The sequence below is a fragment of the Vulpes lagopus genome, chromosome 3 (genome assembly GCF_018345385.1).
Source record: "Vulpes lagopus strain Blue_001 chromosome 3, ASM1834538v1, whole genome shotgun sequence".
In the NCBI taxonomy this organism is placed as follows: domain Eukaryota; kingdom Metazoa; phylum Chordata; class Mammalia; order Carnivora; family Canidae; genus Vulpes; species Vulpes lagopus.
The window spans coordinates 111,727,699-111,871,877 of NC_054826.1; the positions used below are offsets into that span (position 1 = coordinate 111,727,699).

A 144,179-nucleotide genomic window follows, 5' to 3' on the forward strand; every position below is an offset into this window, starting at 1 on the left:
GGTACAGGACCCATGGGCAGAAAAAGCTGTTGCACTGGGGTTTTAAGGGGTGACTGACTATATACTTGGGAGTGTGTGTGTGGGGGACCCAGGTAAAAGGAAGGTTTTCAAAAGAACTTTTTTTTTTTTAAAGATTTTATTTATTCATGAGACACACACACACACACACAGAGAGAGAGAGAGAGAGAGAGAGAGAGAGAGGCACAGACACAGGCAGAGGGAGAAGCAGGCTCCACGCAGGGAGCCTGACATGGGGACTCAATCCCTGGACTCCAGAATCATGCCCTGGGCTGAAGGCAGGCACTTAACTGCTGAGCCACCCAGGGATCCCCTCAAAAGAACTTTTGTATGCTAAAGAGGACATACAAGATATTAGAGGACTTGCCATTGTCAAGTTAAGGTTATATTTCCTTCTAGTAAAGCATTAACATTAAGACAGTTGGAAGTTTCCTTCTGGAAGTTAGGTTATTGATAAGAATGCTTTTTTTCTTGTAAATCACTAAGATGTTTTGTAAACTGAGCGAGATTCATGTCTTGCTGGACTGTGATCTCTATTAGTTAACCATTTGTTTTTCCTTCTCTTAGCTTTAGGGCAGCCAGGACTGCCTGAGGAATGTCACACCTATCCCACCTGGGAGTGGGAGGAGGGGAGGGAATTGGGGGGTGTCAGCTTGGGCTTTGCCCTCAGCTTGCCTTCTGTGCCCTCATCAAAGTGATAGTCTTATTCAAAATATGGGTGCTGAGCAGTCACCCAGTGATTAAGTCAAGACCATCCACTTTGGAGTTGTTGGACTTTCCAAGTTTAAATCCAGGCTTTGCTGCTTGCTGGTTGTGAGGTCTGGAGCAAGTCACTTAACTTCCCCTGAGCCTCGGGTTTTTCCTGACAAATGGGCATTATGATAATAACACCCACGCCCTTGCGGAGATGCTAAAAGTGGCAGGGGAAGCGGAGCGCTCAGTGGTGCCAGGCACGCAGCAGGGCGCAGGCACTTAGGGATGATCAGTCGGAGAGGTGGGAGTTAGTCGGGTTCGGGGGGCATCAGGCTCCCCTCCAGCTCACCCAGCCGGGCGCACAGGCGCTAAGCTCCTGCAGCCTCTCCGGTAGGCGAATACGAGGAGGGGCAGCAGAGGTTCCGGGGTATCCAGCCCGACTGGGGGCTTGATGGGAGGCTTGTGGGCACGCGGCTTCCGCTGCTCCCCCCTCCTCCGGTGAAAGCAGCGCTGCGGCTCACAAAGTGGCCCTTTAAATGGTTTTTATAGCGGCATAAAAGTGCCGGCAGGCTGCCGGCTGGGTCCCTCCGGTGACCTCCGAGCTGGTGGTAAATTGCCTCTCCTGGCAGAGGCGGCTGTGGGCAGCGCTGGGATCAATAGCCCAGCCTGGCTTGCAGGGGCCGCTGGCTGGTGCAGCTCTGGGCTGATTGCGGGCCCTGCAGCGGGGTGTGGGGTCAAGGAGGTGGACAGGCAGGGCTGCAGCCAGGCCACCGCGAGGCCCCATCCTGCCTGGGAGGCTGGGGTCCCTGGGTGCTAGGAATCCTGGGGTCAGAGGGAGTGTGTTGGGGGGCGGGGCGGACAGAGAAGGCACTGGATCCTGGGTGTTAAGGGAGGCTGTATAGCCTGAGCGGGAGGCACCTGGCACTGTCCCCTTCCAGCGGGAGGGCCATGCAGGCGCTGGTGTCAAATTAGGAGGCTGTCATAATAAGATAGTGATTGCAGAGCCAGCCCTGGCAACAAGTTTGGGTGTGTGATTCCGCCTTTGTCTCTGTGACCTTGAGGAAGTGACTTCACTTCCAACCTCCCCTTCTTATCTGCAAAATGGAATTAGGAGGTAGCCCTCCGCAAGTTGATGTGCTCTCACAGGTTTTGCGCATACAGTTCATGTCCAGGCTGCTGTGATCTGGATGCTTGTGCCCCCACCCCATTCATATATTGAAGTCAGCTACCCAAGACGGTGGTATTAGGAGGTGGGGCCTTGGGGGGTGGGGGGAGACCTCTCCTTGGGATTAGGGTCCTCATGAAAGAGGCCCTAGAGTGCTTCCCCTCTCCTTCCAGCATGTGAAGACACAGTAAGAAAGGGGCTTGTCTGTGAAACAGGAGGAGAGCTCTCACCAGACACCATATCTGACCGTGTCTTGATCTTAAACTTTCCAGCCTCCAGAGAGAAATAAACTTCTGTTGTTTATAAGCTCCCTCAGTTTATGGTATTTTTGTTATAGCAGCTGAAGGGACAAAGACAGTCTTATGGCCCTGCAGATATGACTAATCGATGGCTGCAGTCTTCACCTAAGTGTGGATAGCCTCAGCCTTTGCTCTAAGAGCTGCCTAATCAGAATTGGGCTCAGGATGAAAGCTAGGGCCCATCACTGACCTTGGGCCTTGGCAGACCAGGGGCCTCAAGCCACATCACAGTTACACCCTCTTACTCTCACCTAAGAATGAATAGCCCTGCACTTATTACCCATAAGCATGTTCCAGTTTTCACTACACTAGGAAGTTTTTGTCAGCTAGTGTGTTTACACATAAATGTAATATCTCTCAGACATAATTTAGAGGTAGATAAAGTACCTGAGGACATTTCATCTGCAGAATCTAATGAACTTCATCAGATACTTACTTAAATGGAAACTTTGGTGTATCATTTGCCTGATAGGACCTATCATGAAGTTGTAATAGCTCATCAGATTTTGGAAATTGGATGAGAAAATGTATGTAAAGTACTTGGCACAGTACCTCGAATGTGGCGTGTGCTCATTAAAGTTAGCTAGCACTAATATTAAGATATCAGGGACCGTAAGCCATGGGGTGTGAGCATATATCAGTGTTTAGTTAGGATTAGGTTCTGCTGCATAGGTAGAAACTACTCTGTTTGATGAGGCCATGCCCATACCTGACCCACTTCCCTTCCAATACCATCCTCCTAGCCACACGGGGTTTTCTTGAGAGCACAGCTAAGAAACTACTTTCATGTGAATCCCCTTGTTTTGAGGCCTGCTTGTGGGGAACCCATTCTAGGATAACTACTAACACTCACTGATATTGGGACCAGTCATGTTCTAAGCCAGTTCAACTGATCAGAACTCAGTAGCAATCTTATCCCTGCTGGTCATGCTCACATCAATAGCAGCTAACATTTGTAACAGTTACTACAACAATTGCTTGACATATTTGAACTGATTCAATCTTCAGAGTAACTCTATGAAGTGGATAGATACTCTTATTATTCATATTTGCAGGTGAAGAATCTGAGAACCAGAGAGGCCAAGTGACTTGTCCACAGCTAGTAAGTGGTAGAGCCTGAGTTTAGATCTAGGCAATTTGGCTCTTAGAGTTTGGGTCTTAACAGTACACTCTAGTCAATCATTACAAGGGACTCAGGAGAACTCAGGCAAGGGATGTAAGATAGGGGACTGGAATGTTCAGGATGGCTTCTTTGTACACAAATAGGTACCTGGGCTGAGATGGCTGAAAAAGCTAGATGTTAGCTGACACCCTTGCTCCCCTGGCCATCTCTTTTTGTCTCTCTGCCTCTCTCTTTTCACTCGAACTCTACTTCTGGCTAGCTTGGGTTTCTTCATAGCATGGAAGTTTCCAGGTAATCTGACTTCTTACATGGGGTTTGGCTTCCACCCAAGTGTGTAGCCAGAAGCTATTCACCCCCTTAAAGGCTAGACCAGGGGCACCTGGGTGGCTCAGTGCTTGAGTGTCTGCCTTTGGCTCAGGTTGTGATCCCAGGGTCCTACATTGAGTCCCACATTAGGCTCCTCATGGGGAACCTACTTCTCCCTCTGCCTATGTCTCTGCCTCTCTTTGTGTCTCTCATGAATAAATAAATAAAATCTTAAAAAAAAAAAAAAAAGAAGGCTAGACCTGTCACAGCATCATTTCTGCCAAATTCCACTGATCAAGTCAGTCATGGGCCAACCCAGCTTGAAGGGGAAAGGGAAAAGACACCATCTTTCAGCTGAAGGGGTGGCCAAGGATTTACTTTATCACAGGCTATGATGTAAGAAAGATATAAAGTTTTATTGTTAAGTTACTAGGATGTTGGGATTGTTTGTTACAGCAGTTGGCCTCTACCAACAAATACACCCTGTCATAACTCAAGTGTAGGGGCTCATTTACATCTTTTGTCCTATAGAAAGGAGTCCCTTTTACAAGGAGCATCTAGTAAATGAAGCAAAATTGAGAGAATTGAAGACACTGTACATGGAATAATTTCTAGTTCTTTGAAGACCTCCTTTTTTCTGATCTTCCAACAACTTCACATGGAAGGAAAATAAGTTCAAGTGAGAGATATAGGGACTCATATTTGGTTCAAAGAAAGCTTTTATTAAGGAAATCAAGCTGGTAGTCAAAATACCTATAACCAGACTGTCTTAGAAGTAATGAGCTTCCCATCACTGAGAGGTGTTTGAGCCGAGGCTGGTATCACTGGATATTGGAGGAAGATCCCAGTTATCATTGCTCTCATCCCCAAGATGAGTTATATTCAAACCTTGTGAGATCCCAGTTTGGTGGGAAACTTTCCTATCCTAGAAGACCTGGTTAGGAATCTAAGTTCTACAGCATAGTAAGCAGGTAACTAAGGAAAATGAGCCTTCATCTTTCTAGGAAGTTCCAAGGCCAGGTCATAAGAAACTGGTCCTTGGCATTTGATAGGAATAATGTATTTTGTGAAAGTCTTTTGTGGTCCACTGTGAATTTCTCTAGAATAGGAACTATACCTTAAACATACTTTGTTCCATCCTTCCTATCCCTCATCCCCAACATCCAGTGCTTCAGCATGACCTCCCATCCCTAGCTCCAAAATACACCCTGCATGGGTCAACTTCTTGTCATTTCTCCTGCTTCCACCTTGGTCTAGGCCACCATCATTTCCTGCCTATAGTACTATACCAGTCACCAAACTGGCTTGGCCAGGTATGTGTTCATCTCTCCTCCTACAATCCATTCTGTACATTTGAGGCTGAGAGATCATTTTGACATGAATCATGTACACTCCTGACTAAAACTCTCCAATGGTTTCTCATGGTGATTACAATAGAGTCACAATTCCTGCTACGACCAGAGACTTTATAGGTTGGGATTTCTTATTTCATTGACTTTGTCTTGAAAACAACTTAAGCTCAGCCATACTGGCTTTCTTCCAGTTATTCACACATCCAACACAATCCTACTTGCTTCTCCCCCTTCACAGAATGCTATTCTCTCTCATCATCTTATTGTCATCCTTATCCTGCTCAAGGTCACCTCATTAAGGGACCTTTTCTGATCAGCCTGTGTAAGATAGAGACCCCTGGGGCGCCTGAATGGCTCAGTTTGTTGGGCATCTGACTTCTGATTTCGGCTTAAGTCATGATCTTGGTGTCTTGGGATCAAGCCCTATTGGGCTCTGTACTCGGCACGGAGTCTGCCTGGGATTCTCTCTGTCCCTCCCCCTGCTCACGCTCTCTCTCTCTCTCTCTCTCAAATAAATAAATAAAATCTTAAAAAAAAAGATAGAGACCTGCATCATTTCCCACCACCCTACACTGCCTTAATTTTCTTTCTGTCATCAATTTATCTTCTTAGTTATTTGTTTATCTTATGTCTTCTTCCATAAAATGTTATTTCTACTAGATGCCTGGGCGATCTTGCCTTCGTGTTAGAGCCTAGAACAGTGGCTGGCACAGAGTGAGCACTCAAGAAGTATTAGTGAAATGCATGAGAAAATGAACAAATATTTGGCACTCCTTCAGCCTTTAGCTCAGAGCAGGCAACCACTGACTTTGTTGAGGGACTGAATGGACTCCGAGATTGGCTGTGGCTTCAAGTTGTTGCTTATGTTATGAGCCTATATTTCAGTACATGCAGCGTGGGATTTTATTCTTCAGAGGGGTCTTCAAAATCCAAGAGAGAATGATGTAGGAAACTACAGGGTAGGGTCAGCCCTGGGGGCTCCCTGGGGGGAGCTGCCCAACTCTATCCTGAGCTTCCAGAGATTTCTCCACCTGCCTTCTCCCTGGATCACCTTGCACACTCTCGCATGAACATCTGATCCAGCAAGAAGATGGTGGGAAAGTCAGTATCTTCAAGGCTTGGTTAAAACACCATCCACACTCTGAGTGTGTTGGCATGGCCCTGAAAGGACAGACTGTCTGAGTGGATATAACATGTAGTCAAGAATTTCTTAAGTGCTGGTGTCCGGATAATATTGCGAGACACGAATTTGTATTTCCTCTTTTCCTTTCTCCCATGCAGGCAGGTGGCAGGCCTGGTGTTTGATTGTTTCGGGGGAGGAATGTGTCAGGGCTGAAGGCAGAAGTATCCCTCGAGATTTCTGTTGTTGTTGCTGAAAGACTAAACATGTTGAGGATAGGTTTGTGGGAGGAGGTAGACTGGCTTGGGAGATTCAGAAAGGAGAAAGACTAAAAAACAGAGAGATATCCCCTGGGCTGGGGGAGGGGAGGAAGGCCAGTAAGGCCCCAGAACAGTGAGAAGGCAGAAAAACCCCAGAGAGAAATGGTTCTGTGATGTGTCCGTGGACATAGAATAGACCATAGGGGACCTGCCATGTATCCTGTGTCCCACTCCTGAGGTGGAAACAGCACAGAGCGGAAGGCATCACACAGGGGTAACTGATGATTGATGATCTCGGGCCCCAGGCCTTGGTACTGCATAAAACCCCAGATCCTTGACAGTGTGGCCTGGGCTGAGCCGAGGGGGCCCCTGAGAAACCAGGATAGAGGTTCCCGAGAGCACCTGGAGCCTTGGAATGGGGAATTAGGCTGGTTATTGAAAAGAGAGAGATGTGACCGTTGGTATACCCCTGACTTTTGAGACAGGGATTTATATCCACTCTGTATTTATTATTGATGGGCTGATTGCTGAGTGAGAGAGGAAATGACGGATGGGCACCGTGACCGCATTTCTAGTTGCCTGAGGGGGTGGCTGAGTCTGTACTTGGTTTCCAGCATGTCCTTGAGGAGTTCTAGAGCAGCTGCTTCCCCTGGGCTTCTGTATTCACAGTTAAGGAAGTAATCCATGCCTAATGATGCCATAAGCACCATCACACCTTCTTTGTGTAAATAATGTCTGATAAAATGAGGTGTGAGCCTGCTGTTGCAAAGAACACTTAGCTGTTAAATGCTTTCCTTTCCACTCCATTGGCTTTCCCTATTTATAGCTATTCCAGCAGAGCATTTGTGTCATATTTGTTTTCCTGCCAGCTGCTGGTTTCCTCATCTTCATTCTGAAGGGAAACCCACAGGTACCTCCCCAGGACCACCCAGTGCCCATAGCACTGGCTTCTGCTTGGGTCAGGTGTTAACAGACAAAATGCAAGGTGAGGCTCCTTTTCTCTCTTTCTCTCTGGACTTGGGCCAGAAGCTTCTTTTCCAGCTGAGGCAGTAAGAGTTTTTTGATCTGGGTGTAGCTGCTGGTGTAGAACCCTGCAGAGTTGAGGGGCTTATCCTGGGAGCACAATACTGAAGAGCCTGAACATGAGGAAGCTTTTTGTCTTGAAAAGAGGATGTATGGTGGGGAAGTACAGCTGATGTAAGGACTCCAGTGACTTCTAAGGAGGATGGTGAAAGACGAATACTGAAAGTAACATTAATACTAATAGTAATACTGGTCGTTAATCTTTATTGAGCTGTTTGCTATGTACTGAGCACTGTACTAAGAACTTAAATACATTCCCATTTAACCTCATCCCAGCCTCACGAGGTAGGTCTTGAGTAGGCAGTATTGATCAGAGGGGAATCCGCTTACAGGAGGAGATAAGATATTGCGGCTGGTGAGTAGAAGTAAAATGAATTATGTGGTACATTTGGGAGAAACCATAGAGGTCAACTACATGTTGTCTGGAGAAAGACAAAGTGAGGAACTAAAAGCACAAGAAGCTGTGGAGTGCTTTTTGTTCTCTAACCCCAAAAGTGGATTTTAACCAAGTGGAATTTAGGTTTCAGGGAAGACTGAATCCACACTGGCCCTACTTCCGGTTGCCCTGGTAATAGGACTCTCACTTTAGGATAATAACATTATAATGAGAAAATGCAAATGAAATAAGCAGTAATAAGAGAAAGAGCTGTGTGTGGCCCAGTGAGTGCCACCTTGGGGAAGATAGACCATAGATGAATGCAGGAGGGAAAACATTTGTGCCATATATAAAAGTTACCTGGAGAGAACTGGGCATGGCACAGATCTTTGGTTTATCCCATGGACTTTGGTGAAAAATGGAAGGGATAGTAAATCATGCAGTTACTTATTTACATTGGCTTCCTTTTCTGCCAGTGGCTTTCCCTACTTATAACTGCCCAGAGATGTGTCTTCCTGGGAAATGGTGAAAGATTGTCTTCATGGCAATTGATCGCCATCGAGTCCATGGCTCTGTACTTGGCTTTGGACACTGGGGTCATGGCTGACCTGGGATCTCAGGGGACAGCACAGAGTTAGCCTTTGCGTCTGCAGGCAGGTAGGCTCAGGGCCACCACCAAACAGTGGTTTTGACAATCTGCTGTTTAGATTTTTCTTCCTGTCCTTACTACCAGAGGGTTGGGCATGTACCAATGGAGTAATGGGAATTCACCAAGGGGTCAGAAGTTTTGGCTACTGATGTTACTGTATAGATGAGGAAACTGAGGCTCAGAAAGCCTGAGTAATTCAACATGTGCCAGAGCTGGGGTTAGAACCTACCTGTTTCTGACTCTAGTCCAAGCACATCATTCCCTTTGGCCTCTTAGGCCCCTTCTTAAACTTTAAGAGACCAAAGTGGGGCAAAGAGGATATAATGGTTTGATTATTTAAAAAAAAAAAAATGGTCACAGTCCTTTCCTTCTCTGAATCTTTTTGCCCTGCAAGGTGACCTTGTCCTCCTATCAGGAGGCACTTCACTCTGGAGACTGGGCTGGACTTGTTACTCACTATGGAAGTGATGGTGTGTCAGCTCTGAGCCCAGGCCTCAGGGGGCTCTTGTAGGCTTCCACTCATCTATTGGAACCCAGTCATTGCCATGTGAAGTAGCCCAGGCTGGCATACTGGAGGACAGGAAACCCCATGGGGCAGGGCTGAGGATCCCAGCTGACTGCACATGCAGATCAGCCAGCGATGGCCTCAGAGCAACAGAACAGCTCAGCCAACCCGGGGACTCAGGGGCAACAATAAATGCTGCTGTTTGATATCCCTGAAGTTTTATGATTGTTTGTTACACAGCCCTACTGGGGTGATAGATAACAAACACAGAAGGCTGTGGAGACTCCACCCTGGAAAGATGCCCAATAGAATATCAGACAACAGGATGGCGAAGTAGATTTGGTGAGTCACAAGGCCTCTAGGAATCTGAAACCCTATGAGGATTCTGCACTCAGAGATGGATAGAAAAAAATAGATATTATGCAATACCATCCTCGGGGATGCTGCCCTTGGAGAAAGAAAGGAAACCAACATTCTGCACCAAGTAGTCTGGATTCACTGTTCCATTTTGTCCTCACAGCTACCCCCAAGGATGCCATTTCACAGCCAGGGAGGGGAGGGGGTATGCTTAAGGTCACAGGGCAAGGAAGTGACAGAATGGGGATTCTCATGCAATCTGAAGGACCCCAAAGACCGCCCTCTTCTCCATCATTGTGTTTGCCACCTAGTCACAGAGCACATATTTATTATGTGGGCCGTGTGCTCAGCCCGGGATTTCCTGGTTGAAGGGAAGATAGTCTCTGCCTTGAGAGAATTAGAAGTGCATGGGAAGTAAGGGGCTGTAGGTGCCATGAGTCCAGTCTATTCAGAGTGTGGTTCCTTCCCAATAGAGAAACACTGGGTTAGAGGGTTGTGGATTCAGGTAATGACTAATGAATGCATGATGGTTTCCAGTAACTTAATGCCTTTGCCTCCCCACCTTATTCCTCATCCTGACATGGGCTTGGGATTTGGACCCTGGTTGTGGATTTAAGGCAAGACTGAATGCAGGACTACTATTTTACTAGGTTCTGGATTTGACAGGGTTCTAGAAAGGGTTATGGAGAAGGCTCTAGGGTTCTACTTAGATTGGACTTTGGCTTATGTCCAAACTGCCCTGGGAATTGTAGCATCCTTGCTTACCTTTGATTTTGGCTAGGCTTGGAACTAAGTTTTGTGCTCCATTAAGTTCTGTACTTGGCTTTGGACACTGGGGTCTTGGTTGAGTTGGAGTCTTAAATAGATAAGGCAGGGGAGTCTGGGACTGCCACTGGGTAGTTCTTTCTTTCTCTTGCTCAAACAGCCCCTAACATCTCATCTCCCAGGAGTCTTCCTCATCCTCATTGGAAGAAGGCCATACTTTGTCCCTCACCTAGGAGTTGCCACATAAAAGCATGCTGTGCATGATTCTTCAACCTATTAGCTACTTCCCCAAACAACTATACCACTTCCCTGATACTTGCTATTGGTGAGTCCCATGTTAATCTGTGTCCCAGAATCCAGAGCAGGAGAACTCTAAGGATAGATTCTGACCATAAAATTCCAAGGCAGTCTTTCTAAGAGCCTGCAATCAATGGATCACCTTCTGAATGGGCTGGGCTGCCAGGCTGAGAGTCGAGCCAACCTGAGGACCTGGGATACTTTCTGGGCTGGGTTTTTTTTGGGGGTGGGGTGGGGTGGGGCAAGGGCATCCCAACAGAAATGAGTGCCTTATTTCTGCTGGGTCCAGACCAGTGGGTGGCTGTGTACCTCTGCTCAGTAAAAAGCCACAGGACCAGAAACAAGTTTACAGAAGTAAATTTTAAGATTCTAGGCAGGAGAAGACAAGCACTGACAAAGATGGGGCCACAGCTGGAAGCCACATTGAGAGAAGAGAGGGGAGCCAGGAGATGAGAAATTTAATAATCACATTAAAAAATTAAACACCAGGCCCCAGTAGTTGTCGCTTTCCATCCGCTGAGATTCACAACACTTGACATCCAATTATAATTGTGGGTTCCTATAAAACAGCCCATTAACTGCAACTATAAATTATTATTGCTTATGTGGAGTAGGCTGCTGGCTTAGTAGCTGATACTGAAGATTATGGAAATTATTAACAAGCAACCATGTCTGTTTGAGTCCTCTTGCTCTGAGCTAGATGTATGAACCTGGAGGAGCAAAGACAGCTGCCTGGGAGTTTGGAACTGCGTATTCCGCCACAACATACTGCTGCCTTTGTATCTGATGGAAGGAGGGCTTCTTTCTCTGTGCTCCTCAAATTTCCATCTGGTCACCTTCCACAGCAAGGAGCCTACATGGCTGTGCCTGAGGATCTGAAATACAAATACGTGCATGCATGTACACCCCCACCACCCCCACTCACATGCACATGTGCATGTGCGCACACACACACACACACACACACACACTCACTGGGTAACTCCTGCCAACCACTGTATCTCTGAAGGAGGAAGCAAGGAAACACTTGCAAAAATTCTTTAAGGGTATATCCCATTCTTTTCTCAAGCCCTGAGTGAGGAATTCTGTTTTCCTCATTTCTCTTATCCAGGCCAATGGGCAAGGATTCTTTCTATCCCCAGCAAAGCTGGAGTGATCAGCCCTGTTGGGAATTTTCTGTCCTTCTGGCTGGTCCTTTTACACTTTCCAGGAATTCCCCAGAGCTTCTGAATTTATTGGTAGTAGCTTTCTCTCTTTCTCAGAGTTACCAAGATTTTTGCTTTGTAATATTTCAGTGGTATTTGAGGAGAGAATAGAGGTAAACACGTAGGCTAAATTCATTCTCTAGAAACCAGAAGTTGTCCATTGGATTTTAAAATTGGGTAGGTTGGGACGCCTGGGTGGGTCAGTGATTGAGTGTCTGCCTTTGGCCCAGGGCATGATCCTGGAGTCCTGGGATCGAGTCCCACATCAGGCTGCCTGCACGGGACCTGTTTCTCCCTCTGCCTGTGTCTCTGCCTCCCTCTCTGTGTGTCTCTCATGAAGAAATAAACTTCTAAAAATCTTTAAAAAAATAAAATTGGGTAGTTTTTTTTAACAGCATGAAGAATAATATTAGTGACTGCTTTGCCAAACATTGGATGTGTATCATTACATTAATCTTGAGAATTCTGTGAGATAGGGACTATCATTACCAGCCCTATTTACAGATGAAGAAACTGAGACACAAAGAGGTCAAGCTCACACAGCTGATAAATGGCAGAGCCAAAATTCGAACTGGGGTTGTCTAAATCCAAAGCCTGTCCTTTGAACCTAACCCAAGCTTTCTTTTGGCTAAAAACAGTATTTCTTAATTACTGTCTTTTTATAAAATGTAGTATCTTGTCAAATCTCAAGAAAATATGAAATAGGAATAATCATAAAAAGCTTTCTCATTTTTCCTGGCTTAGGTCTAACACAATCTTTACTTAAATTCCTGAATCTTCTATTGGTGGTGCCCGCCCCTCAGCCTCACAGCCCCTTGCCCCCTGTCATTTTTTCTCCTTGGGCATCTTTACAGAAGGAGAGCTTCCTGTCCAATTCTGGGTTTTAAAAAATAGGTCTGTCAGAGAGCCTGTGGGTCCTTATTCAATCTTTTTGTATCAGACAAAAGGGAGATGGGGAAGCTTGTATTTTTGTAGTTATCTTTTGCTAGATTGGGGTTTTGGTTGCCTGCAACGAGTAGGAAGTGAGTTTCCGGGGGAGTCAGCACTGTAGGAGAGAAGTTTCCTGCCGGGCAAAGCAGTTTCCTTTCTGAGTTTATTTTGGCAGCAGAAGTTAGTAGGGCAGCGTCCTTCCCTCTAAGTGCTCTCATTAGGAGCTCGCTGCAGAAATGCTTCCATGTGGCTTGGCATGCTGTCTGGGGGACTCGCCAGGACCAGCAGCTCCATGGGCCCATGTCCTACGCCCGTGTCCTGCTCCGTCCCTGTCACTCTGCACTGGGAATTCTTTGTGGAAAACAAGCATTAGGCTTGCTCCCTGGCAAGCCTCCCTGTTTGCCAATGTTGATGAAAGTCTCCCTACCCCATACCACCTACCCTTTTTATTTATTTTTCTGTGGCCATTTCAACTGGGATTTGTGAAGGAGAGGAATTAAGAACACACGCTTACATAATTATAATAAAAATGCAAATTTAGAATTTCCTTTTTAACAAGAAAAGGGACTGAATGGATAAATACCCAAAGGTATATCTGGCTAGTGGAATTATGGGTGATTTTTATCCTTTTCTTTGCAGTCTTCTTATCTCAGTTGGGTATCTATTGCTTTTACTTAATACTTTTTTTTTTGTCTTTTAATTTCAAAATTTCAAACATACAGGGAATAATATAACAGACATCCAGGTACCTACCACAGGCGTTTAACAAATGTTAGCATTTGCCCTCTTGGTTGCAAATCCTTTTTTTTTTTTTTTTTTTAGAGCCTCTATTCTTTTTATAATCAAAGGCTTCCATACTCAAAGTTAGTTCAGGGACCCTGTAAAGTCCTCCTGGAAATAATGAGTTTCTTGACAGTGAAACAGGAAGCTAACACTGTTAACGGGAGGCCAGGTAGGTAACCTGGCTGCCCAGGGCCCCAAACCAGACTTGGGGGCACTCATCTTATTGTCACAGCCCTCAAGAGGGAAGATGGGTGGGTATGCACAGCCTGGTGCCTGGGAGCCAATTCCAGAGTCTAGTGTCATCCACTCCCTGCCTTCCAGACCTCTGAGAGCCTTGCTACTCAAAGTGGGGTCCACAGATTGGTAGTATCCCTTGGCAGCTTTTTAATCTTTTCTGAGAGGGGAGGAGAAAATCCTTTAGTACTGTCTCTTTAAAGCAGCTTTATTAAAGTGTAATTGTATACAAAAAGCCCCACAAGCCCCGTGCATGTTTAATGTATATAGTTTGATGAGTTTGGACGTATGCATATACCCCCGATACAAGCACCACAAGCAAGATCCCAGACAGCCAACACCTTCCAGAGTTTTCTTGTGTCCCTTTGTGATTTTAAAAAATATACTACTTAACATGAGACCTCCACTTTTAACAATATTTTAAATCCACAATATGATATTGTTAACCATAGGCACTATGCTGTATAGCGCAGATCTCCAGAACTTATTCATTTTGCATTACTGCAGTTTTATACTCACTGAATAACAACTCCCTGTTTCTCCATCACCACCCCCTCACCTCCACCCCCATCCCCACCCCCAGGCAGCTTTTCAGAAACACAGAAATGCACCATGCTTCTCACACATTAACATGCGTATGAATCACCTGGGGATCTTGATAAAATGTACATTCTGATCCTGCAGATCTGGAGTAGGGGGCCTGAGAGTCTGCATTTCTGACATGCTCCCAAAAGGCTGATGATGCAGGTCTGCAGCCACACTCTGGGTAGCAAGGTCTCAGAGGACTTTGCATTGCCCCAAGCTGAAGGAGGACACCCTTAGTTATATGTGGCTGGAATCTGTTCTCATTGTCCCAGCCAATCTTGTACTGGCTTTTAAATCTTTTGAACATCACCCTGCTCCTGGAGAGAACATTTGACCACTAGAATACTTTATTTAGACTTTGCTCTCAGTTTTGAGTGCCCCAATGATTACACATTATTATCACTAACTCTTTGAATAGAGTCCATCAGGGTAAACCCAAAGTATAATCTATTCTGGCTAGAAAAAAGGGATACATTTCTATCACTTCCCAATCATTGTCCATTTTTGGTGTATCCCAAAGTGAGAGGAATTTTTTTTGTTGGTGCATGAGAGGATTTTAGGTAGTATATTGATCATTTCTTTAGAATGTTAGTATTTGTTGGGATTGGGGGAAGTAATAAGTTTTGGGGATCCAACCCTATTCCTTTCCATCTGAATTCTGAATCAACTAGGAAAAAAGACAAAAGCACAAGGTGGGTGGGAGATTACAGTGGCATCCTTATGAGAAAGGCTAGACTGAAGCCTCACAAATACCCTCTCATGTTGCCCCCTCACTGACACCTGGGGCAGCACACCTGAGGGAAAGAGTGAGGAACAGACCCAATAACGTTGGCAGATTATTGCCTTACTCCAGTCCAGCTGTACAGGGAAGGAGGAGACAAAAACTAGGATTTTTTTTTTTTTTATATTAGCCCTACCAGTCAGGACATTTGGACCGATGACTATGCCTACCAACCAGGTAAATTCTTGCCACCTTTGTCTGGTCAGAGAAGAAATGTTCGACAAGATTCTAGGGCTGTTTCATGAAAAATCTTTTCTTTGAAACTAGAGGAATGGGGACAAAGACATCCTCTCAGAATGATAGTATGCTTTTGTATTTTAATTAATTCGGGCTAGTGGGACTGATGTGATCCATGAATGATACAAATGTGAGGTTTCTTTTTAGAATAAACATAAGTAAATAAAAAGGAGACGAGTAAAAGAAAAAGATTAAGGCACAGGTACTATGTGGGTATGACAAAAATTGTAAAGATGGTGCTCAGATGTCTAAAGTTTGGGAAATGCTGGAAAATAATATTCCTTGAAATCTCAATGTCATATTTCGTCTTTGCAAACTGCAGATCAGGGTCACTTGTTCTAATGTGCTCTGTGAGGGACAAGCAGCTTTAGTTCACTTGTTTGACCATTGATCATGGTTTGATTCTGTTTCACTCAATAGAGAACGTTTAGAACGAATAAACTAAGTCCCTTGATATATTATTGGCTTTGATTTCATGTATATAAATCATTTATGGTTCAAGTCATATGATCTTAATAGTATTGATCCAAAGCTTTTAATTCCCTCTCTCTGTTTCTCTCTCTCATTTTTCTAAATTCACTGAGAGAATCAGAGTGGTGGGTAGGATAGCAAATTCTGTTTCTTTTTTAAATGGCATAAAATGACTGTCCTTCAATAATTTGACACAGTTTCTAAGTGAACTAGAAACATTTCCTGGCAAACAGGGAGACCAGTATCCTTTTATCCATTGGATGTCAAGGTTATATTCACAGGTGCCAGGAGACAACATGAGATAGTCAAACTGGTTGTCTAAATGGTGCCAGGTAGAGTTAGCTAAATGTGAATTATGCCAAAAAGAAAACCTTCATTTGGAAAAAAAATCTTGGCATCCAAGTGGGAAACATTAAATTACCTACTCAAAAAGTTCATTCACTTAGTTACCTGGGGGTCATTTTGCTGCCGAATTTTCCAGAAAGGTTAATTGCTAACACTTGTGCTCAAAATTGAAAGTAGTCTCCCAAATATACTTATGGAAGGGATGACAGCTTCCCTCTGCTAAAAAATTCCCTCAGAAAAGATAGAGTCATCTTATATTTGAGTCCTTAGAAAGTCTCCTTAGTAAAGGATTTTCTTTAAATTATTTAATTTTGAACTATGAAATATTGTTTGTACATTCTGAGGCGGATTCAGTGCTAATTTGGGATGTTTATGTAGGTCGCTGGATGGACTTGTTACTAGAGAAGCCATAAAAATTCAATAGAGATTTAGTCATTCTTTGTGATATGAAATTAAGGGCAAGTGTCAGATGTAATCAAGCCATTGGAAGGTTGTACAAAGTGAGATATTAGATGATTATGTTGATGGAATCATGATACCATCACCCCTTCCCAACCAATGATGGAAAAGTTAACGGTCCTAATATCCTGATAATGGGTGTATGGGGTAGGGAGAAAATCCCCCTGGTGCCAAACAGTGGGACTCGACAGACAAGTGTGGCAGACAACTGTTTGATTAACTCAAGGCCCTGATTGCAAAGATTAATGAGGAGAATTTGAATAATGTAATTTCATGAGATATGAGACTGGGGAAAGCAGTCTTTTAAGTCCGTGTATTTTTCCAGGTGATTCCATTTTATTTTTTATTTTTTTATTTTTTATTTTTTGGTGATGCCATTTTAAATACATCTGAATAACTAAAGTAAATGAGACATTATAGGTAGTTAGCTAGCTATTGCCTCTAAATTTCTAAAAACTTTATATTAGTTTGAACCAAATGAAACTGCCATTTTTGCAGGTCAAAATTGCAGTTTCACATGGTTCAACTTCATAAACTCAAGTTGACAAAACATTTTACAAAACTATCATTGGAAAATGGTGGGTCACTTAATATACAAGCATCTATGCCAGTGAGACCTTGGGACTTTCTAACTACAGAGTTCAAGGTTAGGGCCATGATGATATTTCAGAGACTCAATAGGGCATTTGTTGAATTTTGTAATTAATGGATGACCATTTAGGGACACAAACTCTTGGCTCTGTCAGCTGTTCCACCAGTAATCCTCCTTTTAGAATAATCAAGCTTTTAGTTGTCTTCATTATAAATTACACTTTTTGTTCACTATTTGCCCAGTTTCTTTAGTAGAAGTTCTTTCACATGACATTGTAGATTACTTGTCTTTTGGGTGCACACTAGGGACATCAGTGGTGAATCCTTTGCCTACAGCTAATGCCAAAACCAAATGGTTAACGTTCTAGGAGAGATATGGTAATAATTATTCCCTCAGAATTCTCCAGACTTTATCCCTGTATCAATTCGGACCAGTCATTATTTGCAAATCTGCATGATACCACCTTTGTCTCCCATAGAATCCCCTTAGTAGACCCATAAATCGTTTTCTTACTACTTCTCTTTACCATTATTTTATGTAAGGAAGACAGGTGGTTATCCCTGGAATTCCTGTAAAAGTAATTATCAAGGATACATTATGTTGACCAGCAGCTCCTATGTCAAGATCTCTCCCAGGAAACTGACTTTTTCTGCTTTGAGGTCACATCATTAGATCACATGAAGCACATTACCCATCAATTTTGTCTTTGGCTTGACTCATATGAAACTCAGAGCGATGTTTGAACTCAACACAGAACCTTTATCATATACTTAGACATGATGTCATATATACAAGTACATTGTGTATCACACACATTTCTAGATAGGATGCTCTTTTCTTCTTGGTGGTCTACTGTTTGATCTGGATTTTTTTTTAAGATTTTATTTATTTATTCCTGAGAGACACAGATAGAGAGGCAGAGACATAGGCAGAGGATGAAGCTGGCTCCCTGTGGGGACCCCTGATACAGAAGTTGATCTCAGGACCCCAGGATCACGCCCTGAGCTGAAGGCAGAGGCTCAACCACTGAGCCACCCAGGTGCCCCTTGATCTGGAATTTTATGTTGATTCCTGCTGCTACTCTGCTCTCTGGATGTCGGTTTTGTTCCCAAGGGTAGGCTTGGATCAAACCCACACCCCTCTCTTGCCCTTTTTTGCCCCAAACCAAAACCAGGATTTATGCCCAGTTTCTTCCTATTATCTCCATTTCTCAGGTATTAATATACTCCAACCATGCTAGCTAAAAGGTGACACATAGCTGTTCCTCATTCCCAGACCTGACCATTTTTGTTGATGTCAGGTGTTTTCCAAAAGACAACTTACATTTCAGTGCTGCAGTGCAAGTCTCTTCCTCATAAACGCAAGGAATCTGGAGCTAGAAGTTACAGATTTGAGTCCTGTCTGTGTGACCTTAGACAAATTGCTTTAAAAAATTCTCTGAGGGGCAGCCTGGGTGACTCAGCGGTTTAACACCACCTTCAGTCCAGTGTGATCCTGGAGTCTCGGGATCAAGTCCCACGTCGGGCTCCCTGCATGGAGCCTGTTTCTCCCTCTGCCTGTGTCTCTGCCTCTCTGTGTCTCTCTGTGTCTCTCATGACTAAATAATAAAAATAAAATCTTAAAAAAAAAAATCTCTGGGCCTTAATTTTGTCCTTTTGCAAAATGGCAATAAAAATCTTAGTTCTTTCTTTTTAAAAATATTTTATTTAAATTCAGTTTGCTAACATATAGCTTAACACCCCCCCCCCTTTTTTTTTAAATCTTGGTTGTTTCAAAGAGAAAATGCCATTAAGTATGTGAAACCAGTTTTAGATCATGTCATCATTATTCAAAGGCAGGAGAAAGGCTAAAGTCCTGCTTAATACCTTTGTTTCCTGGATACTTGGCCTCTGCTTTTTTATTTTTGTGTCTCTGTGTTACCCTGGATCCTCTTTGCTCTATCCCTACCCAAGGGCTCTGAATAGCTGCAGCCTCTGGAGAGATGCTTGTAAATCCACCGGGAGGGCCCAGCACTGAACTCCATCAGGACCAGGTTTATCTGGATCATGTGGGCTGCAGGGCCCATGCTACGCAGTGATACAGATGCCCAAGTGTGGAAGGAGGGCCAGGTCAGGGGTTGAGGAGCAGGTGCAGCCAAGCTATAAATGCATCCTTTTCTCCAGGCCTTAGGGAGGAACAGAGACCTTCCTAGGAACCTGAGGGCAGGACCCAAGGCCTACCAGCCTCTGGCAAGCCAGCCCCACTTTTGCATTGAGCATCCGTCAATCAGACCGATTCCTGCAAACAGGCTCCCAGCTGGGATGTGCTGGGTGGGCTGTGCCCACGAAGCAGGTGTCAGTCAGCCAGGATCCAGTGAGTCATGTAGAGTCAATCGCGTGCCAGTCGGATGTGGGTCAGCCAGAGAAGTCAGGCACACAGGCTTCTTTCCGGTCCTTTAAGGTCCACGGAAGTAAAATAAATGTCCACCACACACATGCCCGTTGTGTGCATTTCCCCCAAACACCCTGCCGAGCGAGGAAGGGGCACAAACCGTGTGCCCCCAGCAACAAGCAAGAGGAAGGATGATGTGGGAATAAAGAAGCCCTTCTGTCCTCCCCTGCTTTTCTCTTGCAGTTTCCATTCATGTTCTGATCATTTCCTCAGCAGTCTGAGTGTGTATCTGGGGGATGGAGATGCCTAGTGGTGGGGGGCACGTGCAGCCACTGCCTCTTACTCAGAGATGGGGTTCTGAAGTCCACAGGCCACATGACAAAGGCAAAGTCACCTTGAGAAATGCCCTCAATCCAGCACTGCCACTTTGCCCTCCCATCACTGCTGTGGATTTTTGTTCATTTACCCAGCGGGGCATCTGAGGAAGTAGTTGGCTTTCATGTAGGGGCCAGGGAGGATGAAAACCATAAGCAATCATTGACATTAGAATCACAATCACTGAAACAAAATGCTTGCGCTGTGACAGGGATGCAGGACTGGAGGGGTAAGAGGGTCCCTGGCACCTTCTCGTGGTCACCGAAGTACATGTTCATGGAGCAAAGAATTGCTCACGCTATTTGAACCACCCCTCTCCTCTCGCTGACAGAATAAAATTGAATTTAGGTGAATTGAGGGTTGGTATGACGTGACTCCTTTGCTCAGATGAAATGCAATCTGACTCGTTGTGGAGGTGTTGGAAATCTGCTCAGCCCAGTGCCGGGAGCTCAGGGTCCATCCAGGCACACAAGTGCATAACAAGTCCAGGGTCTGTGTGACTCATTCTCTCAGGTGTTTTCTGGCTAGGGAGGCAGGGAGATGAGAGATGATCCACTGGTGTGCCAGAGCTGGCTGGAATTGACTCCTGGGCTCAGAGAGTGCAGCCTCTGGAGAGAGAAGACTTCACATCCATAGCTTGATATTGCCTGAGGTTGGCTGCCTTTGCACCAGGGAAACTGGTAAATGATGCAAATCAGACGTCTCCTCCCTCCACTCCCTCAGCCAGTTTACTAGCTGAGGATGAGGGCAGGGAGAATGAGATGAGGGATGAGTGCTGGAGGCATGCACCCTGAGAAGTCAAATGGAGGCGATGGGAAAACGAATACAGGATCTCATATTGGGAGATACTAGAAGATGCTTGTTTTGGAGATGGTTGGAAAATATTGGGAAGCTAAGAGACAGCTTTTCTAACAGTTGGGAGTTTTACTGTAACTGATTATGAATTGCACCCACTCTCTTCCTTAGTCTCCAAATCTTGGGTTGTCAAGGAGAGGATGTGTTCCGCTGAGAGACTGTATTTTCTGGCTTCCCTTTCAGCTAGAGGTGGTCAATGAGATAGAATTTACTGGTAGAATTTTTGGGCAATCTCAAATAAGGTTGACTTGGCTAGGAGGAGTATTTTTCCGGCTTCTTTCTTTTCCTCTTCCTTCTAACTGGAACATTGAGGTGGGAGCTGGTGCACCAGCATCGATCTTGGGCCATGATGACGAAAATGATGGACTAAGGATCATGTGGCAGAGCAGAGGAGCCTAAGTCCTTGATAACAAAGTGGAGCTGCTGTCCTAGCCCTAGCCTGACCAGCTCCAGATTTCTTTAAATGACCTCTTTGAGAGAATAAATCCCTAATTTGTTGAAGCAGCTGTTATTGGTCAAAAGCAGTTAGGGATATAATTTTTTTAAAGATTTTTTTATTCAAGAGAGACAGAGAGAGAGAGAGAGAGAGGCAGAGACATAGGCAGAGAGAGAAGCAGGGAGCCTGATCCAGGACTCAATCTGGGACTCCAGGATCATGCCCTGGACCGAAGGCAGGCACTCAACCGCTGAGCCACCCAGGTGTCCCAATTTCTAAATGACACATTCTTACTTCCATTTCACATTAGAAAGTGAAATAAAGTTTGTTCTAAGTTTGTTTTGGGAGCTGAGGTAAATAAGCTTTTTAATTTTTTTTAAAGTGATAAAAGCAATATATCTTCTTATTTATCAGGAAGCCAAGTTTATCAAGAGCCCAGTTCATTGTCAAAGTGGGAGGAGCCCCATTGGGGCACCTATTTATCCATCTGATTTTATTCTTCAGATTTCCAGTGCTGGGCTCTGGGAAGTAGGGGGAGAAGACAAAGAGATTACAGATGTTCCCCATGGAAAGACTGTAAATTGACTAGTGGCCCATCATATCTGGAAAAAGAGTGGATCTGGATTTCTACTCTTCATATCCGGTAGGCAGGTGTGAAGTTCACTGAATTGGTTGAAAAAGCTGACAGTAGCCTTGGAACTAGGGTGTGACAGAGATGGGTTCAATCCAGTGACCAGAATGTAGCCCAGGGCTCTTATTCCTTGGTCACAGTTGACCCCACCTAGAAAAACTTGCCCCGGGGGCATTTCACACCGATGTAGAACACTCTTCTCCAAAAGATGAATTCCTCGTCATCCTTTAAGGCTTGGCTCTATTACCACCTCCACCAGGAAAGTCCCTGCTCTTTTCCCCTAGTCATGCAGTTTCAGATGATTACATTATGCAGTAATTATTTGTTTACGTAACTCTCATCCTCATTTGTCTGGGAACTCCACAGGGGGTCAGACAGGAAGGCTAAGACAACTATGCATCCTCTGCGCCTGGCTAAGTCTGCGTAAGGTGTTCACTAAATTAGGCGGAATGAATGAAATCCCATCAATTCATTTTTGTATACTTCATCTGGTAGGGTTGCCATCAAATTTGAGGAATGGTCCACATTATTCTGTTCTTGTTCCTGGGAGATATAACATGATTATACCCATGGTATCTAATGAAAAAGTTGAACTTTATCCAAGAGGCCATGAGACTTGTTATAAGGGGAGAAGGAGCAGGAGGGATCTCCATGCTCTCCTTCATAGAGTCTGCTGATTACACCTTCAGTTCCTGCATTGGCTTCGATTATTGTACTTGCCTTACTCTCTTAGGCATCTCTTGTGTGTATTGCTCCAGGATGGCATCCAGACAGTAGCAATCAAGGCTGTGGCACCTTCATAGTCTAGGGGGTGGGAAACAGAAGCATAAGGAGCATAAAATAGCTTGCCTGAAGTCCCAGAGTCAGAGAGTAGTGAACTACAGATAAAACTAGGGTTCCTTTTTTTTTTTTTTAAGTTTTTAATTTAATCTCTATAGCCAACATGGGACTTGAACCCATGACTGGAGATCAAGAATCACATGCTCTTCTGACTGAGTAAGCCAGGTGCCCCAGGCAGCCTGTCCTCTTAACCACCATACTGACATCTTGCATTTACTACACTTTGAAATAGTACTTGTTTCATAGGGTTAAGATATGGAAAACACAACAGCTGCCACACCAAAAACATTCAGTAAATGTTGGCTGTCCTTACTCCTGACCCTTCTTTTGCAAACACTCGGTAAATACTTGAATAGTTTTGAGTGTTAATAAGTGTGAATGAGCACATAGGAAAGAGACAGACACACACATGAGAATGCATCCACAGAGACACATGCATGCACATACCAGAGAGAGCAAATGTGATGTGTGGCCTACCACTCAGCACCAGGACACTAGGAGGGACAGAGGAGCTCCTCGAAGACAGGGCAGACAGGCAACAGAATCAAAAGTATGTTGGATGTCTCGGTGCTAATTCCAGGAGCATTCAGGGCCCAGGGATCCCAATGAATGGGAGGAATAGTGGTTAGGGCTGCCATGCATGGTTGTGCCATCTGTGCCCTACACAAAAATGACAGTTGGGGTTGGGGAGAGTAGGGGCTAAGAGCTGTGTGCGTCCCAAAGGGGCACGCTTTTCACATTTATCTGCCAAGGAGAATAACTTTTCTAAACCCCACAACAACGCTGTATAAGCTAATAATGACAATAAATATCCCAAAGACCAAAGAGATCCCAGGAAGAAGATAGCCCTTAGGGACAGAATTGATTCTCGGGGTTGAGCAATAGTCAAAAAAGCTGATGTTTAGGGAACAGAGCCCCAGTAGTTCATTGACTCTAATTATGAAGTACCTATGGTATGTTGGGCGCTCTGCTGAAGGAGATGGATACGGACTGCACTTTCATGGAGCTTAAAGACCCAAGAGGGAGGCAGATGTCAGACAAGGAAACTAATATGTAATGTCAGCCAGTGGTTAGGGCTATAATGGAAGGAAAACAGAATGAAAGATTGACAGTGACAGAGGAGAGGGAGAGCAATTCTGGGTAGGTGTTTGAGTGGAGAACGGGATGATGGGAAGGGGCCTGCCATGATATCTTGAAGATCAGCCCTAGTATTGGGGTCCAGGGTAAGATCTAAACAATAGACAGCAAATGGTTGGAATGGAAGAAAGGCTACCTAAGGAGAAGTGACTTCTACCCAAAGGGATGTGAGAAAGTAGTCCTGCTATCCTTGCACAACCCCAGGGGGCACCATTTGTACCACGAAGAAGAATGTTACGGCCTCAGACGGAGGTGACTTGTTCTGCCTATGTCCCCTTCCCTCCCAGGAGACCGAATTTTCAAATGGATAACAGCCAGGCCAAATATGACAACGGAACTCTGACCCACAATTTCTGGATCAGGACTTGGTGAGTGGCTGCCAGTGCTCCTATTTTTACGTCCTTGCTTCCAACTCAGGACCAACCAGAGAAAAATCACTTATTTCTGCAAACCAACTACGTAGGAGGCCCTACTTCTAGTTCACCTGTCTCTGGCTTCCCCTGGCCACAGCTTCCCATATCAGGGTGCCCCTGAAGCCTCCCCAAAGCAAGACCCTTTGCTATGGCAAGCTCTGTGTCAGCAGGCTCTGTTCTCTTTCGGGAGGGTCTTCATGGATTTCTAGGCTCCTTTTCTGCTGAGTAGGGATGCAGATATGGGGTGAATCGTGAGCACTAGAACGCAAGGAGCCTGGCGGACTATGGATTTGCCATTCACTCTGGACTGTTAGAAACACACACACACACACACACACACAGGCACAGGCACCCCTCCCCCCAGAGGAGCCTTTTTGGTCTCAGATTGAACAAGCTTCATCTATTTAAACTGTACTAATTTGGAACTTGTGCAAGTTTGCCCTGGAGCATCCTGGATACATTTGCACTGGATTAAAAACCAGAGTTTGCTGAGCAGATTCATGTACACCAGATTTTACTCATTTAAACTGGGATTTTTGAGTTACTTTAGCCTCTTTCATTTGCATACAATGATTGATATGCTAATTAGAATAGACTCTGACCTGTGCATTAGTACTTAGAGCACAGTTAAGACTAACTGTCCCAGGGAGGCCTGGGAATGCTTGTAATGGGGAGGAATAAAGCTGTACTAGGACACACAAAATTCTGAATTCTTGTCAACTTTGACTGGATTCCCCCAGTCGGGAGAAACAAGCAAATCTTACTCTTTCTTGGGTGTTTTGTGTCCCCAATGTAAGTCTGTCTCTCTTTGGATACAGCTTTGGCCACCATGTGGCCCAGGATCACAGGACACCACTTTTGGATGGGGGATGTATCAGGATGATTCATTAATGTCCACACACATTCAACCCACCCTTCTTCTGGTCCCTGGATATTCAGGGCCCCAACTTCTCCATGGTGACAGCTCCCACTGGCCTCCATGTCACTTCTCTAAGGGGAAGCACAGAGGGAGTGGACTTCCAGAACTGGCTTCTCAGTACCATGGTCTCAGTCACCTGATCTCCTGTAGGATGCTTGGGACAGGAAGATAGGCCACGACACAGAACTAATGTCTTAGGCTTTTGCATCCTCCAGTCTTCTAAGTCAGACTCTCATTTTAAGGAACTTTGCACCACACCTGACAGAGCAGACAAAGACTAAGTGGCCCCTGGAGTTTCGGTGATCCTTTTCAACTTAGCTGTGAGTACTATAGAGCTTTCTGGGAATCTTGACCTAGAAGTGCAGTTCTTTGGAACATTCCTGTCCATGCTCCCAGGCATCCAACATCCATCCACCCACTCACACATTGACCTGTCAAACATTTGCTGTGCCTATTGTATGTTAGCAAGATACAATCTCGATCTTCAAGGAGCCATGGTCTACGGTGAAATGGACATACAAATAATGCTAATCTAGCATGAGAAAAACTGTAATTGAGCTGTGTGCAAACTACTGGGTGAATGAAGAAGAGTGAGCAGATAACTCAGCTTGACTGGGGATGGCTTCACAAGTATCAAGCAGGTGACGCTTGAGTGAAGTCATATGGAAGCTTCCATTAGCTGGAGACATGGGGTGGGGATAGAGGGTAGGGAGGGGAAGCATTCCAGGCAAAGGCAGTAGGAACTTAAAACAGTTAAGAAAAGGCACATAGTTCTGTGAGGCTGGAACAGAGGATGAGGGAAGGGAAGATCCCAGAAACTGTAGTAGAGGTTGTCTTGTGGGAGGATTTGGTCTTTATTCTGAGGTCAGAGTACATGCACCCAAAGCAGCGTCGTGAACTCACATGCCAACAGGGGCCAGGCAGATGATGTCAATCAGTGAGGTGGGCCAGGTGGGGACTGGAGGACCCAGGAACACAGGCTTCATCCAAAGGTGGCAAATGATTATTGCCATGCTAGAATGCAGGCTCAGGGTAGCCAAGTTCCCATTAATAAATGGAAATCCATATTTTTATATGAACACTCCCAAGTTTTAAATGTTGGGAGTTACATCATGCTGGCCAAGCATGGGACGTCCTATCAGTCCCTAGGCTTTTAGTTTGCCACTTCAGATATAGCTTAAGCAGAGAGCTGTCACAGTCAGACTTCTGTTTCAGTGTCCTCACAGATCTCTAAATGATGTTTCTGCAGCAGCCTCTGCCAGCAAGAACCTCTTTTCCCCATCTTCACCTCCTTGCTTCTTGCCTATGTGGTTTTTGCATCCTTCACTGCCCTCCCAGGACCACGCCCACCCCTCACTGCCCTCCCAGACCATCTTCAGCACTAACCCCCATCTTGCATAGGAGGAGCTGGATGAATGAGCCATGCTCCAGGCCCAGCTTATAGAGAAGAGCCCAGCATTAAGGACACGAGAGAGCCATATTTATTTCACATGGACAAGCATGATTCCTTTGCATGCTGAACATGAAAGCTCGCGTGAGGAAAGTACCCGTAACAGCAGAATTGATGTGCTTTTGTCCATAGGGAGCAGGGAGGGTCACAAAGTGGTTTTCAGACAGTTACCCTTCAAGCAGAGTTGAGACCCCAGGCTTTGAAATCTCTGGTTTATTTCATCATCAAAGGGTCTGTCTCCCAGGCGCGGCCAGGGGTGCTTCTGGCTCTGCAATGTCTCGATGAGTTGCTAAGGTCAGGAGGAAGAGGATGGTCTCCTATCCTACCGCCCAGGGTGGCTAGGGAGGGTGAAGCTCAGAGGGGAGGTACATGCCACTAGGAATTAGCAAGTCCACTCCTGGGTGAACAGTGACAGAGACAGACTGCTGTGTTCAACAGCAACAGAACCATCACCACTTATAATATCTAGCATAATCAGAAGATCCACTCTTCTTAAAGCAATTTCCCAAGGCCTCTTATGGGCTGAAAGGAAATAATTCAGAATTGACTGGACATGCCAGAAGCAGGTCAACTTAGCCTAGACAGACTGGGGAGAGCTAGTGGCAGGGACCCTCCTGGTCTCATGGCCTTAGCTGGGCTTCCTAGTGCCAGGATGATGGAACCCAAGATGGGAAAGGGGGCTGGAGCCTAGGTTTGGTTTGCTGGGGCAAGAGGATCACAGGTTCTAGGGGCAAACCTCATGGAAGAGACAAGCAGAAGAGCCCTTGCATCTCGGTAGCTCACTCCCACCTGAAGTCCTGTCCAACAGTTTCATAAAATTTAATATTATAAGGTCTATAAAATTCCCGGAGCTGGTCTATCACTTCAGGATCTATCTGTACATGAGTTCTGCCTTTCGATTTGCCCAGGCACCGAGGCAGGAGGCTCGATTCTGTTTTTCTCAAGCAAGGGAATCCTTTGGTCTTGTTGAAATAGAAGTGCTTGTCTGTGATGAACCTCTTGATGCCCAGAAAGTCCTGGACCCGGCCCATCTCGCCTGCTGGGTCGGTGATGAGCCGCTCACCGCTGACAAAGTGGATCTGAGCCAGAGGGAAGTACTGCAGCCAGCTCTCCAGGTGCAGCGCGTACATGCCGATGCGGATGGCGTTCCACGACACGTCCACCTGGCCCAGCGTGCGGTTGCGGAAGGAGAGGCCCTCGAAGGTGGGGATGTCTGGCTTCTTGGAGAGCGTCTGTGTGTAATCCGAGATGGCTCGGGTCACAGGGTTCCGCACGACCACAATCAGCTTGGTGTCTCGGGACATGTTGAAGATGCGTCGAGGGGCCTCCTGAGTGACAAAATAGCTGGGTGTCTTCTCCAGGGTGATCTGGCTCTCGAGCGTCCGTGGCATCAGGCTCCTGTAGGATAGAAGCAGCACATCATCAGACAGGGTCTGGGGGTGGGGGGTGGGCCAGGGAGACCATTTCCCTATACCCAGCTCCCTAGCGGAGCCCCCTCTCTCCTTGGTGACATCTGGGCTCCACCTGCATTCACCGGGTGAGGAACCTACTTTGGGAACTAGGCTTCCGACAAGATTGACTTTTTATAGTATCGTATTGTCGACATAATCACTACCCTGCATTAGATCTCCAGTGAGGAACCCACTTCAACTCGTGGTAGTTGTTTAAAAAAAATCTTTAACGAGTTTGCTTTAAGAGAGCAACAACCTAAATGTTCATCAGTAAGGGTTAAATAAACGGTGGAATAGCCAATGAATAGAAACTGGTATATCTGTGTGTACACAAAGGGAATGATTTCGAAGATACAGCGTTAAATGAGAAAAGACAAGATACAGCATATTCACCTGAGGAAGGATAGGCAAGAGACCAATGAAAATGGTTGCTTTTGGGGAGGTGTTGTGAGGTGGGGCACAGTTGAGGTCGGGGATAAATGAGAATTTCTTTTATTGTATAACTTTTTATGCTGCTTAAAATTTTTAATGTGTTTACTACATATTCAAAAAAATACAAAAGGAAGCCACGGAACATTCTTCTGGCAAAAGAGATTTCTCCCAACATATTAAGAAAGTCTTTTTTGGGGGAGGGGGAAGGCTTGTTTTGTAGGAATAGCAAGTGATTTTATTTATTTATTCATTCATTCATTCATCCATTTATTTATTTATTTGCAAGTGTCTTAGAAAGGAGTTCTGATGTCGTTTTCTGCTGGAACACATCTGAGATACATCCTCAGTATAAGCCTGAAATAGCGCAGAACTCCAGGCTGGAAACCAGGTAACGCAACCTCTTGCTCCCTTACTTTTTAATTTCCCGATTCTGCTTGAGACTTTCAGGGATGATGGTGGGGAAGCTCTGAAGTCTCCTTCCCCGATGTGTCTCCTTCAGGCTTTGATGGAGGGGAAGAGTCCTTGGCTCCCAGTTGCTACTTCTCTCTGAAGGTTGTTATGCACTTTAGACCACCCAAGGTATTTAAAAAAAAATGCAGATGTCTGGGGCCCATCCTAGACCAACTGATTAGAAATATATGGGGTGGGTACTTTTTAAAAAAATCTCCTCAGGTGGTTCCAATGTGGAGGCAGCATTGAGAACCCCTACTAGGTTATTGTTTCCCCACTGTGACTCCCCTATCCCCAAAGCATTCTCTTCACCTTCCTCTAGAGCATACATTCCCATTTTTTCCACATTCCCATCATCCACCGCATCCAACAGCCCCGCTTCATGGCTCTTTACCCAAAATCTCCACTTTCTCTTTCCTTTCTCTTTCCTTTAGTGTGATGATCATGTGCTCTCCTCCTCATGGCCATACTTTGGGTCTTGTCCTTGGAATTACCCTAATTCTGAAACAGCTCGCTCTGAAATTCCACTCTAGGACTGTGGAGTGGGTCGAATGGTGACCTTTCTGAAAAATATGTTCACTCAGCACCTCTGACTATGACCTTACTTGGGAAAAGGGTCTTTGCAGATGTAAGTTAGTTGAGGACCTCTAGATGAAATCCGGGTGGGCCCTAATCCAACGAGCAGCAGCCTTACAGGGGACAAACAGGGGAGAAGAGACAGAGAAGACAATGTGAAGATGAAGGCAGAGCGTGGGGTTAGATGTACAAACCGAGAAATGCCAAGGACTGCTGGCAACCACCAGAAGAAGCTAGTGGCTCTAAGCCACCCAGTTTGTGGTCACTTGTTTATGGCAGCCCCAGGAAACGAATACAGACTATAACCTTCTTTCTTTCCACCTCGATTTAACACAGTCTCAAGTCCCTTATATGCTTGATCTTCAAATTCATCTATGAATCTGTTGATTTCACGTTCCTCCATGCCTGCTCTGGACCCATGAATAACCACTGCAGTGGCGCCATGGTCACGGTCATGAGCATCCTCCTCCTCATCCATTTCCTTGCAGTATGTGTTCTCTCCTTCTCTAGCAATGCGTCCTTCCAACCTTCCACCCTCTCCCATTCTCTCCTGGACTGACAAACAGCAGCGGAGAGAACCACAGACACCGACAGCTAGATCCTTGATATTAGTTTCAGTGGAACTCTCAAACACTGCTCAGTAATTATTTGTTTTAGTCTCTCTAGGCCCCCCACATGGTTCTTCCTAATAAGTGCTCCACATTCTCACCAGGTGCCCCCATCTCTACTCCCACCACCCCCCCCAGGTATCAGTTCTTCTACTCTCCTCTCTTCCACCTTTAGTCTGTTACCTGCACCCATCCTGGGTCCCTCCCACTGGTCTCGGAGGACACAGTGGGCTCACCTGTCCCCCTGTGCTCTCAGATCCCTTCCCCTGGTGCCTCTCCTGCAAACCTGCACATTATTCCTTGGAACCTGCAAATTCACGGTGTACCTGACAGGCTGACACAACTGGTATCTTGCTTCTTCCAGGCTCAAGGTCTATCACAGACCCTTGCAAGTTGAAAGTTTAGTTTGTTTTTTTAAGATTTTGTATTTGAGAAAGAGTGAGTGAGCACATGCAGGGGGAGAAGGGCAGAGGGAGAGGGAGAAGTAGTCTCCCTGCTGAGCAGGGAGCCCAGCTTGGGGGCTGGATGGGATCATGACCCAAGCTGAAGGTAGATGCTTAACTGACTGAGCCACTCATGTGACCCTGAAAGTTTAATATTTATTAATACTGAGTAGGCCAATTCTTTTTTAAAATAGGATATCATTATTAGCAATCACAAGTACACATGAATAGAATTCTTTGGCTGGGTTTTCTTAGAAATGTGCCTATATTATGACTCTGGCACACACTGTAATTAGGTGTTACCCTTAAGGACAGGAGCAGATGACTTTGTATAGATGTGACAGTGCCTTGAAAGTTAAGGATTTTCAAACTCTATGGGGGTGACTGATATAAAGGTTTTCCCTAAAACAAAAAGTTGACTTGACAAGCTACTAAGCAGATTTTCTGCACTACCCTTTAACACATTAAAGAATACCCAAGAGAGAAAGTTGTGGGTAAGGTATTCCCAAGCTTATCTGAGTAAGGGTTGATACTTTTGCCAGAAGCACCAAGGAACATCTCTCTGTTACCAGTTTGGAAAATTTTGACCAGTTCCAATGATTTCCAGGGTAGCACATCATTCCCCCCGCTGTGCATGAAAGGGAAGTCCCATCCTTCCAATTCCTAACTGGCATATTAGCTGCAAAACCAAGTTACACGTACTAAGACACTCACACCAGACTGGAAACCTCGCACAAACGTCAGCATGCCAGGAGTCAAATGGCTCCTGCGCACTGCACATTTTCTCCATCCCTTACGTATGTGTTCCCCATCAGATCATCAGGTTAGAGTTCTGGAGGCCTGTGTGATGATCACGTGCAAGGAGACTCCATATACACCTTGTTGCTCTGCACACAGGCAGGTGTTGGGGGCACTGGATTTTCCCTTGAGGCTCATTTTCCCTCTTCATGTCATCGTTGAAATTTTGCTTACCTGCTTCCAGCTGCTAATGGCTGAACTCTTCACTCTCGGCTTTGGCCTCCTTTCTTTACCATGTAGCTCTGAAAAAATTCCTGGAAGAATGGTCTGACACCCCCGGTCCGGACTCACTCACCTCCCATCTGTTATGGTAAACCTGCTCGGCAGCAATTTTCCCTACATTTGGCCACAGCCCCCAGATTTCTCTTTGAGGAACTACTGCTCCGCTTTGGATAAAATCTTGGCAGGCCAAGGGGTGGCTGAGTGGCTGACGTGAAGACAGTGCCAACTGTGTCGTAAAGACTGGAAACTGCTGGACTGGGGCCCCCAGCCAGGCTGCCTCCTGAAGAGCCTCCTTACTACGCTCTCCCTTTGGCTGTCTTCATTCTCAGCCTTTCTTTTTTTTTTAAGATGTATTTATTTGAGAGAGAGAGAGCATGCGCGCATGCAAGTGCATGCATGTGCAAGTGGGGGGAGGGGCAGAGGGAGAAAGAGAAAATTTTTTTTAATTAAAAATTTATTTTTTATTGGTGTTCAATTTACCAACATATAGAATAACACCCAGTGCTCATCCCATCAAGTGCCCCCCCTCAGTGCCCGTCACCCCCACCCCCCACCCTCCTCCCCTTCTACCACCCCTATTTCATTTCCCAGAGTTAGGAGTCTCTCATGTTCTGTCTCCATCCCTGATATTTCCCACTCATTTGGAGAAAGAGAATCTTTTTTTTTTTTTAATATTTTACTTATTTATTCATGAGAGACACACACAGAGAGAGAGAGAGGCAGAGACACAGACAGAGGGAGAAGCAGGCTCCATGCAGGGAGCCCGCCGTGGGACTCGATCCCTGGTCTCCAGGGTCACGCCCTGGGTTGAAGGCAGCGCTAAACCGCTGAGCCACTTGGGCTGCCCGGAGAAAGAGAATCTTAAGCAGAGTCCCCGCTGAGCGTGGAGCCCACCACAGGGCTAGATCCCACAACCCTGAGATCACGACCTGAGCCAAATTCAAGAGTTGGGTGTTAAACCGACTGAGCCCTGGTGTCTTCATTCTTGTCCTTCCTGACGCCTGGTTCTTCCACCTTCCTCTGTGTTCTCTGAGTCCCCACATATCCTTCCAATGAAGTATTACCAGTTTAAGTTGGTGAGCACTGGTTTCTGTTGTTTGCATCCCGAGAATTCAAATCTTATCTTTTGCAACCTGGCTTCCTCTATGTGGAAGCCCTGCTCCCCCCACTGGATTACAAACTCCATGAGGGCAGGGCAGGGAACCATTCTGGGTCTTCCCAAGTCTCCCACTTCCCCTATTCCACATGATCTCCCCGGGTGACCTCACTCCTCCCCCAGCCTTTAACTGCCCCCAAGGAGCTGCTGACTGACCAGTCTAACTGCAGATCCAACGAGCCCATGCTCTAGACTGGAATGCCCAGCTGTCTGTGGGCTGGACACTGTACCTCAACAACCGACCCCCCCATTTTCCTTCCCCAAACTCCCTTCTCTCTTTTGCCTGTTCTTGCAGATGATATCACCATGAATCCACTCACAAAGCAGAAACCCTCATTCCTGACTCCTCCTCATACCTAACATCTTTTATTCCAGTAAGTTCTCAAGCAGCCCACTCCTCTCCCAGCCTGCTTGCACAGCCTCGAACTCTTACCATCTATTTCTCCCTTATCTCCATGCTTCCACTCTCTCTTCCCTTTGTCTGTTCTGCATCCTGTGTCTGCCAGGGAAATCTTTCTAAAGCAAATTCAATCTTGTCAACCATCAACTATTCTTTTGAATAGAGCCCATATTCCCTGACTCGGTACTCAAGGCCACTGCCTTACCTTTCCAGAATTAATCTCTTGCCACTTCCTGGCAACTCGATGCTCATGTCATGCTGAATATAAAATCCACTCCTCAAACACATCCTGCTCTGTCATGTGTTTTGCAACTTGCTGAGTTTTTCGTTTTTGTTAAGACTCTGGGTCATCTTTCTTGTCTCTCTCACCCTGGAGAACGTTGACTCATTTTTCCAAGTCCAAGCCAAAAGTCACACTGTCTGTGAACCCTTTTTTGTAACTGCACGGCATCTGGTGCATTCAATTACCAGCACCCTCATCCCATCATGCAGAACTTACGAGATATGCATTCACTTATATCAACATATTGTCAGCCACTTGAGCAGGTTTCTTGTGCATTTTTGCCTTCCTAGCACAATACTCAGTATACCACAGGTGCTCAATAAATGGTCAAAGATCCTGTGTCAAAGGCAAGTGCCTACTGAGAGGTTATCTTAAGTCCTCAGAAGTTACCAGCGTTTGTTCAAGAAGCCCAGCCTTTTCTCGGCATTCTGGCCTGGGGCAGAAGGAGGTTTCAGCAGACAGTCCTGGGGAGTTGGGAACATGGTGCCATTTTTAAGATTTTTATCACGGCTACAGGTACTTGGGCTCAGGCGATGGGATGCCCAAGCTCTGCTTCAACCAAACCTCCACATAAAAGAAAGCAAAATGAGACATAAGAAGGAACATATTTTGTGCCCTGTTTTGCTGCCTACATGCTGTCCTTCACCCAAGGCTCCTGAGGTGTTGAGGGAGGACTGGGCTGTGGTCACTTTGCAGTGTGAATGGGGGTAGGGAGGGGAGTTGGGGTGAGCAAAGTCATGCTGCCCAATGGGGCCATCTGCAGGGCTTTGGGGGATAGTTCAATGGCCGGGCCCTACACCAGACACTATTTAAATTAGTCTGAAAGTGGGGCCAGGAGACCTACAATTTTAAAGCTCCTCAGTTGATCCCAGTGGGTCCCCAGGGCCAGGAACCTGTTGCAGACTGCATGTTCCTTCAGCCACTTAACTTTTAACACAATTGTTCATGAGTATCAGCTGGGGTGCCCACCAGAGAAATGGAATCCCAGGTCTCTCCCCTGTACATTCAGATCGAGTGGGTCTGGAGGGCAGGCACCTATATTTTTAACAAGCTCCCCCATGATTCTTGCCATCAGAAAAGCTTGGGAGGAGCTGCCTTAATAAAATGTACTCTCATAAGTAATGTGATCATGCTCATTACTGTCTAATACTGATTGATTTGTCTGTTCATGTCTCTGACCATCCCCGGCCCCAACCACAGACTCCAAGTTCCAAGAGAACAGGGTTAGTGTCTGTCTTGTTCACTGTTCTCAGACTGGCACTTAGTAGTATTGAAGGGAAAAACAAAGTCAGGGATTTACTCTGGGAAGAGTGAGGAAGAAGCTATTTGTGTGCCTCTTCCGCGCCACAGAAGTCTCTACTCTTCTCTTCTTCCTGAGGGAAAAATCACAGACTTCCTGAGGACCCTCCCCAAAAAAGAAAAAAAGAAAATCTAAGTACGCTCTTGCCAGCTTGAGGCTCTCTGGAAAAGATATTTTTTTACCTACCTGGTGGGGCAGTGGCCATTCCCTGGGCCCCCACTGTCCCCACAAAGGACATCTTAGGTGCACCAGCATATGGGAGCCTGGCTGAGCAGAGCCTCCCTGGGGACTTAGAGAGGCCAGCACACCTCTGATTATTACCCCCAATAAATAAGGTTCTCTGGAAGATTTCATTTTCTACTAAATCTATACATTCCATGTATGTGTTCTGAAAGGCCTGGCTGCCGGGGGACTTTGGTGATTTATTAGCTCCTAACTGGGCAACTAGGCTCCTTGAAAATCGTTGGCAGTCTCCGGAGGGATAATTAAGAGCAAAATAGAGGGGAAAAAGGCTTTATTGCAAGAAACTGGTTCTTAAAACGAAACCTGCTAACCCCCTGCATGCTGAGCCAAGTGCAGGCGCAGCACCTGTGGCCGTTTATCCTCACCTGGTGGAGAGGAGAAAGGAGGACCACTTCCTTCCAGGTCCACAGCCCTGAATCCTTACACTTACGTGACCCTGCAGCTAAACATGAAGTCCCAGCTTGAACTCCATCAACAATTTCTCATTGCTCACAGGATAGAGCCACCCCGGGCTCTGGCCAGACTGGATGATTCAGGGTTTTCTCCACAAGACTGTATTTCAGGCTAAGGGATCTTTCACATGTGTGCCCTTTAGGTGAAGCCCTCTGTAGCCTGTCAAGGCAAAACTTCAGCTCTTAGCACATCATCACCTCTACCAGGGAGCCTTCCCTGCTCCCCTTCTTTCTTCCTTCCTGGAGGACTTAGGCATTTGTTACCCTTGTGATTCCATGGTGCCCCATAGTGTAAGGTCATGGAAGGCAGGGATCATGACTGTTACATCTCTACATCAACAATGCTTATCCTATGTCTGGTAGGCACGCATGTATTCATTCATTAAACAAGCATTCATGAAGCACCTACTGTGTGCCAGGGATACAAAGATAAGCAGAGTGTAGCCTCTGTCCTCAAGGAGTTAACAGCCTTGTGGAAACAGGAGTGTGTGTGTGTGGGGGGTGTCCTCATTTCCCAGTGTGAGGGTCAGGACCTGAGCCTGGCTTCCTACAAGGGCTGGGGGTTTCTTCCATCTGATGAGAGGGGCAATGCCTAAACCCAGTTTCCCCCATAGGTCATCAAGGTGCTGGACAGCTGGCTTTCCCAAATAACACTTGTAAATAGCTGGCAGCCCAGCCCAGCCTGCCTGGTGTCCCAGTGGTGTGGTTGTCCCCCAACTGGCAGGGCTGCACTCACCCCTGCCCCATAAGAGAAGAAGCTGATGGAGATGTAGGGGCAGAGTCCCTCCCCTGGAGCATAAGCCCAGTGTGTCCAGGCTCTGGCATGTCCCTGGGGGCAATGTCAGAAAACAGTAACCCCACACCTGCCTCTTCTACTGAGACCCATGGTGTGCAAGTTTACCCAGTACAGCCTGACTATTCTTTCTTCCAAACCTTGTGCATTATGGAATTTGTCCTGGGTCCTGCTGTGCGACAGAGACCAGAAAGGGACCCTCCTTGGGTGAGATATCCATACAGAGATGTTTGGGGGCAGTGGACTACTCGAGTGGTTGGCGGGGAGTATGGGATTTGGAATCAAAGAGACCCCTGCTAACCACAGAAATGGGCACATAGTTTATTTCACTGAGCATAATGTGTCCCAGGTTCATCCGTGCTATCACTGGTGGCAGGGTTTCCTTTTTTTTTTTTTTTTTTTTTAATGGCTGAGAGAAATAAGCCAGACACAGAAAGACAAATACTATACGATTTCACTTAAACGTGGAATCCCTATGTTGAACTTACAGAACTGGAGAGTAGGGTAGTGGTTGCTAGGGGCGGGTGGGAGGGGGCAATAGGGAGATGTTAGTGAAAGGGTACAAGCTTCCAGTTCTAAGATGAATAAGTCCCAGGGATCTAATTATAGCATGGTGACTCTAGTTAACAATACTCCATTGTATACTTGAAATTTGCTAAGAGAGTAGATCTTAAGTCTCATCGCTCATGCACATGGTAACTATATAAGGTGATGGGTATGTTAATTAACTTGACTGTGGTAATCATTTCACGATGTATGCGTGTATGAAATCATCACGTTCTCTATCTTTTTTTGAAAAGAAAGCAACAAATGTGCAGCATGCATCGGCCATAGCCGTGGTCTGCTGAGAGCTGAATGTTTATATCCTCCCTCAAATTCATACTTTGAAGCCCGACCTGCACCACCGCCCGCCCCCGCACTCCATGTGACCGACCATCTTTGGAGAGGGGGCTGTGGGAGGTGATGAGGTCTTGAGAGTGAAGTCCTCACAAATGGGCTTAGTGCTATTATAAGGATAAAAGCAAGAGAGTTGATCTCCCCCACCACAGCAAGATCCAGCAAGAAGCTGTCTGCAAACCAGGAAGAGAGCTCTCACCAGGAACCAACCTGACCGGCAATCTGATTTTGGACTTCCAGCCTCTGGAGCCGAGAGAAGTAAATACCTGTTGTTGAAGCCCCGCCACCCCGCCATGGTAGTGTTGTGATAGTAGCCGGGTCTGACAGAGATGTGGGTCACCGATGCCCTGGACATAAGCTAGTGCCTATGGCACAATGGCCAGTGGGTGGTGGTGGTGGTGGTGGTGGTGGTGTTGCGAGGTTCTCAGTTCTATGGGAGAACTGCCTCCCTCAGTCTCCACGTGAACTCCAGGAGGCCACCACCCTCACTATTCCTGCTTGCAGGCAGAGGAAATTGGGGCACTGAAAACACACGTCATCGCCAAAGCAACAGCAAGATGCAGAATCTGGACTCAAGTGTGACTCTAACACTAGAAGAAAACGTGAGAATGTAAAATTAATCTTGGCATGAGGACAGCCTTTCTAAGCATGAGACAAAAATCATGAAGGAAGAAACTGAAAAGTTAGGCTATGTGAAAAATGGAAGTCTCCGGGATGGAAAAAAAAGCCCACCATAAATAGAATATAGGGAAAATGACCCCTTGGAAACATATCTGCAGCATATGAGACTGAGAAACGAAAGGATGACTTCACATATGTTGCTTCGAAGTTCTTGAAAATTAGTAAGAAAAAGAGAACAAGCCAGTAGAATAAAGGCACACAGGCCCCGAGAAGAGTTAATAGTAAAGGAGCTTGGATTAAAAGAAATACATGAAAAGATACTCCATCTCTCGCAAAGTTACAGAAATGCAAATTAAAACCATGATGAGCTAGTATCCACCTTAAACACTGAAAAAAATACATTTAAAAAATGATAACAGTTATTGCTGGCAATGGTGTGTTGAACTAGTAAGCACTCTCCCATATCGGGAGGAGTGTCAATGGGTGCAGCAGGAGGGCAATTAGAGAGGATCTCCCCAAATGTAAAATGCACCCTTTATTTATTTATATTTAAAGATTTTATTTATTTATTCACGATACACACACATACATACACACACACACACACAGAGGCAGAGACACAGGCAGAGGGAGAAGCAGGCTCCACGCAGGGAGCCCGATGTGGGACTCGATCCCGGGACCCCAGGATCACGCCCTGGGCCGAAGGCAGGTGCTCAACCACTGAGCCACCCAGGGATCCCTTAAAATGTACCCTTTAATCCAGCAATTCCACTTCTGGAAATTTATTTGTCCAGGTGGGTCACATGACCTGTGTGCAGGGGTGTTGGTTGCAGCCTCTGGGGCAGAGATGGGGAGGCCTGACCAGACTCCTGCTCTCACCTCCAGAGTAGAGCTATTGGTAGAGGGCAGCCGCCCAGCCAACGACCACACTTCCAGCACCCACCGCATCCACGCGGGGTGCCGTGCCTGGTTCTTGCCACATCAGTGAGTAGAAGCGCAGTGTTAACCTGCAGCCAAGGTGCTTACGTAGCACTGTCACGTCCGTCCACCGGCTGAATGCAGAGGACTCTGGAGGCCCCAGGAGAGGGATGGACAGTAGTGTAGAGTGGGACTTTATTCCCACCTTTCCCTTTCTGCACTCAGTGGCTTTTTCTTTGCCCTTAACTATGTATTACTCGTAGTTATAAAAAAACAGCTAATAAAAAAAAAAAGGATGTTAAGAAGTCTCCATTGATAACAGTTTGGGAAGAAGATGGCCTGTATGGAAGCAGTTTCTTGGAGTGAGGGGGAGGAAGCGTGTCTGGAGGAGCTGAGGTGTGGGTGGGAAGCAAGGCAATGTTCAGCTCCCCTCTCAAGAAGCTTGGCTCTTGAGAAAGGGGGGAGGGTGACCGTGGGTGTTGGATGAATGGTTTTCGCTGCTGCGTGTACAGCTCGGCAAGTTTCCAGGCAACTGGACCTCCATTTCTCAGGCCCCACCTGTGGCCTGCGTGGCCTGACCATGGGGACACTACAGGGCAACTTCTGGGGCCAGCTGCGGATTCCCACCATCTTTCTCAGGCTGGGCTTGGCTCCTTCCCCACACTTTAGCCTACCCTCCCCCTCTCCCCTGGGAGTAGGCCCCTTAAATCAGTGCTTTTCACACATTTCTGCGCATCTGAACCTCCTGGGGGTGGGGTGCCTTGCTGGAACGCAGATTCTGATTGGTTCAGTCTAGGGAGGGGGCCTGAGACTCTGCAGTGTGACCAGCTCTGCAGGGAGGCTGACCTGCGGGTGCAGGACCGCGGTGTGAGCAGCAAGGTCTCACAGGAGTCCTGGTGATACTGGCACAAAGGAAACACTCAGTGAATGCTCACTGAATTCAGGGGGATTAGCTAATTCTGCTTATTTAGTTAGTTTTTATGGAGATGTTTGTTAACTGACACACAACATTAGTTTCAAGTGTGCAACGTGACTGGCTGTCCCCATATATTACAGGACGATCACCACGGTAAGTCTAGTTAGTATCCATCACTACACAGTGACACATTTTTTTTTCTCCTGATGAGAATTTCTAAGATCTAGTCTCTTAGCAACTTTCAAATATACCATATTATTAACTGTAGTCACCATGCTGTGAATAGTTCAAGTCTTTTTGATTTTTAAAAAGCGAATCCTCCGTCCCTTCACCCTCTCCTGCCACAGTCCTAGAGCTCTCCTTTTCTCCCCGAAGTTCTTGAAATAAAGCTTGGTGGCTCCTCACATTCATCCTCCACTTGTCCCATGTGCCACACCCCCTCACCCTGTGAGGTGTCGCTCTGTGACTACACCCCCAAATGGCAGTCCCAGTTCCATCCTGGTCTTGTCACACTTCCCCGTGGCATCAGAGGCGCCCACTCCCTACTTCGTGAGAAATGTGTTTTTTCTTGGCTTTGGGAACATCTTTTGGTCTTCTTCTCCATGCATATTTATTTTCCCTCAACTTGCCATCTATCTCCTCGTGTCTCACTTAATGACCCCACTACCCGCCAGCTGCCCCAGCAACCTGGCATCTAATCCAACTGGTAACCCAGCACCAGGTCTCGTCTGACACTGGCCCCAGCCAGCCCAGGAGCGTGCAGCTTCCCCCTCCGGGGTCAGGGCTGCAGGGAGCAGCTCCACGCTTCTCTCCAGCTTGGCCCTGGCTTCTAGTACCATCCTGAGCCTGCTCGCTCTTGTGTGACCCTCCCCAGTGACGCCAGCATCCAGGAAGCAAGACAGTACCTGGCGGCCACCAAGTGGTAGTAAGGCTACCAGTGATGGTCCCAAGTGGTGGCTTAGGGGATCTTCACCCCCCTCCCAGTCTCCCGAAGACAATTTTTGTGAAAAGAGATGGAGGAAGGAAGGGTGGGCTGGGGGAGGCAAGAACACCCCTGAAGGGCATCTGACACTGGCAGACTGGCTCCGTTACAAATGCCCAACTGCCAGCGGACAAAGAGGGCCTCAGCAAAGCTAGCAATTCCAGCACATTCGTCTGGCCAAGCCACACTCCCGTTCCACACGACTATTTCAAACCTTTCCCACTCTCTGCCAATGATCAAAGCCTGCCCTTTCCCACCCCTCTCTGCTGCCGAGCTCACATCCTACTCCACAGAGAACTAAAGAAGCCCTTAGGATGGAATGTTCTCACTATCCCGCTGCCAAATACAGAAGGTCTGCCCCATGACCAGCCACAGGCTGAGGCTGGAGACGGTCGGCCCGTGGCCTTCTGATGGCCCTGTGTCCCCATCTCCACCTCCCAGTGTCTCCTGCCTGCAGGAGTCTCCACCCTCCACCTGTGCCCTCCTGTGCTGGGATCCACTCCAAGGACCTGTCACTCCCTCCCAGTTCTGAATGCTCCCCAGGCATCTGTGGACTCCCCAGCCAATGATCGGATGAGTCAGAGAGTTTATGTTATTTTTTAACACCAAGCTTTACAATCTCACACTCCAGAGTCCCTGGGGCTACTAAGTTTTGCAGGGAGGAGTTGCAAGGCTGCCCCACTTGCTGCAGTGTAACAGTGTCCCCTAGTGGGAGGTGATCCAACTGCAGCTGTTGGAGTGAACACCCACTGCCTGCCCCTCGCAATTCTCCCCTTGCAGGCACGGAGAAATTAGGCACAGACAGGAGTCTTTACCACCTTGTCTCCAGCACATGCAAGTGTATCAGAATACATTAAGCTCCAAGGTTGCAAAGAGTTAGCTGGGGCTGGCTTTCCGATCGTGCAGGGAGTAAGGAAAGCAGGGGACAGTGCTGCTGGGAAGTCAGCTGCTGGAGTATCATCCAGGCCTCTGATGCGCCCAACCCCACATGTAGGATTACTGAGTCAACAACACTTCTGCAGGGTCCAAGGCCTGCCCAAACTGTGCAAACCTGGATTCTTGTCCAGGCTATGGTGTAGACAGTCCAGCTCTGTACTTCAGATCTGGAAAGCATTCAGGATGCCCCTGTACATTAAGCTAGCAGATGCTCTTGAATCCCCTAATCCTACCTTTTCCAGTCTCCAGGCCTTTGCTCTTCTTCCTGCCTGGGCCACTTTCCCTGCTCTTCCCATGGCTTAGTCCTTCTCTCCTCTGGTCTCTGTCACCCACCACTCTCGGATATCTAAACCCCATGGTTTATTTCCTGCAAAGCTCTAAGCAGGATCTGCAATTATCTTGCTTATCTGGTTGTAGATCTAATGCCTTTCTCCCCAGTTGGTTTGCAAACCCCATCAGGGAAGGACAGTGTCATCCCTGCTGACTGCGCTATCTTTGGTCCTTCTCACTGTGCCGTCCTGTTACAAGCCAAAAGACAATGACTCACGCTGGCTTGAATGTAGAACATGGGAAGGAATTAATGGTTGGATTGAGAAGACCTGAGCTCCTTGAGGAAATCCAGCAGGCCAAGCTCTTCTATAGAAAGGGCTTCCCAAAGTGCAGTCACGTCTCATCTGTTGTGTGCAAGCGATTCATGGACGAGCTTACGTGTGTTTATTTTAATGTATTTTAGAAAACTGGAACTAGGACATCTCCTTTATTTCACAGATTTCATTGCTGAGGTGGAGGCTTAAATATGTAGTGAAGGCAGAAAATGTGAACTGATCTAAAGACGAATGTTAAGTAAGTAATAGTACAAATAGCACATGAATATGGAAAAAAGATCCTTTAATGACTGGTCTGGGAAACTGGCTCAAAGCAATGTTGGTAGGGGCCAAAGGGAATCCAAGGCAGAGTAATGTGGACCTACACTCATTCAACAAACAATTATTAAGCACCCATTGTTTGCTAGCCATTGTGCTAAGTACTGAGGTATGGCTCTAAATAAAACAGATATACTATGGGAGCACCTGGGTGGCTCAGTGGTTGAGTGTCTGCCTTTGGCTCAGGTTGTGACCCTGGTGTCTTGGGATCAAGTCCTGCATCAGGCTCCCCACAGGGAGCCCACTTCTCTCTCTACCTATGTCTCTGCCTCTTTCTCTGTCTCTCATGAAAAAATAAATACAATATTTTTTAAAAAAACAGATGCAGTATGAAGCCTCTGGTCTGGTGGAATTGATGATGGACAAATAAGTAAGTATAGAATTACAATGTGGGGTGAAGGAAAAGAAGAGCAAGCTTAACAAGGGAATTGTGTGGCCAGAGAAACCCAGGGTGGGGGGTGGGGGACATCTGAGCAGAAGGTCAAGAGATGAGTATAGGTTTGGGCAAAAAGACCAAGAAAGACAGGAGAAGACAAGAGGATAAGAAACAATGGGCATGGATGAGGTAAGCTGGTACTGCAGAGAAGCTAAAAATGCATTAGCAAATGACACTGGTAGCAGGGAAGAGCAGAGCTAGTGGCACAGAAAATTAAAATCAGAACACGGCTGAGCCTGATCTTGAGCTTCTCAAGGAATAGTCCACAAGACTGAACTGATGAGGGAGGAGGTGACATGGAAGACAGAACTGTCAGAGGCAATTCACAGTCTGCAATGTTATTGAAGAGGAAATCTAAAACAAACTGGGCAGAGCAATAGGCCAGATTTCACCAAGGAGGTATTTCTGGAGATAAAGGATGGCTATGTGGGCAGATCAAAGGCCAACTGAGTCCTAACAAAAGAAAACCCACATCCAGGTATGCATCTATCTATCCATCCAGCCATCGCCCACCCTTCCATCATCCATCCATTCATCCATCTACCCATCCGCCCATCCATCATCCATCATCCATCCATCCATCCACCCACCCAGCCATCATCTATCTATACACACACAGATCAGAACAAACATTTTACTACAAAAAAGTTGCAAAAGTTATTTAAGTATTATAAGTATGCAAAATGGATAAAGCAAACAAAAATGAATTTTCTACAAAATCAAGCCAGACGAGTACTTTGCAACAGCATCAAATGCTAGAAAAGCACAGATTATCATTCACAGAGTTTTGAAAAAAAAATTTGTGATTCTCAGTACTTAGCCAATTTGCTTGTGAAGGCAAAAGAAAAGCATTACAAGATGTGCAACAGCTTTAAAAGCATTCCACCTTGCTCTCCAGAAAGTTCCTTGAAAATAAAAGCAATGATCTACGTGATGGTGAGAAAGAATTCGAGAATGGGGAAGTTGTACATAAAAGGGCAACGATTGGGAACAAGGGGGAGGTCCAGACAGCGAACAAATTCAGCTTCTAATATCACAATTTTCCTTTAAAAATATAAAAAAATCATTCATACCTCCATCAAGTTAAAAATTAGTTATATGATAAATCAAACCCAACATCCCAGATTAAATTAACAAAGAAGCTGGTGACAGAGGAAGAAGGGGAGAGGGGCAGAGTGAAAGTGTATGAGGCTCTCTCCCAAAGGACACTGCCTACCCGTTTGCTCTATCAGAGCAGAGTAAAATGAAAATTACAAACAGAACAAGTATCTTCCCAAACACTGGAAAATAAAAAGAGCAAAGAAAATGCAGCTCATATAACAAAGGAGATGGGAAAGGAAAGCCAGGAAAAAAAATAGCCAAAATTGTAGAGTAAGATGACAGAAATGTACAAGTAGGAATGATTGCAGTAATATTAAAAATGACTGAAAATAGGCTAAACACTATAATTTTTTAAAAAGATAACTATAAAGATTTCTCATTCTAAGATGAAACCTAGTCATTTATTTTTGTGTTTATAGGAACACCCCAGGACCCAAAGACAGAAACATTTTATATGAAAATGGAGAGGTTCAGATACATCAGGAAGATGCCAGTCTAAAGAAAGCCAGACTTTCTTTGGTATTAATACCAGAAAAAGTAGGATCCAAGGCAGAGACATTAAATGAGACAAAGTGGATCATTTAATATCAATAAAGGGCCCAAGTCACAGCAGAATTTCTATATAACATGGTGGATCAAACACAGTGTTTATCTCCACTCTCTCTTGGGTCACCTCTAAATTCATTATGAATGGATAAAAAAAATATAAAGTCAACATATTAAGAGACAGGGTGAGGAGTTGGTGGCAGACAGCAAATAGGGACATGGTTTTGGAAGAAGGAAGACTGACATGTGAGGGGTCCTGGAAGAGAGAGCCAAAACATCAGTGGCTGCAGGATGGGGAGGTCGCTAATGGGAAGAAAGGAATTCTCGCTACAGAATTTTCTGGAATTGGAGCAGAGAGCCGGGTGGGGTGAGAGGCACAGGCAAATGTATAGTCCGTGTCAGAGATCTCTAGAAGCAGCAGCTACATTGCAGAGCTTGCCCCCAACCCTAGAGCCAGGCCATGGCCCTGCTCCTATTAGGGAAAGGGGGGTGTTATGCTTTGGAGCTGCTGAGCCAGGCGGCCCCCAGACTCTGGCCCAGTGGAGCCAGATGGGGCCCATCTACCCCAGGCTGACAAGGGGAAGCTCCCTGCCCAGTCAAGGTTTCAGTAGTATCTACCAAAGCATAATTTATTAAAAGAAAAGCTGTCACGTCCCATTGAGATCCATTATCATCACATCTAATACGAAATCATAATTCAGTGCAGAAATAGGTCAAAAGAAAAAAAACGATCATCTCAACAGATTCCAGAAAGGCACTTAGTAAATTCAACATCCATTGCTAATCAAGAAAAAAATAATCTTAAGAAAGCAGGAAGGCTGCCTCTAACACGAAAAAAGAACAACCATCTCAAACCCATAGGCACTAGCAGATTGAAGGATGAAATAATACCAACAGCTAGCATTTATTGAGCACCACGGGGCAGGTATGGCTCAAAGTGCTTTCACATGTATTATCTCATTTAAACTTCATCCCAGTATCACCAGGTAGGTATTTGTATTAGTCTTATTATTCACATAAAGAACTTTAGCATAGAGAAGTAACCTGCCCAAAGGCCCAAGGTACTGACTGGTGAAGCCAGGATATACCCCAAGCATTTCGACTCTAGTGACTCCATGCTGGTAACCTACAGGCTACAAGTCTCATTAAAGTTAGGCAAGGCAAAGATGCCTCCTAACACAATTAATATTTAATACTGTTCTATAATTTATAGACAGTTCAATTAAAACTTTAATAAATGGAGGGATGGGAAGTCATAACATTAGAAAGACATCCATTCTTCTCAAATTAATCTATAAATCAAATGTAATAGCAATCTAAATCCCAAGAGGATTTTAAAAATTGAATTTGACATTACAATTACAGAGTTTCTTCTGGATGAATAGATTAAAGATAAGAGCTAATGCATCGTGCTGGAAGGAAGAAGAATCATGGGCAGGAAACTACAATGTCACAAAATACATATTATGAAGCTGTAGTAATTAAAACAGTGTGGTTCTAGCTTGGGAATAGGCAAGTGGATGAACAGAATCAGAAATCAGAAATAAGCACACCTACATAAAAAGCACATAGTAAAAGTGGCATTTTAAGTCAGCTGGGAAATTATGGCTCATTGGGACTTTGTTGGGGGCAATTAGAAAATTGTGGAAAAAATGGAATCAAGTAGTTTCCTCATTATTATACCTACACCAATGTGAATTCAAAACACATGAAGTAATTCAAAGTGAAAAAGAAAACAGTGGAGTAAAGTTTTAAAGTATCACTGAATATGTATATATTCTTGAGAATTGGGAAAGCTTTAGACTCATAATACCAAAGGAAGAAAGCAAAGAAAAAGACTTTAATATAACTGCATAAAATTTTAAAGTTTTGGGAGACCCCCCAAAAAATCACCATAAGGGGAAATAAAATGCAAAAGAACAAACTGTGTTTTCTATATAATAGATAAATATTTTATATCTGTAATAAATAGAGTTTTATAAATCAGTAAATACCCCACCAACAAACTGAGGAGAAGACACAATTCCTGAAAGAAAATATAAAATTGGAAAAATATTAAAATTCATCAGGTATCAAAGAAACACAAATTAAATCCAAAGAAGACAGCATTCTGACCTATCACAAAATTGAGAATTATTTAGTGTTATCCATGGTGCACAGAAACCTGGTAGGTTTTGCAAATAAGTTTAATTTTTGTAGAAGGCACTCTTTAGAATTTGTTGTGTTGGAATGTTAAGATATCTTCAGGCAGATATATATTTTAAAGACATGCAACATAGAATTATCCATTTAATGTGGTAAAATATAATATTAGAAACAACCTAAATATACACAATACTGCACTGATTAATTGATGGTACATGCATTTAATGAAATCCTTTGCTATGATTATATATAATGTTTCAGAAAATAAGACATGGGGAAAATGATGGTTCTAAACTGGTTAAAAAAAAGGTCAGAAAACACTACATACACACGATAGCTGGTCTCCGTGTGTGTGCAAGTATGTATACCCGGATATCCAAAGGAAGGACATAGCTACCCCCACGATATTCTGATATCTTTTACTTCTCCTAACTACATGTAAAAATATAGGACCTGCTATTCATGATGACTTTTCCTGAAAGATGTGTAGAACAGCCTGTTCTTTGACAGTCATACAAGATCCTTCCCCACTTTGCTCCTGAAGCATTTACAAATTTTAAATAGGAAATGCAGTATGGACAGAGAGTCCATCTCAGCCAAATAACTTATAACAGCAACCTAAAAAGGAAAGAAGGTGCACATGCATAGAATATACTGGGTGATACAGAAGAATAGGAGGGTAGGCCTCTAGGAAGGAAAACTGGAGGGCTAAGGGCTGGGAGGAAACTCGTTTTTCATGACATACCCTTTTTGCATCCTTTGACCTTTTTTTTTTTTTTTTTTTGGTCAAATGCATTTTTTTTCTTTTCTTTCTCTCTCTTTCCGTCTTTCTTTCTCCTTCCTCCCTCCCTCCCTCCCTTCTTTCTCTTTCTTTTTCTTTCTCTCTTTCTCTCTCTTTCTCTCTTTCTTTCCCTCTTCTTTCTCTCTTTCTCTCTATCTGAGACTGTGTGCAAGCAGAAGGGGCAGAGTAGGAGAGAGAATCCTAGGCCGGCTCCACTCCCAGCACGGACTCATGGCTTGATCCCATGACCCCGGGATCATGGCCTGAGCCAAAATCAAGAGTAGGATGCTTAACCAACTGAGCTACCCAGGTGCTCCTCGAATTCATTTTTTTTTTTTTTTCAAATGAAGAGTACAGAAGAGGAAACATATAGGCTTTGGAGCCAGGCACGTCTAAGTTCGAATCTCTGTCTTGCCACTCACTCATGCGTGGCCTTGGGCAAGTCACTAACCTCTCTCTGAGTCTCAGTTTCCCCACTAAAGGGGAAAAAAAGAAAAGTCTTGCAGGACTGTGTGAAGGACTGATGACATATGGAAATTTCCCAGTGTGCTCGCTGGCACGTAGTAGGCACTTGTTAGTTGTAGTTATTATGATTAATCTTGTACCTGCTGGAGACTGTAGGGAGAGCCGGAGCAGAATCTAATTATCCATGCTGGAACAAAGCCAGGATACCTGAGTCTTGCAAAACATGCTGTTGAATGTTCAATCAAGATATGTAAGTACACACAGCCACAGAACATACCCAGTGCTTTCCCCCAGGGCTGGGGAAGTAAAATGCATTTTACCATGGCACATCTGCTCGTTTTTTAAAATTCCACAACTAATTAACCAGAATCCTCATCAGCAATCTCCTTGTGGATTAACTAAACATGTCAGCAAACCCTGGCCCTTTTCTGTTAAACACAGGCGATTTCTTCTACCCACTAGTGCCTCCAGCAAGATGCTGAATGCTTGGGGAGTTGAACAGAAAACAAAATCCAACTTTCACTTAACCCACTGAAAGGCATTCCTCATGCTGCAGGTCAGTATGCTGGGTCTTTAAAATGAGGAAGGCATGCTAACTTAGCAGTAACCCCACAGACTCTGGGGTCTGATGTGACTTATTGACCACCCCTTACCGGAGAAGTTGCTGGTAAGTTACTTGATCCTCTCTAAGCCTCAATTTTTTCTCATCTGTGAAATGGGGCCAATTATGGTGCTTACCTCATAGGATTATTCTATTAGTTAAGGGTAAAGATGGCTTAGAATTAAATGTATACAATTAAATTGGTGGTGCTTGGCAAGGCCTCAAAAAAAAAAAAAAGGTAACAGGTAAATGTGCTCTTGCATTAGAAGACCCAAAGGGAGGATGATGTCCTCATGAGTGCAATGGAAACAAAAATGTATGATGTACACATAATCTTTGTGTAGAAAGATGTATGGATGTATGTAGCTCCACTCTCTTTAAGGAACCAGAAAAAATAGTTGCAAAGAACAACACATTGTCCTCGGTGTTAAGCTTATAAATTATTTGCTTATTAAGTATCTACAAGACAAAAAGTGAGGAAAACTGTTTAAAGGTGTGATTCCATTATAATCAAAGCCATATCCCGAAACTAATGTAATACTGTGTGTCCACTATATTTCAACAAAAAACAAAAACACATTTTCAGTGGTTTCAAGGGAAAAAAATACAGCAATGCTCCTTTAAGAAGAAAATCCCTTTAGAAAACCCTAAAGTCTGGTGATTATTGTGATTATCTAATGGGAAGTCTCATATATCAACATTATTCAAGGGATGCGCTATCATATAAATGTGATTATTATTTCACGCTACATACTTTTTAGAAAAGTAATTTTCTGATTAGTAAGGAGGTCAAAGGAGAGATGTCAGAAGTTTTTTTTCCCCTTTCTGATTGTACAATATGGTCTTGAGGAAGATATGGTTGTTTTTTCTTTTTAATAGTGGAAGAAAGTAGCCACTATTTAACTGCTATGCCTTCAAATCAAACTTAGAAATAGTCACTGCTACAAAGGCAGTTCTTTAGTCTGTTTTATTTTTAAAGAAATATTTTTTTCTTAAAGATTTTATTTATTTATTCATAAGAGACAGAGAAAGAGAGCGGCAGTGACATAGGCTAAGGGAGAAGCAGGCTTCCTGCAAAGGGCCTAATGTGGGACTCGATCCCCAGCTCCAGGACCATGCCCTGAACTAAAGGCAGACGCTCAACTGCTGAGCCACTCAGGCGTCCCAAGAAATATTTTTGTCAAAAATCCATTATTCCCCAACAGAGAGCCTTTTGCCTAAGATCAAGAAAAAGACAAGTATGTTCACTCTTACCAGTTCTATTCAACATAGTACTGGAAGTCCTAGCCACAGCAATCAGACAATAGAAAGAAATAAAAGGCATCCAATTTGGTAAGGGAGAAGTAAAATTTTTACTATTTGCAGATGACATGATACTATATATAGAAAACCCAAAAGACTCCACCAAAAAACTGCTAGAATTGATAAATGAATTCAGGAAAGTCACAGGATACAAAATCAGTCTATAAAAATCTGTTGCATTTCTATACACCAATACTGAAGCAGGAGGAGGAGAAATGAACAATCCCATTTACAACTGTGCTAAAAATAATAATTACTTATGAATAAACACAGCCCAAGAGGTGGAAGACCTGTACTCTGAAAGCTATAAAACACTGATGAAAGAAATTAAAGAGGACACAAAGAAATAGAAAGCATTCCCCATGCTCGTGGATTGGAAGAACAAATATTGTTAAAATGCCTATACTACCCATAGCAATCTACATAGTTAATGCAATCCCTATCAAAATACCAAAAGCATTTTTCACAGAGCTAGAGCAAACAATCTTAAAATTTGTATGGAACCACAAAAGACCCTCAAATAGCCAAAGTAATCTTGAAAAAGCAAAGCAGGAGGCATCACAATTCCAGGTTTCAAATTATATGTTATGAATGTACAGTAACCAAAACAGTGTGGTACTGGCACAAAAACAGACACATAGATCAACTGAACAGAACAGAAAACCCAGAAATAGACCCACAATTATACAGTCAATTAATATTCAACAAGGCAGGAAAGAATATCCAACTGGAAAAAGATAGTTTCTTCAACAAATGGATGTTGGGAAAACTGGACAGCCACATGTAAAACAATGAAACTGACCACTCTCTTACACTATACACAAAAATAAATTCAAAATGGACTGAAAGCATAACTATCTTAGAAGCGAGCACAGGCAGTAGTTTCTCTGACACTGGCTGCAGCAACATTTTTCTAGATATGTCTCCTGAAGCAAAGGGAAATAAAAGCAAAAATAAACTATTGGGACTACATCGAAATAAAAAGTTTCTGTACAGCAAAGGTAACAATCGACCAAACTAAAAACCTACTGAATGGGAGAAGATATTTGCAAATGACATATCCAATAAAGGGTTAGTATCCAAAATACATAAAGAAATGATTCAAGGGTACCAGTGTGGCTCAGTTGGCTAAGCACCTGACTCTTGACTTCAGCTCAGGTCATGATCTCAGGGTTGTGGGTTGTGAGATGGAGCCCAATGTGGGGCTCCATACTGGGTGTGGAGCCTGTTTAAAATTCTTCCTCTCAATGCTCTGCATCACTTGCCATCAGGGAAATACAAATCAAAACCACAATGAGATACCACCTCACACCAGTGAGAATGGGGAAAATTAACAAGGCAGGAAACCACAAATGTTGGAGAGGCTGTGGAGAAAGGGGAACCCTCCTGCACTGTTGATGGGAATGTGAACTGGTGCAGCCACTCTGGAAAACTGTGTGGAGGTTCCTCAAAGAGCTAAAAATAGACCTGCCCTATGACCCAGCAATTGCCCTGCTGGGGATTTACCCCAAAGATACAGATGCAGTGAAATGCCAGGACACCTGCACCCCGATGTTTATAGCAGCAATGTCCACAATAGCCAAATTGTGGAAGGAGCCTCGGTGTCCATCGAAAGATGAATGGATAAAGAAGATGTGGTCTATGTATACAATGGAATATTACTCAGCCATTAGAAATGACAAATACCCACCATTTGCTTCGACGTGGATGGACCTGGAGGGTATCATGCTGAGTGAAATGAGTCAATTGGAGAAGGACAAACATTATATGGTCTCATTCATTTGGGGAATATAAAAATAGTGAAAGGGAATAAAGAGGAAAGGAGAAAAAATGAGTGGGAAATATCAGAAAGGGAGACAGAACATGAAAGACTCTCATGCACTGTTGGTGGAAATGCGAACTGGTGTAGTCACTCTGGACAACAGTATGCAGGTGCCTCAAAAAGTTAAAAATAGAACTACCCTCTTATCCAGCAATTGTGCTACTGGTTATCTACCCCCCCAAAATACAAAAACACTAATTCAAAAGGACACATGCACCCATATGTTTATAGCAGCATTGGTCAATAGCCATATTATGGAAGCAGCCCAAGTGTCAATCAACAGATGGATAAAGAAGATGTGTTACATATATGCATATGTATACACACACACACACACACACACACACACACACACACGGGAATACTGGTCAGCCATAAAAAGAATAAAACCTTGGCATCTGCAACAACACGGATAGAGCTACAGAGTATTATGCTAAGTGAAATCAGTCAGAGAAAGACAAATACCATATGATCTCACTCATACGTGGAATTTAAGAAACAAAACAAATGAGCAAAGGAAAGAGAGAGTGAGACAAATCAAGAAACAAACTCTTAACTACAGAGAACAAACTGATGGTGACCAGAGGGGAGGTGGGAAGGGAGTGATGAGTGAAACTGGTGATGGGGATTAAAGAGGGCACTTGCTGTGATGAGCACTGGATGATGTATGAAGTGTTGAATCACTACACTGTACCCTTGAAAATAACATAACATAACATTCCAGTTAACTACACTGGAATTAAAACAAAAACTTAATATTTATAAAGTCCATATTTCCTAGGAAAAGGGTAGAGGCAATTCCCCAATCCCAGGTCTTACCCTCACTTTCTGAGTTGTGGTAAACAAAACAAACAAAACATAAACGGGTTGAATGTAAAGCATGACCCCAAGGAAAAGTGTTTCAGTGCAGTAAATGCTCAGGCCTGAGTGGCAGTCCAGTGTCTCCCACTTTGAAGTTGAGGCACATGGAGCAAGTCACGACAGCTCTGAGACTCAGTTTCCACACATACGAAATGGAGAAAGTCGTGTTGAAATGCATAATTTTATGCGTCAGTTTGACTGGGGTGTGGGAGGCCCAACTAGCTGGTTAAACATTATTTCTGGGGGTGTTTGTGAGCGTGCTTTTGGAGGAGATTAGCATTTGAATAGAGTAAATCCTGAGTAAAGAGATCTGCTTCATCCCATCTGGAATAAAAAGGCAAAGGAAGGGTCAATTCACTTTCTGTTCTTGAGCTGGGAGGTCCAGTTTTTCCTGCCTTCTGACCTTGGGGCTCCAGGTTCTCAGGCCTTCAGACTCGACTGAATTTATCACCAGCTTCCCTGGTTCTCCATTTTGCAGACAGCAGATTGTGGGACTTCTCAGCCTCCATCACCGCGTGAGCCAATTCCTATAATAAATCTCTTCTTATATATAATCTATATATATCCTATTGGTTCTGTTTCTCTGGAGAACCCTGACAAATACAATTTCTTGCAGGGCTTCTGTGAGGATTAAATAAAATGTATATAAAATGTTAGTGCAGTGCCCTGCATGCAAACAATGTAATAATGTTCTGCTCAGCCTCCCTTTCTATTTGTTATCATTGCCACTATGTTTGATTTTGGCTGTAAATCTATCACCCAAATTTTTAAGTCAGCTTGTTCTCTGAGCTTCCTCCTTTGTCTGTTTTTAGAAATGTGTGTGTGTGTGTGTATGTATCTCCAGATTTTTGTATTTGTGTTGTTATTTGTATTTTGTGACTGTTTTGTATTTGTATATTGTCTTTGTATTGTTTTTCAGGTAGACGTATCTATGTGTGTCTAGAGTGTAAAGGAAAATGGGTTGATCTTGATTTTCATGATGCAACAGTTATTCAAGTTTTTTTAAAAATATATTTTATTTATTTATCTGAGAGAGAAAGAAAGAGATCATGAGCAGAGGGGTGGGGAAGAGGGAGAGGCAGACTCCCCACTGAGCAAGAAGCCCAATGCAGGGCTCAATCCCAGACCCTGGGATCATGACTTGAGCTTTCAAGCAATTTCAACTCCCTCCTTCAATAGTCATTGAGAAGCTCATTTGCGGGCGCCAGGCGCTGTCCTTGGTGCTGAGAGCAAATTTTTTGCCTGAATTAAGGGGCTCGTGATCTAGTGGGGGAGACAAATAGCTACAGGATGAGACATGCTGAAGGTGAACACACACTCAATGTGCAATGAGAGCAAGTGAGGAGGTGACACTTTACTCCAGAGAGTGCAAGAGTGAGAAGACTTCTCCTAGAGAAGATGTTGAACTTGAAGAGTAAGTAAGAATGTGCCCAGTGTGCTTGGGTGGCTCAGTCGCTAAGCATCTGCCTTCAGTACAGGTCAGGATCTCTCTGGGATCAAGTCCTGCATCAGGCTCCCTGCTCAGGGGGAGTCTGCTTCTCCCTCTTCCTCTGCCCCTCCTCTCTGCTCATGCACATGCTCTCTCAAATAAATAAAATCTTCAAAAAAAAATGTGCCCAATGGGCAAGGGAAGGGAAAGCATCAAATGCAAGCAGAGTATGTGAGCAGCATATAGCATTCTAGGGCAAGAATGAAAGGTGAGTATGATGCAGTGGGTGGAAGTAAGGTGGAAAATTCAGGTAGGGGCCAAACACAGGAGTGCCTTTCACAGCATCCTTTGGAGTCTGATCTTTCTGTGGTATTGATGGGTAGCCACTGTAGGAATGACAGCACAACTGTACCACAATCAGATTCATACTTTAAAAATGGGGCCCCAAAATGCCTATAGGGGCCAAACAGATGACATATATTAAGAAACCCTTTGGGTTGGTTCTTGGGGAACTAGAGAGTTTATGTCCCACCTTAATAGGGCAGCTACTCCTTGTTTGCAGGAATTGCTGCCATGTAGACTTGAGTATGGAAATGTGAGTTTCATATGAATAATAGCTCAATATTCAGATGCTGGTATCCAATGACTTTGAAAAAACCACCATATAGACCAAGAAAATCATATGTAGAGTGTGATGATGGCTCAAGACATCCAAAATGCAACCCCTGATGGCAGTGTGGAAGGGGCAGACAAGGAGGGAAAGAGACATGTTTGTAAGCTCTCTTAATGCAGTAGGAATGATGAAGGTTTGAAGTTACCATATGGTTGGAGAGGGAGCATTAGGCATGTGTGTGGAAAGTCTAGTCTACAGTGACTCTCCAGCTTCTGACTCAAATGGCTAAGGGAGGAAAACTGGCACTTTCCAAGTTAGGGAATGTGAGAGGATAAATAGGGTAAGGAGCAGGAGGAGGAGATGATCAGTTCAGGTTTTTAATGACTGGGTTTGAGATACTGAGGAGATCAATTTACAGTAGGTGCTGGGAAAGTCAAGCCAACAGAGCAGAAGAGATCTGGAAGGTTGGATCTGAAAGGTGCAGCCTGGAGGAGGCGTCTGAAGGGGTAGGTGTCGAGGGGCGCCTCCAGAAACAGACTGTGAGTGATGAGAGAACTACGGTAAGCAAAGAAGCTAAATAGGCTGGCACGAGAAGTCCTCTGGCAGAGGACTTTGAAGAACAGGATGAGGAAAGATGAGAACCAGAAACATGCGACTGCTGGTTGCCTCCTAAAGCCTATTACCTCCTTTCCCCATGGTATTTAGAGCCTCTCATTTCAGCTGCAAACGTGCCCACCAAGGTAAAGACTACACTTCACAGCCTCCCTGTGGCTGAGTGTGGCCAGTGTATCTAAACCAATCAGTGTGAGCAGATGTGATGTGTGTAGCATCTACATGTGCCCACACCACACCCCTGTACCTGTGCCTCGCTTCCCAGGGAGCCACCTTGGACTAGGGGGGGGGTAAGAACAACACTGCAGGGACAGTGGAGCAACGAGGCTGAAGGGGTGTGAGTCCCTGGCTGATGTGGAACAGATGATCATGCCAGCCCCACGCTGTCTCCCCATACTGGTAAGTAAGAGAGGCATAAACTTCTACCTTGATCCAGCCAGTATTAATTTGGCTATGCCTATATTTTAACTAACTCTCTGGGGGAGTGGAAGCCAAGGGAAAATAGAGTTTCCAGAAGGAGCAAGATGGTCAGTGGTGTCTAATGCTGTAGATGAGCCAAAGAAGTCCTTGAAAAGAGGCCTTGTGTTTATGAGATCATGGGTGGTCTCAGCAAGAAAGGAGTGTAAGCACATGGGGCAGCTGGTCAGCTCTGAATAAGAAAGGAGATGAGCCATGGCTTTAGGTGGCGTCTAGGTCCGATTTCTGCACCCCACCCCCAGAAAGTGTCACGGAGAAAAGGACTTGAGTGCAAGAAAAGCAATATTGAATGTAATAAGGGGATATCTACTGGAAGGTGGAGTGAGGAGACACGGGAGACCAGGAGAAGGAGGTGAGGACAGAAAGTGCTATCAAGCCAGCCAGGCTGCGCAACTGCAGCACGATCCTGCTAGGAACTCTGGGAGACGGTACAGGATACAGCCCAGAGCTGTCCCAATGGAAGAACAAGAGAGCCGGAGTATCTATCCACCGAGTCTCCGTCTGTTATCGATTGAGTGCTGTCTCCGGGGCTGAGAACTCGCCAGCACTTTGATTGCCCTTCCGAGGCCACGCACCCTCCTGCTGAAGCACAGCCTGCAGCACGTGAGGGTGATGACCAAGCTGTCTGCTCCCGGCGCACACGGAAACAGGTGGGTGGGTGTGAGGGAGCAGGGTCACCTGCTGGAGGGCTGCTAAGGCACGGCACCAGACTTCCAGCAGACTTTAGATTCTGAAATGACCGCGGGGGGATGGCTGTGGGAGGCCACAAGGCGTGCATGCACATGTGGGTGTGCACATACACACACACACACTCAGAAATGCTAGGGACTCTGATGAAATCTGTGACTCAGAATTCAAAAGTGGAATCAATGATCTCACACGAACAGCTTTAAAATGCTAGGTTATAAACCAGCACAAAATACTGGGGGCAAAGGTCTCCTTGGTTTCTTGAATTTGGATTTTTGTTGTTTTTTAAATCTAGGAAAGCAGAAGCCACTTTCAGGGCCAACTATTTCACGCTGTGCGAGAGCTTTCCCGCCTGAGGGTGCCAGCCAGGGGGGATGCTGGGGGGACATCCAATCACCATGCTGTGATGCACCAGATGTGTCTGGGCTCAGCAGGGCTAGTGCCGCTGTCTCTTCTGCAGGAAGCTGGTGCTGACCCCGTGCTACATACAAGGGACCCGCATCCATCCAGGTCAGAGCCGAACGTGGATCTCCAAGGGTGGGTCATCCAGGCCCTGTGCCCAATGGAGTGATGTGAACACCCCCTTACCTTATAGCGCCCCCTCCCCAAGTTACATCTGCCGAGAAAGGTGTTCGGCCTATTAGTATTGGAGAGAGAAAAGGAAAGCTATATTTCACTTTATTTATTGCTCTAAAGCATCTGTTACTTTGCTGTGATTTGCAGGGAAACTTGGCATCTCATATTCATAAACAGGCCGCTTTGGGTTTAATTGTGCAGCTAACTTGTAACTATCAAGTAGGCTGTGTGGTGGCCTGGAAAGGTTTTTGAAGGAGAAGCCTCAAGGGCTCCCTTGCTTAGAAGATAGTGTATGTGCTAAGTGCACCCCTGGAAAGGATGTGCAGTCAGCTGTCAGTCTTGGGGTGCAAGGGAGCCTGGGCCCCTCCATGAGTCACAAGAAGGTGGCTGATCCCTCATGACCTGACCCTCACAGAGAGCTCAGCTAAGGTCAGGGACAGGCTGCCGAAGTCTCTGACTCCCTGCCTTTCGGCATCCAATGTTCAGCGACCGTGTGCCTGGCCTTCTGTGTCGCACCCAAGACCTGGTCTGTTCCTGACACACCACAGTGAGGTGGATGCTGTTCCTCCAGGGAAAGGTGCCTACCTTATCCCCAGGAGAGGAGCATCTCTGGTAAAAATCCAGGACAAAATGGGATCCGCAGGGACGTACAGTGAGGCCACTCTAGTAGGATGTAAGGGCAAGGGCCCCAAGTTCAAACGCTCTGTTCTTCCTGGGGTTTTCTTTGCTTCTGTGATTTCTGCCTCTGGGGCCTGTGGGTTCGTTGGCCTTGTGTGTGCGGGGGGCGGGGGCTTCTTCCAAATTGGAGGCTTCAGGAAACGAGGTGAGAAGACTTTCTTCTTCCAACCCACTGCTCACAAAACCTTAAGTGACAGGCGCAGCAACAGGGGGTTGGGTGGTGGCGGTATATTGTGGAAGAGCCAGAAGCACAGCGGCTTGGAGCTGAAGAGGTCTCTGGCAACAAGGAATGACAGTCAGGGTGGGATCAATGCTGCTTGGCCTTTCCCAGGGGACAGCACTGACAGCAGATCTTTTTTCCTCTGTTCTACAGATGGAAGAACTGAGGCTGGAGGAATTACCCGAGGGCATCCAACTTGGAGGTGGCGGAGGTTTGAGCCACCCCTATCTGATCCAGAGCCTACCCTGGAGGGCAACTTCGTGGGGCCTGTCTTAGGGTCCAGGGAGAAGATCTGGGTGTGAGTCTCCTTCTGTGGTGGAGTCCTGTGCCCAGAGCCACAGAGACTCCTGCCAAAACTGGCATCCTCTTGGAAAAGCACAGTGAATGAAGCCTCCGCTTTTCCTTCCATCTTGGCAGGAGCTCCAGTTTGGAGTCAGATGGACCTGCATTGGAAGCTCAGCTCACCCACTTACTAGTGTGGCCTCAGGCACATGACTGAACTTCTCTGTTCCTTGGTTTCTCATCTATAAAATCAATGATAATAGTAATACTTCATAGGGTTGCTGCAGGATTAAGTGAGATAATACAGTGAGATAAATCAGATCATGTGAAGTCCCTAGAATGATCCCTGACACATAATAAGCACTCTGTAAGTGTCAGACATCCCAAGTAACATTTAGATGGTGACATTTGGGTCCGGTACGGCTCAACTTCTTTCTTGACCCTGTTTCCCCTTCTTTCTCTGTGACTTGCCTAGAATTGGAGTCCTTGTCCCACCTGCACCAGAACCCACCTCTTCTGGTTTCTAGAGGCCAGTCTGCAACCCTCTGGCTTTTCTCTACTAGACCCAGAAAAGAATGAGGCAGGTCTGGGTCCTCTCGGTGACTGGCTAGGTGGTGCCCTGATTTCTCCTGTAGGCTGGCCCCAAATTCAGAATTAAGGAGTGATGTGTAGTTGTAGAATGCCTAATTTTGACCTTGGGTTCAAGATGCATTCTGCAATCTAGCTTGAGTAGCACACAAATAGAACTTACACTTTCAAAAAAAAATTACATTTTATTCCACTAAATTTAGTTTCGAACCAGGAAATGAGGGAGGGGGGTGTGATTAACTGCTAACCTCAAATCTCAACAGAAGGGAAAGTTCAATTAGCATCTATGATTTTATCTTTAAACCAAAAACAACAACAAAAACCCAGTTGTTACTCCAGCCACTCCAGTGACTTTCTAAAACAGCTCACTTCCTTTTTCCTTTTTCCATTTTTTTTTTTTTTTTTTGCTAATGCACCTATGATTCCTTCAATTTCCCATCCCATCCATCTTCCACAACATGGCGAGCCTTCCAGCAAACAGGTCTTCCATGTAATATACTTCTATCACAGAACTCTTGTTTGAGCAAAATTGCTCCTATTTCTTCAACTCTTGCCCATTGGACCAGTTGTTTCAGTGTGTGTGTGTGTGTGTGTGTGTGCGTGTGTATGTGTGTCCGTCCTCTGGCCTCTCCAATTTATCTGCCTCACCCTTAAGGGTATGAAATCCTGTGAGCTGCTAGGCTAATGCTCAGGGCAGCAATTTCCTGATACTGTGAAGCTGAGAAATGGTCTCTGGCTTTTTTTTTTTTTTTAAGGTTTCATTTACTTATTTTAGAGACAGGGAGAGCATGCAAGCAGGGAGAGGAGCAGAGGGAGAGGAACTAGTGCAGAGCCCAACAAGGGACTTGATTCCATGACTCTGAGATCACAACATAAACCGAAACCAAGAGTTAAATGCTTAACCAACTGAGCCCCCCAGGAGCCCCTTGGAGCTTCTTTACTATCATTTCCTTTCATCCCATGACTCTCAGAGAAGGAAGCACAAATGGTCAATGTGTCCGGGAGGTGGCATCTGTTTACAGTTTATAATATTCTGCAAGCACCATATAGTGATTCAGATTCACCCCAAATGGAGCATATGGTTAGCAGGGATGTTGCTATGGTCTGGGAATCTGAACACAGCTAAGTTCACCTGCCTCCCTGATCCCCAAGACTCTCTTTGGAAATCCCACATATGTTGTGTTTTTCTTGAAAGTGAAGTCAGAAATAGAGATGTTCATGTGGAATTTCTCAATTATAAAATTTTGGCAAGTGTTCTTAAACAACATCAGTAGCCACAGAAAAACACGATGAGGATCAAGTCAGATGGGTCCCCTGATGCTGGAGCGTCCTGGCCGCCAGCTTACCACCTGTGTGCCCAGGCGACTGGCACTTTCTTTTTCTTCCTTTTCCTTTTCTATTTTTTTTTTTTTTTTAGTTTTTTAGAGAACGAGCAAGCACAAACGTGAGTAGGGGTGAATGGCAAAGGGAGAGGGAGAGAGATACTCTCAAGCAGACTCCCTGCTGAGTGGGGACCCTGAGATCATGACCTAAGGCAAAATCAATGGTTGGACACTCAAGTGAGCCACCCAGGCGCCCCAACACTTTCCTCTTGTCTTACCCGCTGTCTGCTAAGGACCCCTGAAATGCCAGTAACTTGAGAAGATACTGGGAGCAGAGAAGTACACAAAGGACCCGCAGTTCTTGCCACTGTGATCTGCAAAGAACTCGATTAGGCTAAGAACCTAGGGCATAAGTCTCTGAGATGCTATAAAGTGTCTTCTCCAGCTTCCCAAGGTCACTGGAAACCTGTCTGTCCCCATTTTGCTGAGAAGTTAGGATTGTGCCGTAGAAGTCACCTAACCCTATGTAAACCTTCGTTCCCACTCCAGTCAAAAAAAGCTCTACTTCCTCTCAACTCAATTCCTTTGCTTCTCACACTCTCATATGGCTGGACATGCATTGTGGGATGTTCTTTAGAGCACGGAGGGGGCTGGTGACCAAGGGGGAGATGGGGAGACAGGAAAGGGGGTAAAGGGAGCACAAGAGGCAGGACCTGAGAGCAGCCTTCAGAGCTTACAACATTCATGAAGGTTCCACACCTCCTCCCGACAGCACAGTCTGCACTTCCTACCGAGAGGCAGAGTGTCCTCCCAGGTCTCCCCGTGGACCAGGGAAGGAAGGGAGCCTGTGCTGCTCCCAACACCTGTTCATGTCGCACAACAGTCGGGGGCATCCACGTTTACCCCACCCGGCAGCCCCACAAGGCACGTGCGATTATTCTCAGCCTGCAGACGAGCGACTGGGTTGAGTGAGCGCCCAAGATCACAGAATTCACAAGTGGCAGAGCTGGGATGTGAACGGAGGTCTGTCCTCGGCTGCAAGGGAGACAGACTCCACTCAAACCAGCGCAACCAACAGGGGAATTTATCGTCCCACGTTCTTTGGTGGCGAGTGATTCATCTGGTCTCAGACCCATCCGGATCTCGGGGCCCAAATATGCCATCCCCAGATGTGGGTCTGTCCCCATCACTTGGCTTCGCCTTGCAAACCGCCCCCACCTTGTGACTGGCAAAGATGGGCATCGGCCTGGAGATCCCAGAGGAATAGGGGGTGACTGCCTGCCTGTGGGGTCTGCAGACCACATGCAGGGAGGTTCTGGCGGGCCCGGCTGGCGTCCTGCGCCGTCAAGTCCCATCTGGCCAGCCTGCGTTGCGTGCCCCTCAGCAGAGCGCCGCGGCCAGCCGCACTGGCCAGCCGGGCCACGTGCCACAGAGCAAGTCCTCCTGAGGACAGTCAAAGGCTGGCACCAGCCAGAGAGGGTAGCAGATGCTGAGCAAGCAAAACCCGTGAGCCCTGTCTAGACTTTCCGCACCAAAGCCTTCCCCACACCTTCATTAGGAAGAAGACGGGGGCGCCTGGGGGGCTCAGTGGTGGAGCGCCTGCTTCGGCTCGGGGTGTGATCCCGGGGTCCTGGGATCAAGTCCCGCGTTGGCTCCCAGCAGGAGCCTGCCTCTGCCTCTGCCTGGGTCTCTGCCTCTCTCTCTGTGTCTCATGAATAAATAAATAAAATCTTTAAAAAAAAAAAAGACGACGGGCCAAGGGAAGAGACTTAGCAGATGTGCGCCTCCCGGCCCGCGCAGAGATTGCAGAACGACTCGAGATGGTCCTGGGTTCGGGTCTCGGCTGCCCGGGGCTTGCGGGGCTGCACATGGTCCTGGCTCCCCCTCGCCCCCTGGCTCAACCGGGCCCCGGCTGCCGGGCATGGTTTCCCTCCCGGGCTGCCGGCCCCAAGCCCCATCGGTGGGGCCTGGCTCCGGGGGAGCCCCACGCTTTGGTGGCCGGAGAGGACAGTGACCGCTCACCCCCTGGGGCGCCCAGGAGAGACGTGACGAAGAATGCGGTGGCGGCGTTGCTCCCCCCAGATTAACTTCCCAACCGCCTCATGAAGCCGGGGCCAGCTCACCAGGCCCGCACCTTGACGGTAGACCCTGGGGGGCATCGACGGGCAGAGGGTGCCCCCCCACCTGCCTGCGTCCCCCCAAGGGCCCCGGCGCTGACACGCAGGACACCCGGCGAGACCGTATTCAGCGAGGGGAGTGCAATCGCCTCCCGCCCGGGGGCTCAGTGGTGGCTGCGAGGCCGGGGGGGGGGGGGGCGGCGGGCCCCAAGGCTCCTCAGGGGGTCCACGAGGCACTGAAAGGGGGTGCTGGGCCCCGAGGCTCCTGGAGGGGTCCACAAGGCCCTGAAGGCCCGCAGTCTGCTGGAATCCACAGATCGTCACGCTGGCTTTTGCTCAGAAAGCAGGGGCCGAGTTCGGGGCTGTCTAGACACGAACCCTGGGTCGGTAATGACACAGTACTAATGTTGCGGGTGTAGACAGAGCCCAGACAATCTGTGGAGAGATGGTCTTGACACTGGCTGGTGAAGGCAGGTGTTCCGCATGTGAAGATGGAGTACAAAGTGGCTGACTGAATTTTTCACTCCCCTGCCCCCCAAGGTGGTTGGAGGGATATACGGATGGGGCTTTGGGCAAATGCCAGGAGACTGCACCCTCCCCCTTACTTCTGTGAATTTGTCTCCACTTGTTTGCCCTCTCTCTCTCTCCCTTCATTCCAGCCTCATGGACTATCTTGCAGTGGAACACACCAGGCACACGTCTACCCCCAGGGCCTTTGCACTTGATGATCTCTGTGCGTGGAAAGCTCTTTCCTCGGATCTCCAAGCCGACCACCTTATCTAGAAATGTAACACTCCTCCCGCTGTGCTCCTTATCCTCATTTCTTGTTTTACTTTTCTATGCATCACTTGCCACTTTCTAGTGACTCCACAGTTTCCTTGTGTCTATTGTTTGAGTCACATTGCCCTGCTGCTTACTATCCTTCATCTCTTCCCCGTGGCTTAAGGGCCTCTCCACAGTGGGATAATTTCCGGGGCAGGGAGGTGGGGAGGGCATCAATTAACACAGAGTCACAGACCAGAAAGGCGATTCCCTTTCCAACCTTTCCTGCTTAGCCAAGGACGAAGTCACAGTTTGGTGTTAGTGTGTCTCTAATACCTGTCATTTTGCATTTTTAATGAAGAGAGAGCATGTCTCAGGCCCCGAGCCTGCGGCAGGCAGCACCATCTAACCAGACGTGAACAACATCATTTTGGTTTTGTTATACTTATTTTTTCGACAAAAGATACCGGTTTCCCTTCAGCACAGCAATAAAGAGCTTACTTGGTAAATAATTTAAGTAGAAAGCCCAAATGCCTGACACAGAGAAAAATGAACAAGGGGTTCCATGCACGACAGAAGTTGAAGAGATGGTCGTGCCTACGAGCAATTCTAAGTATCCTCATGCGGCGCCCCCTGCCCTTGGAGAGCTGGTATTTGCTTCTGTTCCGCAGGTTCTCTCCTTCACAAACCTTAGACTCTGGAAATTGAGGAGGATTTAATGTCCCCCCCCCCCACTCTGTGTAGTTCCCACACCCCTGCCCATAAGGGGCGTTCCCAGCATTGCTCTCCGAGCGAACCCCTGCTCCTGCCTCAGAGCTCAGAGTCAGCCTCACCTCCTCCGAGAAGCCCCTTGCTACCCCTCTGTGCACGACACAGGCGTCCTTCCGCTCTCCGCCTCCCATGCACCTTGCTTACCCCCGCACTGTTGCACCGATTACACCACTTACACCGCGCTGACTCGTGTAGACAGCAGTTCCTCGAGGGCAGAGGCGTCCTATTCCTCTTCCTGCCCAGTGTGCCCAGCACAGGGCCTGGCACGTACCAGATGCTGTGTGAATATCGAGGAAGACACTGTCTCCCAGATACTCTGCAGGTCAAGCCAACAGCCTGGTGCTCCAGGGTTAGGGACAGATCAGAAGTGCAATCCAAGCTGACACCGGCCCACACTGTCTTCAGGGTAAGTCATGACCGTGGGACACCCTCGGGGCTTCGGATCCCCTCCCCGTGCAAGTGAGACTCCCAGGCCATCACAAAGGGACAAGCATCCTCCCCATATGTGTCGCCTGGCCAACTGGAAGTGTTAGAGGGGATCTCCTCTTCCCTGCCATTGTAGCCGGGTGGAAAGGCCTCAGCGTGACTAACCCGTCACTCTCCGTGGTGACTTAACTGGCCGGCAAATTTGGGAGAAGGAGCCAAGGACATGGTGGTCAGCAACCCACCCTGAGCCCGGCCAGAACCGGCTACCCCACCTAGGGTGCAGCTGGCCCTGCTCTGGGGCCGCCGGCCGGGGATACCTGCAGTCATGCCACGATGCCGGTGAGCAGCCAGGTAAGTCTAGCAGGACGGCAGCGGCTCTCCTGACCACCCTCTCCGGCCACCTCCACCAGCGACGGGGCCCACATTTCCATGTCCTGTACTCTGATGCTTGACTCCACTGGTTCATAAATTGGTCTTACATACACCCCTCTCCCCATCCCAACAGGTATAAAGTCTTGGAAATCCACAGAGGCCAGAGGTCACAGGTGCAGGCAAAGTATCCTACCTGGGCCTGAGTTGCCTCCCAGGGGAACTGGCGATCAGCACCCAATTGGAGGTGCTGTCGGAAGACCTAGTACCCCATGCCAAAGCTCCAGAGTCCCAACCCCTCCGAGGGGTGTGAGTTGTGGGAGAACCACACCATGGCACGAACCCACCCTTCCTGGGATCACTCATTCCCCCTTCCTGCTTTCATCTTTCCCAGCTGGCCCGCCAACCTCTTGTGGCGACCTCGGTCACCCAAGCCTGGCGTCCCAGTGCAGGGATCAAGGGTGCCTGAGTCAGATAAGACAAGCTAGGGCTTGATCCTCCTCCCCTCCGCTTACTGCTGGCTGACCGGCACAAGTGACTTCCTCTCCTGGTGCCTCAGTTCCCCTTTCTTTAAAGCGGCACCGCCAATAATACCAACTCCCAGGGCATGTGCTCGGCACGGTGCCTAGTGCACAACAAACGCCACCCCTGGTGGCTGCTTTTGTGACTCGCCCATCCGGGCCTGTTTCTGCAGCCCTGGTCTCCAACGCCCTGTGCTGTTTGTGATTTGGGACTGACACTCCTACCCCGGCTGTACCGCATCACCCAGCCCTGAGGGCGGGAGGCACACACAGGATACAGCCTACACCGCCTCCCTGTAGGGCCGAAGCATAGGCAGGTCCCAGGCTGTCCAGATACTGGCAGAGTTCTCAGGGGGAGAAACCCTGGGGTGTCTCTTCTGGGGATCTTGGGGACTCAGGACAAGGCCCCCTTGGGGGCTGGCTGAGGGGGAGTAGAAGGCAGAGATCGGAGGGGAAGCACGAGATCCGGCACTGGGCTAGCCTCTTGGGCCGCCAGGGACAATGGGTCCTGGTGCTTGTCCTGACTGGCCTGGGTTCTGGCCCCAACAGCTGCCACTGCCAGTTCTCAACAAGGACGTTCGCAGTAAATAACGCCTTTTCCCAGACAGCATATGGCGTTGGCAGAGTTAGGCATGCGGGGGGCCCAGACTCGCAGCCGCATGGGCTCACTGCCTAAGCTGCTCTAAGTCAGGCCACGCTGGCAGCACGGCCTGGGCCACTGGAACAGGTGTCTCTGTGCACCGGGCTTGAGCAGAGCATGGGCCCTGCTGGGAGGCTGGCGGAGATGGGGCTCTGGGGAAGAGTGCTCACCTTCAGGATTTCTACTTAACAGAAGCTGAGGGAGTCATTTTCCAGCTTCACTTATGGTCAAGGTGGGGTCAACTGTCTACACAACTGGCTATGATGAACTCCTCTTCCTGCATCAACGTCCTCTGGGAGAACCCTCTCAAGGCCCCTGAACTTGGCCACCTGACCTCCTCTTGCCACAGGACAGTAGCAAATACGACACCTGCAGACACTTCAAAAGCTCTAGTGCATCAGGGCTTGTCCTCTTGAGGCTCCCAGAACCCCATGGCCACCAGGGAGTGCACCCAGGCCAACCAGTGAGAGAGTGGGAGACCACATGGAGATGGGCCCCCATCATCTCAGGGGTCCTGGGCCAAGCCCCATATACCAGCCAGCCCCAGTCACCCTACCAGCTGGCCGTGGATGCCTGAGTGAGCCCAGCCAAACGCAGGTGAGCTTGGCCCAGGCCAGAAGAAAGCCCAGGTGAGCTCCGGCCCAAATGCCAACCTGCAGAGCCACCCAACTTAATCAACTGCCATTGTTTTAAGCCACTAATTCTGGAATTGCACAATAAAGCGTGTGGATATGACGTCAGAGATTGCCAGAGGAGAGCCACACACAGACACATATCTGTTCGGAACATCTCTGAATGGTCATTTATAAAATCCAAACAACAAAGGGAGTGATTAGGTATTCAAAACTCTCTGTACCAGGGATGAAAGGCCCTGTCCCACTGCTGTCTCTCTTCCAGTCTAAGTTCTCTGTCACCCAAAAGTTTTAGTTGGCTATAAGGAGAAGTCAAGGGCAAAGGATCCCAGAAGCTTAAAAATGAAGTAAGTCTTAACAAACATCTAAGTGTCTGCTCTGGGCCAGGCTCTGAATGTAGTGTTTTAACCATTCCTTTCTCAGTTTTGTTCCCCTCTACCTCCACCCCAACCCCGACCTCAACCCCCCATTAATAACCCATGGCATGGAGCCTGCTTCTGTGGGTTCGAAAGCTAGGCCCGGAGCTCTAGCACTGCTGTCCCTTGGGGTCGAGGAGCCAGGGTTTGAAATCTGCTCTGCTAACTCACAGTTCAGTGTGTTCACGACTGAAGGATTTCTGTTCCGGCGAGTTCCTGTCCACCACTACTCACATGCCAAGTCCTTTTCTGAGCGCTTTACATGAATAAAATAACCCTTAACTCTAACCCCACTGCGTGGAACTACTGTGGTCACCACCTGACAGATGAGGGAACGGAGGCACAGAGAGGGTAAGAAATCTGTGTGTGTGTGTGGTCACCAACGGTGAGGCGTGCTCGAGCCAGGGCTTGCCACAGGGGCCTTCTGCCTCGAGAGCCCATTGTAGCCAGACTGTTCAATGTTAGGGACTGGAAGTCATTGTAGAAATAGCTCCTTTTCACCTGCCTCTTGGAAGCTAACACTAAGGTCCCAGGCAGGGTAGTAGGTTGCCTGCAAAGTCCATGTTTCGGATTCTTTGAGATGAATTTGGGAGAATCCTGTGTTCTGGGATCCGGAGCTACCCCTTCTTGTACCCTCAAGGGAGCAGCCCAACACCTGGTGGTGGGCACCGGGCCAGTTCGGACGCCCACAAGGGCCGCATAGGTAACAGGTGAGCGGGCTGGGCCAGTTGGGGTGGCGGCTGCATGCCTCGCCTGAAGAGGAAATCCTTTCTCCCTATTTTTGTCAGAAAGCAAAAATACGGGTTCACCGTTGCCCTATTTCCCCATTTTCCAAGACAAGCCAGAACATTAATATTTCCATGTGCTATTTTTAAGTTGGCACCCAGTAGAAAAAAAAATCTTTTTTCCCTCAAAATACCCTGTGAGCCAAACAAAATTTCTCTGGGCCAAATATTGCCCAAGAGCGGCATTTGCTACATTTGGTATAGGAGATAAAACTCAGGGTAAATGACAATAAAAATCAGAATGAGTTTAAGGGGGAACTTATCTTCTGGAAAATAAGTCTGGAATAATCATCTTTAGGGTCGATATGAGAAGTGAAGGGTGGATTATTAAATAGTCTTTCACTCGGGTTTATCTCCAGGGCCTGCCACTTGACATCCTAATACTCAGCTGACAAATCACACGGCTGTCCCCCTTCTGTGTAGAGAGCAGATTTACAAGCCAAGTTCTGAAATTTTCATCTTGGAGTGTCTGCTGTGCTGCCGGTCTCTGGGTATCTCCGGTACACAGATCTCGTTTCCGTCAACAATAAACAGACCGTCTGGAGAAGCACAAGGCACCATCTGTAATCATTCCAATGGCACCCAAAGAAATGTCTGCAGCCCTGCTCCATTCCCCACAGGGCCATTCCGGGCCCATCTGCACCTCCCAGGTGAGCCTCCCCTGGCCCTGGAATGGGGTTCTGGTCCCCTGCCAACATCAGAGTCAGACACCCGGGTTTCTAGCCCACGAGGTGCCACCAACAGTGGCTGCTCTCAGCACAGGAGCCTGGCTAGCTTTCCCGGGACTTTGCCTCCAAAGGATCCTGGACCAGGTTCCTTGCTTCATCAAATATTTATTGAGCATCTACATATGCGAGGCACTGTTCCAGAATCCAGAAGCACCCTGAACAAGAGACACAAATCCTTTGCCTTTATGGGGATTGTGTTGTTGTGGGAAGATGAGCAGCACACAGGGCGAATTCACAAAATTTATGGCGGTGGGAGGTGCTAAGGAGAAAAAATAAAGCAGGAACAGGGAAGGTGATGGGTCAGGGAGGTTAAAATTTACCAAGGGGGTTCAAGGAAGGCTTTCCTCAGAGAGGGTGTTTGGGGGGAGACCTGAAGGAAGTGAGGGAGGGGGCACGACGCTCTTGGAGGAGCAAGCGTCCCAGGCGGGGCCGGAGCCCCCGATGATGACGGGGTGCAGGCCAGGCACAGGGTGCTCAGAACGGGAACAGAAATGGGCAGGAGAGATCAGAGAGACCAAGTGGAAGAGGTCATCGAAGGACTTGGATGTTTACTCTGAAGGGAACCAGAAGCAGAGGAGTCACCTGATGGGACTTGTGTCATAACAGATCTCACAAGGCTGTGGCGCTGGGGACAGAGGGGAGGAAGGGGCAGAGGCAAGAACCGGGAGGCTGCTGACAGTCATTCACCAAAGGGACGACAGTGGCGTGTCGAGAGTGGGCGACTAGCAATCTGATGGTGGGGACAACCAAATCCCCAAAGCCTCAGCTCTCCCACCTACTGCAGCTTACTGAGGATTCCTGGTGGGATCTGGGGGGCAGGGGATGGATTCTGTTTTGTGGCTGGTATATACCGGGAGGGGGTCAGCCTAGGCGGCACACCCCAGGGGCTGGAAACTGGGGTGTGCAGATGGTGCAGTGCAAATTCCATGGGAGCCACTTACCCCCTAGGGCCCTAGGCTCCCCTCTCCCTGAGCCTGAGCATCCTCACCTGCAAACACAGGGGTGTTAATAACCGTACCCTCCTTTAATTGTAAGAATTTAAGACTATGTTCGCAAAAGACTTCATAGTGAGTATTCAATATATGGTAGCTATTTTTTATCCAATTTTCTGAAGGCACCGGTGACCCAAATAAGGTGGAGACTCCAAGGCTTCACACCTTCAACCTAAGCTGCACCATGGGTGATGACAAATGGTTCCTTCTGCTCCCCGGGCCCAAATGAAAAGCAGGTTGGGGGGAGCCTGGGTGGCTCAGTTGGTTAAGCGTCCGACTCTGGGTTTCGGCTCAGGTCGCGATCTCAGGGTCCTGAGATCGAGCCCCATGTTGGCCTCTGTGCTCAGCGGGGAGTCCGCTTGAGATTCTCTCCCTCCCCGACCCCCTCCCCCCGCTCATGCTTGCTCTCTAAGAGAAATCAATCTTTAAAAAAATAATAAATAAAAGCAGGTTGAAGATCTGGGGATGGGGTGCAGGCCTACTCTATAGTTGTCAATCAGGAAAGCGAGTGTTGGGTGGGCGAAGCAGATTGCAATAACCTACCCAAGCTTATGGAGCTAGAAAGTGACAGAGCTGGGCTTGAACTCGTGGCTGTGTGGTGCTAAAGCCACGTCTTTACCACGCTGCCCCCCCAATGGGATGGAAGACTCCTGCTCAAAGATTCGTGCAGCGGGGCTGGTGAGGAGCCCTTCGAGCCAGCCCTGCCTCGAAGGGCTCGTTTTACAGAGACCTCCTTCTCTGGCTCCACCGGGCTTCCTTCTGTTCTTTGAATCGCACAAATCCTATAGCTGCACGTCACCCTGTTAAACACCTGTCAGGAAAATGCTAATTTCATTGCAGGTCCCATGGCTGTTCAGACGATCACAAACAGGTCCATCAAAAATCCTCAAGGGACAGCACTTAGGAGAGATTCCCCCTGTAGGCTCGACTGCTGGAGCCTCTTAAAACTGCTGCTTCATTAATGGGCCATCTCCATACTTGTTAATGTCTAATTACTGACACTAACGGGCCCATGTATTTTAAAAATGAAATAATGGGTTTTATTCAATTAGGAATTGCTGAGTAAATCTGGCAAGGGACATCAAGCACCGGTGGTTAAACAGACACCCCCAGCTCAGGAGACCCCAGGATGCTGTGGCAGCAAAATTCACTCCAGAATGAAACAAATCAATGCCCGGACTTGTAAGCCGGAGCACGGCCGTGGATGAATTCATCTGTAGATGAACAGCAGTCCTGGGCAGGGCCCGGGCTCAGCAATGGATCTGAGACTTAACTGCTAGTGACTTTAAAATATTTCCTGACTTGGCATTCTCTGGCTGATTTACATGGAAATAATGCATCAGATAAGCAGAAAGGGGGAAAAATGAAGATCCTGTGTAATCCCACCAAGCAGAGATAAACACTATTAACAGTGTGGTGTACATTCCTCTAGACTTCTCATGTTTCTCTTTGGGTGATTTTGTGCATGCAGAGTATTTTCAAAAAGCAAACAGAATCACACTAAATGAATGTGGCGTTCCCATGACTTTTTAAAACTTGGTAACACACATTGGATAATATCCCTTTATTAAAGTTTGCATTCAGGGACCTCATCCCCGGAAACAGTTGCGTAGTATTCTCTAACAATCTCCTAGCCTGGATATTTAATATTCAAACAAAACTTACAAAACAACTTTGAGGTGAAATACGTATCTACTCTTTCTTCCCTTGACGCTATCTTCGAAAAGCAGAACTTCTGGGTGTCACTGAGTCTAAGGCTTTTCAACAAATGGCCAAATTCCCTTCTAGAACAGTTACACTAAGTGACACTAAACCAGCCCTTCAAGAAATATTAAAAGGGACACTTTGAGTGGAAAGGAGAGACCAAAAGTGACAGTATGAAGGTAGGAAATAAAAAAGCAGTAAAAATGAATATCTCTGTTAAAAGAAATCAAGGATTTCACAAAATAATATTCAAAAAGGCACTGCAAGAGGACAGTTCTCACGTTTCCCAACCGCACAGGTGGAAAAAATGTTATTATTTCACTTCATTCTTCTCATGACTATGGAGTGGAGCGTTTTCCTTTCATTTGTAAATTGTCCATCTGGTTTTCAGCTTTTACGCATTGTATGTTGTGAACACCATTATCCATGTTACCTTCCACTTTACCTTTATGATTTCTTTTTTAGTGTACAAATGTCTTTATATCTCTACATAGCCCAATTTCTTGGCCTTTTCCTTTACATTTTCTGTCGAGTGTCACGCTTTGAAATTTTCCACCATTCCATAACTATAAAGCGGTTTTATTTTTAAATCTAAATCTGTAATCACCTTGAGACATTTTGATACACGTGAAGGAAGATTTGTTTTCCAAATGGCTAGCCAGTTGTTCCAGCACCGGTTGTTGAATAAATCTTTCCCACTGACTCAAATGCCACTATATCATATGTTAAATTCAAAATTTTTAATGGATTATCTCTTCTATTCCACTGATCTTTCTTTTATAGCAGTACTATTCTTTTCATTATTACAAACTTCTATTTTATTTATTGTTGTTGTTTTTCTAAGTAGATTCCATGCCCAATATGGGGCTTAAGCTCATGACCCTTAGATCAAGAGCTGCATGCTCTACAGACTGAGCTAGCCAGGTGCTCCAAGGAACTTGTATTTTAATAAATACATGGGAATCTTATTCCCCATGTTAACAATTTTCTTTCTTTCTTTTTTTTTAAAAGATCTTATTTATTCACGAGAGACACACAGAGAGGGGCAGAGACATAGGCAGAGGGAGAAGCGATATAGGACTCAATCCCAGGGCCCCGGGATCACGACCTGAGTCGAAGACAGACGCTCAACCACTGAGCCATCAAGGCATCCCAACAATTTTCTGCCATATTCTCATTGATCTCCAGATGAGCCTTAAAAGTCAGTTTTTTTTTCTTAAAGTTTTTCATTGGGGTTTCCATTTCACTGAATAAAAGGAATACATTAAGGGGAACTGACACATCCAGGTACATTCCGCACTGTCCACCTATATAGGCTTTCTGTTTACGTCATCCAGTAAAGTTCTTCATGCAGATTCTTCCTGCATATTTAAGTATTTAACATTTTTGTTTCTGTTGTAAACAACCCTGCCCACATACACAGTGCACATAATATTACTGAACTGGTTACTCTGTGTGTGTGTGTGTGTGTGTGTGTGTGTGTGTCCCCTTTGCCAAACTTGCTAAGCTTTTTTATTCATTCTAGTAGACTGCCAGTTGGTTCTCTTTGGTTTTGTGGGCACACAATACTATCATCCTCTAATTCATGAAAAAAAATGTGACTTCTTTTTAGGATTTGCATCTATTTTCTCTTTTTTCTTTTCTTATTGCATTGGTGATTCCTTCCAGAACAACACTAAGTTACCACAGTCATTCCAGTGTTGTTCTGGGCTTTAAACATCATGTAGGGAGCCAGTCAGATAAACAAAAAAGGGTATCTTCCAGTCCTAATTTAGTATTTTGGTTTTAGAAATGACCACTGACTTCCAGCAATGGCTAACTTAAAAGCCATCCAATTCTGCATTTTTCCTTCCTTTGATTCACCGAAGTGCCTTGGTTGTGTTAGCAGGCATCCCAATGACAAGCCATCCTTAGCATTCTTGGAAGAAATAGTACTTGGCTACAACATAGTCTCTCTAAATTCTCTAGATACATATTTCTTTCTATTTGCGCCTGTGTCATTTGGGTTTTCTGCATCTGTATTCAGAGTCTGGTATCAGGGCAATCCAGTTAACTTGCTAGTAAAATAAACAGGGAAGTATGTTTTTCATACATATGTCTGGAACAGCATAAATAATCTGGTTCCCTGAAGATCTCACCAAATTCATACATCAGATATTTTTGGTCTAGCAGCTTTTTGGGGACATTATTTTCAAATATATCCATGGCTATCAGTATATTTTCAGTTTTTCTATATCTTCTTGAGTCAATTTTATAAGCAGACCTTTTTCTTAAATGACATTTTACCTAATAAATGCAATATATATATATATTTAAAATGTTTTGTCTAACATCGTGTATTTGAGGGTTTTTTTTCTCCCTTGATTTACCTATCAAGAGGTCCATCCTGCCTTTAAAAAAAAAAAAGCACACTTAAAAAAAAAAAAAGCACACTTGAAGGGTGCCTGGTGGTGCAGTCAATTGGGTGTACAGCTCTTGGTTTTGGCTCAGGTTGTGAGATTGAGCCCCACGTCTGGCTCAGTGCTAAGTGTGGAGTCTGCTTGAGTTTCTCTCTCCCTCTGCACCTCTTGCTTTTGTGTGCTCTCGTTCTCTAAACTAAATAAATTAATTTTAAAAAAAGGCAGCCTGGGGTTATTTATTAACTATAGTATCTTGGGGCCATGGTCCTGGAAAAAGTAGTAAATGTGTGATTTTTATGAACCCAGTCACTACAATAGATACATCCCAGGTTGACATTTCCCCTTCTATGAGAAGCCCCTTCACCCCCAAGACTGGCCCCCTGTGGCCACGTTTGGACTGAATAGCCTGTCCACCCTCATCTGGACTGGACCAGCTGCAGACATTTGGTTCAGGCTACGGCATTTGAACAAACCATCTCTCTGAGGAACTTGGAACTGAGAATGCTAACTCATGTTTGCCATTTGCTCCAACAGGTAACTGCTGGTTTGGTTTCTGGCTACAGTCCCTCATCGGGTCCTGCCCTCATCAGGTCCTGCCATATTTCCTATACTACATTCCAGGAAATATCCCTATAATTTTATAATAAATCCCCTTTTCTGCTTTACCTGATTTGAATAAGGGCCTTCTCCTGTACACCCCTTAGAAAGATCCTCAGGAGAGCTTAGCAAAACTCTGCTCTTTTTGGTTTGAATGGACCAATCTGGCCTTAGCCCAGACGCCTAGATTCCTCTGCACACAACCTCAGTAATGGCACATGCCCCAGGCTCTGCCTCTCTCTGTGGGGCCCCTTGCCTTCATCTCCCCATGTGACCCCTCAAGATGTGTCATGTACTCCCTCTAGGACCTGTGAGTCATTAACTTCTCTATTTCAATTTCTCTTGTGGTCTTTTGTTGAACCTCCTCACCATCTGGCACCCTGTGCTCCACTTAACAAATGTTAATTTAGCAAAGTCTTAACACGTGGTCACATGAGCTCCATGATTAGGGGCTTTCAGATGGAGTGAGGAGCTCTGCCAAACTCAGCTCAGGAAAGAATAGTGGAGCCTGGTCATGGGTGCTGGGAGTTATGGAGGGTGAGAGGAGGGGATGGGAAGGGTATATGCCACTGAGCTTCTTGCATGGCCTGAAAAACTATGGGTTGTGCTAAAAATGAAATACAAACTAACACCAAAAGGGCTTTAAATGGGGAGAGAAATTTTGCCATCAAAGGAGAAGATGCAGACTCCGCCGGACCCGGGGGCTCAGATGATGTCCTCAGAGCTTGGACTCTGTTTTGTCTGTGTGGCAGGGCCAGACATCCTATCGGCCCACCGGCCCCACCGGAAGAATGCAGGCATCCTAATGACTCTGGCAGGAAAAGTCCTGCAGCTGACACCACAGTTTATTTATTTTTCTAAAGAGTTTATTTATTTGAGAGAGAGAGAGAGTGAGAGAGCACAAGCTGCAGTGGGGAGGAGCAGAGGGAGAAGCAGACTCCCCGATGAGCACGGAGCCTGATGCAGGGGCTCAATCCCAGGACCCTGAGATCGCGACCTGAGCCAAAGGCAGACACTTAACTAATCAAGCCTCCCAGGTGTCCAGACACTACGGTTTAGCTTGTATCGAGAACCAACTGCCACAACTGGGGGGACGGACGTTCTTGGATGTGTGAGATTAGGAAGTGGGTATGACCTAACAAAAAACTGGGGCGAGGGGTACAGGGATCTTGGGATGCCCGTGAGAGGGAGGGGCCGTTACCACATTATACACAGTTCACAGTCACGTCTGCCTTCAGCTCGAGGCTCCAAAGGTTTTGTTGTTGTTGTTTTTACCCCAAGTGGAACTATTACCTGTCAAGTTCAAGTTCACGGGAGCAGGAAGCTCCTGCCTGGGAATCCCGAGGGTAGGCTGGCAGGGAGGTGGAACTTTTTTACTGGGCCACCCACACTGGCACTGCTGCCCACTGCATCCTGAAGGTGCCACGGGACAGCAAGCTCCCCGCTTTTACCAGGCTCAGGCGGAGAGCACGGAGACCTAACTAAACAGGTCTTCCTTGGCGTCTACCTGTCTCTGAGCTGTGCGGGGTGCAAGGGATGTGGCGGGGAACGACGCTGTCCGGGCTCCCGCTCACCCAGGATGTCCCGGGAGCAGTAAGCAGCAGCCAGGCTCCCCCAACCCCAGCTCCAGCGGCCTCCTGAACTCCGACTCTGATCTGGCAGGACAGCGGCGGGGCCCCGGGTGTCCGAGTGACCCAGGTCTACACCACGTGGACCAGCAGCCCAAGGTCACTGGCCTGCTCAAACACTGCAGCAGCCAGGCAGGCCTGGGGACGAAGCAGGTGGGGGAGGTGGGAGGCCGTGGATGCGACCACCGGGACTGCCAGAGTGACAGGTGCCTGCTTAATTTGCCCTGAAAACCCTGTGGGGGGCAGCCCGGGGGGCTCAGCCATTTAGTGCCTGCCTTCAGCCCAGGGCGTGATGCTGGGGTCCCGGGATCGAGTCCCACATCAGGCTCCCTGCATGGAGCCTGCTTCTCCCTCTGCCTGGGTCTCTGCCCGCCCCCCTCTCTGTGTGTGTGTGTGTCTGTCTCTCATGAATAAATAAATTTTTTAAAAATCTAAAGAAAAACACCCTGTGGGAGGCCAAAGCACTTCAACAAATCCACAGGCTCCAGCCAGCTCCACGATCTTTCTTCGAAGAAATGACGAGAAGGCTGCCCTGTGCATGAGGCTCCCTCACTGGTCGCCTTTAGATCCCAAAACAAGAACACCTGATGGGCCCGCTGGTCCGTTCATTAAGGCGTTTATTCTACAAATGCTCACTGAGCACCCCCAGGGCAGGCTGCCGTGCTGGGCATGAGGGCCATGGTGGCAGGGGAGCCCCACTGCCTCTGAGCACCCGATTTGGAGGTGCGGCGGCCAAGCAGTGGAAACCGAACAAGTGGGAGCAACGTGTTACAAAGAAGAGAAACAGGAGTGGGGAACCTACTGCGGACAGGAGAGACCTGTTTGATGGGTACGCTGGGCCCAGCTTTGAAGACAATGGGGGAGCGGAGCTCTCTAGAAGCAGGGGTGAAGGCGCTGAGGCAGGAACACAGGTCAGCGGTTTCAAGAAACACAGGGATTCCAGGGGGCCGAGGGGTGGGCCGGCGGGGTGTGGGAGGCCAGGCTGCAGACCAAGATCTGAGAGGCCGACACGTGAGGTCTGGACTTCATTAGTCCCACTGTCTCCAGGGAGGAGGCTTCCAGCCCAGCTTGGGATTAAAACTTAATCAGGGGTCAGATGATGGTGCAGGTGCCCACCTAGGAGAGACAACCTAGGCCGGTCCTGGGGCTACAGGTCCTCTGGCAACCCTGTCACCTCACCGGCCACCCCCAGACGTTCTGGGGCACAGCCCAGCCTCTGGGCATCTCGGAAACAAGAACCCCCTGCCCAGCAGGTACGGTGTCCATGCTGTTTGCACCAGCAGCCAATGGGGCTGGGTCACCTGTTCCACCACCGCAGGCCACGAGCACAGACAAGGTGGTGACCGGTGTCCGATGAGGCCAAACAAGGAGCCCCTACGTCCAAACCCTGAGACGAGACTGGCCGTCTCATCTGTTCCCTCCGCCAGTGACTGGGAACCTGTGATAAGCCAGGAATGGCTGTACAAGGCAGGGATGACAGCAGTGACCAAGGAGAGCCCATGCCTGCCAAGAGGGGGAGAGTGTGTTCCCACCCCCCCCTACTGCAAATTAGGCAGCAGGAAGCGATCGCAGCTCTGAGGGAAAAAAGCAGGGCAGTGGGCTGGGGATTTTGGCAACTATGGCAGGGTGGCTGCAATTAGGGGGAGAACCTCACTCCCACTGAAGCAGAGGGGCCAGTAAACAGGGGAGCAGGACCCGCGGCCGCCCTGGGGGACAGGAATCCAGCCAAGCGCAAGGGCCAAGGTTCCGAGGCTGTGTCCCTGACCTGGTGCCAGGGGAACAGTGATGTGCTAGATGTCGTGGTGGCAGGGTGGAGCTGGGGTGCACATCATCGCGGCTCCAAGTCCAGGTCCCCCTCATCCCTCTCACCACCTGCCCCAAGGCTACCTCTCTGTCAGGTCCTGCCTACTGCTGGAAATTAAGATTTTAGGTTTACTTCGGGGCACCAGGGTGGCTCAGTTGATTAGGTGTCTGCCTTTGGCTCAGGTCATGATCTCGGGGGTCCTGGGATCGAGTCCCGCATTAGGCTCCTTGCTCAGCAGGGAGCCTGGTTCTCCCTCTGCCCCTCCTCCTGCGCGCGCTCTCTCTCTCTCTCTAATAAATAAATAAATAAATAAAAAATAAATAAATAAATAAATAAAAAAAAATAAATAAATAAACAAACAAATTCTTTAAAAAACATACGTTAGGTTTACTTCAGCTATAGATTGCTGCAATTTTCCATCAGGACAGGCAGAGGGAATTTCGAAGGCCGTGGTGGACAATTCCCCTGAGAAGCCAATGCTGGCAGGAGGCGACCTCCCGGCCCGCTCTGGCTCAGAACCGAGACAGGAAGGTGAGCACGCTGGATTCCTGACACCAGCCCAGAAGGGAGACGGGCCAAGTCTGGCAGCGGCTACACCCGACAGGAGAAGGAGTAGTAAAGTTTTAATTCAATTACATTTTCAGCAAATAATAACAGAGCACGTACTGAATTCAGTTGTTCTGGGCTTCTGCAAATTTGTGAGTCCCCAACATCCTCTCCCAAATTCCTGGAGGCAGTTTGCACTGTTTGCAAACAAGAACGGGAACCTCGAGTATCGCAAAATACTTCATACCCGTCTCTCACGTGAAGGCTCGGCTCTCTCCAAGGCATGGCTACATTTGACCGGGAAGATTGGGAGGGGAGACAGGATCAGAAAACACTAACTGAGTGGTTTTATTGTATTTCTCATCAGGAGACTTTGAGTTTTATTATGTTGATTATTGATGACAAATTCATCAACATATCCCAGAGAAGGCCAGCGGGGTAGGCTTTTCCCTCCCTTTACGATGCAGAAACAGGCTCAGAGAGGTAACAGGACTCGTCTTAGGTCACACAGTACAAAGCAGGGACTTGAACCCGGGCTGACTGCACATTTCCTGCTCTTACTGATCGGGTTTCCTTGCTAAATTGGCTACCTCCCTAGAATAGCTCACTCCTCAAATAGAAGAAACCAGTTCCAAAATAGGTCTTCCTAGAATTATACCCGTAATAATAGAGTAATCTAATTATCCCGTACTTCATGATCTGAGAATATAAAACACCTCGGTTATCTCAGCAGCTGAATTTTCTGGTTTAAAGACAAGTGCCGTCCATACCACAAATGTGTGTTTATGAATCCGCCTCCGCAGCCTGTGAGCTGCTCAAGAGGGCCAAGGTAGGTGTGATCCTTTTACCTCTGGTGTAGAGCACTGCGCCCTGCATGTTGCAGATGTCAGGGAAGGTCTGTAAAATGAATGAATGAGCAGCAAGAGAAAAGCCAGCCTACTTGACGGTCCCTTCCATCTCTCCTTCAGCTCCCCTCCAACGCACCGAGTGCCTTATTAATTATGGATGGGAATGGAGGCTCTGAAACAGAAGCCGATGTGGGTATAATCACACCCTGTGTTTGCATGATCATAAGTAGATTATTAAAAATGGATAAGGCAGCCATAATTGGGCTCCAGCCTACCAGAAATCTTAGAGGAAGCAGATGGAGCATTTGGGCATTTTCTGTGCTTTAATCTAAACCAGCAGAAAAAAAAATTGATTGGAAGATGGTCTTTCACATTCCATTATTGATGTGCAGGCTATCATTAGCAAACAGGTCACTGTAAGAGCTTTCCCCAGCCCAGAATCAGAGACATGGGGATATTATTTAGAGAGAGTTAAACTTTGTTCTGTTTGTCGGGCTCTTTTGAGAGTTTGGGCATTTGGCCAAAGTTGTAAGTGAATTTTTCCCCAAACACATTTCCCTTTCATTTTGAAATGGGCCTGGAAAGGAAATGATATTAACGCATTTTCAACTGTTTATGCTTTAAAATCATCTCGAATACTCATCAAGAGGCTTTGGTGGGAATACCAAGGGGGAGCTTTCTTAAAGGGAAATGATCCGGTGTAATGAACGTGCAAAAAGACACAGGAAGTGTCTTGTGAAGCAATGTTCCTATTTTCTCATGTAAAACTCAGGACTGTGAATACACATGATTTACAAGCAAAACACATGTAAATAATCAAGGAAGACCATTTACTGAGTGCTTATTCCATCGTGGGCATAGAGCCCAACACGGGGCTTGAACCCATGACCCTAAGATCAAGACCTGAGCTGAGATCAACAGTTGGACACTAATTGACTGAGCCACTCAGGCACCCTGAGTGCTTATAGCATCTTATGAAGCAAGTATTATGTCCACTTTACAAAAGAGAAAATAAAGGTTAAAGTCAAGTGACAAAGGCAAAATCTGAACCCAGCCCTGTCTGAATCCATATCACATCATCATCCACATTTGTTATACAAATGGGAGTCATTACAATTAATATTATTTTGTCTCTAGACTTAGCAATACGAAATATCACAGAGTCATGGATGTGAGACCAAACAGAATCTTATTTTTAAATATTCAGGTGTTAGTGGTGCCTGGGTGGCTCAGTTGGTTAAGTGTCTGACTTCAACTCAGGTCATGATCTCGGGGTCCTGAAATCAAGCCTCACATTGGGCTCTCTGCTCAGCAGGGAGTCTTCTTTGTCCTTGGCCCCTCCACCCCCAGCTCATGCTCTCTCTCCCTCTAAAATAAATAAAATCTTAAAAAAATTAATAAACATCCGGGTGTTACTTAGCCTCTCTGAACCTTACCTTCCTTACCATAAAATGAGGTGACAGTAATACATATCTGGGCTTTGTAAAATTTTAAGGATTAAATGACATACTGTATCTAAAACAGTCAGGGAAGTGCCTCGGACAAGATGTGAGCATTGAAGGTCATTGAAATTGAAATTAGGAAGCATTCGTTGAAATGTTATTCTTACAATCAAATGGTATCTCCAGGCATCAAATCTGAGGGGCAGGAAGGCCTTCAGAAATTACTCAGCCCTGCCCCCTCCTATAAAGGCTCAGCAGAGAGATAGGACACACTCAAGGCAGAGAGAAAAATCAAGATTGCCACTTCCTGGGTGCTCGGAAGGAACTTTCAGCTTGATGATGTATCAGCTACCATGTGGAGGCAGACAAGGGCCTTTCCTGCTCTTCCAAAGCCTAATCTACGAGTCCCAGAATGGACTTTCCAGCAGTCTCTGCCACCAGAAATGCTAAGAGGTAAGGAATGGGGAAAGTATGGTTTCTTAGCGAGGGTATATGTTTTGAGGCTAAGCATGGGGGCGCCGGAGAAGAACCATCGTATACTAGCAATAAGATTTCTATTTCTGAGAAATGACACAAGAGTGAGGACTTACATGCTTAAATATGCAAAAACAAGCTAGAGAAACTGCATCAAGCCTGTTGGCTCAGGAGAAGGAAGTGTGGCCTACTAAGAGAACCACTGAGTAACAGCACCTTAAGAGGCCTGCTCTTTGATACCAGCCTCTAAGGTACCTTTATGCAGTTAGCAAAAGACCCCCCATCTGATACTTCCACCTGTTAGAAAATTAAAGAGATACAAATCTAGAAGGTCTACGATCTGACTTGGGCTCCCTGAGATGTGGCATGGTTGCATAGTGCACTACCTGCCCGACTGTACAGATCAGCCCTGTTGGGCCTGTTCACAACTTGCCACTCTGTGGGAACAGGGCAGTTTCATGGAATTTAGTGGTGAAGTATTCTACAATGGACATCCATTGTTTGTGCCACTACCATCCGTTCATCCTTCTTGTATTAATGGTATCTCAACATTTCTTTCTTTCTTTTTTTTTTTTGTCTTTCTTTTTTTTTTTTTAAGATTTTATTTATTTATCCATGAGAGAGACAGAGAAAGGCAGAGACACAGGCAGAGGGAGGAGAAGCAGGCTCCATGCAGGAGCCCGACGTGGGACTCGATCCCGGAACTCCTGAGGCAAAGGCAGATGCTCACCCGCTGAGCCATCCAGGCACCCCATGCCTCAACATTCCTTCTTGGGATCTGGACGTGGCAGATCCCAATCCCTGCTTGACAAGTGGACATACAACCCTTGCCTAAACCAGGCGGCACATCCCATGCCCCAGATGTGATGAGCAGTTCAAACATGAGCATATGACTCAATCAGAGCCAATGAGTTTACAAGTAGACTTTTCCTGAAAATGCTGGGAAACAGAAAATATTCCTTCTGTATTTGGAATTGGGAAGCTATAAGGGCTGAAGCCATATGGGCATCATGCTGTCATAAGGAACCTAAGGCTGAAGGGGAGGGAGGGATGGAGGGAGACAGACAGACAGACACTTGACACATTGTTTCAGATACCCCTGAACCCAGCCATACCTGAGGCCCCAACGACTACTGAAGGCTTCAGTTACATGAGATAATAAATTCTCTTTTGCTAAAGCCAGCCTGTTATATTTATGTCTTTCACGCACACAAGATTCCTAAACTTCACTCAAAACCCTCCCGTGTGGGCTCTGAACATGGACACTTAGGCTATCTGAAACATGCCATGATACCCTTGTCGAATGTGAAGTCACAGTCCAGGGCTGGGATGCTCTGTGGCCTTATCTCCCTTCTCTTTTCTCCCAGGATGTTCAATCCCTGCACTTGCAAAAACCTCCAGCTCAGGATCCATGGGGCCGAATTACTAGAAAAACCCAACAGCCTCTATGTGGGAGGAAATCCCAGACCTGGAAAGAACGCTCATCAACTAAAAAATAATAAAAAGAGGGTGCCTAGCTGGCTCAGGCAGTGGAGGATGGGACTCTTGATTTCGGTGTGGTGAGTTTGAGCCCCACAGTGGGCAGAGAAGTTACATTAAAAAAATTTTTTTTAAATAAAAAAATAATAAAAAGGAAAAAAGGACCATGAAGCCTATGAGATCTGTCATAAAATGGGCAGAAAAAAACATGCTTTTGAAAATGATTTTCTGCAGGAAATGGAAGCAAATTCCAAACACATTTACTTTGTACTTTCAATACAATTAAAGAAAATGGGGGACCCCTGGGTGGCTCAGTGGTTTAGCGCCTGCCCAGGGCGTGATCCTGGAGTCCCGGGATCAAGTCCCACATCGGGCTCCCTGTGTGGAGCCTGCTTCTCCCTCTGCCTGTGTCTCTGTCTCTTTCTCTCCAGGTCTCTCATGAATAAATAAATAAAATCTTTAGAAAAAATTAAAGAAAATGCAGACATCATGAATCAAAAACATGGATGAGATTTTAAAAAGAGATGAAAATGGTTATGGTTTCGAAGCAGAAAGGAATTCAACTATTTAATGCAACACATTTGGTCCAGTAACAGCTGAATTAGCAATGCAGAGTTGCAATTCGCTGGCTAAAAGGCCAAACTTGAGAAATTTCACCAGGATTCAGAGGCAGTCGTGGTGAGGGATGGGAATTGCTGGAAGCGGTGGGACACACAGAAAACGTGTATCTGTGAACGAGATACTAAAACAAATGTAGCAGGAGCAGTATCTGATACAAGAAACAAATTTCCTGAATTAAAGAAAATCCAAATCTGTGCTTTAAAAGAGTACAAACTGTATCACGGAAAAAAGGAAATTCATAAAGAGACTCCAAACACTAGACACACATCCCGATAAAGTTCTCACTTCAAGGCAGAGAACTCGACAAACACTCAGGGGAAGAGCTTCCAGACGAAGAAAAAGAGTCAGCCTGTGGCATCAGATAGAAGGCAATGTCAAGGTTTAAGGGTTCTGGAAGCCTGCGACCCCCGGACTCTCCACACACAGAGCCAGGCTGTCATTCCCGTGTGCAGCAAGAGGACAGTCTCTCAGCTACGGAAGGCCCAGAATGTTCCACACTCACATTCTACACTGCTGAACTAATACTCCAGCCTGTCATCAGCTGATTCAAAATACAATTCCAAGGCCGCGTGTGTCTGTGCTTATAAACAAAAAGTTGGATGAAATGGATGTTTTTCTAGGAAAAGGTAAATCATCAAAATTGACTCAAGAAGAGAGTCAACAGGTTTTTGTTTTTGTTTTTGTTTTTGTTTTTGTTTTTAAGAGTCAACAAGCTCATACCAATAAGCACACCAGGCTTCTTGCTCCACCAGCCAGCCAGCCTCAGCGGAGGCCTGGTCCCCGTGGATTTTTATTTGCTTTGGCTGCCAGGGCTGGGAGATGCCTTCCACGGAGCCCTCCTGCATGGGGCAGCCTTCCAGTCTGGGAGGGAGCCCAACCACGACCTGCTTCAGGAATCTCTGCCTACCTGTGGCCCTCCCTCCTCCCCTGCGCACGGGGACCATGAGGCTGCCTTCCATGGTGGTACCTCCAGACCAAGCTCACCGCTACTACTGTAGCAGAAATCCCTTCAAGTTTCTACCAAACAGATAAAGCTATTCCTAGAAAGGTATCCCGGATCAAAGCAGTCTTTCCTCCTATTATGTTGACTATTTTCATGGGAGGACAGAGGAAAGCGGGGGGTGGGTGGATTTGGGTGCCCGTCTTCTTCAGAAGTCCCAAATTCACCCTTTTACCCAATCATGGCCTCCTGAAATAGCAGTGAGGGAAATGAAACCAAATCTTTTCTCTTCCCTGTGGAAGAAGCTACGGAGAATCATTCAAACACAGGGACGTAAAGAAGCCAGACGCAAATGAGCAAATACTACATGCCACATTGTATGATTCGGGTGATGTGAAGTTTGAGAACAGACAAAATTAATCTTGGGTGACAGAAGACAGAATAGTGATTACCTCTGGGGGTGGTGGTGGTGATTGCCTGGAAAGGGACACAAAGGGACTTTCTCAGGTGATGGAATGTTCTAGATCTTGATCTGAGTCGTGGTTACGCTGGTGCATACAGATGTAAAAACTGATCAAGTGGTGTCCTCGGGTTTGGTGCATTTTACTGTATGCAAATTATACCTCAATTTTAAAAAACATCCTTCAAAGTGGGTGGAAATGGAAAAGGTAAGCTGGTATAAAATAGAACTGCTTGTTCGGTAGGTTTAAAAAAAAAAGCTTCTATAATTTCTTTTTGTGCAGATTAGTCAGAACCCGATCCTTTTCTCAGTTTGGGAACCAAACTACATGAAAAGATCCTACGGGATGCGGGGATTTTATAAAGGACCAAAAAGAACAATTTTCATCTTTTCTGAGAAAAGTCTGGAATGAATGAGGCTCCTCAAAGAGGCAAGTCACCACCGAATGCACGGAGTCGTCAGGGCTGGGGGGGCCAACCTCAAATGAGGAGAGGAAAGGCCGAGCTTTCCTGCAGGAGGAAACAAGCAGTAATAACCAGCTGGAGAAAATTCTTCAGACAAATTGAACGTGACAGAGAGGGGAAGGGGCAGGCCGGGCTAGGCAGAGAGTCAGGCTTCAGGAGCCAACAAGAGGGTGATATCAGGCTTGAGGGAGGAATCTCTGGGGCCCCCGGGGGTGCCTTCCTTCCCAAGGGGGTCTGAGAACTGGTAAGAATGCAAGCTGCTGTGCTCAGTCACCCTGGCCTGGGGGATATGGCCGGGCAGCAGTCTCGGGAAAGAGCCACATAGGAGCTTGGGTCCTAAAACGTGGCTCCCTCGTTTGCCATCCTATCTGCCACTTGTTACCAATAAGCTGCATTAAAGACCTCCCTCCAGGGTGCCTGGGGGGCTCAGTCCATTAAGCCTCTGCCTTTAGCTCAGGTCATGATCCTGGGGTCCTGGGATCAAGCCCCACATGGGCTCCCTGCTCAGTGGGGAGTCTGCTTCTCTCTCTCCCTCTGCCCCGCCCCCTGCTCGTGCTTTCTTTCTCTCTCCCTCTCTCATAAATAAGTAAATAATAAATAGGGCATCCCTGGTGGCACACTGGTTTAGCACCGCCTGTGATCCAGGGTGTGATCCTAGAGACCTGGGATCGAGTTCCACGTCGGGCTTCCTGTATGAAGCCTGCTTCTCCCTCTGCCTGTGTCTCTGCCTCTCCTCTCTCTTTCTCTCTCTCTCTGAATAAATAAATAAATCTTAAAATAAATAAATAAATAAATAAATAAATAAATAAATAAATAAAATCTTTAAAAATTTTAAAAATTCCCCCCAACTCAGGTTTCAAATAACTGTCAATTACTTTTGCTCACATGTCTCTAGATGGGCTGGAAGTTTGGTCATGTAGCTCAACCTCAGCACTGCTGACAGTGGCGCCCAGAGAATTTTCCGTCATGGGGGGCTGTCCTGTGCATGGCAGGATGTTTAGCGGCATCCCTGACTACAGAGGCCCACTAGGTGCCCAGGGAACCCCCCTCCTAGTTGTGACAACCAGAAATGTCCCCAGACATTGTCAAATATCCCCCAGTGGGCTAACTCACTTTCAGCGGAGAACCACGGCCCCAGGCTGAGCAGGGGCTGAGCTCACCTGGGCTTGGGTCCAAGCGGGCACCGCATGTCTCCCAACCTTCTAGGACCAGCTGGCTACCTGGAGCATGGTCTTGTAACGACTGCAGAAGCACAAGGGAGTGAGCCCAATGACGCAAGCACCTTGCAAAATCTTTGATCATGTGGCATCGGCGCCAACAACCCTCCGAGCAAAACGTGTCACATGGCCAAGGCCAACACTGAGGAAGGAAGCATACTCTGCCACCATGGTGGGGTGAGGCATGTGAATGCTTATGCAGTAATAATACAAACTCTCCCAGCCATCAACACCATCACTGGCTTGAAATTATACTAATCTAGAAAGCTCTGTACTTATATCTCAAATTATCCTAAAGGACACACGGAGGGAATGTGATACAACCAGTAGGGAGGGGGAAACTCCCAGGAGTCAGGAGAATCCAGATTATATCTGAGAGTCTCCTCCTTCAGGAGGATGAATTTTCATCTGTATTCTTACATCCATGTACAACAGCTGGACCAGTCCAAGGAGGAGACAGCTGGGTTGCCACAGAGAACAAAAAAATGGATGTGGAGCCAGAAGACCCGAGTTCTCATCCTGGCTTTGCCATTTGCTACGTGTTTGATCTTGCGCTGGCCTCTGGACTCCACGATGCCTTTGGTTTCCTCATCTGTAAAATGGGGCTACATTCTTTTCAACCCAACAAAGCTGATGCTGGCGGGGGGGGGGGTGGTTTACATGACAACGTGGGTAAAAAGCACGTGACTGACACTGCGAGGTGACTCCATCAATTCCTTCCCTCCCTGCACACGGGCTCTAACACCCCTGTCCTTGAATCTAGACTGGCCTCAGTGATGGGCTTGCCTGATAGGACACAGCAGAGGGGATGTTCTGGGACTTCTGAGACCAAGTCATGAGGAGTCCTGCAGCTTCCACGTGGACCTCTTGCAATGCTTGCTCTTGAGATGCTTCTTCTCAGAGCCCGGCTGCCATGCTGCCAGAAGCCCAAGCTGTGTGGAGAGGCCATATGTGGTCACTCCGGCTGGCAGCCCCAGCTGAAGCCCCAGCCGACTGCCAGCACCAACGGCCAGCCGTGTGAGAGAGCTGGACGTTCATCCCTGCAGAACCTGCAGATGATCACGGCACCAGCTGACATTTACTGCAACCGTATGCAAGATGCTATGCAAGAACCACCTGGCTGAGCCCCATTAGCCCCAAGGAACCAGGAGAGGTAATAATAAACTACTGGTTTAAGCGACCATGGAAGGTTGTTTGTTACACAGCAAAGATAACTGAAATAGTGTCATGCCCTAATAAAGTATCATTTTAGGGCTCTATCACTATATACACCTAGGGGAAGCACCCCATGCATTCGGCATTACCACAGTTATGATACCAAACAGCTGTGCTTTGTGCCACTCAGAAGATACTGTTATTCTGATAATACAGGATCTTGATTTTGCTTTGGAGGAACCACACTATCCCTGCATGTGATCCAGGACAAGGTTCCCATATGGAGTTGCCAGTTTTAGCAAATAAAACTACAGCATATCCAGTCAAATTTCAACTTCCGATAAATGACAATTTTTTTAGCGTAAGTATGTTCCCTGTAATATTTGGGGCTTCCTTATACCAAAGATATTTTTTGTTACCTGAAATTCAGAGTTAACTGGGGATCCTGTATTTTATTTTGTGGGAGCAACCCTAGTCCTATACCCAACCCCAGAAGTGGGGGTGATCTACACTAAGCTGAGAGTGCACTGTATTGCCCTAGCCATGGATATCACGTTGGTGTGGCTATATTACTTAATCCAGGGTGTTGAGAGAGAGACTCCCAGGATTTGTGTGGGAACTATTTGAGGGAACCCTGTCTCTCTTGTGGATTGGGTGCTGTGATGATGTGAAGCTTAGAACTGCCAGAACCCGAGGACGGAGATGACCCAAAGGGAGCAGATCTAAAAGATGGGAGCATCATGTGCCCTGGATCAAGCCTTTCCTGAAGCTGCTCCCAGACAGAAACATTAAGAGCCAGCGCACACTACTGAGCACATTCCCCTTCCACTTCCAGAAGCCTCCATGAGCTGGGTGTCTGCGTGATCATGATGAGTAGAGGTCCCCTGCTGATCTCGATCACTAGCATGAGCAAGAAACAAGCCTCTGCCATGCTAAGCCACTGACACACCGGGGCTGTGCGTAACTACAGCGCAGCCGGGCCTCCTCAGTCTGTCTACATGGACTTAGACAATACGACGGGTGGTTTCCCGCAGACAGAAGGTAAGCCGTAGTACTTCCGTGTGGCAACATTTTAGTCAAAGGCTTTTTCCTCCTTCATTTACACGAAGTCTCTGGCTGGGCTGGGTGATCTTAAAGAGAGGGAGCACTAGACTATTTTAAAGAGGTAAGTGTGTATGTCTGCGAGCTCCTGCTGGCAGCGGTGAAGTCGCGCGGGTGGACGAGTGAGAACCAGGGAGAGAAAATCTCTGCTAAACCTGCTATTTCGGGCCCACGGCATGCTTGGCGGCCCTCGGGGCGTTTCAACGCGCCAGGCTGGAAGTTCAGTCCCGTTTCCTAGATGAGAAAAACAAGGCAGGGAGAGGCAAGAATGCCCGCCCCAACCGCATGGTTTCATTGTCCCAAATCTGCAGGATTTAAAACGTTCAATGTGTGAACGCTTTTACAGATTCTCAGGTTGAATGCAAGATTTTAGAAAGCAGCTGGATAATTTTATAGCGCGTATAACCTGCTGCTAGGATGAATGCAATCAATCTAAAGGCCTCAGAAAATCACCACCGTCCATGGGAGAGTGGATTTCTACACTGTGCAGCAGGCGTGGGGATAATCACCCAGCCCCGCGTCGAGTTCTGGTCTAACAGACAGCAGAGAACAAAAGGGAGGGAGAGGTCCACCTGGAGTCCTTCGCTCCAAGACCAGCAGGGAGGAAGGAGAGTGAGAAGTCCGAGTCCCCAAGATCGAATGCAGAGGGAGACACGGCGCTGGGGAGGGACGTGGTGGAGGTGTGTGGATTCCACGACCACACTCGGAAGCAAGCCTAAGGCTTTAAAACAAAAACAAAAATGCGGTGCAGAAGTTGTTTTAGCTAGACCTAAAGCCACCATCTTTGGTTTTCTCTCTTTGGTAAATATCAGAGTTCATTTCTGTCCACGAATTCTTTTTTTTTAAGATTTTATTCATTTATTTGAAAAAGAAAGAGAGAGAGAGAGATCATGCAGGAGAGAGGCAGAGGGAGAAGCAGACTCCCCGCTGAGCAGAGAGACTGATGTGGGGTTCGATCCCAGGACCCTGAGATCAAGACCTGAATCGAAATCACATGCTTAACTGACTGAGCCCCCCAGGTACTCCCTGTCCACGAATTCTTGATAGGCCCCCTACAATGTGCAAAGGCGTATGGGAGGCATAATCAAGAAGAGGACGCTTTACTTATTTACGGAGTATCTGCTATAGGTTCTGTACTGGGAAAAACAGTGTACACTTCCTCACTGAGCCCTGGTAACAACACTCAGAGGTCTTTTCATCCTTGTTTTCCAACTGAGGAAATCGAAAGAGGGTGTGACCTTGCCCAAGGTCAGAGGGTCTGCAGAAGAGGCCCACCTGACCCCCAGATCCATCGTCTCTCGGCCACATCTTGCTGCAGCCGTGTAACAAAGAACAAGACACAAATGCAGCATTTAAAGAGCTTATCAAGGGAGCGGGGGGTTGGGGGGAGAAGATGCATAAAATAAGAATTACAGGATTCCAGAAAACACGTGAGGCTGGCCTGATCAGGCAAGAATTCAGGGAGAAAATGAGACTCCCAACTGAACAAATGTTCATTTCTTTCTTCTTCTTCATCTTTTTCTTTCTTTCTTTTCTTTTTTTTTTTTAAACATCGTGTGTTGAGAGTTAATCATGCTCCTTGCTCTATGGCTTATCATCACTGTTGGTCTGTGCATGGTCCTTTTCTTACCTATTTATTAATAATGTATTCACCTCCGTTCTCATTCTCCTCTGCCACAGGCAATCCATTCTCATATATTTAATGTGTATCTTTTTCCTTGAGTATGTTCTTGCAAAATGTATATTGTTTTGCATGTGGGTTTTTAAAAATTTACATAAATGGTATTGTGCTGAAAATCCCATTCCTTTTTCCTGCATTTGTCACTTGGCACTACACTTTTAGGTCTATCTGTGCTGCTTTGTGCTCATCTACTCTGCTGAGCCCGAGCACCGCAGGGGCCTCTGCGCCAGGGACCCCCCACCTTTGCCTCCCACCCCACTTTCTCAGGCCAGACACTGCAAAGGATGGTAGCCACCTTCCTACCACCGTTATCACATCACTGTGACTTTCTTTGTACATGTCTTTTACGAAGCTCTGTGAGAGTGTCTTTAGGCTCTCTGCCCAGGAGTGGAACTCTGGAGTTTGACAGGTTTCATTTGGCAGTAATGTCAGACTGCTCTGCGGAGTGACATCCGTCTGCCTTCCCGGCAGGGATCCAGGAGATTCCTCATATCCCCATGTCCATGCCACCATGTAGCGGTATTCTAATTTTTGCTAGTCTAATAGGTGTGAAATGACATCGTGAATTGTTTTAATTTTGAGATCTCCTATGACAAATGAGTTCACAGAATGCATACAGATTTTTTGCCTACTATGTGCTTGGCACGGTGGGGATAGGAAATAAGACCGTGACATGTCTGGATCTCACTGAGCTTACATGAAGGCACCGGGTAAGGTCAAGCATATAATAAGGGAAGCGCTAAAGGCGGGAGTACAGAAAGGGCTTGCACTGAGATTTACAGGGGACACCACTGTCTACAGCCAAAAATAACATATTAGCAGATGTTGACTGGTCCTCTTGCCCCAGTGTGGCAACCAGTCTGAAGAGTCTACTCATGTCTATCCATCCTCAAGTGGCATCAGACCAGAAGGATCTTTTGTTAACGAGAAGAAAACTTAATTTCAAGAGACTGGGACTTTACCTAAAGCTGATTTGCTTTAACACAAAAGCCTTCTCTTCATCGTTCTGCCATGTTTCTTATTGAAAGCAAATGCAGCCACAACTAATGAGACATCACGAGGCCCCATAGCAAAGTAGTCTGAGCCAACGTGAACTTCCCTTTCAAGAGAAAGGCTAGATAAGATATTACAATAACAAACGCATAGGTGAGTTCACAGAAAAGAAAGGGAAACCCCTGAATGCCAGAAATGAAGAGAACACTGATGGTCAGAGTGTGCCATGGCGGCCCAGAGAAAGAAGAGATCACAAATGGGCTTTAGTTGAGGAGTTATTCTGTCTGGAAAAGGACTGAAGGTGTGACCCTAAACTCATGTGAGATTACCTAGAACCAAGAACCCCACGCAGAGGTGGGAATCTTGGAGATCCCATTGTTGGGATTGAACACTGGACAAAGTCTCCCCATTGGCCCAGGAGAACTGCCTGGAACTCTGTCTTCACTCAGGGCTCTGGGAGGAAAACCTAAGTCTCAGGACACTAAAACCCTGACCCTGTGCTGTGTTTAGGACAGAAGAATCCCAAAGCAAGAAATTAACACAAAAGTTTGTGCCAGTGGGGTGGGAGCAAATCCAAAGCCACTCAGAAGAAACACTTCACACCCAGGACATGTAGCACTCACACGGCAAAAACAACCCTGGCTAAGATGAGCTCACAATTCAAAAATTACAAAACATGCCAGGAAATGATCCATTGCAACGGAAACTAGAAATATGACAAAAAGGAAGTGGATCTTCCAAAGAACTTAAGATAATAAAGCAATTTATTTTTTTAAAGATTTTTAAATTTATTCATTTTAGAGAGACAGAGTGAGTGAGTGAGAGCATGGTGAAGAGGGGAGTAGAGGGAGAAGCAGACTCCCTGCTGAGGCAGGGAGCCTGAACAGGGCTCGATCCCAGGACCCTGGATCATGACCCTTCCTGATCCCCGGAAGGTAGACGCTTAACCAAGTGACTTGCCCAGGCACCCTGATAATAATATAGCAATTTACAAGAAACCATAAAATAAATATTTTCTAAAGCTGAGGTGATACCCCAATTAAAAATAAATGGAAAGCTTTTGAAGTACAAAATAGGGCGTTAAATAAATAAACCTTTAATATAATTGAAGAGATTGGAAGAAGAAAAAGAGAACACAAAGAAAAAAGGGCACATTATAGGGGAGAAAAAGAAACCCAGGCAAATCCAAGTTTTGGCAAAAGTTCTAGCCTTCCAAATAGAGCCTCTTTCTTGCTAAGAATGGATACTCTCAAACAAATGAAAAATACAAAGGAAATTTTCTATAGTTCAGCACAGAGAGCCTAAGAGAGCCTAAAGAAGGAACACAGGAGAACGTGAAGTGCCAGCAAATATTCACCAGCAGGTGCAATACGTGTCTCAGGGGAGGTCCCCAAAGGAGGAAGGAGAGAATGTGGAAGTGAAAGCCCTCAGAGAGATGATGGCTGAGGATTTTCCAGAACTGACAAGAAGGCATTAAAACCCTCAGGTTTAGGAAACAAAACGTGTCCTGAGATAGCAGAAAAGCAACCAGAGATCCCAGACCTGCTGCTTCCTTCCAGAAGAGTGACGAGTAGATTCAGAGCAGATTTCTCCATGACAGCAAGGAATTTCAGAAGATGCTGGGATTATGCCTTCCAGGATCTGTGGGAGAAACAGCCACTGACCTAGAATTCTGTACTGCTAACTATTAATCAAAGATGAAGGCAAAATAAAGACATTTTCGGGGGTTGGGGGAAGATACTGGCCACACGGTGGCTACAGGGCCTACTCTGGGGGACAGCAATACAACTCAGAAGGAGAAGAGAAGTGAGATGAGCGAAGGAATTAGGAAAGCTCTACACAGCTATTTACTCTTCAAGGAGGCAGTAAAAGAATAAAAGAGTAAAAAGAGTTTTTCCCCCTTTCACCCAAAGATCAGATATGCACCCCCTGCTGGGGCTGTAACTGAAATCCTACATGGTACCTGGTCGCGGATGTGGGGTGGTGACAACACCCTGTACATGAGGTTCCTGGATTCTTTGGGAAGAAGGTGCAATCCTGACACGTCCTAAGATGGTTTTGGTAAAATCGTACGGATGACACCTACATGGTTCCGAGCAGGAGAACTTGGAGAGTCGTGGAAGCAGAGGTGGCAGGGAGGCTTCAGAGCCGCCTATGGCTTGGAGCAGCGGAGGAAAGGGGAGTGGGGCCTCTGGATAATCCTGCCATCTGCTCTGGAACCACGTTCCTCTCCCCTGGCGGCGTGAGGCAGGTCATGGAGGGAGCACTAACTATGTCACCGTCCCCAGCACGCAGCTGGATGACAGCGTTGCTACCTCCCGCTGCAGCCAGCCACTCTCCCTCACCTCTTAAATGCACCCTGACACCATCAAAGAATTCCTATTTCACAAGCTCCTTTGGGTAATTGCAAAAGCAGGCGGCATCGCTGAAATAATGAAGTTTCTTTGCCAAGCAAAGAATATGCAGACCAGGCTGGAGGTGACCTCCCTGACACGTGTACAGTGGAAATGATGTGGCATGAATTCCACATGAATTCCACTTAGGGAGTCTTGGGAAAATCTTGTGTTCTTTGACACAAGGCCACTCTCCTTGGGCGAAGCTGCCTGTGGAATCTCTGATTCCATCCGCTCCTACTTGCCTTTCTAAGTCAGGTGCCCATCGCCATCAAAACCAAAAGTCAGGATCGATTTGATGTCAAAGATGACATGCGCACTGCACCACAATTCAGCTTCTGTGCCAGCAAACAACATTGGCAGCACTGGCACTGAAGCTGCCCTTTAAGCATACTTGAAGGTAGTGTCTTATGTTGCACAATTTGGGGTTCCTGCCGCCCCCAGAAGATGACCATTTACATTAAAAAGCCGAAGTAAAAAAACATAGCTCTGCAAAGATCACACTCCTCCTGCACGCATTTGAAGGCAATCAACTTCCATTGCAATAAGATGAATCCTCTGCAAAATGTTGCGGGTACAGATTTATAAATTTGAGGGGGATGGGAATATAGCTTTCGGCATGTTGTCAGAAATTTATGAGCAAAATGGAGCTAGAAGCATCCAAGGCATTAATTCTAACTAGCAGGAGTGGCGGGAGGCGGGGGGTGCATATCTGATCTTTGGGTGAAAGGGTGAAAAACTCTGTATCATCTTAAAAAAGAAAAAAAAAAAAACCCCAGCATTTGACGTGCTCCCTTGAGTTGAAGAAAAAGTGGAGTCGTGGCCACCCTGGGAAGGAAATTCCACGTAACTCACAGGAGCTACTTCTGCAGCTGCTTTTGTGCCAAAAAGAAAGCGGCGTGAGAAATGCTGCTCTAAGGTATGATTTCGTGTATCAAATGTGATTGACGGACCATTCAAAATTACAACTATTCTAAAGCCATAGGCAGAAAGGAACATTGTCGTGCTCCTCCTTCACTACGTACACTTTTGTTCTTTTCAAGAGCTCCTTCCAGATTTCCCCCGAGACGCTTTTTGCTTTCGTGCCTTTGCAGCCGCGAGCGCAACGGGCGCGTGGGGGGCACCTGCCAGCTCGGCTCGGCCCTGCCCCGCCGGGTGGCACAAATACTCATTCCTGTGACAAACCATTACCGATGTTACCTGGTGCCAGGCACTTTGCTAGGCACGGAGGACAGAGCCAGCGACACGGCTGTGTCGTTCTGTGTGCAGCGAAGGAGGGCCTTCTACAGGGTGGCCCCAGGCAGTGCAGCGGGGCGGGGTGGGGGGGGAGGGGTCACCGAGATCATCACAGCTCACTGCACACAAATGGGGTGACAGTGTCAGCTGCATGGGGCTGTGAGATAGGGGGCTGGGGTTCCTGGCCGGGCAGTGAAGAGCAGCGCTGGCCTGGGGGGCCAGCATCGCCACACCTGTTGAGCGCTACAGTAAGGACGCCAAGGCAGGGTTCCCCAGGAAGAAAGAGCATCCCTGGGCTCCTCTCCCCCTGCAAATGGCAACAGGGCACCCACCAGCTGACACGTAGACCCCCCCCCACCTGACTACCCACGAGAAGGAAGAACGGACTTTTTTCAGGGGCTGCCACTGTCCTTTGAACAAATTGCCTCCCCGTCTCTCAATCACGTTCCTGCCTTTCCTTATGACCCCTGGCCTTTCATAAAGGCAGCTCTAGGAGCTTCTGCTGCTCAGTTTCAGCAGCCGTGGACACCTAATCGATAGCTTTTCATAATGATTTTCTCCCCAGCGAGGACTCTGGCCCGAAGTATTCAGCTTACAGCACACCTAGATTGAACTACACGAGGATGTCAAAGCAGCCAAAGAGGCAATTTACCGGTTATGATTTTTAAGGGCTCGTTCTGTGGCTGCTGGAGGAGAGAGAAGCATCTGCCAACTGTCAAAAATGCCTCTTTGATCCCCTGTTGTAGATACTGCCTCCGAAGGGTGATGCTCGGTGGGTTTGCTGGCAATGCATTCCAAAGGAATCCAACACGGATCATTCAAAATCCCGGGCCACAGAACGTCGTATTTCGGAGTCCTGACTGTGATACATTTTTACTCAGAAAGATCCTAGACCTGGAAGGATCCTTGAGTTTTCTCCAAATTTAGCCAATCATAGACAACCTCCACAATTCTGGCCATATTCTTGCATTAATGTTTACTTTATATTTCTTTTTAAAATCTACTTTTTTTTTTTTTGCTTACATATGTCTCTGTCTTTAGTTTTTATCTAAAACTTTGTTAGAACCCTACATGGAAAACCAGTATGTCTTGCCACAGACAGGAGGCAACTGTAAAAACAAACACAGGGAAGAAAAGATTTAGTTTTAACTAGGCGGTCTTGGAGATGTGTTACGGGCCCTAAGTCCTTCTCTTGATAGAATCAGAAGAAAGGAATGAAAATTGAAAAGTAAGTCACGTTCTCACTATGTTTCTTGATGTAGGTCACGTGAGTGGGTATCACCCTGAATCACCTTGAAGGTCACCCCAGACCACCCGGTTCAGGACATGTTCATCTCTCAGGGCACCCAAGTCCAGACTCACTCTATTAGCATTCTACTAAGAACACTCAAATCATTCACCCAAGGTCAAAGACAAGTTCATGAACTTACTGAACCTACAACACAGGTTTCTTGTTTTTTGGATGCCACTACTAGACTGAGATTTCCTTCCCTCATGGCACAGGACCCTGAGCACCACTTAAGATGACTCCTTAGAGGTCCTTAGATTCCCCAGCAGGGCTGAGCTGTGGCCAACATACTGCTGACCAGCTATCCCTAATCAGCCTTCCTCCTTCCCTGTGCCCCTACCTCTCCACGGTCCTGCTTCCAGGAATCACTACTGAAACTCCCTGCATTCTTGTTCTTGTCAGACATATGGAAAGTCAAGGGTGCCAACCTCACGCACACCAGATAAGGTGCCAGTGTGCGTCATGCTGGATAGAAACTCTGGATACAAGAGGGCAACTCCTGTTCCACTCAGCAAGGGCATGCTGTCCTGGAGAGAGAGAGAGAGAGCACTGAAAACCCAGGGATGCAACAGAAGGAAGGAGAAGAGGCTGTTGGTCAGCAAGAGAGCTAGACTGAAAAACTGCGCTCTGGTGAGAACCGCCACAGAGAAATCCAGTAGTTCCAGGAGGCAAAAGACGAGTACCATGCTGGTTTCAGGGAGAAATGGCTGCTTGCACCTTCAACCTCCCCTACCTCACCCTTCCTTCTGCTAGTGACAGAAACAGGAGATGGCTATGTCGGTGTTGGGATGCTTAACTCACATGCCAGGAGTTCCAAGGATTTTTTTTTTTTTTTTTTACAAGGCGTAATTAAGATGAGACCACAATAGCCAAGACATGGAAACAACTCAAGTGTCCATGGACAGGTGAATGAATAAGGAAGATGTGGTACATATATACCATGGGATCTTATTCAGTCATGAGAAAGGGGGAAATGGGTCACCTGTCTATTGCCACAGAGGAGAGAAAGATCACCAGATACATGGAAAGATAAGGTTCAAAAACCCAGCATGAGGAATGACAGTACATGTTTATCAAATCAGTTGAGCTGCAAGAAACAAAAGTAATGTCAGAAAACCGCCAACTGCATTCTCAACGGGACTCAAGAAAACATTACATCCATGCATCCGTGGAGAGGGAACAACCTAGAGGCAATAATGACTATAGAAGAATAACCAGTCTTGGTTAAAGTAAAAGCCAAGACTGGAGCTGGAACCCCAGATTCCACATGTTAAACTACGTATCAGTGAATAGAACAAGTCAAGAGAAACAGCAATCAGAGGTAAAGGAAGAAAGTCTCAGAAAAGGGGAGAACCAAAGAGGACAAATCTCTAAAATCAAATAATTTTTTTTTAGTTTTTTAAAAAAAAGATTTTATTTATTTATTTGAGAGAGAGAGCAAGCAAGCACAAGCGGGGGTGGGGGAGGGGAGAGGGAGAAGCAGACTCCCCACTCAGCAGGGAGCCTGCCATGGGGCTGGATCAGGACCCTGAGATCATGATCTGAGCTGAAGGCAGATGCTTAACCATCTGAGCCACCTAGGTGCCCCTTGAATAAGAATTTAATGGGGAATCCAGATGAATAGATAAGGTGGATGCTACTCATCAGAAGGGCTAGTAAGTGGCGAGGTAAAGTCAGGAACACACCTGAACATATCCTGATTAAATGTTTTAATTTAAACAATAGAGAAAAATTATATATGAATCCAGGCAGGGCAGCCCGGGTGGCTCAACGGTTTAGCACCGCCTTCAGCCCAGGGCCTGATCCTGGAGACCCGGGATCGAGTCCCAAGTCGGGCTCCCTGCATGGAGCCTGCTTTTCCCTCTGCCTATGTCTCTGCCTCTGTCTCTGTGTGTGTCTCTCATGAATAAATACATAAAATCTTTAAAAAAAAAAAAAAAAGAATACAGGGAGAGGAAAAATGAAATAGTTTGCAGAGGGGAAAAAAATGAATCCAGCTGACCTCAAACTTCTCCTCTGCCATATACACAGAAACACACATATAGATGCACAGACACAAACACACACACACACACACACACACACACGAAGATAACAGGACCACATCTTCAGAGGTGCTTTTGAAAGATTTTATCTAAAATTTTTAATTCAGCCAGATTATCACTCATGCATGAGAAAAGCAGAAAGTCTCCAAATCTACAAGGGCTCAAATTAAAACAGGAACTGAAGAAAAATGTTTCTTTTCTTCATAAGAGTTTGTCAACTGGTTGAGAGATAAGTAAGAATGAAGAACTAATGAGCCTGCGTGGCTGAGCGGTTTAGCACTGCCTTCAGCCCAGGGCATGATCCTGGAGACCCGGGATCGAGTCTCATGTCGGGCTCCCTGTGTGGAGCCTGCTTCTCCCTCTGCCTGTGTCTCTCATGAATAAATAAATAAAATCTTAAAAAAAAAAAAAAAACAAAGAATGAAGAAGAAAGGTGAGGCTCACTACACATAAACACAGACTTCTGCTGTTACTACAGTTTCAAAGCTGAAGTGAGATATCAAATGTAGCATTTGAAACAGAAGACAAGTCCTAAGAGAGGAGTTAGTCCCAATTACTAAGCAGCTTAGTCCTGGGCCATGGTGGCTGCCCATTCTCTGTGGCTCCTGGGGATGACCTTCCCTCACTTCTCGGCTAAGACTGTGGTTTTAGGTGTAGTGCCTTGTCTAACTCTTCCCGTACCTACACTTTGAGCATGTCCACGATTACCAGCAGACAGAGTCTGGGGAAAAGGCTTCCCCTGGCCGCCCAGGCCACCATGCTGAAAATTAGCTTGAAAACTGTTTTCAAGATCATGCTAAGAAAATATCTTTAAGATACACTGAGTGCTTTATGAGGGCTAAATATTAGATTTAATCTGCTTCTTCTGCAGCATCATAAAGATGCTTAAGCCCTTTGGGGAGTTTTAAAAATCTTGTGGTTACATGCTCTTTCTCATTCCTAATTTTGCCTATTTGTGTTAGCTTTCTTTCCTCCTCCTTGATTAGATACCATTGACATTTCTTTTATTTTTTTTTTACATTTATTTATTCATGAAAGACACACAGAGAGAGGCAGAGACATAGGGAGAGGGAGAAGCAGGCTCCCTGCGGGGAACCTGATGTGGGACTCGATCCCAGGACTCCAGGATCACACCCTGAGCTGAAGGCTCAACCACTGAGCCACCCAGGTGTCCCTTTATTGATCTTTCAAAGGATCAGTTCTTGGGCTTATTTTTTTTTAAATTAATGTTACTGCTTTCATAAATTCATTTTCTGTTTTTATCTTTCCAAAGGACTCCTTTCCTTGTCTATTACATCATTCGACTCACTTTTTTGGGTGGAATCCTTAGTCAATTCATTTTTTTCATGTCATAAAGAAGCCAAGTTGCTGCTGCACCCAGATTTGGCTACATCTGACTGGTTTCAGCAAATATTATACATATTATCATTACTTTCTACATATTGCACACCTGCAGTTTTGAAATCCTTCATTTACCTGAGCAATTGAGGGGTGCAATTTTACCTCTCAAGGTTAGCCTTTTTGCGATTTATAAGACATGGCGATATAAACATATTATTTGGTAATACGGAGGAATGTAGAAGTCTCAGAGAGCCAAAGCAATCAAAATTGGTTGCTCCACTGCATGGGAATCAGAATGTTGGGAGATACACAGTGGGCTGCAGTTTTGATGATAAGCCTTATGATATTATTTAACTGTTTAGACGATGTAGGCATTATTTCGATAATATTAAAATCACAAAAGCAAGTGGAGTGAAATACTGGGCAACCATAATATGGATGGTGTTGTGGGGGGGGTGGTAAAAAATATGGATGGTGTTGGGGTGCAGAAGTTGGGAGTCCTGATGCTCTATTACTTTTCGCTAAGGCTTTGCTTGTCCAGATGTAAGGACAAGCATTAGAAGCACAGATATAACTTGTATAACTTCCACTCCAGTAGAGGGAAGAAAAGTAAGCTCCACTGATCCAATCGCAGAGTCAGGAGAGGGGAAAAAAAAGGAGGAAGGAAAATGAACAAAATAAATGATAGATCAAAGTCCAAATAGGCTGATAATCAGAACACACATAAACATGCTCTTATTGAAAGAGGATTATCAGACTGCAGAAAAATACATAAAAGCCAGACAAATTCTATTCACCCAGAAACACATCTGAAATAAGATGGTTATAAGTATGAAGTGAACCCAGAATGAACATCCTGAATCTCTCGCCATCTCTTTTAAAAAGACAAAAATCTCTGAAAGTAAAAACTATTAGCCAAAATTTTCAGAAAATAAATACCAGTGGCCAGTAGACATGTCTAAATTTCTACCAAAACTTTTCAAATTAAAAGGAGATTATTTTCACGCATTACATTGGCAAAGATCATCAAATCGATTGCTGAAAATCAGCCATGACAAGGTTATAGGAGGAAAAGCCCTTTTCAGCTCTGCCAGTAGAGAGTAGAGATGCCTCTGCCCTATTGTCATAGGGGTAGGGGAGGACTGCTAATTTGTATCAAAAACTTTTTTCTTTCAAGTATGCTTATTCTCAAGTCCAGGAATTTTTCTGTAAGAGGTTTATCCTCAGGGGGAAGAAAATGGACAAGATGCTTGTGGCTGACATTTTTATTTTTAAATAATAAAATGTGGGGACAAGCTAAGTGTCTGTCAATAAGAGATGTGATGAAATAATGGTCTAACTAAAGGCATTTTATTTTTATTTATTTTTTAAAAATATTTATTTATTTATGATAGACATGAGAGAGAGAGAGAGGCAGAGACACAGGCAGAGGGAGAAGCAGGCTCCATGCACCGGGAGCCCGACGTGGGATTTGATCCTGGGTCTCCAGGATCGCGCCCTGGGCCAAAGGCAGGCGCTAAACCGCTGCGCCACCCAGGGATCCCTAACTAAAGGCATTTTAAATGATTCTGTAGATCCATGCATATTGTCAGGAAAGGATATCCATGTTATATTTTTAAATGAAATTGCAAGTTATAAAATGATGTAAAATAATATATATGTATGCATAAAATGGTATAGATTTGTCTGGTGGGGTAAAAAACAGAATGCTAACAGTGGTTCCAACCATAAGTACCATTTGGGGGACTTTTAATCCTTTTATCAGTTTCCTTATTTTGTCATAATGCAGTTTCTATTTTAATTTTTCAAAGAATATACTCACACAGCTCAAAAAAATATAAAACGTGTATAGTGACAATCTCCCTCCTACCCTGTCCCTAGCCACCCGACCAGTTTCTTGTGTATCCTTTCAAAATTTATGTATGCATCAGGAAGAAAATTCTGATATATATTATCCCCCTCCATTTCACACAAAGTGTGTTTTTCACCTTGCTCTTTCTTCACCTGAACAATAGATCTTGAGAACTTCCCGTGTCAGCGTGTATTTTTCTTTATCTGCTATGCTGAATTCCAGCATGTGGCTCTATCTTTATTAGCATGTTTTCTTCTTTACTTATAGATGAATTATAATCAGAAAAGCCTGAGTATTTGTATGCTGGGGACGCTGAGGCCGGCAGCAGATGTCAGACGTCTTGATACGTAGTATGATCATCATTTTTTAAGATAGGTTAGTATGATTTGCTGAAGCTGACTCTAGAAGAGCCCAAACAGACCAGTAACCATGGGAAAATTGTAAAGTTGACAAAATAGAAGCAATCTTTCCCTCAGGGGCTGGCACAGAGGAAGGGATGCTGGATGGGTGGGCATCTCGAATGTGCACCTGCCCTCTGCTTCACTGTGGCTTATGCACAGACCACCCTTTGCCTCCTCCCTGTCACCCACATTCATTTACTCCCTGGTCATGCCCCCCACCCCCGTGCCCTCCTGCTGCAGCTATTCGGGCTCCGGAGTTAACTGCAGCCACTTCCATGAATCTAGTCACCACCCATGGGCTGGCAATGCGCACACTTTTGCCTCCAGCCCAGGTAGGTGGCTTCAGTACGACCATCCAAGTATCGTCTTAGCCACCTAAGGCAAAGAAACCCATTCAAACCAAGCCCAGGAGGAAGTGGGGTTCAGGGGAGGATGCAGGGGAGCCTGGTGGCTTTTGTGGCTGCTCTCTGTTATAGGCGTGGTCACTGTGTCTGATTTCTGTCACCACGGGAAGAGAGAACATGACTGGGTGCCCACCTTGGGCAGCAGCTGGGAAGTGAAGTCTTGCGGCATGCAGGGGTTCAGGGAGGCATGGGGTCTCTACCAAGTGCTGGGCAGAGGGAAACTGGACACCTCCAACCTATGGTGCTCTTCCCCAGCTCTGGGGGTGCTCAGGCTGGACAGGGTGCACTTTGTCCCCGCTGGGTTGGTTGAGGGTGGAGGCTGGGGTGAGCAAGGGGATGCTTAGTTCAGTCCTTAGGTTTGTCTGGTGGTCAGGAGGTCAGACACGCTATCAGTACACTGTGAACTCTTTTGTTTGAGGGGGAATCCTCAATTCTTCTTCCAACCGTGGTTTGTGACCCATTTCTCCCCACGCTGAATGTCCCCAGGACCGCAGGCAGGTCTGCTACCCACCAGCAGGCACTCTGATCATGAGATGCATCTGCCACTGCGGCTGCCCACAGTCCCGACCTGAGACCCTCAGGGGGAAACCTGGCTGGATGTCTGTGCCAGACCCACTGTGGCCCCAGACCTCAATGGGAACTTCCCAAGCTTTACTTCAGCTCCTCACATCGTTCAGGAAAGGGGAGGCTGGGCTGGCGGGGGGGGGGGACTGATTCTAATTCATAATCAGGGTGGAAGTGAGGAAGTCTGGTAAACTCCAAAAATGTGGGAACTGTTGGCTTTTTGGTAATGAGGATTTGGGACCTGGGATGCCTATTGGCGGCAGAGTTCCACAATCCCAGATGTTTTCTTTTTTAAATCAAGTTTTGTTTTTTTTTTTTTTTTAAATCTTTAAAAGTACTGCACAGTGAAATGGACATTTGACTGGTGTTCGGCTCTATGAATTTTAACACGTGTATAGATTCATGTGATCGCCACCACAATCAGGATACAGAACGGCCCCATCACCCCCTAAAAAAAAATCTCCTTATCTGCTTCTTTACAATCATACCCTCCCCCTGCCCTAAACCCTGGCAACCACTGATTTGTTCTCTATCACTGAAGTTTTGACTGTTTGAGGGTGTCATATAAATGGAATCATACAGTACATAACCTTTCTTTCACTCGGCATAATGCCTTTGACATTCATCCAAGTCACAGTGTTTTTAAGGAGCAACAGATAAAGGTTTTACGCAGGTCATTTAAACTGGAATTGTAAAGCAACTTTGGGTTGGCCCTCAGGTAATAAAGTAGCGAGAAGCTGCTGGAACTTACCAAACTGAGAGTCCAGATAAAATTATACAAAACTGATCCAGGGGGGAAAAGAAAAATCTAAAAATACAGCAGAGCTGGATCTTCTCTTCCAGATCTTCACGTCTCCATTCGCTTTTCCCATAATGCCCCATCAATTTGCAATTAAAATTGGAATCACAGCTTTTGAAACCACCCAGACTTGGTAATGTCAGCCAGTCCCTCCCAAGCTGTTGATGGACCATGACAAGCAAGTATGATAAAATAATACAGCGACATCAAAGCAAGAGGGATCTAAGTGGGCCGGCCGGTAGGTCCCTAAAGTGTGCGACGTGTACCACCAGCTGAAAAGGAAAAATGTAGGTGGCCCATGGCCATGACGCATGATGCCACTTTATCACATCACCAGAAAATAATGATCTTTCCTTTTTCTTTCTATTCAAATCTTCCTATTACCCCATGGAGAGAGTCTCAGGTGCTAACACATTGTTAATGCCTCTCTAATGGGCTCCATCCCCCATCCCTCTCCTCACCAGAAAGAACGAGACTGGGTCTCCGGCTCCAGCCGAGCGTGGCACAGACAACTCTACGGGCTGGAACTGAAGTGTGCTCTTTGGTTTCTACTGACTCTGTTTTTATGACAATTTTCTACTCAGGGCCAGTGGGGGATTCTCACATAGGTTGGTGACACGAAGTTTCATGTTGAGGTAAATACGTTACAGCAAAAGTTATGAGTGGACTTTAAAGGTCATGTGACGTAAATGGAAGCTCTGTAGACACATCCCCAACTGTGAAGATGGTCTCCAAGTGACTGAAGGTCATGATGCGGTGTCAGATCTCAGAACCATGGTGACCCTATGCCTGAGAAGGCCCATAGACAAGCCTGGCCCCAGGCGTGACAGAGCCAGCTCTTCCACCCACGGTTCATGTATCCGGGGTCTCAGTACTGACCATGTAGAGGTCCCAAGGACCTCTCTGCCTGTCACAGGTCTGCTTGGCTTGAAAGGGAACGGTGTCAACTCTGACACAACTGGTCCTCCTCAAGGGCAGCTGCCTCCTCGACTCCATCATGATCCCTCCTCCAGCCTCCTCTGCAGCCCCCATCCCAGTGTTTGTCATTCTGAAGGTGTCAACTCCTGGTGGAGGCTGAACAAAGATTCTTCCAGGCTGATCTCTAGGTCTACCCCTTGCCCATCCCTCTTAGCCTCTCCTTGCTAGCAAGATCCACTCTCCAAGCTAGACTTTTGTCTACACCCAACCACTGAGTCAGAGAGACAGGTATCTTTTGTGCAAGGCAGGTCATCTGTAAAGCATGGACCGCTGAGCTGCTCTACCCTATCCAGTTATGAAAGAAAAAAGAAGGATCAGAAGGCTGTAGAGTACTGAGCTGTTCTGAATGGCCCTGCGCACTGGGAGCCATGCCCAAGCTGCAATGGCAGTCTGGGGCAGGGGTGGCATCACAAACTCAAGATCCTCCAGGGACTCCAAGGACAACACACAAGAATGATAACAAGGGGTGCTGGGGATTGGAGGCTCCCTCCCTGGGGGCCAGTTCTAGAAGCACATGGGTTCCTCCAACCATAGGTCATCTTGGCTCTAGATTCTTCTCCTCCCTATTGGCCCAACTGATAAGACTCCAGTTTTCCTCCCCTTGAGAAGGTCCATGTTATGCCTCTTGTCTTCCAGGCATGCCCATCAGCTTAGTGACAGTCATACCTCCCCCGAGCATGATCCCAGAAGGGGGATCACAACAGGAATAAAATCTAACGTGTACTCACAACACTGAGTCACTACAACCACCTAGTCCCATCTTGCATAGGAGAAAGCCACGCTTAGGAAGGTGGCAACTCACCCCAGAGCTAATAATGCAGGCCTTAGGCAGGACAGGCAAGCAGTGGTGCCTGTTTCTACGACCCAGCCTGTCCAAGTCATGAAAGGATGGTTAGTTACAGGTAACATCCAGCCCCAAAACATGCTCGGTTTGGTCCACAGCTATTCTACAGAACTTATGAATCAGTAAGACACAATTATAAATTGAATTTCGCTTTTCTTTTTTAAAGATGCCACATTTTAAGTTTTGTTCTAAAAAAGGAAAAACCTAGACGATCTGGCAATAAATCTGTTGAGATTAACTAGTGGCTGTCCCCTCTAAATGGGACAAGCACCCTCTCTGACTGGGACTTGTTGTCCTTTTTCTTTCCTGTCCCTCAGCCAACGTCATTCACTCTCGTGTGTGTGTCTACGGAGTCCCTGGAGGATGCCATCGTCACTCCAAACTGTTCCTCTGCAAGATGCAAGGTCTGGGCAGCTCAGTCACTGCCCCTGCTCACCATGCCATACTCATACCAGCTCAGAGATCTCCGTGCTTTTTACACACTTTCCTGGGCATCAGCCACCCAGAGAGGGTAGAGGTGGTCAGGGGTGTATGGTGGAGAGACGACCTTGCTTGCACACTTGTCCTCTGAATGATGTCCAAATTTGAGTGCCTATAAAAATGGCTTTGACATAAATACTTCCCAGAGTCATTTATGCCCATTTCCCTTGCTTCATCCTTGGCAGGAAATAACTGAATCAAGTCAAGTTCTCTCTCTCCTGGAAAAATGACAGACGGGCAGACAGCGATCCAGTCAAGGGGCTCCAGGACTTCTGGTTAAGGGAGACGTCTGTGCTAGAAAGTACCAGACAGGAAGGGGGCCTCCAGTAGGGATTTTGCCACCACGGAGCTTTGCAATGACTTAACTCATTTTTCACGGAATTAATAATTCAGATCCCCCATGGTTTCAGCCAGAAGTGGCCATAAACTGCAGACAGTTTAACCAACCACTTCTGAAAATGGGGATTGATCCTGGGAAATGCTACCTCCACTTTCAGCCATCTCGCTTGAGCAAAATGAAAGCTGTTAGGTGATTTCATATCTTCATTAAAACCATCAAAGCAGAAACACTGCAAAGAGGCTGCCAAAGCAGAGAACATTTTCCCATGCTCTGGCAGCTCCGGGGAGGTCGGGGAGATTCAGATCCCCATTATCTTGCGGAAAGGCACTACAGTGTTCAGTTCTGTTTGAAGGGACCCACACATGCAAGCCCCCTCAATCTAGCAATGCCATCAAGGCTGCTCCCTCGTCATGCATGTTGATGAGGCTGGAATGAGAATGAGAAACTGGAGGACACATATACACCAAGTGGCATGTACCTACTCTGGGGCAGAGCAAAGCCAATTTAACCTTCAAAGGATCTCAAGACGTTACCTAAGAATGCTGCATTTGCAAAAAGGGCCTCAGAGATCCCTAGAAAGAGGGACAATGCCATCTCCTACCTATTTGGGGGAGACTCTGAAGCCTCCAAGCTACCACAGAACATGACTTTCCTGTCTTTGGTTAGTTCAAGGACAACTACAGATAGACATCTGGCCAGGCAAGCCAGGGGCTGTTATAGGAAGAGCATGAGGCTCAAGCCCCAGCCTGTCACTGGTCAGGGCCTGAAAGACAGCAAGCCCTTAATGGAGGCAGTCGGCAGCAAGCAGCACCACCACCGCCCTCGTCCCACCTCGGCCTTCCTTGACACCCCGCCCTCTCGCCTCGCCATGGCCAAATCCCTCAGCACATCCTGCATATGTACCTTCACACCGTATCTAGTGTCCAACACAGATGCCTTTGAGTAGGTGACATCTGAGCTGGAGCCTCCACAACAAGAAGCAGCCAGATCTAGGATACGGCAAATGCCAATGCACTAGAGCTGAGGCATCAGCTCCCCCCAGTGCCTCTCTAAGCCATGCTGGGTGGGGACCCCTACCCTGTGATCCCACAGGGCTGAAGCATTCTCCCTCTCTGCTAGTCTTGCTACTGGACTTGTGTGCCCTTCTACTCTTTAAGGGAGAGATCTTATTTCCCATCTTCACATTTCCAGGGCTTGGCACTGGTATATAGTCTGTGCCCGGTATTTAGTCGGTGGTCAATAAATGTGCGCAGGACTGAAATGAGAAGTGAAACTGTGGCATGAATGTACTTAGAAACAGCATCTCTAGACGCCCCCTGCCCCCAACTTCAGCCACCCCCTTTGAATATCCTATCTGCCCCCTGAGACCCAAATAACACACTGCCTCGTCGTCCAGGAAGCCTTCCAAAACTCTCCCAGTTGGATCTCATCTCCTTTTTGTGCTGCTACAGCTCTGCCTGGACCTCTACATGGTATCTCTCACCATCTGATTTTCCATGAACATCTCATAACCGCATCAAACCATGAAACCCCGTGGCAGGACCCATACCCTACTTATCTCTAGGCCCTCAGCATCTAGCTCAATACAAACTAATAATGACAGGTAACCCTTGTCGGACACCTTCTGATGCCAGAAATCTGAGCACCTGTGCATGTTATCACTCATTCGATCCTCACAGCAAGCTACTGGGGTGAGGAAACAGGATTCATCCCAGTATGCAGATGGAACTGAGCCAGAGAAGCCGCTGGCTGGTGGACACACACCTGGCAGGGGCTGGAAGTGAGAGTCCAACCTGTTCATTCTGATTCCAGAGGTGAGTTTTTAGCCACTGCATGGAAACCACCTGCCTTAGTGCTTTTTGCCTCCTTAATCCCATTTTGAGGTCATCTCGCCCATGCCCTTTGAATCTGGGCTGTTCTCCCTTCTTCCAATGAGATGCTCCTTCTCATTCCCCCAAGGAGCACGGCTCCCCCAAGAGCCAAGGCTGCAATGCCTTGCTCATCTCTCCACCAGCCTCGAGGTGGATGCGGGACTCCTTCACCCAGCTGTGAGAGCTGAGATCGAGGGTGGTGGGGGGCTGAGTTTGCAGGAAGCCAACCACCTCTTCATCAGTGTTGATGGCGATCTACCCACCTAAAGGCAAGCTCGGGGAGCCCTGCCATCACAGACACCCTCTAAACTGCTGCTGGATATCCAGGGACAGTATGTCCCAGGGACAATTCTCCCCTGTGGAGCTCCCTCTACGGAGCTGAGAAAGCAAAAGCGTCATCTTGTCCTGATACTAAGTTGGAGTCTCACATCATGCATCACAAAGTAGAAGAAAAGGGACTTTGCATCCTGAAAATTTAAAAAGACACCTTGTCTTGCATAAGCCTCAAAAAAAAAAAAAAAAAAAGGCTTGAGCCCAATTGCCCTAAGTTGCCATAAATTGTTGAGTCCCTAGTGGAAACAACTTATACATCTGACTTTTGCAACACTGATGCCTGCAGATGTGTATGTAACGACCCACGTAGATCTGATCTGATAATCGTGGGGAAGAATGCGGTTTTTCCACCCGTGGGAACAGTGAAGAAACCAATGGCAACTTTGAGATGGTTTCGGTTTGGTTTTTTTTCCCCCTTTAAATACATGCTATACCCTTTATTCTGGGAAGCCTATTCTTCTGAAGGCTAGGCTCCCTTGTAAATACTGCAAGTCAAAATACTTCTCTGAAAGCTCTTATTTGTTCTAAGTTTTCCTCTGGCTGTCTCTTCCAATCATTAACACATCAAAGGAATCTGAAAGGGAGAAACCTCTCAGGATTTATTTAGGGTGGATTTCCTGCAAATTCTAGCAGTGTTTCCCCAGATGGATGTCGGCTGGATGGCTCATCTCGGTAATCTGGAGTACTCCACAGACCTGCTAAAGATCACTGGGTAGTTGTGAATTATTATTAAGTTATGAATTATTTATTAAGTATCATTGACTATTTCTCATGGTGAGAAAATTTGTTACCTTTTACATTTTGCTTCCACTCCTTCTATTCACCTACACCAAGGAAAAAGGAAAGTCTCATGCTGAAATTAAGATTTCTTTAACTGGCTCTTACTAGCATCCCCTAGTACCCTCTTTTAGAGGGCAAGCCACAGGCTTGGAACATCCTAGCCACTTGAGGAAGCAAACTTCAATTGCACTATTTATTCTTACGTTTCCCTTCTAATTGTGGCAGGTGAGGCTGGTTTCCCACGTAGGGTGGTTTCGAAATCAAGTTGTTTTTTTTTTTTTAAAAAAAACATGTGTTTTCACTCTACCTGCCTATCGTGTCCTAGGTTTACAAACACATTAGCACATCTCTAGAAGGACATGTGATGGCTCTGGGAAGAGGAACTGCACACACAGAAACAGGGGTGGGGAGGACGGAATAATTTTCACGGGACATCCTTTGTCACTTCTGAAGTTTACATTAAGTTTCCAAAATATTCACACTGAAGACAAAAATAAGCCCAGTTCTTTATGAAAAAATTACACTCTTTGAATGTGCTAACTTAAACAAAAATATTAAGAATGTAATAGCAGAGGCCATGCCAGAGTTTGGGAAACATCACGAAGGTGGTATAAGGATGTCTGAAGCTTGGAAAACGCTGCCCTCAGAGGATGGTAGGGAGAGGTCCCTGGCTCCTACTCCGAGCTGATGCACTAGGTTTCTTCCTCAGGGGAGCTGGTGGCCATGGGCACTGAGCCTCTGATTCCAAAGCTTTGGGAAGACACTCCCAGTGGACTTGCGCCCCGGAAACCACATGTCGCCCAAGCCCCAGGCAACCCGATCAGTAGCCCTGGCCCATGTGCCTTGGAAGATGCTCAGTTATGCCCCCTTTCCCTCGGCCATTATCTTGCTGAGAAAGCCAACCGCCCCCCACCCCGCCCCCGCCCATAAACACAGCACTGGGCCAACAGCCCAGCTGTGTGGCTTGACAGGCAGCAATTACCTCTGAAATGCTAAGTTATTTCCACTCACTGGTGGCTTTACCCACCCCGTTTCAAGCTGCCCGTGGACTACAAAAGCACCACGGCCCATGCCTGCAGCCCATGATGAGAACAAAGTGGCAGCAAAGGCTGGCCTACAGCAGCCTGGCACTGAGCCTGGCCCATGGTAGGCATTTGACAAATACACGGATTAACCTGTCCCGGGTTACCTCTGGAGGAGAGAGGGAGTCCCACAGGTTTAGATCGGGCTGCCACTTTTCCGACCCCTCCAGCCTGACTACCCGCTCCCCCTGCTGCCAAGCCCTCTGCGCACAGACGGCCTCCCCTCCAAGTCCTCCAGAGGTGGGGGGACCCTGATGGATAGAGAGCTGTGTGCTCCCACCTCCTCCCCACCCACTCTGTCACTCAGGCATTCAGGGCTGACTCACAGAGGTCTAAGCAAAGGGAAGAGAGTTGTTCTGCACTCAGACGTGGCAGATGTACGGGATCGTTAGCAAGCATGCAGGCAGTAGCACCTGTTGGGCACTGCCTCTGCCCTGAGCCTGTTAGGGATGCTCGGGATGCACCTCCAAATATCCAGGCAGTCCAGCAGCCCAAGAACAACATGTCTGCTATGGCATCTTATTATCTCCTTTTGGGAAATCAGGCCACACTGTTTCTCATTTCAGGATGGACACTGGCAGGGAGATGGCATGGGTGACACAGATCTAAAATGGGTGCAGCTCCCTGAGCAATCAGAAGGGGCCCCTGGTGGCTGTAGAGACAGCAACCTGGGTGCTCCCTGCTGGGGCAGGGGATCTGCCACCTACTGTCGGGCTCTTTGGAAGATCCAAATGGGTCCCCACGGCAGAAGGCAGCTCTGGGGGACAGAGTTTCCACCCAACATGGAAGCATTACCTCACTGCATCTAAGATCCCATCAAATGTCAGATACCCCCATTTCAGGGATGTTAAAAATGCAGGAAGAGATGGGCTCTTAGAATCTTTGATAAATGATATTTTCACATCCCAAATAGCCTTAACAACACGTGGCAGCTTGAAAAGCACTAGGGTTGTAGGGTCTTTTCCCCTTAAGTAGCCACATACCAGAGGCCTGGAGGATAGCATGTTCTAGGGTGAGCTCACCCACTGTCCCTGTAAGCTCTGGGGGTGGGGAGTGAAGCCAGCTCTTCAAAACATGTTTCTGAGCAATGACAGTTCAGCCTGCCCATCCTGAATGTTCTGAGGTGCCCGACAACTGTACACGTGCTAGAGCTAACTATTACATCTCCAGCGCGCTGCCAGGCTGACAGCAAGCGCACGAAGGACGGAGGATTTATGGACTCAATGATTTCATTTAATCAGCATATGTGACATCCTCCTGGACCGAGGCAGGAAAACTCCTCTTAAGACCTGCGTCTGCACAGACGCTGTAATTGGGCGTGCAAGGGCACATGTGTGGGTGTGCACGCGCATGATTCTGTGCACACCTGACCGGCTTGAAGCAGCCCGTGTCAGGTGTTGCTCAGTTGGTTAAAAATGGCATAGACTTCTCCCTTTGGTCTTAATTCTTTCTAAAGTTTCGCTTTGCTATCAGAATTTGACTTCCTGATTGAAAGGGGCTGCAACCAGTGACAGACTGTATTCTTTGCTTTTGATTCCCTTTCTTACTTAGGCTGCTGTGTCCATGGCACACGCTGTGTCTTCTCTGCCTCACACCCTCCCCACACCACCATCAATGCTGAACAAATAACGTGAGATGTGAAGCCTATAGTTTACAGAACAGGCTTATCTATCAAAATGTTGTCACCAGAGCACAGAGTCAACGATCATGTCTAAACTTGCCCATGGTGGCATTTCGATGCACTGAGAGAGGAGTCACATCCTCCTCACACCCTGCCCTCACCCCTCTGCCATCCCCAAAAACTAGCAAAACGGAGAACACTTCCAATGAAACTGAGCACCCCCGCCCCCAAACTAAAAACTACTAGACAATGTACAGTTTGTATTTCTCTATGAAAAGTGAAGACCCCAAGTAATTCTGACTCTTGCTAAATGAGAACATCCCAACTATGATCTTAGATTGGGAGCGGCCTCTTCGCATATTGTCTTACTGGAGTTTTACGAAGGTTGTAAAGCAGGTCAGACATCAGTTCCATGTTAAAGGTGAGCAAACAGACACCCGGAAATGTGACGCCACTTTTTTTTACTGATGCTGAAGAAAGGAAGCAAGAGAGGGAGGGAGGAAAAGAAGACCAAAAACGAAAAAAGCAAATTGAAGCAGAGCTGAAACTACAAGTCAAGATCAGGACCCTACCTAGTTGATCATGGAACTACTGTCCTGGGAACTAATTCCTCAGCCCCATCTGGTTAACAGCAGCCGAGGCAAAACCCAGTAGTTCTAATACTAATAGTACTGACAGTGATCCAGAAGTGCTGGTAGAAGCAGCAGCCACAGTGGCAACAGTAGTAACACGGCTGCCCCATCTTTACATACTACAGACTTTTTTCTTTCCTTTTTTTTTTTTTTTAAAGATTCATTTGAGAGAGAGAACAAGAGATAAAGCGAGCAAGCACGCACACTGAGGGAGAAGCAGACTCCCCACTGAGCAGAGAGCCCCATGTGAGGCTCAATTCCAGGACCCTGAGATCACGATCTGACCCAAAGGCAGACACTTAACTGACTGACCCACACAGGTGCCCCTCCCACAGACTTTTCCAGGGCACTTTCCCACACAGTGTTTCATTCATTCTTCAAAACCACCTTCTGTGATGGTTGCTACAGGCCCTACTCTAGGAGGACCACAGTCTGCCAATCCCACAGCATCTGGACACCATCCCTGGTTCCCTCTTCAACCTAATGTGACTCTGCCCACCTGTCTAGACATCTAGTCGACCTCACCCTGCAGGCCCAGCTGCCATTTAGGGAGCTAAACTGGGAGAGGGCAACCAAGCCAGACACACGTAGGTGACAGAACTCAAGAGAAACATCTAAGGGGAGGGATCCCAAAGCAGAGCGCTGAGCTCTCCTAGGGTGGCCAGAACTGGGCTGGTTCCCAGAAGGGGCTCGGGTGAGACAAGGCAGGCACAGATTCCGGCTCCTGGTCTCTCCAGGTGTAAGCACTCCGCCTTCAGGCACTGTTTGTTTCCTCCTGGCTTCTCTCCATAGAAAGAAGGCTCTCTTTTGGGTTGAGGGTAACGTTGGATTTTTCTACTATCTCTCTGTTCTGGGGCCTCGGGACCCAGGAAGCTGTCCCCGGGGACTTGGCCATGGAGAAATTATAATGTGATCCACGGCCTGCTAGTCTTGTCACTCTGAACTCCACCTCTGCAAAACAGTCTGCCACCATGGGTGCAAGGGCTCTTTGGCCATGTCTACCCAGCAGACGCTGGCTCTATGGTGGCAAGCTGTGCAGAGCAACCGCCAGCGCACTTGGCTGGAAACGCACACGCACACATGAGCGTGTGTATCTCTGTGGGATACAGCATGCCATTGACTTCTGGCTCACAACTTGCTCTGTGACCCCATTTAAGATGCTGTTTTGGGGCTACAGTTTTCACATCTGTGAAATGACACAGGCAGTGGGCAGAAAGAGGAGCATCCTAGCACCTGCTGTCCAAACTCACAGAATTTGGGGATAAAGTGAGAACATGGGTTTTAAAGGATCACAAGAATCCCTGTCACTCCTGCAACGAATGCCTATTTCTTGAGTAGTAATAAAGGATAAAGCACATACAGAGAAATGTTCTGGAAACAGAACTGCCCTCCTAATGGGGCAGTACGACCTTAAGTAGAAATGGCAATCCACAACCAAACCCCTGGACTCTGAGAGTGTGGGTCTGCGACGGAGAGGAGCACAAACCACACAGCCCTTTCCTGAGCTGTAGGCTCCCAGCCCTCCCGGGGAAGTGGTAAGACGGGGCAATCTGGTGCCAGACCTCTGCGTTAATCGTTCTAGAAACACAAAGGGTGATAGGGAGGGTAAACTCAGACCCTGGGGGGTAGGGTGAAGGGGAGAGAGAGAGACAGAAGTGGAGCTGTCAGTGTGCTTGATGTTAAATAAAACCTACCAAGATTCAGCTGAGAATTTTAGCAGAATCCAAATGTGCTATAAAAGAAAAAAAAAAGGCATGGCTCCCATCTCTAAGGTTCACAGCTAAGCTGGCTTAGAATCACACATGCCAAGGTTAAAAATAAAAAGCAGCCATCCCTGAATGACACAGGCTCTGCAAAGGAAGCCTGGGGTAAGTTGTTTGCTGGTGGACCCAGGAGAGAGGAGGGCAGACGCTGGGTGTGGGGTATGGGGTTTACTGGAGGACACAATACCTAAAAGCTCAGAATCTTGCTATTTTGCACTTAAAAGGTACTTCGTACTGGCAAAGGGTTTCACAATAATCTTTCAGATTTTCCATCGAGGAAAGCCTGCTGTGCATTACCACGTGACCATGGCTGACCCACACAGGGTTCTGCTGCCCCATGCGTTTGCCTCCCTCTCCCTGGGGTCTGGCTCTGACGTGGTCCTCGAACGCCCCGTACACCCAGACGGGATGCCTGTGAGTCACGGCTCGGGAAGCACCGGACCTACCGTTCTGTGTCACCCTATTCCATTCAGCCAACATAACGGTGCCAGGGCCACCAACAGGCTGGGTATCTCCTGCTGGGCTCTACCGGAGACACAGTGTGTGTCTGCCTCCTAGGGACAGTGCGTGTCCCGTCCTTTGCCCCCACAACCATGAGCATTGCAGGTCAGGGCTAAGTGGCCCTGTTGTCCCCTTGCAAATCCAAGGGCCCCTTATTGTGAGCCCAGAGCGGTCCCCCCTTCTAATGAAGTTTTCATTTGTCCAATATGCTTACGACTTCTACTGACAGGTTTATTCTTATAAACATTTTCAAAAATCAGCTGTAGTTACTGTGTCAGCTACCATGTTACTCCTCCCCAGTTCTAGTACTATGCAGACATTTCTAGAAGGTCTTCAAGGGGTCAGGTAAATGATGGGAATTCTGGGACCCACGTGTTATGGGGAGCACATACATTATTTCACTCTGGGGGATGCCCTGACTCAGCCCACATTTGGGCCAATCCTGCACCACACTGGGTCTAGGAGGCAGATGGGCACTGAACAGCAGAGGCTGTCACCTTCCAGAAGCTTCAGGCTATCCCCCTTCAGACACCACCAGCCTGGGGGCCTCTCATCCCTGTCAGTGCAGCGGAGGAGTGAACAGTCTATGATTGGCTGTCCCTAGGACCCAGGCCAGCCCTTATGTGAGGTGCCGGCTGTATCCCAAATTCCACATCCTGCCTGTTGGTTTAGAAGCACCACCTAGTGCAGGTGTCTTTTTTACACTTTGAAGGCACTTTAGGAAGACCTTGGAAGGTTTTCCTGCCCATTGTGATGGATCTCGAAGAGTTTCAGGCATTTGCTCAAGCTAAGTGACAGAGCAGGACTCAAATCCAGGGTTCCTTTCCACCACCCAAGACCACTAACTCAGAGTCAGAGCGACTGGGGGGGGGGGGGTGCAGGGAGAGGTGGGTCTCAGCTCACGCAGAGCAGCAAATACCTGGAGCTGGGAATGACCCTCCAGAAGGGACCACCTTCATCCCCACACCTCTCTGGCCCGAGACCTCACCCAGGCGCGCGCCCTGCGGCAAGGGGGCCCTATTCCAACCCTCCCTTCTCAGGGTCCTTCGGATGCCTGGAAATATCAGCGAAGGTCAGGGGAGCGCCCCCTGGCCCCCGGCACCCTGCTCCACCCCAGAGGCTGGACAAGGAGGCAGCCCACCGGCTCGCCCGGAGGTTTGGCTAGAGACCCCCCCTTGCGTTCCGGCGCCTCCAGAAACAGCTGCCCTTTGCAGTTCTAGAAAGCGCGTGGCCGTCTACACCATCCCTGGGAAGTTCAGCGGATTTACTCCGTGGAGTCCCCCCCACGTGTCAGCCTGAACCCACACAACGAGCAGGACTAAGGGGGCGAGAAGACGCGGGAGGCGGCCCTAAGGATGCACGCGACGGGGGAGGGGGGCGCGGCGCGCGGCGCGCGGGATGGGGCGCCCCCTCCTTACCTGTACCAGTCCAGCCCGCGGCCGTAGTTCCTGTCGAAGAAGTGGGGCTCGGTGCCCAAGGCCCGCACGTCCGGGTGCACGCGGATGAACTCCAGCACGGCCCGCGTGCCCCCCTTCTTCACGCCCACGATGAGGGCTTGGGGCAGCCGCTTGGTGCCCAGCCTGGCCGAGCCCGAGTGGTTGGCAGCCGGGAGGCGGGCGGCGGGCGCGCTGGGCGTGGGCCCCGGGGGATCGCAGGGGCGGGACTTCGGGAGAAGTTTCTGGCCGCCCGCGCCCGCCCCGCGCAGGCAGCGAGGCGCGCCGAGGAGGCGGCTCCGGCCCAGGTCGTCGCAGCAGCACAGGAGGCTGTAGCACAGGTAAGTGCAGGAGAGCGAGAGCGTGAAGGCGAAGAGCAGCCTGCGCGCCCTCCGCGGCTGAGCTGGCCCCGCGCGGCCCAGGACCCTATAGGCCATGGCTCCATGGGCCCGCGCCGGGGGTCATGGTTTCCGGGGGGCGCCGGCGGCGGAGCTGCTGGGGCCCTGCGGCCGCCTAGGGGGCAGGCGCGGCGCGGGCCCGGCCCCGCGGGGCGGGCGTGGGGGGCGCCGTCTTCTCCGGGCGCTGCCGGCCGGGGCGCGCACCATGCCCGGGGACCCCGGGCGCGGCGGCTCCTCGGGGCGCGGGCGGCTGCGCGCCCCGCATCTCCCCGTCCCGGGCCGCGGGGCTCCGGGCGGCGCGGCTCGGGTCTCACGTGCGCCGGCTCCGGAGCGCGCCCGAAGCCCGAAGCCCCATGCCGGGTCCCCGGAGCGCGGCGCCCCGAACGCTCGGTGGCGGCGCGGGCAGGCGGGCCGGACGGTGGCGCTGGCGCGGGCCCCGCTCGGGCTCCTAGAGAAATGCCGAGCCGCGCGCGCTGCCGGCTCTATTTAAGGAGTCGCCTGACGTCAGCCGCGCGGGTCCCCCGAGCCCGCGCCCCGCCCTGGGACCTGGCCCGCCCCCCGCGCCCCCACTCCCCAGCCCCTCCCAGGGACGCGCCAGTCCGCGCGCTCCCCGCGCAGGCCGCTCCGTGACGAGCCCCCGCCGGCGTGGGCTGCCCAGGCGTTGACCCCGGGGCTGGGAACCCCGGGCCGGGTTGCGCCAACACCCAGACCCGGGCGCAGACGCAAGCGCTCCGCACTGACCCACGCGCACGCACACACACACACACACACACAGGTGCACACGTACCCTGACCAGGACACACCCCCTCACCCCACGTGGGCGTGGAAACACTGCCAGGGACGCTCCCTGTCCCCCTCATCTCCACCTCACCAGGCACAGGCACACGCAGCCTGGAATCGGACATCGTGCCGTGTGCGCACACACGCGCGGGACTGGGACACACGCGCTAGACGGGGATGGGTGGAGGAGCCGAGCGTGAGTGAGATTCCGTGACTATTCGCGGAGCTCCCTAGCCCCCCGCGCGCTGACTCATACCCAGGCGGCTCGCTGTGTCTCGCACCCACGAAGCGTGCGCCCGCCACCCCGCTGTCACCCCACCGTTCCTGGGACGCGGCGGGAGAGTGAGCCCCAAAGGAGCGGACTCCGCGCGGCTGGTTCCCCTCTCAGCGGCCGCCCCCTAGCGGCGGGCCGCTCCCCGGGGTCCAGGATGCTGCAGACTTCCCCCAGGGGCGCGAGCGGGAGCAGGGCGGGGCGACTCATCCAGGAGTAGCTCCACGCCCAATGATTCCCCAGTAATCGCCCACAGTGACCATGCCCAGAACAGGCATGTGTGACCAACGCCAGTGCTGCCCTGAGTGGCCACACTGGTGGATCAGAACAGACCTACGTGACCGTGGCCGAGAACGCAGCTCATTTGGCGCCCCACAGCGGAGCCAACTCCCTGTGCCCAGATGTTCAGCAAGTGCTACCCCCACAGACTGTCTGAGGGACCACCATCCCCTCTACCGTCCCCCCCCCACCCCACAAACTAAACATCCTTCTTCAGGGAATAACCTGATCAGGCTCTGTGGACCTTAGCCCAAGTCCGGGAGTATTTTGTCCCCCAACCAGGCCCATCCTAGAACCTACCACAGATCATAACTACCAACTTTGTTTCGAGCCCTCCGCACATTAACTCAATTATTTCAACCACAGCCTATGAGTTTGTTACCATTACCCCCACGTCACCTCCCTTCCTTAATTCTCATAGAAGCTTACACTTATTGAGTGCTGGTTTGGTGCCAGTCCTGTGCCTATCACTTGCCATGCACTCCCACCTTATTCTTGGGAGATACGTACTCCTTTACGATCCCTGATTTACAGAGTGAGAGTAAGGCTTAATGAACATGTGTTCATTAATTAATTAATTAATCAATCGGTAATCAACAGGGCTGGGGTTAACCCAATTCCAGGATTCAAGCTCCTAATGACAATGCTTTGCAATTCCCTCTCTTCCTTTGATCACTCCTGACAGCACTCCATCCTAGGCTCCTCTCCCAGGTGTGAACTAACACATCTATACTCATTACTTCCAAAATCTGACATCTGGAACCAATGAGGACTTCCAGGTGTAGGTTGAAAAGTCCACCAGGATGCTCACCTCCCTTCTGTAAACTCTGCCTTTAGTAATGCTGCCTCCAACTCCATCATCTTTTTCTTGTAGCTACATCACACCGCTGACATCTCAAGCTCACAGCCAAGTTACATCTCTGAGTGTCCCTTATAAGTGCAGCCAATTAAGGCATAGCTACCCCATACTGTGCTTGTAACAGTGGGCTTTTTGGACCCAACATGTGACGTAGGTCCTTACACATCTGACCTGATTAAATTTTATCTGGTCTCATCAGTTGCTGCTCCAGTTTTTAACAAGTGTCTACTTGAATCTTGAATCGCAATGCAGCTTTCATTCATTCAAAAAGAAAACATAGGAAGATTGAATTCCAGCAGCTTGACCCTTGATTCCAGGTGTACCTTGGGCAAATGGGTTGACCTTTCTGAGCCTCGGTCTTCTCAGCTGTAAAATGGGGAGGTAGGATTAGCTACAGAAACCTCCTGGGGTTCCGATGTTGTGCGAATCTATGGCTACATTATTCAAGGCATGAACCACTCTGTTGGCATTATGTCATCTCCGCATTTGATTACAATTTAATTAATTCTTCATTCACATTTTTAATAATAAGGTCAAAACAAATATGTTGGAAGGAGCTCTAATATAGACCATTGGCAGTTTTTCACATTGTGAACCTGTTATTTCTGCACTTCACTGTTAGAATTACAATGTTTAATGTGGATTAATCCACTCTGACAAGAACTTTTTCCTAGCAAAAAAAAAAAAAAAATGAATGTAGTTATTTCTCATCACTCTCTACTTGGCTCAATTTAAAAATTATTTTTATCTTTGAATTAGTAAGCTGTGAAATGCCTGGGTATTCCAGACCATCAGAGCCAGGCAGATTTGCCTCTTCAAATTTCTAACCAGAGTAGTGACCGTGATTTGGATAGAGTTTTTCTGGAGTTAGACAGTGGACGTGCCTGCTCACCATCCCCCCCCCCTCTTTTTTTTTTCTTCCAGAAGTACCACGGTTCTCCTTTGAGAGCATGAGGAAGGATAATGCACAGACGAGAACTGGAATCCTTCAAATTCAGACACTGTCCTAAGATCCGGCTACTTTTCTCCATCTTCTCTATTTCTCTTTGGACCTTGTTTATTTTCTTCACATTCCTGCCTTTTTACTGCCTTTACTTATAAACCAGGACAGAGGGACACCTAGGTGGCTCAGTGGTTAAGTGTCTGCCTTTGTCTCAGGTTGTGATCCCTGGGTCCCAGGATGGAGTCCCACACTGGGCTCCCCATAGGGAGCCTGCTTCTCCCTCTGCCTATGTCTCTGCCTCTCTCTCTGTGTCTCTCATGAATAAATAATAAAGTCATTAAATAAATAAACCAGGAAGGGCTACTGAGTCGCAAGCCAAAGAAGCTGATTTTGGCTAATGGAAGCAAAAAGGATTTGGAATAGCTCACACAGAAAAAGAACTTAGTGGTCACTCACAGAATTAAGAAGGCGGGGGAACTGGGCCCATAAACAGAATAGCAACCACAGGACACAGATCCTTCTCTTGCCTTCATTTTTGGGTCTTCTTTTGCTCTTTTGCACCAGCATTCTCCTGAATCTTCCTTTCCACTCTTACACCTTGCATTTAAGACTTTGAATTTGAAATTACAAAACAAGGAAATTTTCTTTCCTATAAGTCTTTGGACCCAATCAAGCCGTATTATTCAGTTGTATTTCGGGATAAGTTTCCATTCTGTTCCCCCCAAGAGCCAAGTTTTGTAAAATGTGAGAAAATGTTAGAGCAAGGGTGGTTCCTAAGAGGCAAAGGACCATGAAATGGATTCACATGGGCTTGCAGGTTGTGTGAGGTGCAGAGTTCACATCTGATCTGGAGGGTGGGCGTGGATAGTTTCCCTTCAGGAACAGATGGGAGTGAGGATGAGAGAAGGTTTTCCACGTGCTTTATTCTCTGGCTAAAATCAGGGGGTGAAAGTTCAAGGGCCAAGATAATGCCTGTAGAAGGGGATCAACTCTAGAAGGCCAGGAATGGTGGTTGATTTTAAGTACTTTGTAAGTTTCCAAACCTTCTGTGGTCTCCATGTTGGTTTACTTGTGCTGTTGGCAGTAATCATCATCATCATCATCATCATCATCATCATCATAGGCACGATGTATTGAGCACCAGGCACTGGGCTAGGCATTCATTTAGATGCAGTACCTAATTTAATCCTTGCAAAAAAACAGTAAGGTAGGGCTTGTTACCATCCCTATCTTACAAATACGGAAACCATCACATGGTTGATTTTTCCATGTTCTCCCAGCTGCTGCAGGCTCAAGAGTGTGGAAACCAGTGCAAAAGAAAAGCATGAGTGGGGCGCCTGGGTGGCTCGGTTGGTTAAGCATCTGACTCTTGATTTTGGCTCAGGTCATGATCTCAGGGTCATGAGATCCAGCCCTGAGTCAGGCTCTGTGCTCTGCTGGGAGTGTGCTTGAGGTTCCCTCTCTCCTACTCCCTCTTCCCCTCCTGCTAGGCACACAGGCTCTCCCCTCTTAAATAAATCTTTTTTAAAAAATCATGAATGGGGAGACTGATGATCAGCTTCACCCATGGCCTTCCCTGGGGTCAGAACTGTTACATGCCCCCACCTCCCATCCTGCGTTCTGTAACCAACAAGATCTTCTGCTCACCTTATCTTACCATCTTGGCTTCTTAATGTGACTGTAAACGCCTCAGGGGCTAAGGACTAAACAGCTAGTTCCAAATCAGCCTGGTACTTAGAATCTGGGCTGCATATTCATGTTGGGACTCGCTTGGATTCTTCATCTCCTTTCTCCTCCTTGATGGACCACTGAACCACTAACTATTGCCCTGTTACAGCTTCCAAGAAAGAATTAATGTTTCATTTCAAAATTTATCCAAAGTGGATTATTTGTAATGTTGGGGAAGATACTAACCTGTTCACTTGTACAATAATGTGGTAGAGCTGACCCAGAGTACCTGGTGACACTCCCTCTCGTCTCTTTGTCTTTAACCAAATGGAGGCAGATGAGAATGTCACTATTGGTAATCCCCAATTTATTCATTTCTGAAATACATATCTTAGTGGTATAAGAAGAGTATTTTTTTAAAAAAAGAGTACCTAGCTACAGAGGACAACTTAGAGACATATATCTGTTGGCTTGTATTGAGTTTTGTTTCCCTTCAACATTATTATTATAGACTATATTATGCTGAATATAGAAACAAGTGAAAATCCTGAGAAGCAAAAAAAAAAAGGGCCCTAAATTATAATACTCAGAAATAACCAACAGTAATGTTTTTTACATCCTTCCAAATTATACATGTGTTTGTTAATTTGAGTCAGCTCTTTTCTACCCTTTTGTAAAATGCTTTTTTACTTGACAATATTGTGAATTTATATCATTAAATACAGACCTAGGTAGGTCTAGTACTTTCAGAAAGAGAAAATAGCTTGCTTGCTTTCTAAGAATGGGGTGAGCTTGCAGCTACTATGAATGGAGAGAACCTAACATGCATGTGAACTAACTCAATATGTAAGTAAGCAGAGTGAAAGGGAAAGACTGAGTCCCAGTAATAGTGTTTGACTGCCTGGATCCAGCTTTGCCTGAAGCTGTCCTTCATAGTGGTTAGGAGTACAGTGTCTGAAAGCAGGCTGCCTGAGTTCAAATTCTGGCTCTGTGACTGAGATTAAACAAGATTATAAATGTAATGCGCTTAGAACAGAGCCTTGCTAACAGTAAGCCCTCAGTAAACATTAGCCATTATTATACTGCAAACTTTGTGATTAAGTCCATCCATAAATTCTTTTTTATTTAGTTATTTTGATTCATAGAGATACGTACTTTTCAACTAGGTCTGCATCTTTCAACCTACTTAAAAATTTTTTATCAACCATTCAGACTATGCTCAGCAGAGTTGCTTAAGATTCTCTTTCTCCTTCTGCTCCTCCACACCCCACCGTCTCAAATAAATCTCTCTCAAATAAATCTTTTTAAAAAAATTTATCAACAATAAAATAAAATCAACCTGTGTTCTCAGTAATTACCTAAGACCCTTCCTGTTTTGGATCCAACTTACCTTCCTGATTCTTTAAATGCTTTTAGGGAAGTAACCACATATCCACTCTGGACCTAGCTCACGGCAAGTGTTCAGTAAATGCTTGTTAGATAAATAGGCAATATCCCCGAAGACTCCTTTACCTGAAGGACAACAATTTTAGCCTGAGGACCTCGCACAACTTCTCTTAAAGGACTGAATTTTCTGTTCATTGATCACCCCCTCATGCCCCCTCCGCACAGATAAACATGATACTTAGTCACTTTTTGCTTATACCATCTATTCCTTTGACCCTCTCTCACTGTGCTAAATTTTCTGGTTAGAATCAACTCTCTACCCACTCAGAGCCCAGTACCTGCACCCACACAGCTGAACACAGCAAATGCACAAGCATGATGACTAGTCTCACTTAAAATTCATCATTTCTAATCTCAAGTGGACCCTTCACATTTCCTGGCAATCATGCTGCAATTTCCCTCGTCCATTCATTCTAAGTCCTCCTATATAACTATTTGGTTCCTTCTCTCCTCTTCTCAGACCTCAAATAGCTCCTCCCCATCCTGATTATCTGATGGCCTTGCTTCCTCCATACTTCACTGGCTAATAGAAGCAACTGGAAGAGAGCTTTTACTGCCACCTCTACCCACCTCCCTAGCTATGTTCATTTACTTTATTTTCTCTCTCAGGAACAGGAGTTCACAGTGCCTGTTTCTTGATCAGGCCAGCTCCTCCGTTAGTGTGCTAGATCCAGGCCGCGTCCGTCTGCTCAAGGACAGGGCTCCAGCAAGCCTTCCTTTCTTCTCCCTCATTTTCAGTGTCCCCTCTACACTGGGTCCTTTTCATCAGAGTATCAACGAAATGATCTCTCTCCCATCTTAAAAAGAAGAGGGAAGCAACCCTGTCTTGACCTCACCTCTCTAACTGGAACACCATTTATATCCCTCTCTGTAGCTCAGCTCCTCAAGAGTGGGCTCTACTCATTGACTCCCCCTCTCTCCATCCCCTCACTCTGAGCTCATCCCAGTCAGGCTGATGCTCCCACCTCTCTTCTAAGCTGTTCTTCTTGAGGTCGCCAGTGACATCCATTGTGCGAAACTCTAGCCACCCCTTCATCTTAGTGGGCCCTGAGTTACGCACAGCATTTGGCATAGCCAACACACTTTTCTTCCTGAAACTCTTTGTTCACCAGCATTAGAAGATGCTGCATTCTTGTGGTGTTTTTCTCACTTCTGCTTCTCCTGGGTTTCTCTTGATGGCTTCATTTTACCTTAATGACCTCTCACTTGGAGTACCCCAGGGATCAGTCCTTGAACATGATCTCTTTACTGTCAACCCTCCTTTAGTGACATCATTGGTCCCGTGACATCATATATACCCCGTGTATACTACTGCATCTCAAACTGATAGCTCCTTTCCCTGGAATGGCTACTGAGACACCTCTGCCTGGAGGGCAAACAGGCATCTCCACCTACACATGTCACACACCAAACTCTATTTCCCTAAAACCTGCTGTCATTATCATCTAAATAAATGAGTGGTCTGTGTTAGAGACGTTCGTTCTTTCAGAATTCCTCTGTCACATGGACTGTACTGCCTACAGTACCACTGTGTCTAAAGGAATGAAAGTATTCATCTACAAGGACAAAGGAAGTGAGGACACAACAGCTAATGAGGAATTAGAATAAAAACCTGGAAGTGCTACCTGGCACTGCAGAGATGAGAGAGTTGACGTGAACTTAGGAACTGGAACCAGTGCCCAAGAGGATCATCAAAAAAGCTCAGTACTAGGAGGCATCAGGTGCTGCAGAAAGCGGGGGATGAGGTGCTGGGCTGGGCAGCTGGCATCCTGGATGCTGAGTGCCATCCCACTCTGGGAACGTGTGCAGCCCACACTGGAGTCACTTGTTCTATAGAAGACCTGACTCAGATGAGCTCCAGGTGGGGAGATCTCAGAGTGGAGAAGGAGAATGGTGCTGGTATGAACTGGGGGGTATTTACTCCTGGGTCCCCTGCCAGAGTCTCCTGATTTTTTTTTCTCATTTTGGAATGAGGCCAGTTCTGAGACTCCTCATTGCTTGAGAATAGTGGGAGGGGGAGGGGCCAGGGACAGAGTAGAGGAGAATGATTTGGGCAGTTGGCAGTTTTATTTTGGGTTTACGATTTCCAAACAATTCATACCTGGTTGATAATTTTTTAGCTCCCGGGGTGGATCCTCCCTCTGGATGAGCTGAGAAGCCACAGAGGGCTTTCAACAGAAGGATCCCTCTCATTGAGACTTTAGGAAGACCAGGTGGAGGCTATGTTGAGCAGTGGCTGGTCAGGAAAGAGAGAACACTCTAGGTATTTCAAACAGAAATTATTTAATACAGGGGATTGGTTCTAAACGTGCTAGAAGGGGGGATCCCTGGGTGGCTCAGCAGTTTAGTGCCTGCCTTCGGCCCAGGGCGTAATCCTGGAGTCCCAGGATCGAGTCCCGCATTGGGCTCCCTGCATGGAGCCTGCTTCTCCCTTTGCCTGTGTCTCCGCCTCTCTTTCTCTCTCTCTCTCTCTCTCTCTCTCTCTCTCTCTCTGTGTGTGTGTGTGTGTGTGTGTGTGTGTGTGTGTTTGTGTCTCTCTCTGTCTCTTGTGAATAAATAAATAAAATCTTAAAAAAAATAAAAATAAATGTGCTGGAAGGGTGGGTGGCGCAAAAAAGGAAGGATGGAGTTACTGAGAAATTAGTAAGTGCAGGAGCCACTCCCACCCAGGCTGGGGAAACAAAAGGGAAAATGCCAACTTTCCTGAATTTATTTTTGTATATAATCTGAGGTAGCACTCTGATGTTTTCCAGTTGGATAGGCAAATGTCTGAAATTAATTACTGAATAGTTCTTTCATCCCTTGTAGATATAAAATACTATGTTTCCTGTGGCAGCTGGGTGGTTCAGTTGGTTGAGTGTCCGACTCTTGATTTCAGCTCAGGGTCATGAGATCAAACTCCACATTAGGCTTGGTGCACAGTGAGGAGTCTGCTGGAGATTATCTCCCTCTCTCTCTGCTCCTCTCCCTCCTCACATGCTCGCTGTCTCTCTCCCTCTCTCTCTTAAATAAATAAAATCTTTTTAAAAATACTATGTTTCCCTTGTGTGGACTCTCTTTTTGGTTCCATATATCTATTTGTCAATATTTGCAAACAGTACTGTCCTAATATGCATTAAAATGCTTTTCAAGCAGGAATCAAAGAATAGAATGCTTTTGAAAATAAAAATAAGAAAAAAAAAGAAGATAAAAATAAGAATGATACACAGTTGACCCCAGAACAATACAAGGAGCTAGGGGTACCAATCCCTCATGTAGTCAAAAATCTATGTATAACTTTTGACTCCCCCCAGAACTTAACAACTAATAACCTACTGTTGACTGCAAGCCTTTCCAATAATATAGTCGATGAACAGATATTTTATATGTTATATGTATTCTATACTGTATTCTTATAATAAAGTAAGCCAGAGAAAAGAAAATGATATTAAGACCATAAGGAAGACAAAATACATTCACAGTACTGGACTTTTTTCATTAAAAAAAAAATCCACCTGTAAGTGGACCCGCATACTTCAAACTCATGTTATTCAAGGTCAACTGTACTTTTTTGGAAGATCTTAAAGTAAATGATAAAGTGGCAGTATTAAAACTGTGGTATTAGTTCAAGACAGTTCAGACAGAACGAGCAGTAGGGCAAAAGAGAAAACTCACAACCGGGCACTTGTGTTCAGCATGTGATGGAATTGCCATTTGGGTGTTGAAATTAGGGCAGTTTCTTTGCCAAAGAAATTCCAGGTGAATCAGAGTATTTAATGTTGGAAAGTAGGACATAAAGTAATTACCAGAACAATTTAAAATAAAACTTGATATACCTAAAAGTAGTGAAAGTTACCACAGAGGATGAGACTGGGAAATTTAGCTACATACACAATTTCCACTTACATGCCTAAAAGTGTCAAATAAAATTAAATGCACCAAGAAAAATATTGGTCATATATATGACATACAAGCCCTACCGTAATACATATTAATATATCATCTATTATTAACATCGGATATAAAGAGTCTTTAAAAATCAATAAAAAATGAACACTGCAATGGAAAAACAATCAAAGCCCATGAATAGCCACTTCAGAAAAGAAATACAAGTGACCCATATACAAATGGAACTAATGAACATTAAAGAAGTACAAAATAAAATATTAGAGTTAATTACCAACCAAGATGGCCAATAATCTGAATTATTGAAACTTTAGGAAGTATCCATACCTTTGTAATCAGAGTAGGAATTTATCCCAAGGAAACAGATTATGGATACATACAGAGGTTTGCACATAATGTGATTGGGTCATTAGTTTTTTTATTAATATAAAATTAGAAGCAATCTGAAAACTGCACTCGTTATTTTTTGCTTAAATAAATCATGGTCTCTTGCTCTCTCAGTGCCAATCCTATCTCCACCCCAGTTCAGAGTGTACTAGGATGGGGTAGGAGGTCACAGAGGACAGAAGGAGCAAGATTGGCATCCCCCATGTGTGTCTGAACTTGGCCCCTGAATGATCTAGCCTGTTGGCTCTCGGCCCGGCTGCACATGAGAATCACCTGGGGTGTTTTTTAAAAAATTGCTTATATTCAGCCCCACCGACTGGTCCTGGGTGAGGTCTAGGCCTGGTATTATTTTTAAAGCTCCCTAGGTGATTCTAGTGTGCAGCCAGGGTCAAGAACCATTGCTAACCAGCACTCCCTTTAAGTTGATTAATTACATAGGCTATTGACCAAAGCTGGAACTAAACAGCTTCCAGAAGCCCCAGGGAAGCCAAACCATTGCTTGAGCCTGGCCGATCGCAAGTGGGCAGCGGCCAACCTCATGCCCCAAGAGACTGGCCTCCCCGGCCTTGCTACAGCCCGGCCAGCCAAGTGTCTGTGAGATTTAATACCAAAGAGGTCACGGGTGACCTTGACAAGCACACTTACTGGCGAGGGATTCTTGACTGTTCTGTGACAAACTGCCATAACAAAGCTACACACCAGTTCGTGTTTCCATTTTTAGCCTCTTTATTACCTCCATCTGTTGGTGGAGATGCGGCGGCAAACACAGGGAGTGTGAGCTGCAGCGTTATCTGGTATCATATAAATAAGGACCGCCAAACTCCTACAGCCTCCCACTTAGGGTGGGGGCTAATGCTTGCTCTGTGGGTCCCTCCTTCTGTCCCTTCCCCTCCACCTCTATAACATGTTTGCTGTTTACACTCCATTTCACACAAACAACTTTCTAGCACTTCCTTGCTTATCCAGTGATGGCCTGAGGCTTAGCCGCAGACCTTGAAAATGTTTATTTTCATCAGTGACTGCCTTTTCCCTAATCCCTCCCCCAGACCTATCTCTGCCTCCAGACCGACCCTAACCTCTGTCTCATGATACTGGGAGCTCCAAGGACCATCACTCCTTTCAGATCATTTATTAACATACAGAGGAGGTGAGGTCTAGAATCCCTCCCCCTTTTAAGTACACGATGAGTGAATAAAAGGGAAGGGAGAGAGGTGTGGATCGTATTTATTGGAGTTCTTTAATTTTCTGTGTCCTGTCCACTGTGTTCAGATTCCTTAGAGACCGCAGGGAATTGAGCATATTCCAGGGCAGTGTGCCTTGAATTTCAGTCATTGACACGGCACCTCCTTGACTTCTGCACTACCTGTGTACCAACAACAAGATTACTTCTAGAACATTTCTTTATGTCATTCCTCTTTTTATGCTTAGATATTTTTTAAATGAGCCTGAGTGGTATTTCCTAGTGTGGATGTCTCCATTTCTTTAATCATTCACCCATTGAAGGACCTTTGGGGTTTCCAATTTTGCCAATTGCAAGTAGAGCTGCTGTGAACTTTTCATGTATGGATTTTTACATGGACATACGTTTTCACTTCTCTGGGATAAATGCCCAAGAGCTGAATTTCTAGATCCAATGGTGCTTGCGTCTTGACTTTCTAAGACACCGCCAAACTGGTTTCCAGACTAGCCAGCCATACTGCCTTATGCTATGTGAGCGATCCAGTTTCTCTGCATCCTTTCCAGCATTTGGTGGTGTTAGTATTTTTTACTTTAGCCATTCTGCTCCATGCCTTGTGGTCCTTTGTGGGTTTTTTTTTTTTTTATGTCTCCCTGATAGCTCATCACAGTGAACATCTTTCCATGGGCTTGTTTTCCCATCTGCATATCCTATTGGGGGAAAAGTCTTTCTTTTCATGTCTTTTGCTCATCCTCTAGTTTTTCGTTTGTTTACTGCTGAGTCTTGAGAATCCCTTCTATTTTCTAAATACTAGTATTTGTTGGGTATGTACCTGGTGGTTTGCACATCTTGCTGCCTGAGCACCCCCCCCCAACCGTTCCACATGCCGTCCCCAATCTGCAGCTTGTATTTTCATCCTTTTCACCATTCCTTTGCAACACAGAAGTTCTTAATTCGATGAGGTCAAATTCTATCCTTTACTTTACAGATTGTAAAATGCTTTTGGGGATCCCTGGGTGGCGCAGCAGTTCGGCCCGTGCCTTTGGCCCAGGGTGCGATCCTGGAGACCTGGGATCGAATCCCACATCAGGCTCCCGGTGCATGGAGCCTGCTTCTCCCTCCGCCTGTGTCTCTGGCGCTCTCTCTCTCTCTCTCTCTCTCTCTGTGACTATCATAAATAAATAAAAAAAAATTTTAAAAAAATGCTTTTGGTGCCCAGTCTCAGAGCTCTTTGGCTCTAGATCTGGAAGGTTTTTCTCTCAAGCTTGATTTTTTTTTCCCTACAAGTCTTATAGGTTTACATTTTATATTTTATGTTGAAGATCTGCTTTCAATTAATTTTTGTTTATAATACGAGGCTTTAGGTCAAGGTTCAGATTTTCCCTAGATTTTGTGTATAAGTACTACTATAAATATGTTATTATGAAAATGAGTTGTATCATATCTTACATCCTGTTCTATAGCCTCCTTTTCCCACAGAGCCCTGTATGGTGGACACTTTCACACACCTACTAAATGTATTCATTTTTATCTGTGTGATAGTTTCTAATGAACATCTAATAAGTCATTGCACTGCTGTATCATGCTTTATTAAGGCAGGCATATTTTAAAGCCTTCTTACATCGTTCTAATATACATTTAATAGAATTCTTTCTAGCTTAAAGCAGGCAGTGTCAGTATCTGTTGCTTTAAGCTAAAAACACACAAGCATGTAAAAGGCTTTCCACGAGGTTATTTAAGCAAACATCATGTGTCCAACATGTTGGGAAGTGTGCTAGAACCTCAAAAACAGTTCTCTACTTGAATCCCTTCAGGCCCCAGTATTAGGGCTGAACCTGAGAATCTTGCAGCTTCCAGCTTACTCTCCTCTTTGTGTGTGTTAGAATACACACAAACCCATGGTCATCATGTCCTACATATATATTTCCAGTGTGTATTTGCAGGTTTACGTAGACTTTTTTTTTTTAAGGGACCTGAGTCAGTGCCAAGGTTGAGGCTGGAGCTTTAGAGGTCATCCATCTCGCTCAGTGGTTCTCTGGGAGCACGTACCAGCATCATCTGGCAAGATTTTTCTATTTGTGCCTGCTCAGCCCTTACCTGACCTTTCTAGATTATACTCTTCTGGGATGGGACTTGGACCTGTGTGCTTGGGGAAACCTATCAGGTTATTCTCTTCCACACTGAGAGTGAAGAACCCCTGCTGTGGTCCAGTTTTCCTCCCTTTCAAGTATTCCAAAGTAGGGATTTCTTCATAAACACTATCTTGATCAGGTCATGATCCCAGGATACTGGGGTCAAGCCCCATATCGAGCTTCCTGCTCAGCGGAAGCTGAGGGAGCAGTTCTCCCCTCTGCCCCTCACCCTGCTCATGCTCTCTCTCTTACTGCCCTCTTTCTCTCAAATAAATAAGTAAAATCTTAAAAAAAAACTCTCTTAATTGACTACCACTAGAAATATGGAGTTCACTCCAAAAACAGGGCATTCAACTATTCAAATTATTTGACCAAAGTAAGTTTTCTGTCCTGGGTATGAGTATACTTGTCTCACAACTTCTACCCACAGATTATTGTTTCATGATAAAGTTGTGGTTCTTGCCCTTGACTACACCTTGAAAGCACTTTGGGGAGCTGTCGGGAACTGTGCTGCCTGAGTCCCACCTCCAGAGAGTCTGCAGTATTGGTCTGGGGCGCAGCACTAGTACAGGGGGCAGGGTACAGTTCGCAAAGCTCCCCAGGTGGTTTGAAAGCAAAGTCAAAGTTGAGAACAAGTTGATGAAAGGCACCAGGGGTCGTAAATGAAAATGCCTACAGTGGCCAGGCAGGTAATGACATAGGGACTGTGAATCTTCCAGAAGGGACCTCAGCTACGCAGCTCTAGGCAACTGTTGCTGTGCATGAAGGTGAGCCCAGTGATATCAGGTGTAGGGATTTTTTTTTTTTTTAAAGAAAGGGCTAGAATTCCAGATCTTTATGTGAAATCCCAGGATTCTTAAACATTAGCAAGTGATATAAAAAGAAAACCACCCGCAGGCCAGATCCAGCCAGGAGGTTTGGGCCTCTACTCTAAAACATTCCAGTACAGGAATTCCTTCTGAGGTTTCTCAAGCTCAGCACAATCACGAATCAGGCTGGCTGATTATTTGTTCTCGGGGCTGGCCTGTGCACCGTAGGATGTTTAGAAGCATCCCTGGCCTGTACTTACAGGATGCCAGTTGCAGTTCTGCCTCCTCCCACTGGTGATAATCAATGTCTCTCTCTCGTGGGGGGCAGAAGTGCCCCTGAGAATCACTTTCCTGAAACAATGCTGGTTGATTGCCTCCAGTGATGAGGGACTCACTCTATTGTTTGCTGGGTCTAATTTGCCTTCGCTGTAACCTGTGTCCATGAGTTACAGTTCCCTTTTCCAACGCCACACAAAAGCAAGCCTTCCAAATTTTAAAATTGCCTCCTGTGCCCCCCTGCCAGGTCTTCTGTCCTACCTGCTAAATTCCCAGATTTGTTTCCTGCCTCACGAGGCACGTTTTCCAGACTGTTTGCCCTCTGCCAAATGCCCTCCAGGTTTCTGATGTCTCTCATAAAGTGCAGTGCCGACTTGAACACAACATTCCAGGTGCGGCCTGACCAGCGAGGCCAGCATAGGAGCTATTTCCTGCCTTGCTCTGAACATTGTGCTTCTATTAATGCACCTTTGGATCACATTAGTTGTTTTTCTGGCAACCACATCCCACTGTTGACTCAGACTGAGCTTGTGGTCAATTAAAACCCACAACTCTTGCTCAGGCTGCTGAGGCCAGTTTTACTCCATCCTGTACTGCTGCATTTGTGTGTGTGTGTGTGTGTGTTTGTGTGTGCGCGTGCTCACGCATGCGCATGTGCGTGCACATATGCACACAAGTATGCAATTTAACCTCATTTTAGTATATTGCATTTACCACTGTTGAATTCCATCTCCTTGGTTTCAGTATATCATCCTAGTACACTAAATATTTTGAATCCATATTCATCATTCCACGGAAGAGCTGTTATGCCAAATTTTCTGTCATTCACAAGTTATTAGCTTGGCAGCCCTCCTGGGTCCTCATTTAAGTCATTGTTAGAAATGTTGTCCAGGGAAGTCTGGACAGGAGTACTTAGAAATTCCTGAGACAGCTTTCCTCCCACATGACACAGACTCAGTAAGATTTCAGCATCCCACCCCTCAGTCTACATTCCTGCCATTTAGCTACAGGATATTGGAAGGAAATTTATCCTGTTAAAACTGAGATACAATATTTTTCAGCCTTTAAAAGAAAAGAGGTCTGATACACAGCCACATGAATGAACCTCGAGGATATTACCAGTCACCAAAAGACAAACACTATGTGATTCCTCATAGAATCAAGGGAATAGTCAAGTTCACAGAGACAGAACGTGGAATGGTGATTGCCAGGGCCTGGGACAAGAGTGGACCTTTGAGTTATTGTTTCAAGGGTACCATTTCAATTTGGGAAGATGAAAAAGTTCTGGAGATGGATGGTGGTGATAGCTGCAGAGCGGTGTGTGAATATACACTGAAATATACACTGAAGTGGTTAAAATTATAAATTTTATGTTCTGTATATTTTACCACAATACAAAAAAATAAAAAAGATATATAGTAAAAAAAAAATTGAGATATATACAACCTGCCCAGAGTTTCCCGCACCTGAGGAATATTTTGTGGGGCTTCCAGAAGAGAAGGTAAAGTCATGTAGGCTGTTTGGAGTATTTAACAGGAAGCATGAAAATCTTGTTGGCAGCAGGGGAGCCAATAGCCCTCATGTTCCCCAAACTGTCCTACCTCTGGTAGAGGAGATGCTTGGAGACTGTCATCAGAAGATACCTCCCCGCCCAACCTCCCTGGTGAAGGAACTCACTTGTGCTTGTGCGTACACACACACATACACACACACACACACAATACCAAGCACATGGGTGTTCACTGGTCTGTGACCCTTCCGGTCAGGTCACAGATGAGGAGAGACTCCTCTACCCACCTGATAGGGCTCCCTCCATCAGACTACACTGTGAACTGTGGGGAATATGCCCAGAACGTAGATGGGAAACCTGGTTGCCAACCTTGGCTGGGGTGAAGGGGGGAGGTAGAAAAAGACTCATGGAATGAAGTGGGGGGGGGTTGGGTTGACAGTTATGTTCAGTCTGGGGACTCAACCTCACTTAATGGAGCAAGATTCTCTTTACATACCTGTGTTGTTCTTTAAATTTCACTTTTAACAATTTCTTATTTCAAGCCTGAAGACCATTTTCTTTGTTGGAAACAAAGTAAGACTGAGTTCTACTTTTAATCTGTCATCTGTTGGCACAACCCTGTCATTTATCTGCTTGCTTCAAATGTGCCCCCAAATCAATTTTTCTCATCCTTAACATTTTTGCAAGCCTTAGCTCTTTTTCTCCCCACAGCCTCCCTGAAACCACTCTTGTCCATGCTTAACAACTTTTATATTCATCTTTGGTTTTGTGCCTGCCTTTCCATTTTTTATGTAGTGATCATTTTAAGATCAGGACTTGCCAGAGAATTCCCTGTGATAACACTAGTTTCTTTAGGGCTCCACTCCCCCTCCCCACCCCATCCTTGCCCCACCATGGGAATTACATAGAAAATTATCAAACATCCTTTTATAGGAGTTCCATATATCCTGCCTTGCATTTTTTGGCCATGGGACTCTGGCCTATGAAAATGTCTCACAGTTAAGCCATGGAGTACAGTAACTCATTTGAGCTCCATAGCTGCCCTGTGAGTTAGCCAGGGCAGACATTAATATCCCCCCTTCTCAGCCAAGAAAGATGAATCTCAGGGAGGTCGCATGAGGTTATAATTGAGACAAAGCTGGGGCACCGAGGTGGCTCAGTCCATTAAGCATCTGTCTTCAGTTCAGGTCATGATCTTAGGGTCCTGGGATCAAGCCCCACAATGGGCTCTCTGCTGAGCGGGGAGGCCACTTCTCCCTCTCCCTCTGCTATTTCCCCTGCTTGTGCTCCCTGGCTCTATCTCTCTGACAAATAAATAAATTCTTTAAAAAAATAATTAGACAAAGTTCCAGATAAGTTGACTCCTAGTCATCAGCAACAACATTCAGCAACAGTATTGATTCAGCAACACACACCATGGGCCAGGCTCTGTTCTAGACTGATGATATAAATAAAGGCAAACAAAACAAAACAATGGTCTCATGGGACTTGCATTGTAGTGGAGGACAAACTGTAAATAAGTAAACAAATATAGAGAGTATGCCAGGTGGTGATAATAAAGGAAAAATGTTGCTTTATATTAGATCAGGGGATATATTTGAAGGACATGAAGGAAATGACGGAGTCATGTGGATAAGTGGGGAAACAGAGAAAGAGTTTTTCATTTTTTAAAAATTAATTTATTCATGAGAGACACAAAGAGAGAGGCAGAGACATAGGCAGAGGGAGAAGCAGATTCCCCCTAGGGAACCTGAGGCAGGACTCGATCCCAGGACCCCAGGATCACGACTGGAGCCAAAGGCAGATGCTCAACCACTGAGCCACCCAGGTGTCCCAGAGAAAGAGTATTTCAGACAGTAGAAAGAGCCAGTGCAAAGGACCTGAGGCTGGAATGTGTTTGGAGTCTTGAGCAATACACACGAAGCTAACGTGGTTTAGAGAGAGAGAGAGAGAAGCAAGAGATAACATCAGAGAGTCCAAATCATGCAGGATTTTGTGAGTTATTTTAAGATCTTTGGTTTTTACTCTGAGGCATATAGGAAAGCCACTGGATTTCCTAGAGAGTTGGATGTGGCATGTTAGAGAAAAAGAGGAGTCAGTGATAATTCAAGGTTTTGGAATTTGACAACTGAAAGTTCAGAGGTGCCATTAATTGGAATGGAAAAGATTGTGGAGGAAGCAAATGGGAGTGGGGAGAGTGGAGATCAAGAGTTCAACGTGGACGTGCCATGTATGGGAATAAAGGAGATCAAAAGAGGAGCAAATGGGGTTGGGGGCAGAGGAGGCTAAGAATATAGAAGCATTTTTTGATCATGGGATAGGAGTTCTAGAGGGTTCCTGGAACGGTTTGAGAGAATGCTGTAGGAGATGCAGAGAAGTGTGGGGCTGAGAACATGATTCCAGACTCGTAGATCCACTTTCTTCCTTGGTCACAGCATTTGGAGGTCTTAGCCTCTCAATCGTAACGAGTTCAAAGCATTGTTTTTAACCTCAAAAGTGTGCCTCCACCCATGTTTCTCACTTGAGTGAATGGCAACCATCTTCCCAACACACACACATGAAACCTGAAACCTTCTTCTGTCCTCCCATTCTCCACCCCATCCCTAATGCAATCCACTGGCAAACCTTTTTATGTCATCCTCCTATAAGACAGATCCTAAATCAACTACTTTTCTCCACTATCCTGTGCCAGTCCAGGCTTTCATCACTTCTTGCCCGGTGTATGCAGAACCCTCCTCATTCATATGCCCACCCCACCCGTGACCTGCTAGCCTGATCTTCACACAGCAGGCTAGAGATGAATCTTTTTTTAAAACATCCATCAAATCAGGATGCCTGCGTGGCTCAGTGGTGAGTGTCTGTCTTTGGCTCAGGTTGTGATCCCGGGGTCCTGGGATCCAGTCCCATATGGGGTTCCCCACAGGGGGCCTGCTTCTCCCTCTGCCTATGTCTCTGCCCCTCTCTCTGTGTGTGTCTCTCATGAATAAACAAATAAAATCTTAAAAATAGAAAACAAAATAAACAAAAAATAAAACACCCATCAAATCATATCGCTCCTTTGCTTAAAACTCTTGGGGAGGGATCCCTGGGTGGCGCAGCGGTTTGGCGCCTGCCTTTGGCCCAGGGGGCGATCCTGGAGACCCGGGATCGAATCCCACATCGGGCTCCCGGTGCGTGGAGCCTGCTTCTCCCTCTGCCTGTGCCTCTGCCTCTCTCTCGCTCTGTGTGTGACTATCATAAATAAATAAAAATTAAAAAAAAAAAAACTCTTGGGGAGTGGGGAGGAGTCTAGCTCTTAACTGCAAGTTTCAAAGTTCTGCATCTTTTCACATGGAGATCTTTGCAATACCACTCCCTCTGCCAGGATCTCTGACATGCTTTTCTGTTGTCTTCATACCTAAAAAGCAACTTGGTATTCAATACCAAGGGAGTTAGAGCTTTCTTTCCTCCAAGTCACACAGGCACCGTTGAGTCTATTGCAGCATTTATTGCAGAAGTGGAAAGGTCTGAGCCACCTCTTTTAAATACACTATTTTGTTTTTCTCTTGTGTTTGTATTTGTTTTAAAGACTTAATTGATTTATTTGAGAGACAGAGAAAGTATGAGTGGGGGTAGGGACATAGGGAGAGAGGGACTGAGAATCCCAAGCAGACTATATGCTGAGCATGGAGCCTGATGCGAGGCTCTATTCCAGGACCCTGAAACCATGACCTGAGCTGAAACGCTAGAGAGTTGGACACTTAACTAACTGAGGTACCCAGATGCCCCTTGTGTTTGTTTTGGAAGATGATTATTTCCCTGCTTGGGTGCTTGCAACATAATTTCTTTACTTTCAAAACATAAGAGACATTTTTAGATTGTGTCTAGTGGCAATCTCCATCCATTAATTTTTTCCCCTAAAAAAATGAAGTTTTTCATTTAAGAATAGGACATTTTTGCTTATTATGTCTTTCATAATTCTATAGTCACCAACCTGCAATTTCCTTGCCCTCTTTTATATTTTCTTCTGCTAGCTATGGTTTTTCCAATGCTGGGGAAGAACGCGTAACTCTTGTGAATCGAAACCCTTGGCCAGACCAACGGTGGCCTCCCACAACAATCACGGGATGCCTTTTGAGTGTCTGGCCTGACTTCCCTTATGGGGTTGTTGTAACAGAAGCACAAAAATGTCTATTAATGGGTGCTTGGCTAGCTCGGTGGGAAGAGCATGCAACTCTTGATCTCGGGGTCGTGGGTTCAAGCACCACATTGGCTAAAATTAAATAAACTTTTTTTAAAAAGTCCATTCAGAGATACATGTAGCCCCATCCTCAAGGAGCAGAGGAGCCAAGGGGATGTAGTCTGGAAACAGCAAATAAGATTAGAGGCAATATTCTGGCCTTGATGTCTTTGTCAGGTTCTGAGTAGAATAGATCAAAGTTTCTTTATTTCCACAGCCAAAAAAAAAAAGGCCTCAGGCCAGAAAATGTCACTGCTAATTCAATTTTCTTCTTCTAATGTGTATGTCACTCAGCACCTTTTGATTTTGTGGCCATCTGTGGGCCGCTGTATTTTCTAATCCCATTAGAATGAATTTCATGTGGCCAGTTGCTTTGGTCTCTTAGAGGCACACAGGGGACCCTACGGATGGCCCCTCCACCTGGCAGGGACTTCAGTTATGAAGTTTGGGACTGAGTGTCCTATAAAGCCTAGCAGAGAAAAACAGCCATCCATTAAAGTCTTTCCCCAAATATCTACTTTTTCCCTTTCCTGCTTTTTTTTCTTTTCTGAATAAAACAAGGAATTGAGGGGGGAGGGGGAGAAGTGATATTTCAGGAGGTTGTTTTTTTTTTAAGATTTATTTGTTTGTTTGTTTATTTATTTGACAAAGAGAGTGTGCGTGCACACAGGCAGAGCAGCAGGCAGAGGGAGAGGGAGAAGCAAGCTCCCCACTGAGCAGGGAGCCTGATGTGGGGGCTCCATCCAAAGATCCTGGGATCATGACCTGAACCGAAGGCAGGTATTTAGCCAACTGAGCCACCCAGCCTCCCCACAGGTGGGTGTTTTTTCCTGGCAAAAGTTAATTCCACAGGGCAGAACCAGGGCTCCTTCCACAATGCCCCAAATTTGGGCAGAGTCACGGCTGAATAGTACAGGAGCCTTTTAAGGTCGGCGGGAAAAAAAAATCGTTAAACATATAAAGCTTCCAGAATTTGTAATCCAAATCTATAAACAGATTTCCATACACTGATGTAGAGAAAACACAATTATCATTCATCATGGGTCCGTTCTTGTCAGAGCATCCGAGCTGGGGCCAGTGTAGCCCCTGAACTTGGGTTTGTGCCACCACACCCCACCTGAAGCCCCAACTGACGGGGACAGGAGACAGACACTGGATAATTCAGCCCCCCAGCCACCCCCCATCCGCAGCTCCCCTTCTGTGTGTGTCGATCTGGGTGGTTTTGTGCACATCTATGGGTTTGAATCAGGAAATTACCTCTATTGATTTTGTCGGAGTGTGTGATATAAATTTACATTTGGTCTCCCCGCCCCCAAGCTAAATGCCAGCAAGAGGCCCCTGCCACACAGCCAAGCACACCGGCCATTCAGCTGGCCCTTGCTTTGTAAGCCACACTCCGAAGGTACTTTTATCGTGGTCATTTTAATTTTCAGATTCTTATTTGTGAACAGTTTCAAACATACAGTAAATAACAGACATCTATGTACCCAGAACCCAAACCTGTACAGTTTATTCACATTTTCCCCAGATTTGCCCCAATTTTGTATTTGATCTTTATTTGCACATAGACTGTCACAGGGAAAACAAAAGGCATCTTCCTCCCCCTTCATGCACACCCCACCAGAGTCTCCCAACCTCCCTCCTCAGGTGGAAACATCCTGAAGCTGCTGTGTATCCCTTCCATGAATATTTCAGTATTTCTACTGAGTATGGCTGTAGCTTTTAAAATTGATACTGGAGAAATTAACACCATGCTCTCCTTATCTTCAACATTAGGATTTTGGATTTCTCAACATTGAAAAATGTATATCTAGGTTATTTTATTTTATTTTATTTTATTTTATTTTATTTTATTTTTATCTATCTAGGTTATTTTAAATGCAGGATAGTATTCTGCATAAATACCACTTTTTTTTTTTTTTACTACACTTTATTTGGAATTTTCACTGTTGCCAACAACACTACAATGAATATTCATCTCAACCTCCCTGTGGACAAATGTGAGGGTTTCTTTTTTTTTTTTTTTTTTTTAAATTTTATTTATTTATGATAGGCACACAGTGAGAGAGAGAGAGAGGCAGAGACACAGGCAGAGGGAGAAGCAGGCTCCATGCACCGGGAGCCTGACGTGGGATTCGATCCCGGATCTCCAGGATCGCGCCCTGGGCCAAAGGCAGGCGCCAAACCGCTGCGCCACCCAGGGATCCCAAATGTGAGGGTTTCTTAATAGCAGAGTCTGATTCTTTTCTTTACCATGACCCCCAGAGTGCATACATTGACATTGCTACCAACACACACGCAACTTTTACAACACCAATAGCTAATCTTACTAGGGTTAACACACTTTGAAATTCTATTTCCCTTTCGCTTGCTCTGAAGGCTATTTAGGACTCTTCTGATGCCATGACCCCCTAATGGGTGGTGGCCAGGCCAGGGTATGTGCTCAGAGACATCTGACTGGGAGGGTATGTGTGCGCTAGTTTGTCTAGATGCTGACAAGCCTCCCCAGACCTTCCAGCAGCTGTGCTGGAGGTTCCTGCCATCTCGTATCCCTGCCAATGCTTGTCCTTGTCAGACTTGTCCTAACATTTTTGCCATACTGATAGGTGTACCACAATCTCATTGTTACTTCAATCTGTATTTCCCCCATTTCCACTGAACTGGCCGCTGTACTCTTCAATGTGAATTTTTAGAATCAGCATCTGCATGTTTTAATAGGATGTGGCTCCTAATAGGATGTGGGGTTTTTTTAAATTATTGCTTATGTCTAGCTATGTTCTAATTTCCATCAGATTTCTTCTTGGACATGTGAATTGTTTAAAAGTATAATCATTTCCCCGGGGTGCCTGGGTGGTAATCAGTCACGCAGCAAACTCTTGATTACGGCTCAGGTCATGAGCTCAGGGTGGTGGGATCGAGCCCAGTGTCAGGCTCTGTGCTCAGCCTGAATCCACTTGGGATTCTCTCTCTCCCTCTTCGTCTGCCCCTCCCCCTGCATATTTTCTCTCTCTAATAAATAAATCTTAAAAATTTTTAAATAAATAAATCATTTCCCAAAGGGGTGCCCAGTTGGCTCAGTCAGTGGAGTGTGTGACTGACTCTTGATCTCTGGGTTCTAAGTTTGAGCCCCACATTAGGTGTAAAGATTACTTAAAAATAAAATCTTTAAAAAATAAAAATAAAAAAATACATAAATAAATAAACGTGTACTCATTTCCCAAAGGAATGAGGAGAGGGTTTGACTGCTTTTCTGACCTTCTGTTTTAATTTTCTTGCATCAGCAAGGAAGTAGTTTACAGGAATCGAATCTTTGGCATTTTCGAGACTTGCTTTGTAGACCTGGAAACTTCTTTTTATATTCTAATATTTTGGTTCTGTATCCTAAACATGTTCATTAAACCAAGTTTATGAATTGTGATATTCAAAACTGCAATATCCTTACTTTTCATTTCCTTTGTGCATCAGTTTCTACAAAATGTTGATTAAAATCCCCCTCCGTGATTGTAGAGTTATCAAATTCTTCTTGTCATTCTGTCATATTTGCTTTATCTGATGCTGTGTTGTTAGTTGAACATAGCTTCCAATATTTGTATTTTACTGGTGAATTTTTCCCTTTAATAATTACATCATGGTCATTTTATTCCTAGTTATTCTTTGTCATCTTATTAAAGTTTTTAATTAATTTATGTATTCATGAGAGACACACAGAGAGAGGCAGAGACACAGGTGGAGGGAGAAGCAGGCTCCATGCAGGGAGCCCGATGTGGGACTCGATCCCAGGACCCCAGGATCATGACCCAAGCTAAAGGGAGATGCTCAACCACTGAGCCACCCAGGCGTCCCTGTCATCTTAGATTATGTTTTATCTGATGCTGCTCTTTGATACACCAGCCTTCTTTTGGTCAGCCATTCACCTGGGATATCTTCTTCAATCCCATTACCTACAAAATTACTTGTTAGGTATATCTCAAATAAATAGCACAAAGACACCTTTTTTTTTTTTAATCCAATCCAAGAATCCCCGTGTGTTAACTGATGACAAGTCCATTTATATATATTGTGATTGCACATTTGGATTTATTTTGACCACTTTATGTTGTGCAGTTATTTGATATTATATATTTTATATCATTTCTATTTCCTGCTTTTTTATTAAATGAATTAGGTATTCTTTACTCTCTACTGTATTGAAAGTTATACATTCTATTTCTACTCTTCTAGTAGTTTCTCTGAAGTTTTTAATAAGCATAACTTTGTCTCTGTAGTTGATTGCTGTGCTCTAGATCACTAAGCGGACCTTAGGAAGATTAGCTCTCACCACTTTCCTTTCATTACATTCACGTTTTGTTAACTGGGTATTTTGCTTCCACCTCCCCCAACATCAGTTACTACTTTTTTTTTAAATTAATTTTTATTGGTGTTCAATTTACCAACATACAGAAAAACACCCAGTGCTCATCCCGTCAAGTGTCCGCCTCAGTGCCTGTCACCCAATCCCCCCCACCCCCCGCCCTCCTCCCCTTCCACCACCCCTAGTTCGTTTCCCCGAGTTAGGAGTCTTTATGTTCTGTCTCCCTTCCTGATATTTCCCAACATTTCTTTTCCCTTCCTTTATATTCCCTTTCACTATTATTTATATTCCCCAAATGAATGAGAACATACACTGTTTGTCCTTCTCCCATTGACTTATTTCACTCAGCATAATACCCTCCAGTTCCATCCACATTGAAGCAAATGGTGGGTATTTGTCGTTTCTAATGGCTGAGTAATATTCCATTGTATACATAGACCACATCTTCTTTATCCATTCATCTTTCGATGGACACCGAGGCTCCTTCCACAGTTTGGCTATTGTGGACATTGCTGCTAGAAAAGTTACTACTTTTTAAGAGAAATTCTTGTTTCGTTAGTGACAGAGGGCAGCAGTGTATTTGCTAAATAATACTTGTGGTACCCTACCCCTTCATTCTGTGGTCAGTATCCTTTTTCCAGAATGCATCCCTGGAGCATTAACCTCCCTCCACCTTTCCTGTCTAGAAATATTTTTTATGACCTTCGTTGTTGATGTTTAAATTGAGTATAGAATTCTAGACTGACAATTTTCTCCTGCAGGAGTTTGAAGGGACTCTTCCATTATTCTGGGCTTCAATCAGGGCTATCAATCTGTTTCTTTTTTTTTTTTTCCTAAAGATTTATTTATTTATTTATGATAGACATACAGAGAGAGATAGAGAGGCAGAGACACAGGAGGAGGGAGAAGCAGGCTCCGTGCCGGGAGCCCAATGCGGGACTCGATCCCGGGACTCCAGGATCGCGCCCTGGGTCAAAGGCAGGCGCCAAACCACTGAGCCACCCAAGGATCCCTATCAATCTTTCTTTTCCAGATAATTTCACTGACTTTAATGTTTTCATTGTCTTGGTTATTTTTCAGTTTCAACTTGATGGATCCATATGTATCCACATCCTGTTCAGAACTCAGCATGCTTCCTGAATTCTGAAAATTCCCATTGAATATTGCCTGTTTCCCATTCTCTGTATTTTTTCCTCAGAACGCTCCTCACATCTGTTTCTCCCTGTCTTTTATCTTCCTTGTCCATCTCTTCTTCTGAGACCTTTGTTCTGGGTGGTGTTCTCAGCTCTACCTTTTATTTTAGTAATTCTCTTTCCAGCAGTGTTTAATCTGCTAACACATTTATTGAGGCTTTATTTACTCTGTCCATGTTTTGTTTTGTTTTTTATTGGCAGACATCCTATTTGCTTCTTTTTCAAAGCTGATGGTTATTCTTTACATATTATCTTTTTCTTTCAGGATGATTTCTACTTTTTCTTTTGTCTCTTTAAAAATCTTAAACAGATTTATGGTGTCTTTCAGATTGCCATCCTGTTGCCTAAAGTTCTTGAGGTCACTAATTTTACTGGTTATGGTTTCTCCTGACTCTTCCTCACAGTTGGCCATTCCTTCCTATGGTTTGTGGTGTTTTAATGATAGCTAAATTCTAGTGGAGACTGTTTATACCATGGGAGTGCCATGCAACCTAGGGTTATGGTAATAGTATTGTAGAATACTTTTGCTTTTGTGTCTGCAGGGAACTCTGGGGGGTGTCACTACTCTAGAACCTATTTTTAATGTGAACTTATCACTTTAGAAATCCGGCCCTTACCAGGAGCCTAAATTTTATTTTCAGCATCACTGTGAAGTGCAGAATTGACGTCACAGTTTCTCATGAGTGAGCGAGCTGGTTTTGTTAATTTTCCAACCCAGAGCTCTGGTTAGTGACAAATCCCCTGGTTTGCTTCCATGGGCTGATGGGCACAGTTTTTCTAAATCCCTTTCACTGAGGATACAACCCTACCAGGGTTCTTAGGGTTACTCAATTCTCAATAGCTCCCAGCATCCTGCTAAGGACAGTAGGTGGGACAACCCAAACTGATAGGTAAGGATTCAGCTTTCAGTGACCAGCAATGCTGACTCAGCATAATACGGCCATGGTCTCCACATTCCCTGAGGTCAGTTCTTTCTCTGTTGGTTGTAGATACACATCTCAAACCTCAAACTCAGACATGCAACACATATGCCTTTTTTCCCCAGATTCACTTGATTATCGAACTGCATGCTCCCTATCCCTCTGATTTGTGGAAGAAGTTAACTTTGGTCCTTCTTAGGGCTAGTCACATCCACGTGTTTTGCATCCAAAGACTGGCTATGTTTGGTTCTGTTATCCGTCTACCCAGGTTGCCACTAATACATCCCCTGTCCCTGTATGCATGGCTTCTTTGCATGCAATCCCTTTCTGTGCTTCTCTGTAATGTTTGCAGAGAGTCTTTTGGGAGGGTTCCTATGGCCCCACCTACCTGGAAGCCCCACAAAGCTTTTCTTCTCTGAGGTTTGTGATCAATCCTAGCAGTGCCGCTGGGGGGTGAGGCTCATCTTCACCACCCAGGGACTCACACGGTGCTGTCTCGTTCCTTGTCTCCTTCTCTCCATCCCTCTCCTTTTTTCTGCCCCCGCCTCACACTGCTCATTCTTTTTTGTTTGTTTTAGATTTTATTAATTTATTCATGAAAGACACAGAGAGGCAGAGACAAGGCAGAGGAAGAAGCAGGCTCCATGTAGAGAGCCCAATGCGGAACTCGATCCCAGGACCCTGGGACCATGACTTGAGCTAAAGCCAGATGCTCAACCACTGAGCCACCCAGGTGCCCCCACACTGCTCATTCTTTCTCTCCTCCTCCAGTCTAGCATTTCTTAATTCTGGTGGAATAAATCTTGCCATTTCTTCAAGCCAGCATACTCTGTGTTCTTGGATCCCTTTTTCCTAAAGCCTTAAGCTTTGGGAGGAAAAGACCAAAAGGAAACCATCTTTTCTGATTTCTACTACGGATGCCCCATGAACAAGGGATCTCAGAGACTGCTCCCTACTTGAATCTGGGGAAGGAAATAGGAATATAGTGAAGAAGGGAAATCTGTGGAAAGAGAAAAAAAAAAAAACCTTAATACTTCATAATATTTTCCTAGAGTTGTAGTTAAGATTTTTGTTTGTTTGTTTGTTTCAGAGTCTGACATACTTGATTTCAAATCCTGGTCACACCACTGCTAGTAATATGCTTTGGGGCTAGTTTCATAGCACCTCCTGACATGTGCCTCCTCATTTTTGTTGAGGGATAATAAGATTACTTATCCTGTAGG

General features: G+C 46.5%; 1 protein-coding gene across 1 annotated transcript; it reads right to left on the reverse strand.

The window, feature by feature from the left end:
• Nucleotides 1-26,441: 26,441 nt before the first annotated feature.
• Nucleotides 26,442-115,938, reverse strand: HS3ST2 (heparan sulfate-glucosamine 3-sulfotransferase 2). Its single transcript, XM_041747072.1, has 2 exons — nucleotides 115,439-115,938; nucleotides 26,442-27,814 (listed from the first exon to the last, which is right to left on the reverse strand). Exons 1-2 carry the CDS (start codon nucleotides 115,888-115,890, stop codon nucleotides 27,196-27,198), a joined length of 1,071 nt encoding a protein of 356 aa, XP_041603006.1. The 5' UTR covers nucleotides 115,891-115,938; the 3' UTR covers nucleotides 26,442-27,195.
• Nucleotides 115,939-144,179: the final 28,241 nt, after the last annotated feature.

What these genes read in the sequence shown, in the direction of transcription:
- HS3ST2 (XM_041747072.1), bottom strand. Translation starts at nt 115,890, where the DNA reads ATGGCCTATAGGGTCCTGGGCCGCGCGGGGCCAGCTCAGCCGCGGAGG. An exon ending in CGCGGGCTGGACTGGTACAG is followed by an intron (nt 27,815 to 115,438) that starts GTAAGGAGGGGG and finishes TCTATCCTACAG; the next exon opens with GAGCCTGATGCCACGGACGC.